A 129,617-nucleotide genomic window follows, 5' to 3' on the forward strand; every position below is an offset into this window, starting at 1 on the left:
TTTGGAAATGGAAGCATATGACATATGGCATATTACATTTCTGTTTGCAATGAAAAGTGAATTATGGGCCTGGTTAGCTAGGAATGTGTCAACAGGCATATAGCTAATTAGTGAAAACTCAATTAAGTTCTTCAGATGGAAAGTAGAAGGTTATAAAAATGAAAGTTATAAATGGCACCAACCTGATAAATCCACCACCTCCTCTAGCCTTCCCTCATCTTTGTTGCCTTCATAATTTCTTTCTCTTGAGGTTTCTTAGGGGGCAACACTAACACTAGACCGTTTGGTCCGGACCAGAGTTCGTTTGGACCAATGGCTTGGTGAAAAATGTAATGTGAACAGAGACCAGCCCGGGTCAGGGGGGAGTAATCGCACTCGGGTACGGTCCAGTCTTAGGCCGCATTCACACTGGGTCCGTTTAATCACTGATATCAATTGCAACAGCCGGAGAAATAAAAATATTTTTTTACGAAAACGAGGGCCTTTGACCCACACACGGTACAGCCAGTAATAATGGATGTAACACGGAGCACTTCGTTCAGCATCCCTGCAGTAGCACAATGGACAAAACGTCGGTGTGCGGAGCACATGAAGAATTGTCCCAGCATCGGCGGTTCGAAACCTACTTGATGACGTGCCCGCCCGGTCAGGCTATCTCCCTTTAATTTTACCGCTGTCCGGTATTCACTGCAATCGCTAGTCCGTGCGGGCACTAGCGATCTCTCATGAAACCAAGTGCCTGACTGTTTGCAACTGTTTGTTGTCTGTTTGATCTGCTGTTTACTGAGGGCATTCATATTAATCACTGATATCAACTGCAACAGCCTGAGAAATAATTATTTTTTTACGAAAACGAGGGCCTTTGACCCACACACGCTACGTCGCTACGCAGCGTCACAATACTGCTGTTTACTGAGGGCATATAATGACATTAACCACATGGATCTCAATACAAATTTCAAGTTTTTGCCTGAAATTGCACTGTGAAGGGCATTGTGTTCCCACCTCTTTTGGGGTCTACCATCAAATGTTGCACCTCTATAGAAAGCTGAGAACCTGTAGTTTTCGTAGGAAATAGTCAACATCTGTGTGATGTAGGCTACTCACAGAGTTACAGAGGCTAGAATATAGTTTTTTCTTTCTGCCTGATTACAAGCATCTCTGAACTGACCACATTTCAGCCCTCTAGGTCACTTGATATCCCTTAGAAACACAACTGAGCCCTAGCACCAGGTCGTGTGAAGCTGTGTGCAAAAGTAGGCTACTGTAGATCAATATAGAATGAAAATATGAGTGCTTTAGACCATTATTTGCCAAGGTATGCGTTTTGTAACATGCCTATGGAAACTCCCCATAGGACTTTTCGTTATCCAAAATGCATATTGACAATCAAATGCTTACTGCACATAAACCCCTTTGTGTAGACGCATAATCCTGGTCTCAAATGAAAGGTAACACTTTGAGGTTTCTTGTGGACTCTCTAGATTGTATTCAGGTGTTCTGATATGACTACACAAAATATGGAATAATTACAAAAAAAGTATATTTTTGCATTTACTTTGTTGGTTCAATGAGTGTGTATAAGATAGACTATACATCTGTATAACTAATATTGGATAATACAACATGAAGATTCAATTTCTATGGATTCTTGTGAATATTTCAGTACCCAATATGTTGCATCTACTTATTGTGCTGCAGCTATGCAGCCAGAGAATGTAAAGCACTATACAGATTGTACATGAATTTTTGGATTCCCAAGAGAAGAGTCAAAGCTTTCAAATGGTGTATAACATGTATACTATGCTACATAGCAATATGGTGCATAGGCTACAATTGATTTAGAATGGTGGGGGAGGTGGGTAACCATCCCGCCGGCGGGACACTGAACACTATTTACCTGGTGCAGCTGGGATAATAAATCCCACTTAGATATGGGTATCAAAATATGGCACTTTTGAATGCCTTTTGTATGTAGACTTATAGGAATTAATTAGGGTCTACACATAAAATATGCTGTCATTCATTGGGAGTCATATCAAATGTTTCTTCATATTGAAGGCTTTTTGTGATTGATAACTATTAATAATATGTAATTGTAGGCCATTGAAATTGTATGTCATTGCATTTTTGTACGTTATTTGTAAACCTAGGCTTTGTTTGGATGGGCTTAGCCCACCCCTGCCCATTAGTGTTGTGCAGGTTAAGGTTTTTTAACATCCGCACCCACCCGATCCGTTTAACGACCCGACAAAAAAAAAAAAGCCAATGTACCTATAAAGCCAAGGCTATCCTTTGTAGTCCATATTTAGGTAGAGACAATGTTTTCTTATTACCTAGACACTGAAACAATAAGAATTTGACTAGGCTATGCTTCAACAAAGCGAGTTGTTGCACTAGGCTTGGCTCGCTAGCATGTTGGATTAATTGAATCTGAATCTAGCTTTATGGACATACGCTAGGCCTACTGAATGAATAAACAAACTGAAAGATCCTTCATTATTTATTGATGTATTTAAAGGTAAAACACAAGTAATAGGCTACATCATGTAGCCTAACATGAACACTCTCACTCTCTCTCTGGACGCGCGCGCGCATCCACACATTGACACAGATGTGTTCTGTTGCCTTAACTTTACATTTTTATGAACTGAACCAGAAATCTGTCTAATGAAAGAAAGTTGAAAATTGTCATTATAGCATGCATCCACGAACCTAACAAAACTGCATCGGCTACTTAATGCAGACGTAGGCTATAACTAAATGCAGAGGGTTGCAGAGGCAGCGCAGACGTATAACATAATGCAGAGGGTTGCAGCGCACCCTCTGCCCTCTGTCACGCACCTGTGTGAGAGGGAGAGGGGAAGAGAAGATAGAAGGTCTTGTAGACTAATCATATCTTAACCTGTTTTATGCAGGGGGAGGTTTGTTGCACTTAATGTTCTGTAGCCTACATTATTAATAACTAAGTGAGAACTCTGTGAGAAGAAGTGCTTTGGCAATTTGTGACCCGCCCCGCCCGCAATATTTTCTGATCAAGCTTACCCGCCCCCGCCCAACCCGCGGGTAACGGGTTGACCCACACAACACTACTGCCCATGCCTACATCGGTCCTGATGCAACCGCATATTAATATGCCATCAATCATGCTTTCAATATATCATTCTTATCAATAAATCATACTTTACATATTGAAAAGTTTTAAAACACTTATAATCAATCACAAGCCCAAAGACAAACAAAGTAGCCTTTGTTCTCTTACACTGGAAAAGTAAGAGTGAAGAGTGATCACTCTGAATTTAATGAGTTTGCTAACGGGCAATACTGTTCCACCAACTGTCATGCTAATAAAGCAACTTCAATTGAGTGAGAGGTGAGGTAGGCTACACATGTGAGGTGTGTCAGTTAGGGAGTAACCTGTGTGGATGACTAATTGGATGGGTGAGTGAACTGCTTTTACAGTGAGTCAATGTTTCCAATGTTTGAAGAATTTATATTTGAATACAAAACATGTTTGATGTTGGCAAATTAGGCCATGACGAACTAGAACGCAGTAGGCCTACACACAACAAAAATGAGCAGGGATAGGAGTAACAGGGGAACTGTCATTTTAAATTTCCCATCATGGACCCAGGGGCAACTGCGTGTTTAAAACGTCTACATGTAGTTTAACGATGCAGTGTTTAGAACATCAATTATTTCTCTGATAATTGCACACCTATGATGTAGTTCCACTTTTTTGGCTGCATTACGTTTGTATATCAATTTGCCAAACTCCTTGAGAAGTTTAAATGAAGTCACATTGGAACAGAGCTACAAATTAGCCATCTGACAGACGTTCAGAGCATAGCAGCATTGTAACACATGACTAAGGTGACATTTAGCGCAGTTGCACAGCAGTTGGCAGTAGGAATGGCATCTGAATTGCCATTGCGTGCCCGGACCATCTGGTTTAGCACTATGCACAGGGAAGATGACCCTTTCAGTCAGTTTTAGATTAACTGGGTACCACTTTAACACCAAATGCCACTGCTTAAAGCAGCACAATGGAAGAATTGGCATTTCATTCATTCAATTGGTATTGATTTTCAGAATACTCTGTAATGGCTACATCAAAAGTGTATGCTACTGTACAACAATAATGAGAAATGTAGTAAATAAACTTTAATTTTCCTAATTTTATGCTTTCACTAAATCTACAACAGAACGTTGTCAACACAAAACACCACCACTTGTTGCTTGTTAACTGGAATGTCTTCAGACTGGGAGGCTGTGGTGCCATGGACGCGGGTATCATTTTCTCAGGAAACATACCACCAACCAGTAAAGCCATTATTATATTTACCAATTTTCTGAAAGTACAGATTAACAGCCTCTCATCTGAACTAGCATACAAGTATGGTGATTTTGCTCACAGTTTGCAGTCACAGGATCTTTTATGTAAATAAAAATAAAATACGAGAAATGTGTGCTTTGAGACAGTTGGCTTCTCTTGAGTTGAATCTTGTATTTCTGGCTTTAATTTACTCATCGATAGAAAATTTAATAAATGTAAGGTCTATATCAAAACTTTTCAAAGTTAACTCCTTTTGAAGAAGGAATCGAGGGTAACGGTGCCCTCTAGTTTTGGCTTTTTGGCTTGTCTTCCGGAACCACTGCTAGGTTTTCTACTACCAGAGGCGAGAGGTGATGTCTTAGACCTTGGATAAACATTTGTTTTGGACAGGTTAGCTGGGATCTGATTGGATGAAGAGAGAGAAGGTAATGGGGAGGAAAAAGAATTCTGTAAATCTTGTGCAAAATGGTAGTCTGTGTGCTCTGGCATCTCCCAGGCTAGCACTTCCTGTCCACACCGATCACATGGCATATGGTCATCTGAGGAGAGGCTCAAAGTAGACTCCGGAACAGATAAATCTTCGATCATGCCACACAGGCCATCACTGGTAGGTGTATATGTATTTTTATCAGGGTGAAAAACAGCATGTTTATGACTCTGACAGGAATCCTCCACCATCTGGTAAGACGCAACACCTGAACCATCAGCTGTGGTGGTGAAAGACTGGAAGTGTTTTTTCTCTGCACTTTTTTTTTGAAAGAATGAGGATGTTACTTGCATGCTGGATGAGGTGGAGGCACTGTTTTCAGGTAAACTTTTTTTGTCATCCGTCCTTTCCTCCTCTCCACTGTCTTCAAGTTCATTTTCAGCACCCTCTGAAAGTTCAACATGATCTTGCCTTCTCTTGACAACATTCTGAAAGAAGGACTCGATCATTCCTGGTCTCTTAGGTGTTGGTAGTTGTTGATTGTTGATTGCCAAGCTAGCAGATGGACTGTGGGATGAAAGAGGTATCTGGGTGGAAATAACATCATTTCTCAGAAACCTGGTGATTCCCCTACATGAAGCTGTGGGAGCATCGCTGAATTTACTGGCAGAGAGGTGTAGTAGGGTGAGGGGAGGGGACCTGAGTAACAGTAAATATAACCAAATCAGTCGTGATGAAATATCTTGAAATAAGAAGCAATTGAAAGTACTCAACATCCTGAATACTGATGGTACCATTCCCTGTGTACTTTCATTTACTTACCAGGCTTGCTGGTGGTTTCCAGCACAATTCAGGCTCTTAATAATTGCAAAACTATCAGTGGAGATCTTGCTGGCTTCATATCGTGCCAAAGCACAGCAACGAGAGTAACTGCTAGGCTTTGTTTCTCCAGCAAGCCTCACTCCCACAGTCAGAAGCTTAGCCACACGTCCATTCTGTGGGGTGGGGTGGGGGGGGGCAGAAGAGTTTAACATGATTCAGTCAAAGACTGCATTTGTAATGGTTCCGGCAAGAAATCATGGTCAGAGACTCATTTTCCTCACCATGTCCCTATCTTTGATCAGTCTTTCCTCCAATTCCAAAGCTAGCTGCTCAAGCCAGTGCTGGACCTATTGAGAAAATGATTAAGTCAAACAGTTATGGTAAAAAGTGTCCATCTATGCTGTACTGGTATTTGCACATGTTGTTATAATGGACTTTGCAAAGATGAGACTTGCAGAATGCTACCTGGTCTTTGGTGGCCAGAGAGGTCTTTCCTGGAAAATTTTTGCTACAGCCGATGGATTTTGGCAGCTGTCTAGGCTTCACTGGCTCAAACTCTATTCCTCTACACAAGTCATACAGCCACTGACTACAGAAGAAGCATGTGACATTCAAATATAACCAATACATAAGCAAGCACCAAATAAATAATATTACTTATTCAATTAGGAATTTTTGTTAACTTGAGATTTAACTGTACTCAAGGCCTCACCCAGTCTTTACGCCAAAGTGCTGAGCCAGTTGGCCCTGAGTGAACTTTGCCAGCTCTCCAATGTTCTCTACTTCCATAGTCTCTGTGATGGAGGCCCCCAGTTTACCTCCAAGATTACGACTATGAGGAAGGACAAAATGGTTTACCCACAGTTCCAACTGAACTGTGCATTCACAGCTTACCATGTACAAAAAAAGACATAAATGAAATGATGCAGAACTCACATTTTGCTAATGGGGAGACTACTGAAGAGTTGGGTAACTGAGCTGAGGGGAAGTACTGTTTGGCGGTTGGGTTTGTTCAGGCCACAAGCAAGCTTAGCCAGGACCTGAGAGAGAGAGAGAGAGAGAGAGAGAGAGAGAGAGAGAATTGTTTTTTGTTGTGATTGTAGTAACTAACTTGACCAATTTCCAGCTTTAAGCTAGGTCAATTTCCTTTATTTTCTGATTTTGATCTGAGCATAAAGAAATGTCTTATTTTTTCCCTTTTTCGATTTTGGATTCTCAATTGATTTTCAAATGAACTAACTAGACACAGACCTAAATACTGTACCTTCCAGAATTATTGGCACCTTTGGTAAAGTTGACTAAAAACCAGGTATAAAAAATAATATTTTGGTAATTTATTGTACTCCCACAATGAAAATAATGAGGAAAAATCCACCCACAATTGCTAAGTTACAGGGACGCTGGCGAGACACGCCGCTCCGTCTGGAATCATGTTTTTGTTTGTTTTTATGTAATGTTTGTAATTTTATGTAATGTCATGTTAATTTTTTGTATTTATTTGTCTAGTTAAATGTATTCTCTCTTCATTTATGTTATTTTCAATAATTGTCATGTTATTCTTAGTCCCTTTTACTGCTTCCAAGTCCATTGGCAGCTTGCTATGGCTAGAACTAGCTTTTGCCCTGGACTGACATCCTTCCATCCATCCATCCGTGAGAGGTGCTGCACTTCACTGTTTGGTCGAGGAGATCTATCAGGACAGCTGGACCTGGGCCTACTCTGCGAGGGATCTGTTGTGGCCGCCGAGCTGCTATTTACCTGGGAGCTGCCATCTGCCTTGCCTGGAGTCTGGATTGTGCAGACCAACGTTAACTGTGTCTGGATTGATCATTGAGCAGTCTAGCTTCTAGCTGCTAACATTCGAAACTACCATTGACGTTGGGGAGCTCTGCAGTCTCTCGGAGCATCAGGCTGTCGCTGTCGGGGGTCCAGCAAGTTGCTGATCTGCGGGATCGGCCATTACTTCAGACGGTTAGCTTCTACACAGGGTCGGCTCAAGTGCTTAGCAAGCTGGCAGAGGTGCTGGAGAAAAGTCGGCAGGAGGCAAACAACCAGAGTCCATCAGAGAACCGACGCAGTATCCACTTCCTCAGGCAGGGGGAAGCCACAGTGCATACCAACAGGAGACCACCCGCCAAGCTATTAACACCAGGGGCGGAGTGGAAGATGGAGGTAGATGTGGGAAGGCAGCTCCAGTTCCCACAGGAGATATGCAGCACCACCTTAAGACCAGACGTGGTGCTGTGGTCTGCAGCGGTGAGGTCAGCAATACTGATCGAGCTGACAGTGCCATGGGAGGAGGGACTGAAGGCCGCATATGAGAGAAAGAAGGCAAAGTATGCAGACCTGGTCGCGGAGTGCAGAGAAAGTGGATGGAGTGTGAGGCTGTACCCGGTGGAGGTGGGAGCCAGAGGCTTTGTAGGCAGAACTACATCACGCCTGCTCAAGGACCTGGGACTACGTGGAGCCACACTGAGCAGATCCACCAAAGAGCTCTCTGAGGAAGCGGAGAAAGTAAGCCACTGGCTCTGGCTGAAACGACGAGACAAGGCTTGGGGAGTAACATCCAATTAGGTTTTGCTGCAGGGGGTGTCAGGGAGACGTCCCTGTTCACTGCCCCACCACCAGGAGATGTTCTGGGTTAAGGGGCGAAAAGTCAATGAGCGGTGGTCCCCAGCTGAAGACCCTGCAGCAAAACCGTGCGGTATGCGGTCAGGATTAGGCCTGCCTCAGGGGAAGTGGACGACCCCTGCCATGCACAGTCCACCACAGGCACCGTTGGAGGTGCGACAGGCTTAAGGCCCAGCAGAAAGACCACCACACTGTAATGAATAAATATGCTTCTAGTGATCTCTAGACTGCAATCTACAAGTAGGCCTACCAACGTCACTTACAAAAGATGTTAACGTTGGATCCTCCGGGTTGGACTGAAGACGCAGCTGTGCGCCATGTCATTGCCATTGGACTGAGTTGGATTAAGTTAACACAGACTTTTCTTTATTTTAATTTCTTATTTATTTATTTTATTACTTGTTCATTTTTGTTTGTTGTCTGTCTTGTATGTCTACCGTTAGGTGTCTCGGGTACGCTGGCGATTACGCCGCTCCATTAGGCATCTTTTGTCTTGTGCGTCAATTGTTATTTTGTAAATTTGTTTGTTTGTCTTGATGTCGCAGGAAGGCTGGCGACTACGCCGCTCCGTCCGACATCTTTTGTCTTTTTGTTGTGTCTTGTTTGTGGAGCGCTTTGTGTTGCACTCTGTGCATGTTAAATGCGCTATAAAAATAAAAGTGACTTGACTTTTTTTAACGAAAACACGTTGCTCACAATTATTGGCACCCCTGAAAATCTTATATACAAAACCTAACAGAAGCATTTTCCTATCTAGTTTCAACTTATTTAAATTAATCAAAGTGTCTGAACTTTCAGAAGTAGTTCATGACTTTCTTTCTTTTTCACTATGGTATGAAAATAAAGTCACACAGAGGCTAAATCCTCTAGTCATTTTTCAACATCGGAAAGACAAAAGATTACGCTAAATTTAAATAAAAAAAAAAAAAGTGTGTTGACATTTGTAAGTCAGAGAATGTCTATAGAAACTAGGTACTTTGTTGAAAATGCCTATATTTACAGTTAAAACAATGATTAAAAGGTTCTAATCATCTGGAAATGTGACAAACATGCTTGGACAAAGACCCATGGTTATCTAACCCCCACGTACAGTATGGAGGATGGTAAGATAGGCAAAAAATTCCACAAGAACCACTGTTGGAGAGTTACAGACAAAGGTATCATCTTGGGTTCACCAAGTCCCCCAAAATCTCTTCAAAAGTGACCTCACTGCTAATAGATTATTTAGAGCAGAGATTCCCAAACTGTGGTGGTACGCGAGCTGCCACTAGGGGGTACGTGAGATGAAAAGGGCAATGTCGGAAAGGAGTTAAAAATATTAATTAATTTTTTTCCATCCCTGACCATTGCTGACTAGCCATTGCTGTTCTTTTCTACTGCAGCAATATTGTAGAAAGGCTTTAACTTACTCTTATTTAATTACTTCAGGCCAAAAGTGTTTAAAGGGGAGATTTTTTTTCTTGTTAATATGCAATTCAACACCAAGTAAAATCAAGTTGGCAAGACTTCCCATTTCCTCATCAAAGTAATGAATCAGAACATTCGAGATCTTGTCCATATTTCCATTTGTTGCCTCATCAGCATTTAATGAAAACATGGTAGTTTTGAGTTTTACAGACAACTCAGTTTTCCAATGAGCAGCAATACTGTGTGTGCTCATGCAGGAGGTCTGTGCATTTGATAATGACAATCTGGAGATGGCGCTTTGTCTTCAGCAACAGATCGTATAAGGTTGACAAGAGGTTGCGATATGGTGAGGGACAGGTCGTGTTGTGCTATGAAAGAACATGCATACTTTCTGAGTGCAAACACGGTAAGCCATAGATAAACATAGCCTACCTCTGCCGTGGTGGCAGTTGCACCAGGCAGGGAAGATGTCCTGAAGAGCACGAACATTAACCTTATGGCGGTCTTCTGATTGGTGGCGTGCTAAAACTGTTTCCTATTGCATTTCTTTACACCATGGCTTGCCGTTCTCCCTCGTTTCCAACAGCCAAGCCCATATCCATTTATTTTTTAACTGTTTTCTCAGACACCTGTGCCTTCCTTTAGCAACAACGTATCCATGACAGCTAGTGGCCTTGCCAAATAGACGCACACAAATCATGACGCTAATATTATGCGAGGTTCTAGTAGGCCTACTGGTTATGGTTTTGTGCTATAAATTAATAATATTTTATAGCTAAGTTGACTATTTTAATTGCATGGTTATTTTTTGTCAACATACACTCATAACCTACTGTTGTTAAAAGTGTAGGCACAAGCAAAATAGGCTACAAGGCTGTCTGTGCGTCACAAACACGATTGACCCCCTTACACAACAGTTAACGATGACAGTGATTGTATTATTATTATTTTATGTTAACACGCACAGTCAAAACCTTCCGTCGCAAATTGTGAAACATGTCATAACACACGGGATAATAAATTGCATAGGCTACGATTTATATTGCGTCGCTTTACACATAATGTAAGTTGTATTGATAAAAAACTGTATAATACAATACAATAATAGGCTACATCGGGTGGCATAGCAGGCTACCTGTTCAAGTCATAGGTGGCACCCAAATGAATGACCTCCCCTGACAAGAGTTCGCGATAGTAAGAAATTAGCCCATTTCACAAGATTGGGCCGCTGTGTAAATCAACTTCCTGTGGAAGAGCACAAAGAAAAAAAAAAGAAAAGTCCACAGGAAAGACAGAAACAGGAAGACGTTTTACCCTGCCAATTAAGGTATCATTAACATCAAGGCCGGACACCTTATCTCTTTCGCACATAGAGCTCACAATGTATCTAATCAAAAAAAGTTAAATGGATTGCCAACCTTATCAGCTGTCTCGATTGTGGCCTACGGTTAGCGCTTCGGACTTATAACCGGAGGGTTGCCAGTTCGAACCCCGACCAGTGGGCACGGCTGAAGTGCCCTTGAGCAAGGCACCTAACCCCTCACTGCTCCCCGAGCGCCGCTGTTGTTGCAGGCAGCTCACTGCGCCAGGATTAGTGTGTGCTTCACCTCACTGTGTGTTCACTGTGTGCTGAGTGTGTTTCACTAATTCACGAATTGGGATAAATGCAGAGGCCAAATTTCCTTCACGGGATCAAAAGAGTATACTGTATATACTTATACTTACTATAATCCAACTTTTAGACTGTTAGTCCTCCAGACGTGTTTTTTTTTTTTAAGCAAACACTCCACAGGCTAATGAGACAAGCGTGTAGCTACAACATAAACAAAGCGAAACTCATGGCTGACGTATCTTCTTGCGCTGTCACTGATTGAGACACAGAAAGTTCAAGAACACTAGGTCTACATTAGGTCTTTAAAGGGACACCAGGCAAGCCTGATGCTTTTTCTCTACGAAACTCCCCCTCGCTCGGTCTGAAGCTCTTTTCCTTTTCTTTGCGTCTTCCGTCAAGGGTTTTCACTGCTTCTTCGCCGGCTCTGCCATTATATACACGTTTGCAACAATCTCTAGCGTTTCGTTAGCCTGCCTCTGTGCTGTAAACTGATCCTGCTTCGGTCGGCGGGTAGGATACGCCGAACTTGGAAGTAGGATATTCTTCCTACAGGCAGTAGGGGCGGGCGAGAGACCTTTCATTCGCCCCGTAATGAGTCATTTAACCATACACCGACTTACGAAGATGATTAATTAACACGAAAACGTTGCCTGGTGTCCCTTTAAACATTTAACATCACATTAATTCATCAGACCTAATATTTGTAGTTGCCTTAAGAAAAGGAAAAGAAGAAGTGATAGACCCCCCCCCTTTTTATTTATTTTTTCTCATCGGATCTGCATCGATCTCAAATATGGCATTTCTAAAATCAAATTGACGGAAATCCGTCGTACGACAGAGAACTTTAATTATTGTGCTATTTTGCAGATTCAGAAAACAATTCCGCCACAGATTGATAATATTTGTCCGTTTCCCAGTTTCATTTGTGCATTGATCACCTAAAAAGTAGCCTATATACAACATCCACATGCAATATCTTTACAACAACGCCTAATAATGACCTATTCATTTGGACAACTTTATACAGCCCTATAAAGCCTAAAGTTACCTTTAGGATTGTCCCAATTTACGGTTGTTTATGGCTTTAAACATCGTGTTAGCTTTAACATCAGCCTATAACGGGTCGGCAACCTTTTTTGCCTGGAGAGCCACTTTTACCAAATTTCTTATTTTTTTAACTCATTGAGTGCCAAAAACATAATATTACATTTTTCCTTCCCATGCGTTGAGTGCCAAAAAAGTCATATTACGTTTTTAGCTTTTTTTTTAAATTACGAAACTAGACGAAACTAAATATATAACGATCGTGAAACTCATGAAAACGCACAATCTGGACATTTTATCTGGACATTTTATCATAACTCGCGTTGCCGCTTTGGGTCGAATCAGTGACTCATGCACGTCAGGTCAAAACCAGGCCATTTTCATGGGTCTATCACTAGGTGGCAGCCTCGCCAGGTCTCGTTGATCACTTCCCGGAAGGTTTACACAAGTAAGTAACAGGCAACACTTCATATTTTATGAAAGGCTCCAGGGCTCCCTTGTAAAAGAGATTTGAATATCTCAATGGGACATCACCTGGTAAAATAAAGGATAAATAAATAAAAATAAAAAAAATAAATAAAAAGACGTTATATCTCCATTTCTAGAAAAAAGCAGCGATTTTGATGAAAACTAGCCACTGTTTAGCTTGTGATTTCTCAGGAACAGAGGCGTGTAGAAATACACGGTTTGCACCCACCGAGAGCTTAAAGTCTCACCTTTTAATCGAGCTATTGTACGTGTTCATAGCTATAACACAGAATATGTTGTGGCTGTACAAAAATCATCAACAATGGTCTAGATTGCTGGCACTCTTAGACAAAGCTCCCGAAAACAGCTTGGAATTCAATGAGTTAATCTTAGAAGAGCCACATAAAGACAGTTACAAGAAAAAGTTTGGATATTTAACGTACAGTTACTTTCATTCAACAGAGGATTTTTAAATAGCCTACATTTTCTACTGGTTTTAATGTGCAAGTAACTTGAAATGTAAAGTGGAATGACAGAAGTATAGACCTTAGGCTTCCCATGTAGGCTAAACACCACCCCCTATTTTTCCAGTGTCCTTTGGTATGCAAAGTAACATCATAGTTAACAACACAACATTCAATTTTCGTTGACATGTCATTGGTGAAATTGAACATTAGGCCTACCAGAGATTAGATTTGGTGATGGCCTTGGAGTCTGGCTGGCTCATATTCAGTGAGGTGAAGTTTCATGCAAGAATTGAGGCTGTCACTATTTAAGGGCAACTGCCCGCAAAACTGTCATATCCATAACGGCAACTAAATACCATGGCATTGTTGACAGTTTTGCGCGGAATTGCCCTTAAGCGTAAGCGCAGGTTTGTCTTTATATTTTTCATATGTGAGAAAGATTTCTCACATGCAAGTGGAACCGAACAGGGTTAACACAGCAATATTAACTCGTTGCAGTGTGCGATATAACAGGCAGTTCATTTCGCGTTTTCAGAATCAGTCTTCGGATGGAAACTTTCCCATTTCAGCCTTGTGTTCACGCTCGCAAGTTGTGGTCGCTGACGTTTCCTTTTTGACATTTTCCTTATCTAGCCTACAGCAAGCGCACACATCAACAATAACAATTAAAGTGTTCTCATTGACTGAAATGGAGGGAAATCGGTGATTTTGTTTGATATTGACATGGCAACGAACCACGAATGTAACAATATTGTGCAGCTACGGTTATGGAGTCAAGTGAGGTGGAAAGTTATATAGGCTAAATTACTCAGATAGACTTACAATATTACATTTTGAAAATGAACGAACTAAAATAAAATACATTTTAATTAAATATTTTTTTTTATTTAATTATTTTCAAAGGCTGAGCCGCATCAGAGGGATCAAAGAGCCGCATGCGGCTCCGGAGCCGCGGGTTGCCGACCCCTGGCCTATAATCATTATTCCAGCTGTAACGCTAATGTTTTGACAAACACCACAATTTTGTCTACCTTACCCATCTGAAATAACTCCTAGCTTTGCTGCCTCCATCCTTTGCTCCCTCCATCCTTTCGTTGTTTTCAAAAACGTTTTATATCCATGATGGCCTTGAAGTCTTGAGTTAGTGAATTAGCTTAAATCAGTTTATTGTGTGCTGATAACCAGCAACCATAAATGGTAAAAGAAAGTAGCAAGCCTACAATTTCTGTAATTGCTGCGTCCGTGTGTTGTTATTCTCTCCTGCTCAAACAAAAGTTGTGCGTGCATTAAGTTGATTTTGAACGTATTTACAAACTTATTTTACAGAAAATATTGTAAATAGCCTACTGTCATGCAGTTAATGAGATACTGTGCAGAGTTGGGAAGTTATTGTAGGTCAACTTGGTGTGAAGACACACATAGAGGAAATTGTCTCTCGTTGTTGAGTTGCGTGATGGTAAGCACAGTGCGTCCGGCCATACACCTGCTTGGCCATAATGTAGCGTGTGCACAAAGCACATACACTTTGCTCCTCTCATATACACGGACGCAGCAGTTCCCATTTCTGCAAATCATACATAATTACAAGGAAAATACGAGGGATCATTGTGGTGTCAATGAAGATGTGGGAAAATAAACATAAATCTGGATGTGTTGATGACAAATGAGGAAATATTAGGACTTAAGGAGACGTGATGTTGAACTGCATACCGATGCAATTTAACCCAAATGCCCAAGCAGCAGCACGGGAGAGGAGAGGTTATCTGACAGAAGAACATTTCAAAATATCACCATGCATTCATAGTGATTCAGTTAGAGTGAGCCCAAAACATCGGAAAGTATGTCTTTGTGACATTTCTGTATTTACATTTTGTCAAAAAGAAAAATCAATAGCAAACTGTTCCTAACTGAACAGTCCTTGCTGTGAACTGCTCCTGGCTGTGCCTGACAAATCCGCCATCATAATAGCAATCCGCCATGGAACAAGCGCACCTGTTGTTAAAGGGAATGTGAGATGACGCTCTGATTGGTTTATTGCACGTTCGCCCAAACCACACCCATGAGTAAACTGCTACTTCAGACCAACCCATTTTAAATATGCGTCGGGCGCAACAGTCATTTATCCCGCCCGTAAAATAGCAACAGTGCCCAAGATCCGCCCACAAAGTTACTTGCGTTTTGCGCAAAGATACTTGCGTTTCAGATCATTAAAACAGAGCACTTTAGGTGTGTTTGGCATACATAGAAGAATGGATATACTGAAAAGAACCCCATGCCTAATGCGAATAATGGTGGAGGGGCTGTGCTATTGTGGGGCTGTTTTTATTCCCAAAGGCCTTGGGAACCTAATTAAGGTACATGGTATCATTAACACCAAGAAAAACTATCGACTATCGATTAATTATTAATATTTCTAGGCCTATATTAAAATTCATTATTTATTTAACTTTTTATCAATTTAAAAAGGCAATGAAAATACAAAAATACAGCGTGTTTTTCCTCCATGAGATCTTTATCACAAGAAGAATAACTTGTGGCAGTTAAACTGGACGTTCGGTTAGGCTAAACTTGAAGATATCAAGCGCTACGCTGCGGTGCTCTAAAGCAGCGGAATGCGAGCCACCGTTCAGATTAAACAAAGACCCTCGTTTGTTCCAAAATAATAAATTATAAAAAAGAATCATATAACAACCAAAAACATAATAATGCTTAGATCTGACAGGTTTTGTCAAAATGTAACAAAACTATCCAAGGCACGGAGTCGAGCAAGAGGGTGAGAGATTAGCCTATAACAATCAATTAGGCTATTTAACAAAGCCTCATAAGAAAATAACTGCCGTAAATCCTCAAATTATGGCCGGGGTCTTTTATTTACTTAGGCTGCGCAAAGCACAGGGCTTTATTTGGGGCAGACGTAGGCTATATATAGTAAGTATAAGTATATATACTCTTTTGATCCCGTGAGGGAAATTTGGTCTCTGCATTTATCCCAATCCGTCAATTAGTGAAACACACTCAGCACACAGTTAACACACAGTGAGGTGAAGCACACACTAATCCCAGCGCAGTAAGCTGCCTGCAACAACAGCGGCGCTCGGGGAGCAGTGAGGGGTTAGGTCAGGGTTTCCGTTGTCCGGTAATTACCGGACATTGGCCGGAAAAAAAATGAAATGTCCGACAAAATTAAATCTCTCCGGTCAAATTGTCCGATTGAAATTGGCTAATAATCCCGTCCCCCTAACGCAATATGAATTTGAGAATAAGCCTTAAAATGTAAGCCTATATTAAAGCAATACGTGGCTATGTTTTTAAATGCACATGCTCTACCGTTTGAAGGCTATTAAAACAACACGCATAGCCTATGCTGCATTTCAAATAGGAAGCGCATGCTTAAAACGTCCATGTTAATAAACAACGAACAAATTAGTGAGGCGGTTCAAACATGGCCAGGCCCAGGCAGACTAGCCTTAAAAGTTTTTTCAGAGGCCAGACGCGATGGATGATGATAAATTGGTAACGTCTGAAGCCTCAGATGTCCGGTCAACTCCACCACCACCAGATAAAAAGTGTCGGGCGTATCTGTCGGAATCATGACGTTGGAAGTGGAGTTGCAGCTGGTTGCGGCCGCTCCAAGACACTGTCATTCTCCGTGTACACTGGACATGCAACTGTGTTCTGTACCCAAAGCATACAGTAGGCCTATGCTTTCTCTATCTATGCAGGGTTAGGGCCTCCTCGACGAGGAGATTGCTGGTCTGGATAATTTCCAGCACAATTAAACGGTATCATTGAACCACGGACCGAAAGAAAAAGAAACTAAACATTTCCCAGAATAGGAAAGATTTCTTAATGTATTGTTATCAAATAAAGAGGCATAGCCTTAGGGGGTAGTGGTGTGAGCGCTCATTCTTGTGTGTGCGCATCTCTGCAAGTTAAACAGTGGAACCACTGGAGATAACGTGGGCAGCAACAAACAACGTAGCCTTTTTAAAAAAACATGAACGAAGCGGACTCCTGCGTTCCATGAAAACATAAATACTGGCTAGATCTTGTTAGGCATGTTTATGTAAGTTAGGCTAATGAACATGTTGAATTCTATTCAGCCTGATTATGTCATTCTTTAAGCTATATAGCCTGTCTCCTGTTTTCCTCAACTTGACTAATTAAGAAGCAATAATAGGATATTTGACCGGCACATCATCAAAATGTCCGGAAAACGAAACCTCTGCCGGTCACTTTGACCGGCACCATTTTTTTCTAGCGGAAACTCTGGGTTAGGTGCCTTGCTCAAGGGCACTTCAGCCGTGCCTACTGGTCGGGGTTCGAACCGGCAACCCTCCGCTTACAAGTCTGAAGCGCTAACCAGTAGGCCACGGCTGCCCCTATTATATTGAGCAGGCCTTTCTACGAGCGTTTTATTGTGAGACATGCGTTTCGTTTGGAGCGCATACCGCTATCAAAAGCAGAAGATTTTCTGTTTGGTTTGGGATTTAATTTACTTTTGGACAGTTTGATTATATCGCTCAATGTTTGAACTGATGAGCACTGAAATCTGGGAGGTATTTGATGGCTCACTATTACATTTCATGTAGCTGAAAGAGTCGGGATTTTCACCCGCTGTTTATTGCGAGACAAGGCAGCCGCTTTCATTCATTCAACATATGCACTGTGCTGTAATGGAAACCTTATTGCGTAGCCAAGTAGCCTAAATTGAGTTTGAATTGCATGATTTACTTTATTAAATTCATAGGCTGGAATGCCTCCAGTAGCAGCAACAATTGTGTTTAAATGTAGTAGCCTAGTAGCCTAGGCCTACTGCTTCAGCCTGCAAGCTCAGAAGGGGACGGCAAGCGACTGAGCTTAAGAGCGACATGTTGGAGACCCATGGTGTAGGACAACGACTTTTCATTGACAACAAGGTATTAAACCAACCAACAATATAAAATATTAAGAGCTCTTATTTCATTGAGTTAAATCGAAACAATGACAATTATTACATCGCAGTGTTTACAGTGAACTAACATTATCGTTTTTTAAAAGATAAAATGGTCCCACGCCACCATATTATTATAATATTACAAGCTGTTTTATTGGCAAAAGGAGGCTTAAGAAGGTATTACAAGCAGGGGTGCCAATAATTGTGAGCGACGTGTTTTTGTTAAAGATATTTATTTGATGACTTTGAGATTTTACTTTTTCTCAAAATACATTTTCTTCCCTTCAAGGCTGGATTTTTCCTAATTTTTTCATAGTGAGATTACAATAAATCACCAACAGATTATTTTTTATACCGGTGTTTAGTCAACGTTATCAGAGGTGCCAATAATTCTGGAGGATATTGTAGGCTTATAAAATAGCATCTGACCATATTTATTTTCAGATTCAGAGATTGAGATATTCATTTATTACAAACACAGCTTGAACAGTGTACAACAGGTAATGAAATGGTTACCTCCATGACTGTAAAAAGGAAGAATATAAACTAGTATTTCCAAGGAACTGCAATGTGTGCTTGCTCATGTGCGTTTCACCAACAGGAGCAGATAGTGGAATAGGGTAGATTGAACTCGGCTTGATCCAACAGTACCTCAATTTTGAAAATCGGGCATACAGGTCAAAAACTACGTGCATTAACGCAATGTCCAAAATTCTGCTCACTACACATTTATTATATTATAATATTACATTACATTACATTACATTTGGCTGACGCATTTTTAGCCAAAGCGACTAACAACATGGTAAACAGTTTAAGTTTTAGAGCAATTCTCAACAATTTTAGGACAATTTAAAAAACATTAGAGTACAGTAAGAATAAGTGCATCAGTGAGTGCTGTTTTTAACAGTTACGTGTCAGTTTAACCCTTTGCAGACCGCACGCTCTAATTTCGGTACCCCAGTACCGATGACGTTCAGTCTAATAACTCAGCCATACCCCAACCAATTTTATCAATGAAAACTTCCTCAAAAACGTCACATCATAGGCTTTCTGGCAATATGATTGGTTAAGGGATTTGTGGCGCGAATTTATTTTACTACGTGAAGGAAAAATCAAGAGTTGACGTCTCCCTCCACTAGAGGAAAAACAGCAGGAAGCACTATGCATCGTTGATCTTGACGTCGTCTAAAAGAGAAACTACTGGATCGATCATCTGAGGTAAAAACAAGTCTTTTTATGTTATTACTACTTGTTATCCATGTTATTACTTCAAAATCGTTTTTAAAAGTTATTTTTGCTGGTAATTACACCTTGTATGCATGGCCGTAACATAATGCGTGTGTGCGTTCACTTCAGCTGATATGACAGCTGGTATTTTAGCACACCGTAATCTTTAGTAAACTCATTATTTTCAGTAATTTCTGGGGGGTTACTATATGTCAACCAAGATTACAGACCTACTAGGACTGACATTTTAACGATTTGTTCTATTTTGAACGATGTTCCTTGCTTGTCAGCTGATACAGAAAACTAGCTAAGTTAGGTAACGTTAGCATCAGAAGAGGCTGCAACATGTCCCTGACGCGTAGTCGTGATAAAGTTCACTCCCGTGCTTCATGACTGCCAACTTTATGTCAAGTAGCACCTAATCGGTATTTTATTGTCAAATAAACCTTTCATTCCTTCGTAATATGTATAGCACAATTTACAGTTGTTTGTAGCCAAGTTGCTTAGCTTACTTAGATAGAAACATCTGACATGAATGACAATGTTAATGTTACGTTACCGACGTGAAAACTGTGTTGATTACCGATGGTGTAACGTAAGGATTTTATTCATTGACTGCTGTTTTCATGAATACATGACTGAAGATTTGTTATAAATGTGTCTTAGTATTGTTTAGCTTTTAGGCTGTAAGGTTGGCTGCTTTGATTATGAGGTTTTTGGGTGGCTAACTATGATGGGAGCTCATACACCCAAGCCTACTCGTCGACACATTATTTTCTAAGGGGGTGTTTTGTCTTTACCCAACTGCAGTAGCCTATGCACGGTGTGTATGTGTATGCATACGCTGTTTAGATGTTTTCTGTCATATCTCCTGACTCATGTTCATGAATCAATGTTTGCTTGTAAGCTGGTATGCTATGTATGGTTTAGCCAAGGCAATAACACCTAGTGAGCTCTGAGACTAATGTTACCTCTCCAAGCAATATTGGAGTCCTCCAGTGACAATAATACTTTTAGTGAAAAGAGTCATGGTTGGTGGTGATTAAGATTATGTGGAAGTAATGTAAAATAAAACTAAACAACCTATTTACTATCAGACCTGTGATTTTTTTGTTATTTTAGATGGAGGGAGAGAAGTATGTGCAACTGAGGTGAAAGCAGCCGACTGCTGATGGCAAACATGACCCCAAGGACCACGGTGGCATGGACATGGGACATGGATGGGTAGTTTCTGGATGAAGAGGAAGACAATGATGTGGTAGAGGAGGAGAGTAATCTCCCATCATCCTCAGCTGGGTAAGCATGTTTGTGTGTGTGTGTGTGTGTGTGTGTGTGTGTGTGTGTGTGTGTGTTCGCCCAACTGGGCGTATGCACATTTCTGGTTGTGATAAGAGTGTTGCTTATAACAATAATGACAGGGATTATAGTGATAATAGTTTGGTTAGATTTGTAATTCAATTTCTAATTTTCTTATCTGACAATTTCTTTATTTTGAGCATGGTCAAGTCCCATGTCAGGTAGAAAGCATACACTTTGCCTATCCTTCTAACACAGACAGGGACACCAACTCCAGTAGCATTTACACCTCATCATCTGCTAGGCTTAGATGGACACACACACACACACACACACGCCACAGCTGTGACAACACACACACGGATCTGGTGTGAATGCGGCGTTAGTGTATCACCTTATGTGTAGGGCAAATGATATCGATAATTATATATTGTATCAAATTATATGCTGTATGGTTGTTAAATGTATTGAATTTCTTCTAATGTTTTAATTGTTTATATGTGTGAATGTTAATATGAATTGATGCTTTGTTCATCATGTTAAAGTATTTTGTTGATCTTTGTTATACTGTTGTCTTGTCATTCTTGTAGTTCTAATAGTTACTGCTTGTTTGTAAACATATGTTTTGTTATTTACCTGAAGTTGTTGTTCCTGATTATTTAATGAAATTGTTAAAGACGTATCTAAATAAAATGATTTATTTCTTCTTTAGTAAACCTAACACATGTGCCAGTGTCTCTTATTCTTGTTTTCATAGTAGAATGAAGCACACGGAGAAGCAGTTACCATCTGGCTAGTCTTTATTTCAGCCTTTATCTTTCCTCCCCACAATTGATTTAGCCTCTTCAGAGTACAGTAAGACATCCTATATTTAGCTATGCATCTTGTTTTGATGGTAAAACATCTTATATTTGTTACATGACCATTATATCTGTGTATTTTTGGTCAGATGTCAAACCAGGAAAGGAAAACATCCTACTCTTTAAAAATTCTACATGTTACCGCGACTTGCAGTTATGAGTAAATTAATCATAACTTCTGAACCAAAGGTGATAAATTGATTCTGTTTTTTTCACTGAGGAGATCACAACACTGTCTTTCACACACTATATCTACAATATACATTAGGTGAAAAGCAAGATTCATCTTTACAAATGGATATTTTCGTGTGTTTTTTGATGTTGAATTTTGAAGGTATTGTTTAAAACAATGTGTGTTACACTCAAACTTATTAACTATATATATACCATTTTAAAGGGCTAGTTCTCCTGATTACAATGGTGGGTATATCTTATCTCTGCCATGTAGCATGGCCACACAATAAGCCTTTTTGTCTCACAAGGGCATCAAGTATGAAAAATCGGAATGTTTCGTGCCGTCTGCAAAGGTCTAATACATTTATCATAACTTTTGAACAAAAGGTGATACATTGATTCTGTTTTCATCACTGAGTAGAGGACAAAATTGTGAATCTCCCATACACTCTAAGTTTTTCTCTATCTACAACAGAAATTGGGGAAAAAATGAACAAACTGATAGTTTTGAGTTTTTTGGGGTTGAATTTTAAAGATATTTATTTAAAAATATGTGTGTTCTCCTCAAAATTATTAATTATATTTTATACTATTTGAAAGGACTATTTCTCCTGATTATAATGGTGGGTATATCTCTGTCATGTAGCATAATCACACAATAAGCCTTTTTGTGCCATAAGGCCATCGAGTATGAAAAAATGGAATGTTCGGCGCGGTCTGCAAGGGGTTAAGACGGCTGGTGAGTGCTAGGATCAGCAAGACTTGTTGTAAGTGTTGCTATGAGAGGAGATGTTCTCTAAAGAGCTTTAGTAAAGAGTTTTTTGAAAATGGAGAGGGATGTCCCTGCCCTTGTAGGAACTGGCAGTGTGTTCCACCAACGAGGAACAACAGATGAGAAAAGTTTGGATTGGCCTGAGCGTACCGGTGGTAGAGCTAGACGTCGTTCGTCTGAGGAGCGCATCGAACTGGAGGTAGCATATGTCTGTATGAGGGCATTCAAGTAGGTGGGAGCAGAACCGGAGACTACTTTGTAGGCAAGCGTTAGAGCCTTGAATTTGATGCGGGCCGCCATAGGTAGCCAGTGTAGCTGGATGAGCAGCGGGGTAACATGTGCCCTTTTGGGTTGGTTGTAGACCAGGTAATATAATATTAATATAATATGCAGACCTGATAATATACTATCAGGCCTACCTGAGGACATGTAACTGGGCTACAGATTTTCTACAGGAATAGCATGTTTGAACGGGCACTGCACTAGTATTTTATAATAGCGTACTATACAAGAGACTAACCTTGTTGTGGGATATTCCCGCTGAGCACTGAAAGCCAGTGCACTGCTCAACAGCAGCCCGCATCTCTTCTACAATGATGGCCCCCATAGCCAGCTGCAGGTCTGCACTATCCATTTGCGTTGTTGGGGGCAAAGAGGCCAGCCACTGGCCCAGGCCCTTTAATCTGACTGCATCTGTGGGGACAAACAAAGCAAGACCAATCAAAAACATCAACTCAAGAACTAGGCACAAAGAAGAATAAGATTGGAACTATTTACGTGTCTAAATCTAAAAAGCAATAGAAAACACAATTTTGTGTCTTCAAACTAAATTAGTTGGTCATGGAACTGTTGTATTAAAGCAATATGACACTTGTGGTCGTGGTGTGGCAAAAGATAAACACGGCTGTTACCTTCGGTACCCCGTAAGCCTTCGGTAAGAAGTGGTGATATCCTTTACTAACATCACTCCCACTTGTGTCAAGCTGCTTAAATAGTCATTGGCAAGGTAAGATTTAAAGATTTGTAATCAAAATAATTGTTGTGTTCTCTGACTGTGTTGCAGATATTCAATCATATGATTTCAACTGACATGACACCAAGAAAACTGGTTGTAACTCAAGACAGACCATTATCCAACATAGCATCTTCAGTCTTATCCTGGCTGGTGGTAGCCTGTGGGTAGCCCTGAACAAAGGTGGACGTCAGGAGGTGTGGCTCAATCTGTACATCTTCTATGCTCCTAAGTCTTTGCTTTACACTTGCAGAAAGGTCCATGTAGGCTTCGTCAATACTAGCCCTCTCAATCACAGCAAAACGTGACATCACTTCAATGACCTCCACACTTGCGTCCCTGTAGCTGAAGGCAAAATTGAATGAAATAATGAAATAACGGGCAATATACATACAGGAGAAGCAAATTTCCATCTTCTGTTCTCAAACAAATAGAGGAGTGAACTGAATGGCACACAGCTTTACCTGTGTTATTTGACTAATGGGCCCTATTCAGATATCAGGGGTGAATAACATAATATGGTCCCTATGTAACACAGGTTAAGACATATCACATAATGTTACCCATGTTTTTTGACTGAGGGGCCCAATTCAGATATCAGGGGTAGCCGCCAGCCTGAGTTAGCTGAAGATGGAGAGGAACGGTGAGTGGCTTTTAGGTGGAAAGTTTCAGTTTAAAGTTTTGTTAAAAGCACAGTGATCAGTGCTGCCCCTAACACCATGCGCATCACACACTGTGCGTAGGGCACCAAGGGACAGAGGTGGCACCACAATTTTGCCAATATATAGTAGCTTTACTGCAAGAAAAAGATTACAATGGTTATGCTACAAATGGTTATGCTATAAACTTCCGCTCAATATTTGAGTCTGAAGCAAAGACTACAACCGTAAACAGACCCCATTTCCGTTTCCGCTAGCGCAGTAATATTAAGGAGCAATGTGTCTTCCAACAGAAATCAATGGGATTTTACAAAATGGCAAATAAAACAGGACAGAAACTGTATTTCGCTACGCTACTTGTTTTGGAACATCAACGGACATCACTAACCACTCGGTGAGTTGCACAGTTTTAAAAACGAACGTTAAGGGTTTGCCCTGCCACTCAAAACCGTTTTTACTTATTTTTTTTATATGTTAGGTCCATATGTGTTTGTGCTATGTCGTGAATGTGAAAATGAACAGCTACCTGCTCCGTCAGCTCTAGCCACTGAAAAGAAATAAGCAGAGAAATTAGGCCAATTGCAAAAGCTCTTCAGTTTGACGTGGAATTGATTTAGCTCATTACTATTCATGAGCTCGCCCAGTTGAGACCGTGCCCACAAAATTCGTTTAGCTCTGTGACAGTTTTCGTAGGCCTATGCAAGGATGGCTGAATGTTGACGGGCTTGTGCGCTATGCACGAATAGAACTTCAACAATGCAAGAACCCAGACTTGAGGATCAAATTGCTTCAGTTTATTTTTTTGGAACAATGCCATAGGCTTTGCAAAAAGGTTGCTGTTGAAGCCTGGAGCAGTAGGCTAAGGCTACCATCGCAACAGTCTACGACCAGTGCCCGTAAGTAAAACGTTATCGTCAACTCAAAGAAGTGCTATGTTATACAGGTTTAATGCACTCGCTAGCCTAACAGGTTTAATGCCCATTTGGACAATGCTAGCACTCGCAGGCCAAGCTAAGTTCATGCGATGAAGCTAAAATTAGTTGATAACAGCTACCATTGCGGCCGTCTACGACCAGTGCCCAGTCCGTAAGTAAAACGTTATTGTCAACTCAAGGAAGTGCTATGTTATACAGGTTTAATGCACTCGCTAGCCTAGCAGGTTTAATGCCCATTTGAACAATGCTAGCATTCGCTAGCCAAGCTAAGTTCATGCCATGAAGCTAAAATCAGTTGATAACAGCTGTCATGTTATGGACAAAAACTACTAGCTGTTTGCCAATCAGAGTCAAGGAGCTTAGCTTGTTGTATTAATGAGAACTGGCGCAAATCGAGCTGAGTCTTCCTGCAGGCTTTCAGTACCACACTAGAATGGCTTGAAACAAGGTAACCAAGGCATGTTTTCCACAAAAAATGTTACGGAGTCCATGGTAGAACTTAAGACATTACCATAAAGTAATGAAATAGGTGTGGCAGGGCATCTTTAAGGACATGTTTGTGCATGCCCATAGGCAGCTACTCTGAAGTAGTTAAAGGCGATTCAAAACGAGTCAGAAAATTCGAGACAAGACCCATCGTCAAAATTTCGGTGTCCACCACTCTAGTTCATCCAAAACAAACCAGAAAAGGGACTCAAAGTGCTAAATACCTGAATTATCCTTTAATTGTTTTCCAGCTGCCTGTAAGGCCTATTACGAGACAGTACGCAGGAGCTTCAGGTAAACAACCAGACCTTGCATTGCAGGCGGAAGCTGTGACCGATATTTGCTCGGAGCTATGTCTGCAAGTCATGTCGCCATTGCATGTAAGTGACTTTTACTGTTTTCTCCTTGCTTGTTTAATTTTACTGTGATTTACATTTATTCATTCATACCACTTTCGTTTAATTGTTTTCCAGCTGCCTGTAAGACCTTACGAGACAGTAGCCTACACAGGAGCATCAGGCAGCCAGGGCCATGGGAAGTGAGTTTTGATTGGGGGGGGTTTAGTTTGCCAGGAAAAATAGGCTTTATTGAAAGTTTTGTATTTTATTTAAACGCCTTTCTCTGTTAATGGAAAGCATACTGGCATTGCATGGCACACAGCACAGGCATACATCACTGTCAAAAAATTATGGCTACACTACAAAAAAAATGCGACAAAATGTCGCAAAGCACAGATTGATACTAACGCAAACAAAGTAACCGTCTGCTATCTGCCGCTACACTAGTAAAGTAACAAAGTTGCTGTAGCCTCGCACCGAAATAGACGGTGAACGCATGAAATATAAAACTGGCTAAAGACCCTATCGCACAGCATATTAGACAGAACACATTGACTCAAAACATATGCATAACATAGGCCTACACAACGCAATATTCATAGGCTAGCCTACATTAAACTGATCCACAAATATAGCCTACAAATGCTAACATCATAAACGCACAGTGTAGCTTTTAGCCTACACTTTCAAAAAACACAGCGCAGAGCATATAAACCATCAGCATAAAAGAGAAATAATTAAACTATTCAGGCCTCATCATTAGGCATACACTGCTCAGCGGCAGCTGATAATAAATCCATCTCTTACTATGAGACAATTGGTTATTTAATGAATAACACCAAACACTGCTTGATGTTCAAGGGTAGTGGATATAAAGTCCTTCATGAGGGCTTTGATGTCTAAAGCATTCAGGATATCAGAGTGCACATTCATGAGGGACAGGTATGTGAGTCGTTTCTGTGTCATTGTGGACCTCAACCATGTTTTCAATCTTCTCAGATTGGAGAAAGAACGCTCTGAAGACACATATGAATAAGTTCATCCACCTCACTGAAGAGAGCTCTCGTTTGTGGAGGGAGCTTACTCAATATCGATGCCACCATTCAGCGTGGTGCACCGAGACTCCCCGATAACACGAAGCATCATTTTAAGCTGAAGATCGAGGCGGCCCGTGTCCAGTTCCTTGGGAAACTCACTGTAATATTCAGCTACTTAATATGACATATTTGTCGTACCATAAAGCTAGCGTCATAGGATATCTCCCTCAGGTTTGTTTTGTTAAATTGTTTTGTTTTTGTTTAGATCTCCCAGGTCTAATGTAACATTTTTAGTGCATAATAGAATAATAGACAGGGGGACAGAGTGCTTCTTTTTTTTTGATCGTGAGTGGTATGACACATAAATACGCATGCTTTCCTGCAGGGGGTGCTGCCGCACCCCCAGCACCCCCACTTCCCACGGCTATGCAGGTAGCCTAAACAATGAGACCTTGCATCTCAGGCGGAAGCTGTGAAGAGTTCAGAGCTCGGAGTCAATCGAGAAGAAAGAGGGTAAGATCTGCTTTTCGGGACTATTTTTCAGGTGCATTAGATGTGTTGTTTCCATAGCCTACACAGTGTATCACGCAGTACTGATTGTCTTTATTGATTGTTTTTACAGCTGCTGGAAGCGAGCCAAACTCCGAAGTAGCTACAGGGCAATGCTCCACAGACTGCAAAACGGACCGAATTCAGACAGAATGCTACCAGTTACCTAAATTACCTTCTATACTGCTGTAGGATTTAGGGCTTCTTGTGAGCTTCCCATTTGTTGTGAGGGCAGATTTCGCTTTGTAGTTGTGTGTCTGTGCTAATAAAGCTCTTTCTTTGAAAAGATGTTCCTGGCAAATTTTCCTTTCCTCAATAAATTAATTTGTGTCCTTGATGGTAATAAAAGTGTAGCCTAGTAGCCTACATAGGATAATAATAGGCTACAACATAATAGCCTATAAGAATATGAATATGAATATGGGGTTTCCATTCACAATTACCCAGGGTGACCAATGGTGACAGATCTGCCAACCAATCACGAGTGATCACTTCATGCTTCAATCTACTGACAAGCTTTATAGAGATGCTGAATTCCTTTTCCAGCAGGACTCAACATCTGCCCACAGTGCCAAAACTGCTAGTAACTGGTTTGCTTGTCTGACCTTGCCTGACCTGAACCCCATAGAGAATCTATGGTTTATTGTCAAGAGGCAAATGAGAGACACCAGACCCAACAATACAGATGACCTCAAGGCCGCTATCAAAGCAAACTGGGCTTCACCCCAGTAGTGACATAGGTGGATTGCCTCTATACCACGCCACACTGATGCAGTAATTTGTGCAAAAGGAGCCTGACCAAGTATTGAGTGCATAAATTATTATTTCAGAACTATTTCAGATTACCGTAGTCAGAATAATCAGATTAGTTCATTTCTTTTCTAAAGGTTGACATTTCTGTATTCTAACCTCTTTATTCTAATATTTTGAGATACTGATTTTTAGCAGTAGGCTGTAATCATCAAGATTAAACCCAAAAATGATTCTAGAATACAGGTGCTGGTCATATAATTAGAATATCATGAAAAAGTTTATTTATTTCAGTAATTCCATTCAAAAAGTTAAACTTGAATAATGTATTCATTCCACACAAAATTATATTTCAAGTGTTTATTTCTTTTCATTTTGATGATTATAACTGACAACTAATGAAAACCCCAAATTCGGTCATTTCAAAAATCTCAGAAAATTTGAATATTGTGAAAAGGTTCAATATTGAAGATACCTGGTGCCACACTCTAATCAGCTAATTAACTCAAACACCTGCAAAGGCCTTTCAATGGTCTCTCAGTCTAGATCTGTAGGCTACACAATCATGGGGAAGACTGCGGACTTGACAATTGTCCAAAAAACGACCATTGACACCTTGCACAAGGAGAGCAAGACACAAAAGGTCATTGCTAAAGAGGCAGGCTGTTCACAGAGCTCTGTGTCCAAGCACCTTAATAGAGAGGCGAAGGGAAGAAAAAGATGTGGTATAAAAAAAGTGTACAAGCAATAGGGATAACCGCACCCTGGAGAGAATCGTAAAACAAAACCCATTCAAAAATGTGGGGGAGATTCGCAGAGTGGACTGCAGCTGGAGTCTGTGCTTCAAGAACCACCACGTACAGACGTATGCTCATACTTTTCAGTTGGCCAACATTTCTAAAAAAAACATGTATTGGTCTTAAGTAATACTCTAACTTTGAGATACTGAATTTGGGATTTTCATTAGTTGTCAGTTAGAATCAAAGTTTCACTTTTTGAATGGAATTACTGATATAAATCAACTTTTTGATGATATTCTAATTATACGAAGCACTTGAAAGATTCACTTTTTAAAATAAATTACAGAAAAAAAAAATGAACTTTTTTGAGACCCACCTGTAGATCTCGCTCTCTCACTACTTAACCTTTATAATCTTCTAGGCTACCTTGTTGGTTTTGTGTTCACACTGACATTTTTTTTTTTGCTTTGCAAGCATTGGTATTTCGTTCAGGAAATGTCATGTACAACATGCATGCTTGTGTACAAAACCCAGTGCATGCAGTAACTTCAAAATATGTGCATGAGACAAGTTGTTTGGTTCAGCATGTTCATGATGGGAGCAATTACAAGATATGGCAAAATGGTTTCACGTACAGAAATTGGATAGCATCATAATGTGATGCAGATTAAAAAAAAAAATAACTCACTGTGTAAGATCTGCCTTGCCATGAGACTCCCTGACTCTTGCCACCTGGAGGTCTGGACATAATTTCTTGGCATCATCTGCCCACATGTTTCTGGTGACCCCATGTGCTCTTGCTTCATAACTCACCGCAATGATGCTAAAGAAATATGACAAAATTGGATCTTAAAGGGGCATAGGACCTCATTTCAAAGTTAGCAAGTAAGACATTTATTAGTGGAAACCGTTTTTCAACACGTTTCATCCAGTCCTTCTAATTGCAGAGTTTGCAGTTGCTAAGCTAGCGTAAGTCATCAGTATGTGTTTGTCAGTATGTCAGTATGTGTATGTGCCACTAAAAACAGTCTTACCCACTCCAAAGTACACCGGAGGCAAATAAATTATAACGCCAGACAATCGATGTAAATGTCTCATGTTGACGGATACTTTTTTTTCTCATGGCATGTTAATGCATATTGGCCAACCCTAGTTATGCAAGAGGACATGCACTACAATCAGACATGATAGAATCTTACCCGCCTCCCTTCCATGTCTTGTACTGAGCCACAACACATGGCTTATTCTTTAATTCAGGGTTGATCCGTTGCTCTACCTGTACATAAAAGCAGTCCATATCCACCAGAGCAACAACTCTTTCTTTCCCATAATCCATTGACTGCTCCATTCTAGAAAAGACAGAGAGGTTGTAATTGATTTTGGAGCACCATACTGTTAAGATGTCTTCCCACCAACAGTTAACAGACACTTGAAAGGACAAGGGAATGAGCGATATTCTTGACTGCATTTGTAACTGTAGCCAGCTGGTCCGTAGCTACGCAGTACAGGGCTCTAGAGTGTGACCAAAATTTTTAAGGGTGTGACTAAAATTTTTCCTGGGTCATACGGGTGAGCGCCTAGACTTTCCTTGCATCTGCCGTCTCTCCATGAACTAAGCGTTTGTTCTCCTTTGATTAGTGTTGCACCGTGCATCAATACTACAAAAGTATCGCAATACCCTGAAATTAGAAATGTCATAATACCTAATTGTATTAGAGAATGACAGTCGGCGCATCCCGTAGCTTATGTGTCTTTCCTCCTCACACACACACGCAGCTTTTAACCTGCAGCTGTCATGTGATAAGTAGCGAGACATGGCTGCTAGTTTAAGTGATGCTATGGCCGCACATCAACAAATAATAGTAGGCTAATGTTAAGTTGATGTGCTGACTTGCACCTCTCAAGTTTGTGTTGCTAACCTACCTAGGTTATGGAATTTAGTTCATTTAGGCTAGGGCTGAAAGGATTACTCGACCAATTCAAATAATTTGATTACAAAAAATGATGGAAAATTATGTGGCCTACTCAGCTCAGGGATTATTGCTTCACACGGACAGTTATAACCGTCCGTAAAAGGCAGAGAATGTCCAAAGTTTTGGGATAATTTCAAACTTAGAAAAGAAGACAAGGTGCAATGTGTCCACTGCAAAGCAGAACTACCGTACCATAACAGCACGTCAACGATGATTCAACATCTGAGCCGAAAGCATCCAGTTGTTAACACCAGCACACGAAGCGTAGCCGACAAGGCAACATAAACACTGATGTTCCCTGATTTAACGTATTAGCTAGTTAGAATGTATGGTATTTGTAGCGGCAGTAGACTAATGTTGTGAGTCGATATGATGTTAAGTTGTGGAAATTCTAAGTAGTTAACTAATTCAAGTAAGCAATACACCAAAAAACTCATCACACACACACTCATCCCTCTCTCTTTGTCGCGCTCACACACACACACACACACACACACACACACACACACACTCCTGGTGGGCTAACTCACCTATTGCCTACCCCAGACATAATTATAATAGCCTTTACAAAAATAATTACTGCATTACAAGTGTCAAAACTGCAGTTTTCTGAGTACCAAAACTGCAGTTTTGGCACTCATCTGCCCTCCGTATCAGCAGTTATGTACCCACACATGCATATACAACATACACGCTAGCTCATACATGGACTGTTTTCTGATATCTTGTATGGATTACATTATGGACCGTGTTATACTATGGACGGTAGCATGGGAAGATCACACCTTGTGTAAAGCGAGAATGTTATCAGACATAAGAGTTACCAACTGTTGCGCTGTTCTGGCTCTGAAGGTCCAGTGGCAGAGGGGGCCAACGAGATACTACGGACTGCTTATTGGTTCTGGGCGGTGTTGAACCGTTACATTCTGTTTATTTGCTGTGGGGTAATTTCGAGATGGTCCTGATCAAGCCGCCTCGATGTTAAGTCTGATCACTTTGCTGCCCTTTTCCTGACCCGGTACAGGTCCTGGATGGAGGGAAGGTCAGCTCCAATGATCCTCTCTGCAGCCCTAATTGTCCATTGCAGTCTGGCCCTGTCCCGTTTGGTGGCAGACCCAAACCAGACAGTGATGGAGGTGCAGACAGACTGAATGATGGCTGAGTAGAAAGTGGTCAGCAGCTCCTTAGGCAGATTAAACTTTCTTCTCAGGAAGTATAACCTCTGCTGGGCCTTTTTCTGGATAGAGTCGATGTGGAGAGACCATTATAATCACAATGTGTGTTTCTGTCCCCAAAAATGAACAACATCTGAAGTGGGGTCATGCTAGTTTGTTGTAGCTGTTTTGGTATGTGAGGCAAAATAAATCTGCATTGTTCAAGGCTTGCATTCGCTGTGTTTGCTCAAGTCATGGGCTATCACCAGTTAACATGGACATCATGCAGGGCTATCACCAGTTAACATGGACATCATGCTGGGCTCCATGTGTTCACTAGGAGCACAGTGGCCCCCAACTGAACATTTTAGGGGCGCAACCAGGAAATTTAGGGGCACACACTGTAAATCAACATGCTAATCAAATATTCACATTTCTACTAATTTACATTGTATTACTAATAAATACTTTGATAATAGATGCAGAAATTACAATGTGCTGTTTCAAATTCAGTGTCACATTTTATTGTGCACTTTTTTAACATATCACGGCATACTCCTGCTTTAGTTTATCTAGTGTATTGTGTTTAAACTGCGAAGTGCCTGCACTGTCGGCAAACTTCGTGTTCCCCTCAGTTCTGGGATAGCGACTGCAACATTTGCAGTTCATGGAGTTCTTCTCCTTATAGTACCTCAACCAGCTGAATTCTCGCAGGCAGTCTTCCTGAAAATGGTGGGTTCGGGCCTTTTTCGCCACACAAACCTCTGACTCTGAATCATCATCCGACTGTGACACTGTAGACCAGGGGTGGCCAAACTTTTTGGCTCAAGGGCCAATGGAATGGAATGGAAATGGAAACGTCTTTAGACATGAAAAATCGATTTTACAATCAAAAAATCAAACAGGATTTTTTCAAAACCTTCGTTGTTTTACTTTGACACGTTCCTGTTTGTAAAGGATTTTGTGTGGATAATGCCACATGATAGGCCTACATGAACCGCTGATGTCCGCGCATTTGGCAAGATCTTTCTGCATATTCTGTCGCTCACTGCTTCGTGAAAATGTGAACCTCCGAGGGGCGGAGGCAGAGCTGAGCGCTGTTAACAAGTAGGGGGGGGGGCTTGTTGAATATTCACTGATTTTATGCAAATATCACACGTTGACATGCTCACCATCTAAGGCCCCATCCACACGGAGACGCTTTTTGGGTTAAACGCACCGGTTTTGCTTCGTCTTGGCCGATCGTCCAAACGAATCCTGTAAACGCACTGCCCCAAACCGCACTTTTTTGATCCGAGGGTGGAAAAATCTGAAACCGTAGCCCTTGTGAGTTCGTTTGGACGGCGAAACCACATACCTGCGTATTGATGATGTCATCACCACACCTCAGCTGCCCTGGACTTGACACTTATAGTATTGCCTAACAATAGTAGTACTAGTTTTAATACATGACATTACCTACGATTACACTTAGGATAAATATCACAACTGGTGCTGCGCAGTGCCAATCATGACTCATTCGGGTCATTCCGTGTCAAATCACCCAGTGGCTGGCAGGTCACCCTCTCCCAAAAAATCTGAAAAAAATCACAGGTGTTTGTAGACCAAACCTATGCATAAATCTTAAATAGTATATCTGTATCACTAATGGTTCCAAAAGTCAAAGTCAAAGTCAAAGTCAGCTTTATTGTCAATTTCTTCACATGTTCCAGACATACAAAGAGATCGAAATTACGTTTCTCACTATCCCACGGTGGAGACAAGACATATTTTACCAATTTTAAGTCCACAGACAAACATAACATTCAAGTAAACAAAAAAGTAAGTAAATAAGTAAATAAGAGGGCACATATAATGAAAAAATAAGAGCAGCAAAATTTGGTTGAAATTGTGCATAGACAGTCAATAAAATAAAATACTAGTGCAAAGTCAGGCCAATAAGAGGCTGAGGTAGTTCTGTTTGACCTAAGTAAGAAACTACAAAAAACTACAGCCCTTTGAAGTTTCAAGTCATTTTAAGCATCGTGGTGAACAATCCTTTTTGTTCAACTTCCAACATTATTGGCTCTTTTGGTATATCACACACATTAGTGAAACTATGTGAATAAAGTACATTTTCCTGTTGAATTAAACAATCCAATCAAATCAGGTGTATCTTGTGTAATTTCCCCTCTGCAAAGCTCTGAAAATGGCTATAAATTCATTATGTGAAAAAACATCACCACCTTTGAGGGCTTGTCATTCAAAAAGTATGTGACACAAATTCATCAGATTTTTTCCCCACTCATGTATGGATTATAAGGTCATGTCCATGCATTAACTTTGGTTGTTAACATTATCATATTGTCAGAGCATTTTTATTAAATTGGGCTTGATTTTCAAAAAGCCTGTTTTCATCTTCTCATTTCACCACGTGGACAGTTAACAGGATTTTCTGTATGTGAGGATCATCTGCCCAAAATTTCGGCTTGTTGCTGAGTTTCTTCTTTGAGATAAGATTTTTTACAAATATTGTCTATAAATCCACTGAATTTGTACTTTATCTGCAGTACCACTTTGCACCACATGTGGTGCTATTTTAATACAATGGAAGTCAATGGAAGAGTAAGAGAGTCACTTGTTTGCTGCACATATCCAATCTAAACACACAGTTTATGGTTCATATGTTTCAAGTAAAAAGGTGTTTCTAAAATTCAGTGCATTGTCAGATGCAGAAAAATCAATACTAAAGATTTATCATCTTTTTACAAATGCCTCTTGGATCCACGAGTCCTCAAACCTTGTTATGAATACTTGTGATGGAAACACACATGTAGGGATGTAACGGTATGAAAATTTAACCTCACGGTTATAGTGACCAAAATTATCACGGTTTTCGGTATTATCACGGTATTTTTAAAAGTGTGTTCAATATGTTCAGAAAGCACTGATAGGCCTACACAAGCTGAAATAGTTTCAAAAAGTGTCCCGTTCAGTTTTTTATGTTTAATTGGCTATATGTGCTTATAGCTTAACATACCCTAACATTACTTGGAGGTTGCTATTACTGTTATTTGGATCCAATGAGTAAGACCAGGCTTGGAATTTCACCATTCTGGGGGCAAGGCTACTTGGCCTTCAGTTGGGCATATTTGGTGGAGGGCACAAAGGCCACATGTTAGGGCATCAAGGCCAAAGTTAACTATACAGTAGTAGGCTATAAAAATGATCGATCAAAGTTGTATAGCCTATTCACTGCAGTAGACCTGCATCACTGTATGAAACATTACAAAAACATGGAACATGACATATTACATAGAACTGCAAATCATCTGATCATCTAATATTTAGGCTATATTTAACATTTATTTTATATTTGGCCTGTTATGAAATCATGTATTGAACAATTTGAGCACAGTTCAGCTTTAAGAAACTCAAATAGCCTAGATGCATGCTTAGCATTTTGTGATTTACTTTCACAAACTCTTAGTCAGCTGTCCTCTGATTTACCGATATCTAGGCGATATTTGTAACATTTATTTTGTATTTGGCCCGTTATGAAATCATGTGGAACAATTTAAACACATTGTAAAACTTAAAGCCCAAATTTGGAGACATCCATGCATGTCGAAATTTACTGCAAATTCAAAACTGGATTACTCTGGAACGGCTAACTGTACAGGGGACTGCTTTACACCTTTGTGTTCGGTAAGGTCTGCTGTTTATTCTGATATATGGTTTGTCATGTGTTAAACAAAAGGTTCGTGAAGTATTGCACAGAGAGGAATGGGTAGGGAGATGGACGCAAAACCTTCAGTAGAATTTATGATTAAATTGAATTATATTACTTACTTTTCTCGCGAACCGTTCACCTCAGCAATTCGCGGCTAACATCGTTTAAAAGCTGAGAAAAAGCTCTTTCATGTGATACTTGTGATGTCTGTGTGATGAGTGGGCTACTTCGCGAGTAGTTCAACTGAGAAGAATGGGTGAATTTAGACGCACTTTCTTTCTTGCGCTGTCACTTTCTCCACTGCGTAAAAGACTAAATTAATTTGCGCTGTGAATATTTTGACAGGCCATAGGCTAAATAAAAATCGCTATTAGTAGGACGCAAAGCAGAATATTGAAAGAAGGGCACCAAGGCCACCGTGGCCTGTACCTCTGATTTTCAAAGGGACATCACGGCCAATGCAAGGGGCAACAACGTGGCCGCCGTGAAATTCCTACCCAGAGTGAGACCAAATTAAGTGTTCAAAATAAAACTTTAGGCTAGCCTACTGTGTTCTTCTGATAACGTGAGTGGAATGGATTTAATGTGGACGCGAACATAAAAAGACACAGAGTGGCTAAATCATACAGTGCAAGTTTTGCGGTTAAAATGTTCCGCCTTTTAAAATCAGTTGTATCCTAATCCAAATAGCAGTTAAAACCATCAATTAGACAACAGAATCAGTAGGGTACCAAATTTGCTTCATTGTACCAGGCCTACTGTATGTCAAAAGCAGGCTCGGATGAAGCTGGGAAGGATTAAACACACGGTTTCAACACCGTGGTAATCAACCGTGATAATTATGATATTTCAAAAGAAAACGGTAATTGTTATCGTCAACATTTTTATCACGGTTTATCATTATACCGGTAATCGTTACATCCCTACACACATGGTCATCTTCATCAAGTGAAATACCTTGATGAATTGAATTTTAGAAACCCATTGTTTGATTGTTTGTTAAAGCACTGATCTCCATCTTGATGCTCTTTGTCTATGTATCACAGAGGACTGCATCCCAAGCATATGACGATGAATATAGACTTTGCCTAACCAGCTGGCTAAAAATTATTAAAGTGCTCACATAGGCACTGATAGGTTGAAGCTGGTGTAGAAAACTCATTACAAAGATGGTAATTATGCTAAATCCTCTTGCTGCATGTATGATGACCAGTCAGTCTTATATGTGTATAATTTACTTGATCAGTTTATTTTCTCTAAATAAGATTTATGTATGAGTAGTATGTTGTTCATTTTGCAATAATTATTTGGACCAATTCAACTATGAACCATAAACTGTGTGTTTAGATTGGATATGTGCAGCAAACAAGTGACTCTCTTACTCTTCCATTGACTTCCATTGTATTAAAAGAGCACCACATGTGGTGCAAAGTGGTACTGCAGATCCAGTACAAATTCTGTGGATTTATAGACAATATTTAAAAAAAATCTTATCTCAATGAAGAAACTCAGCAACAAGCCCAAATTTTGGGCAGATGATCCTCACATACAGAATGATATATGGTAAAATAAAAAAAAATCCTGTTAACTGTCCACGTGGTGAAATGAGAAGATGAAAACAGGCTTTTTGAAAATCAAGCCCAATTTTAAAAAAATGCTCTGAAAATATGAAAATGATAACAACCAAAGTTAATGCATGGACAGGACCTTATAATACATATATGTGTAGGAAAAAAATCTGATGAATTTGTGTCACATACTTTTTGAATGACAAGCCCTCAAAGGTGATGTCTTTTCACATTATGAATTTATAGCCATTTTCAGAGCTTTGCAGAGGGGAAAGTATACAAGATACGTCTGATCCGATTGGATTTTTTAATTCAACAGGAAAATGTACTTCTAATCACATAGTTTCACTAATGTGTGTGAAATACCAAAAGAGCCAATAATGCTGGAAGTTGAACAAAAAGGATTGTTCACCACAATGCTTAAAATTACTTGAAGTTTCAAAGGGCTGTAGTTTTGCAACGATTAGTTATACAGATATACTATTTAAGATCTATGCATGGATTTGGTGTACAAACACCTGTGATTTTTTATCACAGAGAGGGTAACCTGCCAAATTGCGCTGAAATTGGTGATTTCACACGGAATGACCCATTCTCATGACTTCATGAGAAGATCATTAGCATGACTTGGTGGACTGAACAGTGTTTTCCCTGTGTTTTCTTGATGCATTTCTAGCTATCGTCGGTGACGCGAGAGAACTACTCAGAAGTCATTAGGGAAACAGCTGTTTCAATCAGCTGCTGTGCTGCTCGTGTTTTGCCAAAAAATGGAGGACAACACGATCAACCTGTGCGACATGTAGAGAGACGAGTGATAGGCCCTAATAACTTGAGGAGTTCGATGTGGAAGTACTTCGGATTTTTGGTAGGCTATATCAAACTATGGAGAAGAACAAAGCGGTAGGCTATGTAAACTGTGCAATCGAGTTCTACGTAGGCGAAATTTGTTTGACATTTCTAATCGTAAACACAGACACAGCTACAATGAAGCCTGCAGTCATGTTTGTCACTGATGTAATGGCAGTCCACTCGGCTTATTGTTTTTCGAGAATGTTGCACTCCTGTTTGTCATTGTGCACGAAACTTCATGCCAATAAATCATCAGAAATATTGCTGGCTTGCGTCTACAAGCGCCCTCTTTACGTTCGTCCTAATGCCTGTTAGTTGTTTGTGGATTGGCCTATATTTGGCGAAAATGGAAATGTCTTTACACAAAAAATCAATTTTACAATCGATACAATGAACACTTATGTCTCAAAAATCGAACAGGATTTTTTCACAAAAGTGACAGCCCTAACTGTTACTAACGAAGGTATTATAGCAATATTATAAATGTGGCGACAGAATAGCCTAACTTGAGTAGACCTAGCGTTTAGTAGCCTATGCATTTGCGGTGATAGCCAAAACCAATGTGAATCACGGACTATCATACAACCAAAGAAAGTAAAGGAGATTATTTGTACCTGCGTTAGCCAAATAAAGGACGGGACTACTGCACCCTTCACAAACTGTAAAAATTAAGTTTATTAGTTTTACAGTTGACTACAGTTGGCAGTTCACTATCAGTCCACACAAACAATTCTGGTTTCCTTCCACTAGCCATTTTCGTCCTAACCTATTCTGTCTGTTTGTATAGCCTACAGCGTGCAAACTTTGGTCAATTTCTGTAAGAGAAACAGTGCCACCTATAGGCCTAGGATATGAAGTAACGTGTTGAGTCATGTTGAGATGGATCCATTTGGACGCAAATATTCTTGATAAGGTTCCAGGGAAGACGGAGGAAAAAAAGATTGGTTTGATACCTGTGGACTAGCCCTAAACTAGCACATAGGCATGCGCGTTTGTGAGTTTCAATTGGGAGTGAGTAGCGAGCTAGCTCTCTGTTGTATTTGAACGTCAACAGAAGTAACGTTACCCAACAAAGCTTAATGCACCTTTAATGCTATAGTTTGCAAATATATATATATCACGTCTTTTGTCTGAGTGGTTGTAGTGCAGTGGTCATTGCGTTGATATGAAATGCAACTTCAAATCTGTCTAAAACCATTTTTTAGATGTTTGACAACTCCTGGTGTGGTGAGCTAGGCGAGCACGCAGAAGGAAACCAGTAGCCTAGGTGGAAAAACCAGAAGGCACACAACACCGGTATCACAAATAAGATGGTCATGAACGATAATAAGCAAACTAAATGAGAAAATTACCAATCTTTTAGCGCCAAAAAGCATTAAAAATCCGTAGCTTGTTACGTTAACGCCCCACAGGATAGCATGCTAAACCACATTGTTCATTTTAAACACAGCAGCGCTCGGTTTCAATAATTGCACTGCCGTGTCGATTTCATTAGCAGGGAACTCGCACTGAGAACTAGTGAAGGGGTTACATACCGACACGGATCCAGGTGAAAAATGACTCCTCAAGCTCTCTGCTCCCTTTCTCCAGCAGCGTGAAACTAGCGACAGTAACGAAAGTTCCAATATTGCCAGCAGCGTGAAACCTGAAACTAGTGATGGGACGTTCACTGAGGCACCGAAGCTGGTAGCCTATCACTCCCGCCAAGCAAACTGTTCCAAAACAGTGTAGCAGAGCTTGTATCAAATTGGCATAAGCACGTGACTGATGACGTCCGAAGATTCAAACGTCAATGAAGGGTTTTGTTCTCTTGTACCTGCAATCTGTTCCAGTTCCGCTAGGGGCGATCACGAACAAGTGCAAAAACAATAAGGAGGGAAAGTAATCTCATCGCCATCTAGTGGTTGCGTTCCTAGAGTTTAGCGGAGGGGATGGGATTTTTTTTTAGAAAAAATATATCTCGCTGCACATTGGGATCTTAATTTAATGCCTTCCGTATGTTAGGCACTGGGGTCACCTCTATTGCTTCAAGTGGTCATACCTTATTTTTAGGATCAGTTGAATTGTTTTGAGTTTTTGTCGTAACATGGTGATAACAAACTACAGTTGCATGTGATGTCACATGTTTGGGCGCTTAATCTCTAACTGATCAATACGGCAATTTGCTTAACTGGCTTACATATTTTTGTAATAACGGAAGGTGATGTAAACCGCGTGGTGATAACCTTTATGTCTGGATAACTGGTGTTGTGCTTCTACTCACATGAAGAGCTGGCAGTAAGTGTTAAGTGGCAATGCTAACCAGGCTAATAAACAAACCATGCTAGTGAGTAACGTGGAAGGGTAAAGTCACGTGGCTTTTTTGTAGTTCGTTTATGAAACAAAAGGAGCAATTTCGATTTTTTTTAAATAAGGCAAAATAGGGTCTGACATTTTCACAGTTAGAAGATTATTACTGTATAAACACTGAAAAATATTTTTGGTGGATAAGATCGCTGATTTGGCTTCACAGTATTTTTTTTTAAAATAGGTCTATGGGACTTAACATTGGAGCTGCTCTTCGATAGGAACGCAACCACTTGGGGCGCTGGTTTTCACTTTCCCTCCCTATGAGGGTCTATGGAGCTAGACGGCTAAATTTGTTTCTTTCACCTGATTGTCTCAGAAATCTCAGATTTGATTGTAGTTTTCGCAACTTCAACATGGATTATAGGACGAAAGTTGAATGAATGAGCACTGATGTCCTTTCGATTTCTTACAGGTTCGGTTGTTGTTGCCCTTAACGTTTGATACCGGCAGCAACATGTTTTAAAAGTTGGGATGGGGTAACAAAATGCTGGAAAAGTTGTGTAATGATAAAGAAGACAAAAGGAAGAATGTTTCACAACTAATTAGGGTAAGTGGCAACACGATTGGGTATGAAAAAGAGCATCCCAGAGAGGCAGAGTCTCTTAGAAATGTATTCATCACTCTGTGTAAACGTGTACGCACAAATGATGAAACAATGTGATTTTAATAACATGAAATTGTGACGTATTTGGGGAGTTAATCATCTACAGGACATAATATTATTAAAACATTCAGAGAATCCAGAGAAATCTTTGCAAACAAGGGAAAGAGCTGAAAAACACATTGGATGGCCGTGCTCTTTTGGACCTCATGGCACTGCATCAACACCAGACTTGTTTCCAGACCTGTCATTGTATGGGCTCAGGAAAACCTCTGATAACCATTGTCTATGTGCACAGTTTGATACTCAATTCAAAAACTGCAGCCAAAATTGTAACAGCTAAAGTATTGATACAGAAAATACCACCCTCTTATCTGGGCCTGAGCTTGTTTAAAATGGACTTAGGTAACGGAAAAAAGGTCCTGTGGTTAGACCAATCAAAGTTTGCCATTCTTTTTGGAAATCATGGACTCACCTGGGCGAAAGAGGAGAGGGCCTATCTCCAACCTATCCAACTTGTTTTAGTGCTCAGTTCGTAACTCAACATCTATGATGGTGTGGAGGAGCATTAGTGCCATGGGCATCTTGCACATTTGGCAAAGCACAGGTTATATTTCAACAGTGTTGGGAGTAATGCGTTACAAAAGTAATGTAATTACTGTAATATTGCTGTTTGCGGTAACGCGGTAATGTAAGGCATTACAAAAAAAAAATTGGGTAATATTTACTCGGTACAAACTTCAGTAACGCGCGTTACAATGCATTTTAACCCAAAATTAATCGCTTGTTTTGTTTTGATATATATTCGCAAACACCACCGCGAGAACAACAGACGAGAAAAAATCAAAAATCTGCGCAAAATAGTAGAACGTATTTCCTGATACTGGTTGAAGATGACTGTGGCTGCAGAAGACTCAAAGTCGGACTCTATTTGCGGGATGCACATAAGCCTACGCTCATTATTTTTAGCTTGTCAGAGACAAGGATATGAAGAACATAATAGTTAGTGCACTTTGTGGGCGAAACCGAAAGATCTCACTATGCCTCGCGAAATAGCACAAGTCATTTAATGAAACATCTAAAGTGGTGCCACGCTAATCTTTTTTATTCTTGATAAAACACAAACTATGTTCTTCTAGTGCATGTCAGCTTTGAGTTGTGAACTTGAATTAAAGAGAATAAAGGGATAGAAATGCAGAAAAAGCTCGTGTAGCCTGGCAGTGCCACCACTTCCACCACGCGCATCACGCACTTTGCGTAGGGCACCAAAGGACAGAGGGGGCAAATGTAACCAATGAATAGTAGCTTTACTGCAAACTGCGTTTCACTCTTCATCAATAACGTTTACAATGTCAGAATGCACTAACACCATGGTACATGGAAGTTTGATACTTTTTGGGTTCTCTCAATCTCCACCACGTAGTACTAGTAGAATGGAATTGGTGGGTCTTCAATAATTCGTTTCCCAAGCATTTAGGCTACATGAAGCACATGATATGCCAAGTCGACAAAAAAATCCATTCAGATAGCTAGGTGGATACTTCATAATTCACTTTTATTTGCAAAACGAAATGTGAAGCAACATGTCATTGCATACTTTCCAAATCAATGAAGGCTGCTTAAAACAACTTAACATTGTGCATATTATTGTTAATATTGTGCTATCAATGTAACTCAACAAACAAGGCTTGTAAACAAGAGCTGGCAAAAGGGCATATGAGAACGTAAAGATCAATGCTCTTAAAGTGACCGTGCACCATTTATAAGAAAACAGCATTTCTTCATAAATTAATGTTAAAAAACACACATATAGTCTGTATAATAGGCCTTTTATTTTACTTTAGGTGTTTGAGTTATCATTTAAATGTCACTCACTCAAAGCCACTCACTTAGGGCACCAAAATGGCCAGTAGGCCACCATCTTGACATGTCTTTATTAAGCTTTGATTTACAATAGGCTCTCTATTGAGCAGGCCTTAAAGTTACAGTATTTACATCACAATTTACCAGACTTTGACCTTTTGTCGGTTTTTAACAAAATTCTGACTATGATTGTTCCTTGTTTTGCATCATGAGCACTGCGCCTATTGCATTCTTACTGTATGTTGTTAGCCTTAAGCCTAGCTCAGTCATTATGCTATACCACATCTCCCTCCATTGGAAGAGCAATGAGCAGCATTGAGCGTAATAAACTGCATTTAGAATGGCAAATCCATATTTCTAGATATTTTGGTGAAAGTAACTTAAAAGTAATGCAATAGTAGTGTAATGCCTTACAATTCAGAGACAGTAATATTATAATGTAACAAATTACTTTGAAATGACAGTAATAAGTAATGCATAGTACATTACGATTTTGAAGTAACTTCTGAACTTCTTGAAGGACAAGGACTTAAATACAAACATAATGAGCAAACTGGATACAGGTTCACCCTCTCCATTTTAAAAAATAACATTGTGCACACCTTTTTTCACCAGTTTTCAGAAAAGTTTTTGTTTACAGTAACCTGTGTATATATATGCCGTCAATAGCATGCCAAACCTGTAGATGGCAGTGTAACGAGAAGCTCAAGCCCACGTTAGCCAATCAGAATCCCGAAAATAGCAACAACAGCAACTAATCACTTCCTCTTTCTCTTTTAAACTGTATTTGCAACGCGGAACGCCAGCACAACTTCCTAGGTCGGGTAGTAAAGGAAGGTCGTAAGTTTGTGTCAGTGAGCTCTTTTCGTTTGCTTTATTTGTTTGTTTTGGTAGAGCGAGGGTGTCTGTTCGACGGCCTTCGGCTGGCCGGCACTTTTGCTTTATTTCTTTCATTTGATCGCAATGCCAGGCTCTACAGGAAATATTGAAAGTGATATGGAGGAGGAATCTCAGGGTCTAGGTGGGCGCGGAGGAGCAAGAAAGAGAAGGGGAAGTGGTGATGGTGGTGGCGAAAGCCTAGTAAAGGTAGAAGAATTGAGGAAGACAAGTTCAAAGTGTTGATGAAATTCAATGTAGATATCTCTAATAAATGGTCTCTCAGTCTAGTTCTGTAGGCTACACAATCAGGGGAAGACTGCTGACTTGACAGTTGTCCATAAGACGACCATTGACACCTTGCACAAGGAGGACAAGACACAAAAGGTCATTGCTAAAGAGGCTGGCTGTTCACAAAACTCTGTGTCCAAACACATTAATAGAGAGGCGATAGGAAGGAAAAGATGTGGTAGAAAACAATATACAAGCAATAGGAATAACTGCACCCTGGAGAAGATTGTGAAACAAAACCCATTCAAAAATGTGGGGGAGATTCACAAAGAGTGGTCTGCAGCTGTAGTCAGTGCTTCAAGAACCACCACACACAGATGTATGCAAGACATGGGTTTCAGCTGTCACATTCCTTGTGTCAAGCCACTCTTGAACAAGAGACAGCGTCAGAAGCGTCTCGCCTGGGCTAAAGACAAAAAGGACTGGACTGCTGCTGAGTGGTCCAAAGTTATGTTCTCTGATGAAAGTAAATTTTGCATTTCCTTTGTAAATCAAGGTCCCAGAGTCTGGAGGAAGAGAGGAGAGGCACAGAATCCACGTTGCTTGAAGTCCAGTGTAAACTTTCCACAGTCAGTGATGGTTTGGGGTGCCATGTCGTCTACTGGTGTGGATGGTATCCATGGTTCTCAAAATGAAGTGTTTGAGGCATTACAAGCTATTGAAACTAGGAGTGCTACTGGAGAAGATCATTTACATGTAGATCCTTTTTTCCTTAAATTGTCTGCTCCTATTATCACAAAGCATATAGTGCATATATTTAACCTTTCCATTGTGATGGGCATATTTCCTAGTGCATGGAAACTAGCCCATGTGACACCTTTGCACAAAGGGGGGGGGGTGATTTGAATAATTACCGTCCAATCTCCAACTTAAGTAATTTCTTTCAAGTCATCAAATCCACAACAATCTGGGTTTAGAACAAACCACAGCACTATCACAGCTACCACATTAGTTACTAATAATATAATATCTGCCTTAGACGTTAAGAAGCACTGTGCTGCCCTTTTTGTTGATTTGTCAAAAGCATTTGATACAGTTGATCATCCCTTACTCTTACAAAGATTACATAATATTGGTTTGGATGATAAGGCATGTGAATGGTTTTGGAATTATTTATCTCAGAGGTTTCAGTGTGTGAAGTCAGGAAATGTCAAGTCAGAGTTTTTGCCATTCACAAAGGGTGTTCCACAAGGGTCCATTTTGGGCCAAGTTCTCTTCACCATTTATATTAATGATATTGTCTCTTCCTTAAATGGTTGTCAAGTCCACCTTTATGCTGATGACACTATTTTGTATTGTATTGCTGACTCTGTTCAACTAGCCATTGATAATCTTCAGCTTTCATTTAATGTTCTTCAATAAGCTCTCATTAATCTTAAATTAGTACTAAGTGAAAAGAAAACTAAATATATGCTATTTACTAGAGCAAGGAACACTGAGGTTAATTGTTTGCAAATAACCACTATAAATGGTTCCAGCATTGATAGTTTCTTATTACAAATATCTTGGTATATGGCTGGATGACAAACTCACATTTAATTACCATATAGCCATCCTATTAAAAAAACCGAGACAAAAAATTGGTTTCTTCAACAGAAACAAAGCCAACCTCCCTATGGAATGTAGAAAACAACTTGTTGAAGCAGTTTTTATGTCAGTTTTAGACTATGGTGATGTGATTTATAGAAATGCTACTGCTTGCTCACTTACAGCCCTGGACTCTACCACTCTGCGCTGAGGTTCATTACTGGTGATGGCTATAGCACTCATCATTGTGTCCTCTATGGTAAAGTGGGTTGGTCATCTTTGACTGAAAGGAGACAAAATCACAAGCATGCTTGTTTGGAATTCTGGACCCTATCAGACCAGATCAAATGATGCTTAAGACTCCTCGTGTCCACACTGAGTTGGGAAAGTCGGCCTTTTGTTATGGTGCCCCTATTTCCTGGAATAATCTCCAATGTAACATAAAAATGAACTCTACTTTCCTATAATCAATTCAGATCTGTAATCACAAACCTTCCTATGTCAAATTGTACCTGTTTTATGTAAATGTTATTTTATTTTTGTTATTATTTTATTAATATTTTCTGTATTTTTATTTCCCTTCCTCCTTTATAATGGTATGTAGGTTATCTTATTATTTGTTTTATTTTCCACAATTATTATACTATATCTCGTTATTCCATTGTTACTGTGTAATCTCGGCTTCACTGAAATTGAGGACTAGCCTCAATGAACCTCTGAGAATAAATAAAGATTGAATGAATGAATAAATGAATGGTTCTTAATTGGCCAGGAAACTTGCCTGACCTTTTTGAGGAGGAAAATGCTATATGCTATAAGCCAGACCCAACAATGCAGAAGAGCTAAAGGCCACTATCAGTGCAACCTGGGCTCTCACCTGAGCAGTGCCACAGACTGATCGACTCCATGCCACGCGGCATTGCTGCAGTAATTCAGGCAAAAGGAGCCCCAACTAAGTATTGAGTGATGTACATGCTCATACTTTTCAGTTGGCCAACATTTCTAAAAAACTTTTTTGTACTGGTTTTAAGTAATATTCTTAGTTGTCAGTTATAATCTATATAGTCTGTGTGTAAGTAATGAATATAATGTACAAGTTTCACTTTTTGAAAGGAATTACTGACATAAACCAAGTGACCAGCACCTGTAGTTTATTTTTTTTAACTTATTTATTGCTTGAGATCCATCCTCACTTGGTGCAATGAAATGTCATTGTATCATTTTACAATGACAATAAAAGGAATCTGAATCTTACATGACAATGAAATTCCATAACCAGATCTATGCTATTTGATTTAATTCAAAGTAATTGTAAATCAACTTTAGGAACCTCTGTTTTCCGCAATGGAACTGACGGCCACAACAGCCTACAGGACAAAATCATCTACCCTCATTTGTTTTGGCCACTGATTCAGTCCTTCCAAAACTTAATAATTCTGCCACACCTCTTTCCCAACTTACACTACCAGTCAAAAGTTTGGACACAAATAGTCATTTGTTTAAGCTGGCTGGTACACCAAACTTCCATATTCCATTCTTGATCTTATGAAATGCATACATTAGTTTTGCAGTGTGGATTGGTCACTGCAGATGTAAGTCTATGGTAAAGTGGTAGAAAGGCTAATTTAAACATAAAAAGGGTACAGGAAGCTGTGAATCGGGTAGAAGATTGGCAAAGAAAATTGGGTTTTAGATTTTAGACCCAAATTCACATATAAATGAAAGGGAAAGTATGAAAATAAAATTATTTTCAGATGGCATGAAATAAAAACAGCAGTGACCAAGAAAAGGTACATATAAATGATGCACACACATACACCATTATGATGTATATTTATTTATACATAACATAATATACATATTGTATTTTACCATTGTGTAGATTAAAATTGTACACTGTTTAAAAGGAGAAGGGAAAAAAGCTTCAAACTATAGAAAGTGACACACTGGTCAAAAGACCATGACAACCCCAAAGACCTACTCTAGAAGTTATTATAAAAGTGTACAAATATGTCATAAATGCTTGTAAAGATTTTGTTCCTAGATTTAAAAGTTTTGGTTCAAATACACGGTCACCACACAAATACATACACACGTGCAAACGCGTACTCTCTCCCACTGAACTAGAACCACAACAAACAATAATGCATGATTGACTACAGAGTGAATATGATAAACAGAGCTTTGAATCTGATGAACTAGACCAGAAAACCATTGCTGATATACTTTAGACAAACCTGGTTTCTGAGAGCATGAAATGACTTCTATAATTAGCATAGTATTAAAACATTACATCACCAGGTCAGTTTTTCAATGAGGTGTACAACACTGAGATGTGAATGAACACGCATAACTAAACTTCTTACTTAGGCACTGCAATAAACCCCATGATCATTTAATTGACAACATATTAGCAAAAATGAATCTCATCAAAATGAAAATGGCAAAAAAAAACAAAAAAAAAACAGGAGAGAAACAATACAAAGTGATGCTTGACAACTGCTGAATGGCTGGTTTGGATACAATATTCATTATCGATTAAAAAGCAGTGCATTTAGGTACCTATTGTGTTGTGAAGCTACTAGATTCTAATAAAAAACTCTAAACATATTTAACTAGAGTGTAAGACTATAATCAGTTTCCAAATGAACTATAAAATCCTGAGGAAATCCAAAGGAAAGCACTTGAGTTAAGGCAAACGAAATGGTATGCATTGAAGATATGCATATGGCATCACAACTAAATACAGGCGTCAAACTCTCTGAGGAAAGAACGGACATGAAAATAAAGGCAGTGCAGCAGCAATTGTGCATTTATGATGGTCGACACTCAGCCAAACATTCCATTTCCAAGCCACAGCCACATTGAGTCTTTCAAACTGCCACTTAGCAGTATAGCGCAGGGGAATAGACACCCCTTCAACAATCGATTGTCAGGTCTTTTTGGGACATCAGAGCATGTATCTTACTCAGGCATTTTATGTTCTGAAAAATAAATAAAACTGGTAGGACTCAGACATAGATCAGGACATGTGTGCCTTCCTGGTTGTCTCCTCTCTCTCTAAACTTAGCCATGGGAATGGGTAGCTGCCATGGGAATAGACTGCTTTTCACACCAACCTGTTTTACCAATCTTGGTTTTGTAAAGCCTCTTCTTTTTCATTTTAGTGCATTTTCTAAATAATCAAATGCATGTTTGTCAGCTGAGTCAGCTGTATGTGTAATCATTCCAAACATTTTTCAGAGGTGGCTACGATCTTTGTGCACTAAGTCAACCTTACATGTCCTTAATTCAACCTCATTGTGGTGATATTTTTTGAACAGAAGTTGTTCTTTGTAAGCACCAAGGTAAGATTTAAAAAGTACCTCAAAATGGAGCAAACTAATAATAATTATTTTAGTAACTAGATATGAGGAATTTTAAGAAAGAACAGAGAGAAAGAACAGATGAACAGGTCCATTTTCTGGGCCAATGTGACAATAGACAAGAATCGAAAACTTTGGATAAACACAAAGAGAACCAGAAGAGGACCATTGGAAGTCTCTGACTTGCAGCACCCTGTTCTTCTGATCTGATGTGAGTTGACCTGTTTCATTCCACAGCAACATCACCTGAGGTAGGTATGGCTTTGAGTTGTTTTTGGTCTTAAATCACAGGATGTAGTCTTGTAACCTGGCCAATACCTTTGGTGACTCCCTCTCTGAAAAGTAGTTTAGCACCAACCTTCAGGTATTCTGGGTGCTTAATGAACCTGAAGTGCACCACCGCCTTCTCACCTGTGCGCAAATCCTCCTGTGAAACAGGAAAAGGAACAAGACAACTTCTGAGACAAAATAGGAAAGTGAAGATGCAGTAAGAAAAGGTCACTATCACTCATGTAAAATGCAGCAAGGGTAATATGATGAGGCCTCACCTTCCCTTGCAAGGCTTCAACTGTGGCGGTTTGTCGGACGTTGCCTACGTGCACCGTCACCTGAAAGCCCCTATGAAAGGTTTTTGCATGAAATAGCAAAACAATCTCTGCTTCAAACAACCAGCAGATTGTGGGATTCATTTCTGGGCTCACCATCACCATACCCTGGGGAATTAAAACAGATTTTTCCAGCTCTGAGAATCAGCCTGCTTAAAGATACAGTCATATATATGCTGCATTAATACAACTACAATATTTATGCATGATGGACCATGGCAGGAAACCAACCTTTCGAAGCAATGAACGGTCAAAGTCACCAAGCGCTAGTGTGGCGGCTTGTCCAGCTCGGAGAACCCTGCAAGCTAGGCGGTTCCTCTGAATGCTGCATACAGTCAACTTCTGGAACTGTCCTTCATCTGTTGGACCTACCACCAGCTGCTCACCCTCTCGGCAGATGCCACTGAATACAGGTTAGATGTCAACAAGTATCCAGTGTTAGTATCCAGATGCCACTGAATACAGGTTAGATGTCAACAAGTATCCAGTGGTAGTATCCAATATTAGGGCTGCTCAATTACGGCAAAAATCATAATCACGATTATGTTGGTAAAAATTGTAATTACAATTATCGACTAACGATTATTCATGGGGGGCTATAATAAGGAAAATAAGGAAACCAAGAGAAGTTGAATAAAATAAGTCTTATAACAGCTTATACAGCAGATGTATTACATTGTGTTTACATACTGTGGTATACATTTTGGATTAAATCCAATGACATGTTCGCTGATGATCTGATAAAAATGCTTTTTTCTTTAGAATACTACTTCTGTGTAGGCTTGCCTACATCTCTGGCAAGTACAGGGTGGGCTGGAGCAAAAGGGACAAGTGCCCAAAAAAGACAGCTCTAACAGGGGGGTTCCTACATGGGCATCTACAACTGCTCCCCTCTCTCTCCGTAACAGCATATTAGCATTTTTTCTCTTTCTCCTCTTCTGCATCTTTTCATACAGTTATCTGTTTTTGGCTCTCTGCTTCACCTGTCAAAGCAGCACTGGTTGAAACCACAGGTTGATAGCTGGATAGCTAATATAAGTTAGTCACGCTGGTTGGAGTGTTTAGTGTCCCCACAGATTTTCAAAGTTTGCAACTTAAAATGTAGGCTAACCGAGAGGCTTATCCTCTTGGAAAATACATTTCATAATTCATTGGGAGGGACTGAAAGAGCAAACAATGATCTGACGGTAGCGTTCGCGTTTGCATTGTTATCCTCTTACACTAGTAAAAGCGAATAGACAAGCTGTAACGTGCTAATAATTTTTTTTTTTTTTTAAATAGGCATGTTCTAACATTAGATTAGCCATCTTGCCATAAGTTCTCCGAGTAATTTGGTCGCTTCGTTTGACAGTGATAGTAACAAACTTAGCAGAGAATGCGCTAGTTACAATTTTGGCCTGGTTCGTGATGCTACCGACTGCAGGAGCAGACGCACACACAACCCAAAACTGATTGGCCTGTGCACAGAGGGAAGGGGCGTGTCGAATGCGGGGCTTAAAGAAGCAGCGTGAATCAGTATGCTGTATGAGTTGAAAATTGTATCTATTTCCAAAAAACCCATTTCTAAATGGAACGTGGCAAAATAATCGTTTTTTTGTCCATTATACGAAATCGAAATTGAAATTAAATTAAATTAATTGCACAGGCCTATCCACCATCCTGTGCTTTGTGCTTTCCAGGTAGATTCTCTTCCGGTATACAGTTGTGGCCTACCTGTAGAGGGTTCCTCCAACTACTGTTCCCACATCAGGTACTGTGTAGATCTCATCCACCTGTGAAATCATGCATCTTTTAAAAATGTATTTGTGAAACAAATCAAGCAATGGCACGATCAGGACAATTTGAATCAATTACTCAATCATATTTCTACAGAAATATTTTTGACAGAAGGGAAGCATTTAGGTCTGTTGTTGTGTGGGGGCCAGGGGCGTATCAAGCTTTTTAAAAGTGTGGGGGTTGTGGGATAGGAAAATGAAACAATCTTGCCAAATTATAAATAACTCCCTACAGGGACGAAATTCTGATTGCTAAACACACCATTTTAATGCAGTTTGGGAGGGACAGAAGAAACAGCGCCCCTCATATGTGTGGCTCATGTGACATGTAGGCCTACATGATCTACCTATCACTTCACTATTTGACACTACCCTACATGGAGACATATCTCATGTTATAAATCAAGAAATCATTTCAGAAATTATGTTTTGTGCATATGGGTTAGCAGGCTACAATAAATTGCCCTAACAGACAGCAGCCTAATTTCGAGGTATCACTAATACCTAAATAAATATAATAATAAAGAATACAGAACTGTAAGCTCAAATTCAAAAACGTTTGAAGTCTACCCAAACATATGCAAAGGGAAAATAAATAAATTGTGTTGCATATAGCCAGCTTAATTAAAGGGACACCAGGCAAGCCTGATGCTTTTTCTCTACGAAACTCCCCCTCGCTCGGTCTGAGCTCTTTTCCTTTTCTTTGCATCTTCCGTCAAGGGTTTTCGCTGCTTCTTCGCCGGCTCTGCCATTATACACACGTTTGCAACAATCGCTAGCGTTTCGTTAGCCTCCCTCTGTGCTGTGGATGCAGGATGGAAACTGAAACTGCTTCGGTCGCCGGGTACGATACACTGAACTTGCAAGCGGGATATTCTTCCTACAGGCAGTAGGGGCGGGCGAGAGAGTCTTCATTCGCCCTGTAATGAGTCATTTAACCATATACCGACTTACGAAGATGAGTAATTAACACGAAAACGTTGCCTGGTGTCCCTTTAATGTAAATTTAAAGATTATGATTAGCAGTTTCTTTTTCCATTAATAGTTACAGGAAGCCACGTTGTTGTTTAAGCTATTGTTGCTTCTAGCCCACGTTACCTAGTTTCACTTGCTGCAGGGACACACACATTGCATGAGCGCTCATAAGCGTTCTATTTGAGTTCTACATGCTGGAAATCTTAGTTCTCAGATGTAGAACTCAAATGTGTATTGACGCCTCCGTTTGTAAGATCAAAATAAGATGTTCTAAATGGAACGCGATCGTATTTAAGATCTCCAGCACCGGCCATAACTTAATTTCGCGGCTACGTGGACCAGTAGGTTAATTGTTGAGGAGGCCCATAGTTTGAGAAAAGCTGCAGATCATAGACAGAGAAGGCAAAATGCTCTGAGAACAGTATAGTAGCCAAGGTCTTTCTGCACAAACAAGTGCCTTGGTGCGCGCACCTCCGCTTTCACTGTGACTCTCTGCATTTATACATTGTGACAAAAACTGTCAGTCAGACAGTGAATTTTGGTTTACTAAATTAGCATAATGCGGTAACAATTATCATTTCAATTCTACCTGAAATCTGCTCACTGCATACTTTATAATGTAGACCCAAGCAGCAGCACCTTGAAAGATGCACACTTTGAATTTGATCAGAGCGGCTCTGGTTCTTCACTGGCTAACTTGATGTGATTGGCTGGATGACCATTCAATCAAATCAAGACCTATTTGTGTCTCTTTGTGTGTGCGTTATGGTAGATACGGTTCCAACTCTTTACGGGAGCGTTTATTTCCATATTTTACTTTCATTTTAATCTGACAAAAAGTGTGGGGGATAGAATCATATTCCAGCAAAAGTGTGTACATTATAACACCCACATCCCCCATGCTTGCTACGCGCCTGGTGGGGGCTGTTTCTACCTGAAACTCAGTAAGCTGCTGCATTAGCTCCTCCTGTTCTTTACTATTGCTGAGGGGAGGAAGGATGTTAAAGAAAATCTTCAGCAGGTCCAGGTTCTCGCCTGACACACTGGACAAGGTGAAAATGGGCGTTATGCTGAAAAAACAAACACAATAAATCAACATACAGATTTGTAAAAAGGTAATACAGGAAGGAAAACTTACTGTCATCACCATGGATCACTTGGGATTAGCTTTTCTTTGTTTTGTTACTAATTTTAGCCAAGTGAGCCTAGGGATGCTAGTGATATAATGGATTTTTACATACCTAGGGCATTGTGCAAACTGCTGAGCTGCTGTGACAGCATCATCTGAGTTGTATACCAGCATGGGCACCTTGTTGCACCCAGGCTGTTTGAGCACTCGCTCCAGCTGCCGGACAGTGCGCTCTACGGTTCCTTTAGTGCACAGGTCCACTTTGCTCACCACAATGAAGATTGGGACCTTCAGTGCCATGGCCAAGCCCAGATGCTCCCTTGTTGTGCCAGCTGTTTAAAAAAAAGAAAGAAAGAATAGGTTAGTAGTACTGTTCTAACATATAGTTTAATAAGTGCATTACCTTACTATTGTTCTTTTAGTTGTCACCATCCTGTGAGAAGAAAGTCTGTACAAGTTGATTATCGAACTCTCCTCCTTTGGTATGTGCTGCACTGATTCAGTAATCAACTTGTACAGACTTCTCCTAGCAAACCTGCGGTAATGGCTTGTGTTTTCTTAGGGCTGTTAAGCGATTAAAACAAATAATTAAATGAATTACATACTCTGTGATTAATTAATCTAAATGTATCACATGCATCCATTTTTTGCTATGAACATTTTAAACACAATTTTGGCAGATAAGTGAATCCATGAAGAGCCAAACCAACATTATAGACTTTTTAGTTCAACGTCTCTCACTTTGGCACAGGCATCAGCGTAGTGCCTGGTGTCAGATTTTTAGCATGATAAATGCAAATGACTGAAGTTTCCACTCACGGTCAATGACATGTGCAGTACCCTAACACCAAAGTAATGTGTGGTATACCCCCCATGATTTCTCCTTTTTTTGGCCATTCACACATGCTGTAGATTGTTATTCACATAATTAATCTGTTGTTGCCTTTTCTATCCAGTAAGTCGCAGTCCAGGATAAGAAATGGAGCAGTTCAAGTAGTTGAGTAGAAAAAGATAAAACTAAACAGTAGGAAAAGCTGTACTTATGTACCCTAAGGGGAGGCTCACATTCACCCAATTCAAATGTGCCCCTGGCTTACAGTGTTCTTTTGTCTTCATGATGGAATTGTAGCTAGAAATACTTTTAAAAATTAACCAGTGACTGGACCTTCCAGACACAGGTGTTTTTATACTACTATACTAGACACATTCACCACACTCCAATCTCCATTTCACTAATTGTGAGACTACTAGCACCAATTAATCTGACTAATCTGAAATAGCTCATTTATCCACTCAATACTTAGTCAAGCTCCTTTTGCACAAATTACTGCATCAATGTGGCGTGGTATGGAGGCAATCAGCCTGTGGCACTGCTGAGGTGTTATGGAAGCCCAGGTTGCTTTGATGGCAGCATTAATGGTCACCAAACCAGTTACTAGCAGTTTTGGCACTGTGGGCAGGTGCCGAATCCTGCTGGAAAAGGAAATTAGCATCTCCATAAAGCTTGTCAGCAGATAGAAGCATGAAGTGCTCTAAAATCTCCTGGCAGACGGCTGCATTGACTCTGGACTTCATAAAACACAGTGTACCAACACCAGCAGATGACATGGCACCCCAAATTATCACTGACTGTGGACATATCAAACTGGACTTAAAGCAACTTGGATTCTATGCATCTCCACTCTTCTTCCAGACTCTTGGGACCTTGATATCCAACAACTAGACCACTGAGCAACATTCCAGTTCTTTTTCTCCTTAGCCTAGGCAAGACTGGCTAAGGCTTGACACCAGGAAAACCAGCCATGCAACTTAAAGAACAGTGGCCTAACAAATCTCGTGACACATTACCTTGTCAGTAGATAGAGGTCTTTGGAGATAGTTTTTGCCTGTTGTTAATCCTTCACCTCCACAAAAAAAGCATTTTCAATGTGTACAGGGGGGAAAAGTCACAAGACGCCAAAAATACATAAACCTGCATAGTGTACCTTTTAAAAAGTCTTAAAATCTCTTTTCCTAAAAATAAGACCTTAAAAAGTATTAAATTGTCTTAAATTCAGATTGGATGGGTCTTAAATATGTTTTTAGTCAAGTCACTGTGAAAATGTAGGCAATCTGTCCTGCCAGGTCGAATAATTATTCCTGACATGCGATGCGTTGTTAATGGTTAGATCAGAGCCTGTTTGTGTACTTTGTGTACTTGTGCTTTTGGTGACGTGAAGTAATGGCAATACCTCCAATGCCTGGGCGGTATGTTAAAAAAATAATATTGCGATTTAGTCTATTTCACGATATACAATAAATATATATCTCTATATATGGACATTTTCTCAAAAGGACTTAATGAATTCTCACTTTCACCCTGTGATGTTTTAAATCATGCTAGTATGATGCAGTAGGCTAGGATAAATCATACCAGTCCAATCCCTGCAAATTATATCCACATTAAAACATTCTTGGTTATTCACAGGTGGTTTCTATTTTAAAATTAGCAGGGGTGAAAGTAGTTTTGAATTCTTGCCAGTAGCCTACTAAGTTCCTCATAGGGAAAAGTGTGCATGCACAAATTTCAACACACCTAAATAAGGTACATCAATTGATTTATTTTAGCCTATTTGCAGAGCATTCATCATGGCCTGTCATTTGGCTATCATTCTCTCTTCTTCTTTCCCTGCCTTCTTTGAAAGGCCCCTTGTTGGTTGATAAATAAGACAGGGTGGCGTTTTTGTTTTGAGACAGTCAGATGTGCGGATCTCATAAATTTAATTTAAAAATCAATCTGGAGGGAAGAACATTTAGCACGAGAAAAGCATGTGTGGAGAGTGGGATGTGTGCATATGCTCTGTCGTTTTCAAACCATCAGACGTGCACATAGAAACAGTAGTCCTTCAGCTTAATGCACGGATATTGTACCTTTAATTTGAAGATCCCTTGTATTTCCTTTCGTTTTTCGTTTTGTGTAACCAAATCAGAACTGCTTGCATTTATTAACCTAGCTCATTGTTGAACAACACTAGCCTGTGGAACCCATAGATAGATATACTACCGCCGCTTTTGAACTGAAAGTTCACTTCTTCTCGTCTACACCTAGATGTCACATGTCACACCCTCATTTGAATATATTGTTCAGGATTGATAGGTAAGTGTGTGTGCGTTGTTCACGTTGTTACTGAGAGGGAGGGGGAGAGGTTAAGAGAAACAGGGACACGAAACGGCAAAGTGTTACCGCTTAAAACCATGATGACTGAAATACTCGATATTTGCGATATAACACTTAAATGTATCTCACGTACAGTAAACTGCAATATATCGAGTATATTTGGTATATCGCCCAGCCCTACCAATGCCTACAGCGTTTCTCAAACTACGAGGCGACTGCTGGTCCGCAGAGCCGCGGAGTCTAATTCTGCACAAGAGAAACTGAAACCGAACGATAACATTGGTATAGCAAAGCTCTGCTTCAACCCATTGGAGTGCTTGCTCATGCCATGTGTGACAGAGCGCAGTGCGCCTGTCACTTGATCTGACAAATCTCCCGACACGGACAATAAGACTCAACATTTAAACAAAACGAGACATTTTACATTAATATGATCTGGGGGGATGATTGCCATGATTGTGGACAATGTAATTTGTACCAAGCCAATATCATGTGAATGAATGTATGTATGTACGGTGGGCTGAATGTTTGGATGCGTGGTGAAGGGAAGTAGGAATGGAATATTTGTTATCGGTTAATTTGTTTGCATAGCGTGACATCAATGCAGTTTGGGGGTTGCAAGCGCGCACATAACATCTTAAGGTAACTTCTTAAATTTGACATTGCATGTTAATGCTGTACTAGCGAATGTTCTCACCAGTCTTCATGGCGGCCTTCCGTGTACAGGGGGCAAGCCGGTTTGCAGACGGCAAGACCTTTTTCAATGTTTGGGGCGTGCTCCCGTAGGGAAGCGCTCATTAGCGCAGGGGTGTTTGTGGCAAACTTTTCTTTTCATTGTTTTCTTTTGGAAGCGCAGTTTTTGGTTAATGCACAAGAAAGAATCTGAGTATTGTGCTGTGCAAGGGTTTCTAAGAGATGAAATATTTGTTTCAAGATGTTAATTTAATTGTGACCGTGATTTGGTTGTGACCAGTGCTATTTAATGCCTGGGGTTGCTTTAGTAGAGAGATGCGTCTCTGACGAGAGAGGACGTAAGTACTGTTGCTATAACAGGGGCCTAGAAGCGTGGGCATTGTCCTATCTTTGTTTTCTGTTTGTCCAGTGTTTGTTTGTTAATTGTTTGTCACTTAAACCTGCCGGTAGCCTACCAGTAAATAATAATAATAAAAAAGTCGTAATTGGCACTTGGATTTCCACCTGAGTCTTCTCTCCACCTGCTCGGACACACCCTCCTTTACACCATGGCAACGCCATTCTTGCTAGTACTGCTAGGCCCCCACATTACTGCTTGCAGCTTTATTTATTATAGGCCTTACAAAAAAAATTGCATTACTTCAAGTGTCAAAACTGCAGTTTTGGAGGAAATATTTGCAGTTCTTATGCAAGAAATGCAGTATTTTGGACATAAAAAATTGCATTGTACTGCATAGTACAACCTGTTGTGTTCAACAGGTTTTGAACAGTTGACAGTATCCCACTGTACTATTTTGGACATGAAAATACTACTGCACTGTACTGTAGTATGACTGCACGTTACTTAAAAAGAAAAAGCTTTTTGTAAGGGAGGTTATTTGGTAGTAATGGTGTCAACATTTAACTTTAGGTCATGGTGATTACGTAGGAATGAATTTACACAAATGTGCATATCGTGACGTAACTGACTGGGTCTTCAACCCGTGCCTTCAGGCGCACCATTGCAAATCTCATTCTGATGCAGGTTATATAGACCAGCCTTTCTCAAACTCATCTTTGACCTGAGGCCCGGTCATGGCAGACTTTGGGGTCATAGGGCTCATCTACATGTACCCAGAAAGAAGGCTACTAGCTCTTGGCCACGTTATATTGAAATTTGACTATACAATACTCAATGCTATACAGTGTTTTATACAGTCTCTGCTCTGTTTCTAAGGAAGTTCCAAAAAACAACGTCGTTCTATTAAGTTTCGTTAAATAAATAAATAGCCTTCCAACAGGTTGAAGCGGAGCTTTGATACCAACGTTATCAATTAGTTTCAGTTTCTCTCACGCAGACGCGCATTGAATGAGTGCTCACCACTTAATTGTAGGGCTCCATGTTTAATGACATCGATAGCAGAAACGTTTGTTTTCTTTTTTCGTCGATCCGCGGTTTCTTGATCAACTGCGCAGCAAATTATCAGATGAAGCACCGGGCCTAATTTCACTCCACGACTCCGCGGACCAGAAGTCTCCATGTTGCGGACCCATATGTTGAGAAATGCTGAATAGACCACAACCAATTTCAATACTCCGACACGGTCACCGTTAGACTAGGGGGGAGAAGGGTTGAGAAAAGATCTGGCCACAGTTCTTCCAGAACTTCGTGCCAAGTAAAAGCGTTATTAGTTTTTTTTGTGTGAATGAAACGAAGCGTAGGCCATAGTGTGACATGCGTAAAACTAATGGTGTAGAGATGACGCCACGGGGTTTTATTTAAGTGAGCCACGTTTGCATGTAGGCAATTTATATTCACAATACTTGGGCCTACTAAAAGAGATATTATTTCATTGCATTTCTATTGGTTGTTTAGAGTGAAAAAAACAATCGGTCGGTATTAACGCAAGTTTACAACCGGCAAGTCGGTCAGACTAAAAGGGGAAAAAAATAAATATTTGGGTCGGTTCTAAATTGACAGGGTCGGTCGGGTTACGGCAAACGAAAATATTTTTAAGGATGGCCTCAGATTTGGTTCAGAGGGCACAAGTTCAGTGTAGCAACACTCAATAACAGTTTATGTGATGTGTTAATCAATTAAATTCCCAACAATTTCACAACAGCTAGTTCAGGAGTAGGCCATTCAATTGGCCCGCTTGCTTACGACGAGACTCAGGCTGCGCAGTCGGCACCCGCTTCCTTATTGGGTTTTGGGTTGCCAGGTTTTAGCCTATGACAAAACGGTGGAAATTGAAACTAATTGATTGTGTATGAGTATCTGTAATCTGGCAACCTGGGAGATGTCAGACTAATAGAAAAAATGAATGGATCAATGATTTTAAAATGAAGTTTGATGGCCATGCAAATTACGGGAGTTTTCCAGTAAAATTAACAAAACGGGAGGGTGCTGGGAGATGACCTTGAAATACGGGAGAACCCGGGAAAAACGTGAGTGTTGACAGGTATGAGTAATGGTAAATGCTGCAGATGCACAAATCTACATAAACCAATACATTAATTTACTTTGTAGTGACTAGGACTAGTTTACAGCATGATAATTGTTGTGCATATTAATAAATTGCACTTTATAACGCAAAATCCTTTTTTATCCGATTACTCGATTAATCGATGAAAGAATTGATAGCTGCAGCCAGGCTTGGAATTTCACCATTCTGGGGGCAAGGCCACTTGGCCTTCAGTTGGGCATATTTGGTAGAGGGCACAAAGGCCACATGTCAGGGCACTAAGGCCAACGTTAATTATACAGTAGTAGGCTATAAAAATGATCAAAGTTGTATTTAGCCTATTCACTGCAGTAGACCTGCATCACTGTATGAAACATTACAAAAACATGAAACATGACATATTACATATAACTGTAAATCATCTGACCAAAGTAAAAACAGATATCTAGGCTATATATACAATTTATTTTATATTTGGCCTGCTATGAAATCATGTATTGAACCATTAAAATGTAGCACAGCTCAACTTTAAGAAACTCAAATAGCCTAGATGCATGCTTAGCATTTTGTGATCATTAAGGCTACTTTCACAAACTCTTAGTCAGCTGTCCTCTGATTTACCAATATCTAGGCGATATCTAGGGACTGCTTCACACCTTTGTGTTCGGTAAGGTCTGCTGTTTATTCTGATATGTGGTTTGTCATGTGTTAAAAGAAGGGTTCGTGAAGTATTCCACCGAGATGAATGGGTAGGGAGATCATGGACGCAAAACCTTCAGTAGAATGTATGATTAAATTGAATTATATTATTTACTTTTCTCGCGAACCGTTCAACACAGCAATTATCGGCTAACATCGTTTAAAAGCTGAGAAAAAGCTCTTTCATGTGATACTTGTGATGTCTGTGTGATGAATAGCCTAGGCTACTTCGCGAGTAGTTCAACTGAGAAGAATGGGTGAATTTGGACGCACTTTCTTGCGCTGTCACTTTCTCCACTGCGTAAAAGACTAAATTAATTTGCGCTGTGAATGCTAAGATTATTTTGACAGGCCACAGGCTAAATAAAAATCGCTATTAGTAGGACACAAAGCAGAATATTGAAAGAAGGGTGCACCAAGGCCACCGTGGCCTGTAAACCTAGGCATAAAAAAAAAAAGGGTTTTTTTTCCAGTGGCAGTAAGGGATAGGTAGAAAATCAATCCCACCAGGATTTCGCGAGGTTTTTTGAGACTGTTGCGACCTAAAATGCCTGGATGGAAGTTGCGGTGATTTTAGCTGTTTCTTGTGGAGAAATTGCGGGAGGAAGTGAAAATTGCAAAAATAGTTTACATTTAGGGCAATTAAGGTTAGTAAGACCAAAATCACACTGATAATCTTGATGCTTATTAAAAAGGATAATCGGTAACGCTTTAGAATAACATGTGCTTATTAGGTATTAACAGTGCATAATAAGCAGTTAACAATTCATTACTAACAGTTAGTTAACTGTTGTTATCCTTTAATAACATTAACTAACTGTTAACATGCAGCTTGTAAGTGATAATAAGCAGCCTTTTAAGTTACTTACAAGCATATTTGTTAACAGTTGTAAGTGTTAACAAGCAGCTTGTTAATGCTTGTTAATGGTGTATAAGACAAAGAGGTGGATAACTAATACGCTTATAAGACCTTTCTTACCTATTTGTAGTAAATTTTGCAGCCCCCCAATCTAAAGCGAGGACCATGTAGCCTAAAGTTCCACAAGCCCAACCTTCTATCTCTCTATACTGTATCTCTTTATCGAGCTTGGTTTAGCTGTGAGAAATACACCTTCAAAATTGTTGCACTGAGCAGGAATCGAACCCCGGTCTCCCGCGTCAAAGAGTGCATCGCTACTTGTTGAGCTACACTACTGTTCCTAATTTGCTGATGGAAAATATTCCGATGTTCTATATCATACTAGCTATGCTTTTTACAAATATGTTTCTGATGGAAAAGTGGTGTTTAATTTCCATAATCTTTGTTCAGTGAACGCATAAAACAGTTTGTCAGCAATCTAAAGATATGCCAGCTTTGTATATAGTTTGGTTACCTAGCAACCGAGGCTTAAAGACGATAAGTGGGTGCGTTCAAAGCTCTGGTTTAAAGTTGCAAACATAGGCAAACGTTCGTGATCGATTTGAAACATGTTTCAGTTTGCCTTGAACAGAGGCGAACATTCGTGGTCTGTTTCTGCATTAATTAAACACCACTTTTCCATCAGAAACATATTTGTAAAAAGCATAGCTAGTGTGATATAGCACTTCGGAATATAGAATCAAAATAAACAATGTCATCAGCTGTACAAGAAAAGTAGTGTAGCTCAGTAAGTAGCGATGCACTCTATGAAGCAGGAGACCGGGGTTCGATTCCTGCTCACTGCAACAATTTTAAAGGTGCATTTCTCACAGCTAAACCAAGCTAGATAGAGAGATATAGTATAGAGAGATAGAAGGTTGGGCTTGTGGAACTATAGGCTACATGGTCCTCGCTTTAGATTGGGGGGCTGCAAAATGTACTACAAATAGGTAAGAAAGGTCTTATAAGCGTATTAGTTATCCACCTTTTTGTCTTATACACCATTAACAAGCATTAACAAGCTGCTTGTTAACACTTACAACTGTTAACAAATATGCTTGTAAGTAACCTAAAAGGCTGCTTATTAACACTTACAAGCTGCATGTTAACAGTTAGTTAATGTTATTAAAGGATAACAACAGTTAACTAACTGTTAGTAATGAATTGTTAACTGCTTATTATGCACTGTTAATACCTAATAAGCACATGTTATTCTAAAGCGTTACCGGATAATCAAAGGTAAACAGTAAGGATTACAGAAAATCAAAGTAGGCCTACTTTATTTGTGAAAATGCTTTGACTGAGGTCATTCACAAAGCATTGTAGTAGAACTGTCCAAAAAAGACAGTCACCTAAAGAGATGGCATCATGTCATATGTTTCAATACATTCATATATTTTGCAATTCATATTAAGTTCATATCTTTTTAATAATTCATAGTCTGTGGCCTGCATAATTACTAATAGCCAAGTAAGTATCTAGTAATTTCATATTGATTTAAACTATTTGACTACACTTCTGTTTAATGTCATTACATTGGTGGTGTACGTCTAATTGACTGCCTGCCCCTTTAAGGACGTGAGAGTAGCCTAAGTACATTTCTGAGTGGATTGGAAGGCTTGCATCTCACTGTGTTCGGCTACGAGTGTACATCACTTTTTGCATAGTGCATTACGATATGTGGATGCAATTGGGAATGTCTTCTATGTCATTAGTTAAAATAAATGTTAAAAAAACAACTGGAATGAAATCATTTTTGGATCATAGAAGAGGTAAATGTCTTCCAATTTTATTAATTTCTATGATTTTGGTAGCACTACTCAAACTAAGCCCACAAGCTAGCAAACATGACATAAGCTAAAAGGACATATCCAGGTAAACGTTTGCCAATGGGTTGCATAGCCCAGCAGTCCCCAACCACCGGGCCAACCGGGCCGTAGCCTACGACATGAGTTTTAAAAACAAATGCATGCAAACTAAACTAAATTTAATATGCAATAATGTCACGTTTTTACATGGCATAGGCCTATATGCAGTTTTTTGATTGCACGCATGTTTGCATTATGCAAGATCTATTTTCTTACGTCTGTCTGTCCCGCCTTCAACACTTTTACATACAGTAATTGCCTTCAGCGCTGCGCAGCCTCAGGTCAGCTCACTTCACTTGATCAGTTCTTGGCGAACGGTAGTGTCACACGAAGTTAGCTAAACTGCTAGAATGAACAACAAAAAACAAGCATCTTTAGCAGGTCACTGGCCAGAGTTGCGAGAGCCGCTGCAGAGATTTCTTACAGAAAAAAGTCACCGTTAGCTGCACATTTTAGTGATGAGGATTACCTGTGTGACATACAGGGGAAAATGACGACTGTCTTTAAACTGGCAGATAAAGTCGCTGCATTTAAAGTTAAGCTTGATTTGTGGGGACGACGAGTGGACCGGGGTGTATTTGATATGTTCCAAACAGTAGTGGGGGTTTTGGCAAACCAATGAGTGGGTCCGCAACCCATGTCAATATCCCGAATAGTCCTAACTTGTCAGCGCAGGAGGAAGAGCAGTTGATCGAAATTGCAAATGACGGTGGTCTTAAGAGTGTGTATAAGGAAACCTCTCTGGTGGGTTTTTGGATCAAAACCAAAGCAGAATATCCCGAGATAGCCGTAAAAGCGCTGAAAACGTTTCCCACCACGTATCTATGCGAGGCCGGGTTTTCGGCAATGACTGCAACTAAGACCAAATTGCGCAATCGACTGCACATTTCAAACACACTGAGGGTGTCACTGTCTTCTATCACCCCAGATGGAAGCTTCTTGTTGCAGGGAAACAAGCACAGGGCTCCCACTGATTATATTCATAATGCACGTTTAGTCCCCATCTTTTTCCCGCTGTTGTTGCAGGTAGTGTGTGCTTCACCTCACTATGTGCTGAGTGTGTTTCACTAATTCACGGATTGGGATAAATGCAGAGACCAAATTTCCCTCACGGGATCAAAAGAGCATATATACTTATACCTATACTTATTTTGCGAGAGAGACGCTCATGGCTTTCTCCAATGCTTCATAAGACGCATTCAAAGTTTTGACTTTCAATCCAAGGGCGACATATCGGATGCTTTCAGGACAATTTGCTTTTGTTTTAAATTCATTTAAACGTGAATATGTGCTTAGTAGGCCTAATCAAAAAGACAATAATATGTGACATGCCCATGCCATCTATTGCCTGCTTAGAGGAGTTTATTGGCCGTTTTCAACACCTTTATCGTGCGAGAGGGACGCTCATGGCTTTCTCCAATGCGCCCACAGGCGTTTCACATGACGCATTTGGTACGTGTCCATAATCGCGGCAAAGCCCACCATAGCCCATGTTTTGTTCCCATATTTTGTTAAGCATGTTCACACTTATAGATGTAGCTTCAAGTTGTTCAATATTCATAGTTCATATTGTTCAATTTTCACTTCTTCAAGTTCACGTTTTTCACAAGAGATCTTTACCTTCACTGTTCCTACATAACTGGAGCTAGTTCTTTTCAAGTTATGCATACACAACACATATGGAACATGGAACCCCCGAACCCCCCCCGTGAAAAAAAAATAGGAATCAAACCGGTCCATGGTACATAAAAGGTTGGGGACCCCTGGCATAGCCTACTCAAAAATTAGTAAACCAAGTAGGCCTTAATTAACTTACTTTCATAGCCTAGGTAGGTTAGCAACACCAGGTTGAGAGATGCAAGTAAGCAGATCATTAACGTTAGCCTTCTATTTATTGTCATCAAAACTGTAGAGGAACGAACACGTTAGGGCAGTCTTTGGTGTCATATGCAAAAGGTGCAGAAGTAAGTGTGCCATCTGGCTCAATATTCTGCGCAAGGGACTGTTGTGGTAGGTGAAATTTAATGGTGAAACTACGATGATTGGTCAAATTTGCGAAAAAGTTGCGGTGTTTGGACAAAATTGCGAGTGCCTTGGTAAGTGACGAAAACAATCGTCTTCGTGAACAGCTGTGCATTTGTAAAAGAGAGAATACGCTCATCCCTATACATAACGCAAGGGGTAATTAATGTAATTATAGTTCGCCTTTTATTTGTGGATTTATTTAATATATTTAGTGTTATTTCTTCCCCAAGCTCATAAAATAAATTTGGGTCGCACATAAATTGACAGGGTCGGTCGGAAACCGGAACCCAAGAATTTTTTTTATGCCCTATGATTTTCAAAGGGGCTTCACGGCCAACGCCATGGCCGTCGTGGCCGCCGTGAAATTCCTACCCTGGCTGCAGCCCTACAAGATACTGAATTACCAAAGATGTGATAGACTGACACAGCTTTGCCAGAACAAGGGTATCAGTTCAGCAGACAATAGACAATTGATCGTTATACAGTGCCTATGACAAACACAGCTCATCGGGATCCAAAAGGCCTGAACAAGTTTATATATCAAATGCTAGCCATCAAAAATGTCTGGTGAAGAAAAAAATATGATGATAGTTGACATACCAATGCCAGTGTTTGCACTAACAACCAGCATAGCAAAGTCTGGGCAGTAGCTGGTAAGGCCAAAGATGGTGGTCTTCAAGTATTTGTGATGCCCAGCAAGGTCAATGAAGGTGATCATTTTTGAGGCACTCTCACAGATCTCTTCAGCTGTCCGTGACTCACTGTAATTCACCACCTGCCAACACACATTTAGTATGAAGAAAACAAGCCCTGTAGTACATAATAGCCAGTGCTCCAGTGTTTTAGCCTGCTGTTCACTTTTTAAAATTCTATCCCAAATGCCAAAATGAATTGTGAAAGAATTGCTTTCTGTTAAGGATGTGCACGGATGGTCAAATAACTTCTTTACAAAATATACTACATGAATATTAATATCCCTATTCAGTTATTTCTATAACGCATGGAATCATGATAGAAGTTGTGCGATCCCAATATGATTTGATTATGATTATTATGTCAACAATTCTATTCAATTCAATATCTCATTGAAAATTGAGGACTTTATGCACGATTACTGCACATATCTACATTTTCATTAAAAGTGTTAATCTTCACCTGCCACACAGTTCAACTTGATTATGATTCATCTTGCATTGAATAAGGACTGTCTATCAAGTAATTTTATTAACTCGTCTTCTGGTCGTCACTATCTTGACTTGTTGCCATTAGGCTCATTTGATTTCATGCAGAGCTGCACAGATCTGGCTCATTTGCCTTCAAGCGCAGTGTTGCATGAAGTCAAATAAGCCAACTGAATTGTACGTAGTTTTCCTCAAGATGGCCCCGACCAGAAGACGAGTTAAGGTAATGCATGGATTTGATAGACAATCCTCATTATAACCTCTCTGTACACAAAGTTTACAATACTTCAATTTGTCTGTAGGCAGTAGGCATACTCTCCACACTACCACCAAAGTGCAATGCTATTTTGAGACTTGTCAGTGGTTTAAAAATAGCGATTTGTTCTGACGTTATTCCATGCCCTTTGCGCAATAAGCCATTTTGTTGTTAATGCAAAAATAATCTAGCTCAAAACTACTCCAATTGATGTATTTTTGATCCCAAACAAAAGTTGTTATCATCCATAAATAAACCCTGGGTTACTTTAACTCAGGATCATCCTCTTTATTCAATTCAATAGACCTCTCCGCCATGGGCATACAGTACACTCTGTTAAGCCAATTCAGACAGATTCTATGAGCCCACAAGATAACCGTGCTTGGCATTACTTATTATATTAAGACTGGACTGTTTCCATGCAGTCAAAAACGTTCAAATTGTCCTGCTTTGCAGCCATATTTGTGAAATGCATACTAGAGATACTATATACAGAAGTTCGTTTTAAAAACACATTAGTAGCCTATGGGCTGTGCTGCCTAAAACATAGGCCTACAGAGAAATGGAGCGTTGCCAACTTTAAACACGTCCAAAGAAGTCTAAACATATAATGAACATAATAAACATCTTATAAACTGAATAACACTGTCAGTTCAGTAACATGGTCAGTTGAGAATTTGAAATTATTTGTATGCACACCCCTAGCTTCTGTAGCATTATTTAATCTCTGACACGTGTGACATTACACAATGTTATTCTTAAACTTAATTATGAAAACATATATATTAATTTGCAGTGCATGACTTTGACATAAAAATTGTCCCTAGTACATTTTCTAATTTCTTTAGCGAAATGGAAATCCTGTGTATGCAACAGCCCTGAGGCCATATAATTAATGCTAATAGCATCTGAATTAATTTCCCTCAAGTCAAATACTCAAGATGAACATGACACATACACAGAGACCCAATTTCTTACCTCTCCTTTGCTATTGAAACCCAGTATCTCAAAGCTGATACTTGAAGTTCGTCCAGACTGAATCTCATGAAGGTGTCTAAAAAGGTTGAGTCGTGCCCTTCCGCGGCCATTGTCTAGTTCCCCTTGAGTTAACACACCCAGTAATGTTGACTTGCCTGAATCAACATTTCCAAGTACGGCAACACGCAGGTCCAAAAACTGCACAAACACACACACGCAAACACACAAAATGATTAACATACTCAAGCCCATTAACAAACAAAAAAGTATTATAAAAACAGTCAAACCTGTCAAACAAAAACCATACCTGCTGATCGTCTGGTACTTTTCTAACAAGGACTTCTGCTATTTTACGTGGGATGTCAGAGTCATAATCCACTTCCCGCTCTCTAAGGACTGTAATGTCTGCACCTACCCTGTAGAAAATATTACACCAAAACACATCAGCTGTGCATTATCTAGGTTAGAAAACTTTTCCTAAAAAACCTGTTTAAAAAAGACCAATTTGAGTTAGATCACTAAAGTGGACTTCATTTTTGTGCTCAATATATTTAAGATGGGCCAGAAAAAGGGGACTAATGATGCACTGGGACCCCGACTTAGCACCGCCCTTCCTATATGTTGTAACAGTATGCATCAGTGGTTTCCTGAGTGAAGTTACAGCTAACACTGTTGCTATTAATTAGCTAATCTGAGCCTACAGTATTGGTCACCAACTAGTGGGCTCAAGTCCATATCCAGATCATGAGAGGATTCCATCCAGACTGCAAAGTCTTTTTACATCATCACAAAGGAGAGCCATCTAGGTCCTGCAGCTCCATGTCAGTGTTGCCAACTATGGTTAAATGTTGCACTTTTAATACATGCCCACAGGTACACCTGCTTTAAAAACAAGATGATAGGGAAAAACATCATTCCAGCTAAGCCTTCAATAATGAATACTAAATATTATATTATAATATATTAGCAGACATGTCGCTCTGTCTGCCACTCGTTGTCTAGCTGTGTGGCATTCTGAAACGTTGATAAATTCGAGACCATTAGCCTATCGCTCGTTTTAATTTGGGACCTTGCAGTCAGAATTGTTGTTTGTTTATTCAAAGTCTCAAGTCCAAAGTAGCCTGGGCTATTCGAAGTGTCAGTTTATATTGCACATAATTTTGAATAGCCACTGCATACCCGTGTTTGTTGGCGTGTTGTTGCAAAGTCTGCGGAATCATTTTATGCAAGCAAACTGCATACAGGGAACCTTTATTGTTGATGTTAGACATGATAATCATCCAAACATCTTGACCCGTGCTGTACCCTGATTCAGTGCTACCAAAGCTCCACTTCTGTCCTCTGTCTCTGGTCCCGCGCTGTGCTGTGTGAGAGGGTGAGTGGCTACAGTATCCAAACAACGTCAAACTTGACACTGCACTTACTGGTGCCCGTAGATATGCAGTTAACACACACACAAGCAGATGGGGGAGTGGCTACAGTAGAGCGGCGAAAGCCAATATCTTTACTAGCACACACAAATAGTTATTTTCTATCTTTTCTTTAATAGAACATGTTAACATAGAAATATAACCAATAATGAAATGGCTGTTAAAAAAATGGAACCAGTGAGCAGACAGATTCTTCTTCAAGTCTAACTTTAGTTGCAGTATCAAACTACAATGCTTCCCAGTGTGGGACATTCATTTCACACACTACTAATATAAATGCACTGTTAAGGATGCACTACTAATATAAATGCTGTTATGCACTATGCACTGTTATAAATGCACTGTTATGTACCCTTTTTTTTAATATCCAACTAAAAATACAAAAACAATTTTCATGATACATGATATGCATTGATGTATTTATGGGAGGCCGAGGGAAAAGTGGGAGTAGGCTATCACACAAAAACAGGGGAGGATAAGTGATAATAGCGATTAGGTGCTCCATCATACTGTATATGAAAACAGCGCATGTCTGTTTTGCGGTGAAAAAAATCCAAATTCTGGTTAAATGCATCAATTAGGCTATAGAAACTTTCAGAGATATGGAGTCAGAACAACGACATAAAGATTGTGTGCCCAATATGATTTGCATAAGTGTAGAACCGTTTTGTAACTGTGGAATTAATTTGTCTGTGTGCAAAAAAAAATGCGTACCTGCAGAAATATTTTGTGCACTTGTGAAGAACCATTTTGTAACTGTGGAATTAATTTGTCTGTGTGCAAAAAAAATGCGTACCTGCAGAAATATTTTGTGCACTTGTGAAAAACATTTGTCCACAGGGATTTAGTTTGAATGTGTGTGGAACAGCTTTATAGCTACAGGCATGGGAGAAGTGCAACATCTATCTTTCGTGTGCAAACTGGATCTACGAAGCTACAAAACTTTTTTACAGACACAAATTTTGGCAGTGTTTTGTCGTCGTTTCTGAAGAGCCAATCAGTGAATTTTGGCACTGTCTTGACAGTTTCTGCAGAACACGTGAAGCACTGCCTTGCAGTTGATTCAGTATTCAAAGCATCAGTTTTCTTCATTGAAGGCTACTCTGTCAAAAGCAACTTTAACTTTTGTTTGCCTAATAGGCTATCATTTGCACTTTCACTTTCTCAATAAGCTAGACTAGGGTATCAAGGCATAGCCCTAGTCTACGTGCAGTAAATAGTTCGAGTATTTTTTTTTTTTAAGTGGAGTAGTACTACTAGGGCTACTGTATGTCGCTGCTTGTTGACCTCTTATTATCGTGTAGGGGTGGGCGATATGGACAAAAAATAATATCTCGATATTTTTTGTGATTTTGATGATAACAATAATTAGTCGATATCCTTTAAAAAACTGTTTTTAAAAGTCTGACTTAAATTTACAGCTCATTATTTATGAATAGCATCATTACAATAATAACCAATAACCTAACCTGTGACTTTTTAACCAAACCAATGCATTGTCACTCTATGACACATTTCCAATTCTGCCCCCATTTGTGTGTGTGGCAATGACATGGTCTAGCCAGCTACATTACAGAGGATAGATAGGCCTGACAGTTTCCCAAGAGAAAGTCTGAAGCTGAAGTTCCTTTCAAACTTTTACTTAGTTTTCACTGTAAAACTAAGCAGACCTTACAGAATAGAAACTAATGCATTAGCTTATGCTTAATGTATATGAGAAATCCCATAGAGATGCTAACGGTTAGCATAATCAATAAAAGTTTATATTTAGAGCGAACTTTAGTCCATTTACAAAAAGCTTAAATAAGAAGATTACTTTGTTTGCAACTGACTATTAAAATACTCAAAGGCTAGCCTAATGTTTACATATAATACCGTGACTTTAACTCATCAATGCCACTTGAACGAAGTAGCAGCACAAAATAAACATTAGGCGTGCGTGTGACAGCTTGGACCACTAGCAATCACGTGACATGCTCTGCTGCAGCCAGGCTTCTCTCGCATACACCTCCTGGCTTAGTGAATGTATGGGGGTTCAATGCGTGATTGAGTGTTTTCCCCCTAAGTAATTTATATACTCGATAATGTCAATTTGCACATCGTTAAAACAGCAATCACGATATTATCGCAGACGATATATATCACCCACCCCTATTATCGTGTAGCCTATGATCGCTAAACTTTGATTCTTTTTAATGTCGCAATCGGTTATCTCCGTTCAGCTGCGCTTGTGGTTCAGCTGTGGGCACGTAATTAGCGGCAGGGACGGGCAGTGATGATCGATGTTTGATCGGGGGTGTTGTCAATAACTAAACCTAAACGCACAAGTGTACTACATGCATCAGTACTTATCATGTTTTCAAATAAAAGTTTGCTGCCATTAACATCCATTATCTTGAAGAGTCATTGCCACCAAGATCTCAAAACCGGTACAAACTAGCCAGCGGTCTGTCTACTACTGAGAGCGGAAGAGGGAATCGTAAAAGAGCCTGAACTGGAAGCGGAAGTGGTAAGCGTAAGAGCCTGAACTCCGGCGCACAGCATACGTCATTACCAAACGTTGCTGATTGGTTAAGGGAACTCCAATGATTTTAAACCTCAAAATAAGCATCCTCCCATTACGGAGACAGATTCCTATTACATTGTACCAGACTGTATGACGAAGAGAAACATAGTCACAGGCGGTAAGGACCAGGCTACATTTGACCGGCATAAAATCGATCACGTGAAAATCAGCCAATTCCGGTCACCAACCGATCAATCGGTGCTTCTCTAGATATTATTAATTCATGAATTGGTTAACTGAACCGTGGCTACTAATTCTGCTATTCTAAGCTGCTGCAGAAGACCTAATGTTACAAGGCATGTTACGTTGGTGTGTGTTTATGTGTATTCATGTTTGTGAATGGAAGACCTACTTCTCTGCCATCCTGTGGAGCGTTTTAAGTGATGCCTTCATGTCATCTTCTGATAACCCAACTAGCAGACCATTGTCCTCCACACCAATCTGGTACACAGCCTCTCCCTTGCCCTCCTGCAGACGCCATTTCATCTGTGTGGCCAGGTGCTCAAAGCGATACTGTGTAGGATTCACCAGCTTCAACTGTGATGGGATCACAACAGCATTAACACACCAACAACAATAATTTTGGAATCCCACCCACTGAACAAAACACTAACCTTTTCAAAGATTTTGCTTGGAGGACAGCTGTCCAGGCTTCCAAAAAGAATATCTAAGATAATACCCTAAAACAGGGGTGGGCAAAACTGCGGCCCGCAGGCCGGATCCGGCCCGCCAAGCGCTTTAATCCAGCCCGCCGAGCATATCATTTGGTTATTAGGCTGCTCGCTATTTTTTTTTTTTGCAATAGAGGACGTTGGTTAGCTTTACTGCAAACTTCTTTTCACTCTTCTTAGAGATACACAATGTCAAAACATCATGTAACAGAGATGACGGGCCTACTCTTTGTTATCTCCTTTGCAGCAGATCTAACTTGAATGTTATGCTACTCCATTTAATTGTGAACGCGTCTGAGTGCTCACGAGAGGGAGAGAGCGGCAGGTTCCAGCTGGCTTGTCATTGTTGATAATTGATATTTCCTTCTTATAAGAAACTTTTAAAAAGAAATCATGAAGGCAACAGTAGTAACCACCACTGACCATTTATAAACTGTGAGAGGGCAAAGCCATAGGTACTGCACTAGCCATAGCGGAGCGGAGCTGGCAGAAGATCATTGAGAACTGAAAGTGAATTGTTAATTTATAACAATTTGTTAAACAGCATCAAATTAGCAGTATTTTTGAGCGGCCCTTGTGCAGCCTGCCAGCCGATTTTCAGAACTCAATGTGGCCCTTGAGCCAAAAAGTTTGCCCACCCTTGCCCCAAAACCTTGATTAATAGCCCTAGCATTTATGTTTCAATCGCTGAACTCAATATGCTCATATTTGGGACAGGTCTTTAATTCCTTTCACACAAAACCTTACTCAGGAAAGATGAAAAATACTATCAGAGATTCTTTAAAACATTTGCTAATTTTGAAATTACTCTTTCCAATAACAAACCCAATTAGTTATCAGACAGTTGTCAGTAAGCAATGGACTTCAGATGACAATATTCACAACTTGGATCATCAGCTGGCCTTTACAGAAGGGCCCTATCTTACACCCGGTGCAACGTGGCACCAAGCGCGACGCAAGTGTTGTTCCTATCTTACACCCAAGGCTAAAGGATACATTTTTTGCCATGCACTCACAGGTGTGTCAATGAAAAAAATAAGTGTGGTCAGGCACGATCCAAAATGCACTCTCTTATACCCACTAAAAATCATTACGCCACTAACAGCTATTTTGAAGACGCACCATCACAAAATGTAAGCAGCCCTTAGCAACGAGTTCCAGGCAAGACTTGTCCGCAGGATTAATATCCTTAGGATTTTTATTCAATCATTCCAACATTATTGCTTATTAATATTAATATTTTATATTAATATTTTATTTATTTTAAATTGTTTTATTTTTTTCACTTATATTCATTTTTTATTGTAGGGCTGTACAATTAATTGAATTTTGATCACAATTTTGATTCTTGGGTCAAATGATCTCCAAATTAATAAAATCGAGTTGGAACGATTCTTTTGTTTTTTTTCCGTTGTCTATGAGGTTTTCTGAAAGAGACGCGCAATGCGCAATTCAGTCGTTCCCCCAGAGCATTCAACACGGCCCCGTGAGCTGTGTGTGTGGTGACCTGCAGCACCAGCATCTTATTCAGAAAACAGCGTAAGCGAGATGGCAGAGGGAGGACAGCCCCGTTTGCTCGATAAAAAGGGTAAAACAAGTCAGTGTTTCCTCTATGTTGATTTGGTAGTGCCGGCCCCCCGCGGTTTAATTTCCTTCCCCCACGGTATCAGAAATGGGGCAGACGTACAATAGTCGCAGTTGCCTTTCAAAATTCATTGTGCAGACCTGTTGTAGATTCTCCAAATATACAGCTCAATCACAACTGAAAATAATGCCTCATTTTGTGTGAATAGAGGTGAATACATATAATTGTTTGTGTTGCAGCGAAGTGTCAGTTGTCAGTTCCGTGGGACGGGGGGACGGTGGGGGGGTGTGGTTCGGACAGGCCTGCCTCCACTGCTTAAAAAAATCCTAGAGGAAACACTGCAAGTTCCTTTTTCTCAAAATAAATTTGCTTCCCTTCAAGGTTGGATTTTTCCTATTTTTTTTCATTGTGAGATTACAATAAATCACCAACAGATTATTTGTTATACCGTTTTTTAGTCAACTTTAGCAGAGGTGCCAATAATTCTGGAGGGTACTGTATTTTTATTTCCATCTTTTAATGTTGTGGTACATGAAAATGTAGCTAAAAATGTGGAGAATGCAATGCAATTAAGCATTTTGGGCGATGTGGAGGCACAAGCTGGCAGCAGAGCAAATGCTCGGCAGGCTACCTCCGAGAGACCAAGAGAGAAAAAAAGACGACGCTATAGTAAGTATAGCCTAAATGTTCCGGTTTACACCAACCACTATTGGTGTATAAGTGTGGTCTTATTATAGCCGATCATTAACTAAACCCATGTAGAAAGACTATAGCCTAAAGCGTCCGGCGTATGATTTCAACAGGTGTGCGCACACGCGTGTCAGTCAATCATAACAGTTTGCATAATCTCAACTATGTTGACGTTGGTATTACAGACATATGTGGTGTGCGCCTTACAGAAATAAATGCCATTTTTTTATTTAGTGATTAAAAATTACCTTTCTGCGCTCCATATCTGTGACACGAACTGATCTGACCTGACTTGACCCGAGTTTACGTGTTAGCCTGTGTGTTGTACCTATGGTGTCTGCACTCATGATTCGCTACAACTTTTTACTGCATTGCCATGAACAAAGTAAAGGCAAAAAATGTGTTTCTTTGTTCGAATAAAATGCAATGTGAGCCTTGAATTGGATGCCATGCAGGAATTTGCTAGGATCTCAAAACCGGATTATGAACATTCTTTGCCATAGAGAAACACACAATAGCATTGGATTATAAACATGCTTGCCACAAAAACAGACAAAAACGTGAGGTAAGTCGAGCTATATGAAGTTATTATTTTGCTGTCACTTCGTCTGTTTTATAACCCAGAAGGATTGACATACTTGGTACCAATGGATAGCCCTGTGTCTCCTCTTACATCTGATATGCTTGCCATATCTATGTGTTCACGGGTTCGCGAGTAATTCAAACGAGAGTAATGGGTGCGTAGGTGAACGAAGAGAAGTATAGACTGAAAATATGATGCAATTTGATTTAATTTCATGATTGTTTTTATACTTTAACGTACAGACAAGTGCGTGGTCTCGTTGGAAAGCCCCACTTCCGCTCTGTCACGTGTGTTTTTTGACGCACTTTGCGTCAATCGGAGATTAAGCAATTAGAATCCTGGGCCAGGTGGCCAGGCCACCTGCAGCAACTGTCAGTTTCTCAGGCTTTAAGCATACAATCTCTTAACCCTTTAGCCGCCAGGGTTTAAAAAATATAAATTGGATTTTTACATCAAAATTTCAAAAGGCCATGGCTTGCAAGTGGTCAGAGATAAAGTCCTACTGTAAATGTGAAAATCATTGAGTATGACCAGAAGTTTATGAAGGGGTAAATTTGCTCATCTAATTTGCATATTATGACGTCACTGTATGGCAACCACCATGAATTATGCACATTTCAGTAAATACTAGATGTTGAACATATTTGAGTTTTACTTTCTTTTTTTGTCATTTCACCGACATAACAAATGAACAGGAAAACAGTCACATGTAAACCAACAATAGTAAACTATTACTATAATCACAAACCCTATGCTACTATACAATAAAGTAGCCTGGTCAAATCAGTTCCATATCGCGGGTGACTTTGAAGTTCTTCAGAGCCCTATTTTTACAACCCACAAATGAATGAATTCCAAACTGAGAAAAACAGCATTGTTGTTTGTCTTTCACACTGTATTTTAGTAGATACTGGAAAATGAAAATCCCTATATCTTCAGGAAATGATTCAGTAGATTAATGAGATTTTGATAGATTGATATGGCATTTTATATTGGTGTAAAAAAGTGAATCACAAAAAAAATGCAGTTACTACACTTTGACTTTGTAGGGCAGAACAGGTCAAATGAAATTATTTCATAGTGTTTCATTGGCATCACCCACAAACAATGACTATGAAATAGTATACAAAATTATATTTAGATTTTCTTATTGCTTATTCAGAGAAAAGTTTATGTTTTGACACGCCTATTTAGGAGTCCGGAACTAGTGCCATTTCATTTGATTGGCGAATTCTCTTATGATTCATCTTGTTAACTATAGAATCTTTGCTACAGATCCTGTTCCACTGCTTCCTCTGCCCACAACTTTTTCAAAATGAAAGTAATTCACTATTTAAAACTACTCAACTGTTTAACTGTTCAACCATTACAACTGTCAGTTATCATCAACTTAGCCTCCAGCCAACTATATTAAACCACCACCTACCTAGCAACCAACATAGCAACCATTGAAACAAAACATGATTATGCAAGCATCTGTAAAATCTGTTTAGTGTTTATTACTGCACTGTTTAATTTTTGTCACTACAATGACCACAATGCTTTGGGTTTGCCATGGTTATGTTGTGTTGGAATACTGTACATGTCAACCAATCAAATGTCTTTGTTTGTTTATTTTTATTTTTATTTTATACTCAGCCAATGATTATTTGTTAATTGTTTATGCCCGCGAAATCGCGGGGAATGTGAAGGTTCCATCTCCTCCCAGTCCGAGTTTGCATTAAAGAGAGAGGATACTTTGCTGCCTGTAGTTTGTGGAGACAATTGTTCATAGGCCCACTTACTCCGTAACATCGGCACATCGTACTTGTTTACTCCTTCTCTTTTAAGTTACCGGTCAAGTGCTGGTCAGACTTTCCGCTAGCTATTTGTCAGTGCTATTTTGTAGCTGAAGCTATCCTGACCTGGGTAGCTGACTTGATAGCTCCTGTTGCATTCTCCTTCGGAGACGGACTCGATTTGCCTCCGGTGCTGGGCCCACCGGAGCCAGACCTCCCAGGGACGACTGCGTTTTGCCTCCGGTGCTGAGCCCACCGGAGTGCCAACCACCAACTACCCGCTGCTGCTGTTGAGGTGTGCACTGCAGGCTGACTGCAGCAACATCCTCCACCGGAGTCGCATCCTCGGCTAGCTGGGACATAGCTGCCTCCGATTCCTCTGAGTCAGGACTGAGCGGAATCTCCCGGTTCTGAGTGATCGGTCGTGAGTAACGTCTACTGCATTTACACTGACATACACACAAACTCGTTCTCTCGCTGCGCTTGGATCACCGGCGACTTGGAGGGCCGTCAGCTAGCAAACCACTATAGTAACTCATTTATTTCTGATAGTAGCCACCATGGATACCCTTGCAGCAACCTAGCAACAGCCTATTAACCACTTTCACAGTTAAATCCTAGCAGCCAACACGATTAACCTTGCAACCAGTATAGCAACCACCATAACTACCCTAAAAACAGCCTAGCAACCACCTCAAGTACCCTAGCAACAGCCTAGCAACCATGTCAAATACCCTAGCAACAGCCTAGCAACCACTTCCACAGTTACAACCTAGCAACCAATGAGATTAACCTAGCAACCAGCATAGCAACCTTCCACAATGACAACCTAGCAATAAACATAGCAACCAACATGATGACCCTGGCAACCAGCCTAGCAACCACTTGAGTTACTATAGCAACCACCACAACTACCCTAGCAACACCCTTGCAACTATCTTAATTACCCTAGCAACAACCTAGCAACAAAAACTAATGTCAACCTACAGTGTAGCAACCACCATGATTACCCTAGCAACCATAATGACAACAGCTTTATGTTGCATAGCAACTAGGGCTGTCACTTTTGTGAAAAAATCCTGTTCGATTTTTTGAGACGTAAGTGTTCATTGAATCGATTGTAAAATCGATTTTTTATGTCTAAAGACGCTTCCATTTTCAACGCGAAATATAGGCCAATCCACAAACAACAGGCATTAGGACGAACGTAAAGAGGGCGCTTGAAGACGCAAGCCAGCAATATTTCTGATGATTTATTGGCGTGAAGTTTCGTGCACAATGACAAACAGAAGTGCAACATTCTCGAAAACCAGTAAGCCGAGTGGACTGCCATTACATCAGTGACATGGCTGCAGGCTTCAACGTAGCTGTGTCTGTGTTTACGATTAGAAATGTCAAACAAATTTCGCCTACGTAGAACTCGATTGCACAGTTTGCGTAGCCTACCGCTTTGTTCTTCTCCATAGTTTGATATACCAAAAATCCGAAGTACTTCCACATCTCCTCAAGTTATTAGGGCCTATCACTCGTCTCTACATGTCGCACAGGTTGATCGCGTCGTCCTCCATTTTTTGGCAAAACACGAGCAGCACAGCAGCTGATTGAAACAGCTGTTCCCGGTGCGTAAAATTGGTGGGAATTTTCTTTTTAGCTTTCGCAATGCTTACTGCACTTCGGAATTCTTTTATATTCTTATATTCTTGTTTGTGAATTTTGTTACATCTATCTTTTTTATTTGTTTATTTCGTTTAAAATTAATAGTGTAAATATTTGGTTAAAATCGATTCCCCATTTTAGTTTTCGAAACTTGTGTTGTTTGGTCCAATCGATTGTGCAATCGATTTTCAAACGTAAAGTGACAGCCCTAATAGCAACCACCATATGTACCCTTGCAACACCATAGCAACCATCTAGAATTACCCTAACAACAACCTAGCAACCACCACTATAATGTCAGCCTAGCAACCAACATGATTACCCTAGCAACCATCATAACTGCTTTATTTTGCATAGCAACCACCATATGTTCCCTAACAACAACCTAGCAACCATCTCAATTATCCTAGCAACAACCTAGCAACCACCACTTTAATGTCAACCTAGGAACCACCATAGGAACCAACATGATTACCTTAGCAACCACCATAGCAACCCCCATAAGTACCCTAGCAACATCCTTGCAACCATATGATTTACCCTAACAACCTAATAACCACCTCTACAATGTCAACCTAGCAACCACCATAAAAACCAACATGATTACCCTAGCAACCAGCATAGCAACCACTTTATTTGTGATAGCAACCATCATATGTACCCTAGAAGCACCATTGTAACTATCTCTGCATTATCTGTTTATTATCATATTCTTTGCTCATGCACTGGCAATTCCTTGGAATTGCATTTCTAGTTTACTTTTGGGGCTGTATTTTGGGCCACCAGCGCATGGTGTAATACTCGTTATTCACCCGCGGAAAGTTGAATTCGTTATTTTGCACGTTTATTTTTTAAGCATTGCGCCCAGGGGTGTGGCAATTAACAACCTAGGGAGGGACCTGGCGCGTTGTCTAAAAATCGCTATCATACACCACCTAAACCTGGTCAGAAGTCAATGGCGAGTTGTTCATATGCTATTTTAAGAGCACATGTCAACAGCCATATTGGCAGGTGCACGCACCATCCTTCTATCATTCATGAACGCACACTAGCGCACGTCCATGCAAAGCATTACAAATTGCACGATTACAATGGGAAATAAAGATATTACGAAATACTGTACATCTCATGATGAGTAGTTATTCACCATCATTTGCAAATTGGTAATGACGGTTAAAAGTGATTAGGGGAGAGGCGAGAGACACGTATGGAGCACAGCTGAAGACGCACTGTCACGAGATATAAGCAACTCCTGCAGGATAAATGTTGTTTTATTTAGTCATTTGAGCAACATTAGGGTAAGTGTTGCTTTTTCCAGCCTATGTTTTCGATGGTAACCCATTGTCAGTCAATAGTGAAAGTAACTGCATATAACGGTCTTGTCGTTGACTGACTCCTTGGTGAAGTTAGTTTCACTTTGCCAATGAGTTCAAATAATAGACGAGTGCAAATGCGTGAAGGCTATGCTAGGTTTTAGTAAAGCATGGTTTAAGAATGACTATTCCATACGGTCTCGCAAGCAGCCTCCTTCAAATGCGCCGTTGAATGCCAAAATACCGATGCATTTATTTGACATATCGCGCGTTGCGCCGTTAAAGGGAATGACAGATGTCATTCTCATTGGTTTAAAATGATGTTACGCCCCAAACACATCCATATGACTGATTAAAAGACCTAGGAACACCTTGTTACGCCATGCGCTCCACTTTTGAGAACGAAACCCCTCCCAATGTGAACTGGACATCTTACTAAATTTGAATAGACTTTTGACGAGTGACGATGCACTTTAGAATGTCGTGATAGGGCCCTTGGACTGTTTGATTAAGTTTCATGTAGTTGAACGAGTGTCGGGATTTCCACCCGCTGTTTATTATGAGACAAGGCATCCGCTTTAATTCATTCATTGAACCTGCGCTGTAATAGAAACCTTATACGGTAGCCTAAATTGAGTTATTTTTTTAAATTATGCATGATTTACTTTTTTACTAAATTCGTAGGCGGGAAATGTAGGCTAGTACTGCTTGTACTGCTTCAGCCTCTGGCAAGCTCAGAAGGGGGCAGCAAGCGACTGGTAGCTTGAGAGCAACGTGTTGGAGACCCAATGTAGGACAACGACTTTGGCAACAGTATTAAACCAACCAACAATATAAAATTATTTCATTGAGTTAAATCGAAACAATGTACACAATTATTGCCATGGCTTGTAGGTTATTTGGGGTCCGGCCTTTATTTGTCGGAATCTGATGCCTGGCTATAAATAGAATCCCGGCTATAATTTGAGGATTTACGGTATGCACGTATGATTTAGGCATCGTGCAAGCCCTAATCTCTGACTGAAAGTGTGTAGAACTTGCACATTTACAGAGCAATATTTAATACATTTTTCCAGTGGTGACCCCCCCAACCTCCTCTAACTTTTAGGCTTAAGTATGAAAAAATGTCTGACCTGTCGCAATTTCACCAAGCTCCCGATCTCATTCCACAAGCCTAGAGTGCCCTCTCGCGGCTGTGCACGGTAATGTTTCATGTAGGGATCATGTCAATTCATACTGACTAACATTTAAAAACATGTTAAATTATATACATTTTGATATATGTCACACCTGACTATAAGTCGCAGGACCAGCCAAATTATGAAAAAAGTGACTTATAGTCCGGAAAATACGATACACATTTGCTAGGAGGTATATTTATAACAACGTGCTTGATATTCATGATTTAAAATCACATTGCCATCAAGGACTTAAATGGACTTGGATGTTAGATATGAGAATGATTTTGTTGTATTTCTTCAGTAATACAGCATGGGAGGTAAACATATTAACTGGACCTCTTGGAGACAAAGAGAGTAGCTTCTCATTTTAGACTATAGGCATCTCAATTTCTTTCTTCAGTGCTCATAAATTTGTAGACTGACGCCTGCGCTTTTGAATAATAAAATAAAAAATAAAATGTACACATATTAGTCAAATATCATCTAAAGGCTTAAATCATGACTGACTCCAGTCACTAAAGGATGCAGCATGTGCTTCAACAGCTGTGTCAGGTTGTGTGTGTTGAGAATGAAGATATTGTCTACAATAATATCTTCATTGAAGTTTTAACAATTACATAGTAGGGATGCATGATATTTCGGCAGCCAATATATAATTGGCCGATAAGTGAAAAAATGAAAATATTATTATCGATCTGATAGCAGAATTCCGACCGATAATTTGTGCCGATATTTTTTAAAGCCCTAATTTCCCAACTAGGCTCTCCTGGTTACTTGAGCTTGGTTGGCTACTGGCTACTTATTTCTCAAAATAATGTCAGCGGTGTGAATGTATTTCACCATTCTAACAAGATCTGTGGATTTGAATCTGTGCATCCTAAAATCCTCTCATGAATGATCCTCCATTTAATCTTAGCAGAGCGGAGCTCAGCCTACCTAGAGCCAGATTTGGTTAACTGCGAGTGAATCCCGTTTGCAGCCGTAGAAGAAACGCAGGACAAATTAAACATTCTGGTTTTCTCCGAGTGCAACGATGATAGACAGACATCATTTGGACAAAATATAGAGCATATTAACCTCCGTTGCTCAGCCAAATGCCTTCCTGTTACGTCCTGTTATCACGGAGTTACAGGCGATAAACGATTTTTTGATGGTCACAAGTTTACTTCATTAGCGGTTAATTTTTTTTGATTATTAAAGAGTGTTTTTCGTTTAAAGGTTTGACTTTGTGCTTATTCAGTAGAGCATTTAGTGCTCTCCCCAATCCCAGACGTTCACATTGCATGTTTGTTTGTAATGGATGCAACCGCGAGATAGGCTACGCATTTGACGGCAATGAGTTGTTAACAGACATGAACCAAGACATACTGTATAGCCCAGCAGCAATCTAGGGACTGTTCATTATTTATTGAAGGGGCCACCGGAGGAATTTTGAGTGCTTCAGTCAAAAGTTGCATGACCCTCCCTTGCCTGCTAGAAATTGTGCAATGACCGTCCGACAGAATTGTTAAAAAAGACATGACCCTCCCCTGCCAATTGTCGCCGTCTTCCGTCCGCACTGCTTTGCGCCACAGCCACACACTGTGATAACGTTCTTAAATCAATCTTTCCCGTGAGCTTGCATGCTACCAGTCCTTCCTATTCAAATGGGTTGCACCTGTTTGCACAATTTCACAAATAATCATATGTGATAATTAAGGGTGTCACGATTTCGATTTTATTTCGAAATCGATCGAAATTACATCTCAATCTCGAACTTCGAACTTAAAAGTAGAATCGACGATGCAGCCACACCACCAATGTCACGTCCAGCATGTATGACAAGACGCACAAACACACATGCACGTGCTGAACTGCAGCGTCAACACTCCTCTAATTTTAAGCTGCAGCCAGTTAAAATATAGGCCTACACATCAACCTACCGAAATCAAAGCCCCTCTTGCTACTTTGAAATCACCGGTGTGGAAGTATTCGTTCATTCACGTCAATTAAAACTAACTTAGCCTACTCAACTTAGCAAGTGAAAAGATGGTCTAATTACAGTCTAAAGTTACTTTAAGGCTTAAAATGCACATTTATAGGCTACATATTCCATGAACACTAACCTTGGGTCTCTTCGGAGTGTGCTGAAACAATGAAATTAACATTCTGTGTTGTTTCATTTTACCATGTTCACGTCTCTTTTTTAGCCTAATGTTAGTTCTGTTTACATTACAACCTCGCGGTTGGAACGGTTTCAAAGCGGTATCAAAATAAAAGCCCCCCGAAAAGGAAAAGGCCAAAAAGAGTAAATAACATATAAGGAATGCATTAATAGTAATATTTTAAAAAGATCGAAAATCGAATCGAATCGTGACTTTAAAATCGAAAATTACATCGAATCGAGGATTTGGAGAATCGTGACACCCCTAGTGATAATAATATGACAAATAATCCCTGTGCACGGGGAACGAAACAATGCATGCCAACTTGTTCCGTGTTTATCACATATTTTAACTTTCCCCCGCTGTCTTGCCGTTTTAATGTTTTCCCGTAGAATATCCCATATTTTAATACTCTCATAACAGCCCTGCCATCGGGCCTGTCTCTGTGTTGCCCTGTTGCTACCCCCTTGCCCTTCCAACGAAACAGATGTCTTCAAATCATCGTTTTCCTTGCTTGAAGGCGAAATTAGAGTGATGTTAACCTATTTAAGTTTAACGGCGTGATTGTCGTGAGAGCACGATTCATTGGCGCTTGCATGTTCGGCCTTATATGTGCGCACCTGCCTACCATCAGGCTACTCAGCTACTAGATAAAGAATTTCTCCTGTTTGTATGTTCACTCCAAGTTGGCCTACCATAACCTACCAACTCTGCACTGTAGACCCTAACTGGCTATTTATATTTTTCTGTGAAATAAGCAAATGTATTTGTTCAACTTTATGAAGCAGAATTACGCATAGGCTACTTGGAACATAACACATTTGACAAAGGACAGATGTATGTTGCTAGTGACAAAATATTAACTTTCAGTGTTTTACGATGTCTTTGTCATGGGGAAGTGTTTTTCCCCATGCATTTATTCTAGGCTACTGTCAGTGACTGCCGTGAGAGAAGCGTGTTCTGTGTTTCGTTCATGTCAGTGACTGACGCGAGAGAAGCGGGGTCTGTGTTGTGTGCGTTAATTTATTTTCATTGGGCATGCAGTGCCGTGCCGTCCACAGCTCTTCTGACAAAGCCGAAATTACTCCTTTTGAAAGAATGAGTGCAGGAAGCGCGTTTGTATGGTTATGTTGCTTGACGGGGGGATCCCAAGCAGCTTTCAGCCATAAGGGTACTTTGAGAACATTTCAATTCACCCAACACTAATCAGGGCTTAAATTTCACTGCGGGATTGCGGGTATTGCGCATAATTTGTTCAAGTCCCGCAACTCTAGCCATCATAATGCGAGAAATTCCCGCATACACTTTTACAGCCTGTCTGATGACGTTAATATAATCATGAAGTGGCGTGATTGCGGTGCTATTGACCGGACGGATCAACTACCGAGTTGAATTGAACATAGCCTCATGCAGACGCAGACACACACACACACGGAGAGAGAGAGAGAGAAAGAGAGAACCACTTTGCGCTTACGCAAATAGGCTACGCAACCATGGCAAACTTTTACATCTGGAAAGAGCTCCTTGGTAACTATCCTGCTAGCTCAAGTCACGTCAACACTTGATCCCAGAAAGATTGTCTTCAACTTGTTAGTTTTTTGAACATTAATTTTATCTAATGACATAGAAAACATAATGAATTGCATCCACATATCCTTATGCACTATGCACAACTTTTATTCACTAGCGACTAGCCTAAAACCGTCAGGCTGAAGGGAGGCTAATTACTCTCACATATTTTCTTAAAGTGACAGGGACTCAATTACACCTACTCATCACCAATGTGCACTCAATTAGACCTACACACCACATTAAAGATATGCCTAAGTGTTATAGTTTAAACGTCAATATGAAGCATTCAAATGACTAAATATGTTTAGCTACTAGTAATTACTAGTAAAATGCTATACATTAAAAAATACATTATTAACTAAATACACTCTATATGAATTTAAAAATATATGAAATAGAAACATATCACATAAGCCATCATTTTCAGTGTGTGTTTGTGTATGTGTGTGGAGAGAGTCAAGCATAATCTAGGATGTCCACTGTTGTGAATGATCCCACTACAGTATATATTACTGATTTTTCTAGAAATGGAGATATAACGTCTTTCATGAAATATGAAGTGTTGCCTGTAAACTTTCCGGGAAGTGATCAGCGAGACCTGGCGAGACTGCCACCTAGTGATAGACCCACGAAAATGGCCTGGTTTTGAGTTGACGTGCATGCGTCACTGATTCGACCCAAAGCGGCAACCGAGTTATGATAAAATGTCCAGATAAAATGTCCAGATTCATCATATATTTGCGTTCGTCATATATTTCATTTCCATTCATCACAGAGTTCCCAAAATCACATATAAGGTGTGTTAGAGTTGTCTAGTTTCGTAATTAAAAAAAAAGCTAAAAACGTAATATTACGTTTTTGGCACTCAACGCATGGGAAGGAAAAACGTAATATTACGTTTTTGGCACTCAATGAGTTAAATGGAATGTTAGTTGTAAACAAACGAGCTACTTGGTGAGGCTTGACCTCACAGATGCGCTCGTGCCTTAGATGGCAGGAAAAATCTTCACGATATAGGCCTATTAACTCACCACCCAATTCATGTTGGCTGGGGGGAAGGGGGGCCATCAGACATTTGTGCCCAGTTAATCCGGCCCTGCCCCCAACAAATCTCACCTCTGTGACAGCTTAAAAGAAGTCGAGAGGACTCCTAACTCACAGACCTATTCACAAACCTGCGGCATTTTGCCGTGTTTTGAAATCCTATGCAGCTACAGGAGCTTCCAATCGTGAGGAAGCAATTTTGCATTGTAGGCATAACCAACCAACCAAAACTAGGCTAATCATTGTCAACATGTAAATTAAATGTAACATTATTGTGAATAAAATTAAAATGTTCTCTTTTGCAAACGTAGGCATAGTAACAGAATAATTTAATAATGTTACAAAGATACTACATCAATCCGTATGTTTCATTAGGCTACTAGGCTATTTGTTTTGCCTTACTCTTGATTCATTTAGGGCCCGTCCACACGGAGACTCTTTTTAGGTTAAACGCAGAGGTTTTGCTTCGTCTTGGCCAAGCGTCCAAACGAATCCTGTAAACGCACTGCCCGAAACCGCACCTTTCTGAAACCTGGTCCCAGAGTGGAGAAATCTGAAACCTTAGCCAGTTTGAATTCGTTTAGACAGCGAAACCGCACATCCTGCTTGCGTATCGATGATGTCATTGCCACACCTCAGCTGCCCTGGACTTGCACTTATAGTATTGCCTAACAATAGCTGCAACTAGTTTTCATACATGACATTACCTCGATTACACTCCGTAAGATAAATATCACAACTGGTGCTGCGCAGCGCCGATAGCTTATGACTTGGTGGACTGAACACTGTTTTTCCCGGTGTTTTTTTATGCATAGGGAGGGAAATCTCATCGCCATCTAGTGGTTGCGTTCCTAGTGTTTAGCGGAGGGGATGGAATTTTTTTTTAGAAAAAATAAATCTCGGTGCACATTGGAATCTTAATTTAATGCCTTCCATATGTTAGGCACTGGGGTCACCTCTATTGCTTCAAGTGGTCATACCTTATTTTTAGGATCAGTTTTTGTCGTAACATGGTGATAACAAACTACAGTTGCATGTGACGTCACAGGTTTGGGCGCTTAATCTCTAACTGATCAATACGACAATTTGCTTAACTGGCTTACATATTTTTGTAATAACGGAAGGTGATGTAAACCGCGTGGTGATAACCTTTATGTCTGGATAACTGGTGTTGTGCTTCTACTCACATGAAGAGCTGGCAGTAAGTGTTAAGTGGCAATGCTAACCAGGCTAATCAACAAAATATGCTACCGTGAGTAACGTCGAAGGGTAAAGTCACGTGGTCAATGGGCGAACTAGCTAACAGTTAGACTTTATACATTCGTTTTACATTCAGGTGGAGTTCTGCTTGTTTCTGAACACAATAATTTGAAGGAATTGTGTTTACTTAACTGCCCAGTATATGCTAACAACTTAATTCACCCTCGATTGCCCAATGTTGACGATACATTTCTCTGGAAGCTATATTCAATGGTAGCATCATTAGGTTGCTAACTGGCTAACTTTATATCGTCAGTGTAACATAACCAACTGGTACACATTACTTGTTAAAACTATTCCCACGGCCATTGTAGGGAATGTGCATTCATGTGAGAATAAATTCAGATGCAACTTACGAGTATGTGATGTTAAGGCAAAAGGGTTAGCTTGCTAAACCGAGCTACACAGTCCGGCCATTGAAAGCAGTTCTACAATGAGTACACTCGAGACAGTTCTGGCCGTTTAACTGGAATTTGCAAAATGAGGGAACTTAATGTTACCCTTAACCTCCTTGACACACAGATAACTCTCAGTTGAAATGTGTTTGTGCCGTTTAGTGATGTTTGCTAAAAGATTTAATATTTGTATAGGTGCTTTCTGTACTCAAGCCGGTGCACCTCCATTAGTTTACATGCAATCTAAACGAATGTTTTCCCCCTCGGGGGCTTTTCAGCCACGGTAACCACGGCAACTGGGGGCAGTAACCACGATTATGACTAGTATCCGACTGTATGTATAGGAACGCAACCACTTGGGGCGCTGGTTTTCACTTTCCCTCCCTATTCTAGCTACTGTCAGTGACGCGAGAGAACTTATTAGGAAAGTGCGGTGTAAGTTTAGGCTACATTAATGTGCGTAGTGCCAGTGTCATTCATTTATTTTAAATGTCTTACAACATATATACATGCATTCACAGTCGAGTGAAATCAGATATAAGCATACAAAGACGCTTAGAACTCACGTTAAGCCGATGGTAGCACACTGAATGCGAATGTGCGATTTGATGCAGGCAAAAGTATTGACTGTTACTAACGAAGGTTTTATAGCAATAGTATAAATGTGGCGACAGAACTTGGGTAAGCCTTGCGTTTAGTAGCCTAATTGCGGCGATAGCCAAAACTAATGTGAATCACGGACTATCCTACAACCAAAGAAAGTAAAGGTGATTAGGCCTACCTGCATTAGCCAAATAAAGGACGGGACTGCACCCTTCACAAACCGAGGCCTACCTGCATTAGCCAAATAAAGGACGGGACTGCACCCTTCACAAACCGTAAAATAAAGTTTATTAGTTTTACAGTTGACTACAGTTGACAGTTCACCATCAGTCCACACAAACAATTCTGGTTTCCTTGCACTAGCCATTTGGTTGTAGCCTATTCTGTCTGTTTGTAAAGCGCAAATGTTGGTCAATTTCTGTAAAGAAACAGTGCCACCTATAGTCCTGGGGTATGAAGTAACGTGTTGAGTCGTGTTGAGATGGATCCGTTTGGACGCAAATATTCTTGATGCGGTTTCAGGGAAGACGGAGGAAAAAAAGATCGGTTTCGTATGTGTGGACTAGCCCTTAGGCTAGGCCTTTTTATTCAGGGGCCGTATTCACAAAGAATTTTAAGGCTAAAAGTAGCTCCTAACTGGCGAATTTAGGAGCAACTCCTAAAAATAATGGGCGTGTCACTCCTAACTTTAGGACTCCCAATTTTTTTCACAAAAAGTAATTCACAAAGCATTTTAGACCTAAAAGTAGCACCTAAGTCTGGGACAGCTTAAAAGAAGTCGAGAGGACTCCTAACTCACTAAGACCTATTCATAAACAGCTTTTTGTGGCATTTTATTTGTGAGATGTTTTGAAATGCGTAACCTATGCGGCAACAGGAGCTTCTAATCGTGAGGGAACAATTTTGCATTCATAAAAGGGATGCAATAACGCCACCAACAACAACCAAAACTACTCATTGTTAACATGTAAATTAAATGTAAAGTTTCATTGTGAATCAAATTAAAATGCTCTCCTCTTTGCAAACGTAGCCTAGGCATATGGTGACAGATTAATTTAATTATGTTGCGCAGTCACCTGTCACTCATTATCAGTAAGGGAGGTGTTTGGAATCATGCCCGCGTTACAATCATCAGCCAATCAGCCAATCAAGGTGGTCACGCTTGCCCATTTACAGAAATTAATGGTCGAATATTACTGATGATCATTGTTATTTAAGAACATGCAGTGTGCATAGGCCCCCAAAAACATCTTGCTCGTAAAAAAGTATTATACCGCATCCACATTGTGGCGGGTCTGTTATTTACTGTAGGCTGCGCAAACCACAGGCCTTTATTTTGGGCAAGCCTGCATTCGAGGCCTTCTGTTGAAGAATTTTATATAAAGCCTGCGCTAACAGTAGCCTAATCCTCCTGCCCCTAATACCACAGCTGTGGATAGTGTGGAATGTTCAAGTAATAACACAATCCAATGTGTGTCTCAATTGTCCCCCACTGACCACCTCACACATTTCTCTAGATTTTGCAACAAACTTACATGACACAATGCCATAAAATATGCCAGTTTTAGGACACAGAATAATGTTTGTAATGATACCAGTTAGGCCTACGTTTAACAGTAACAAGTGTAATGAGCTATTCATTGTCGAAGGTGCATGGTGAAGTGAAATTCTTACTTTGGAAAACAAACATTTGCCGATATCATCGCCAATATCATCAGAATATTGCAACAGCTTCTGTGTGTTCTGGACTGCAGGTAACTTGTTAAGCCAGTGGTTCTCAAACTTTTATTTCATTCCCCACTTTGATCAAGGGGCATGGGTGATGATAGTGGAGATAACGTGTTATCCCGAGGCCTTTGCAAGTCAGCATCTCCGACGGTAGTCTACCCTATTAAAAATATACGTTTTCGATGTCCCAAACGGAGAGCCATACTTTATTGTTTTTTTTAACGATCTCTATGCTGCTCACAAAAATGTAGGCATGGGGACATGATGAAGTAGGCTATCCAACTGTCGTGTGTTAAATTATTGTGATTATGAGCCAGTGGTTTTCAAACATTATACGTGACTCGGACATCTAACTAAATGCAACAGGCTCATAGCATCCTCACATTCGCAAAATGAGGACCAGTGTTTTGTCAAATTGCAAATAGCTATTTGTTTTAACAAATTTTTATGATAGTATGAAGTGCTTTTTGTATAGGCTACTATCTTAATCTTGGAATAAGGGGAGGGAAGTGTGGTAGGCTATCAAAAGCAGATTTCGATTTTCGCTACCACCGTGTAGTCATGATAAATCATGCATGCTTTATTTTGTTATTGAATTCGTAGGCTAGGTCCTCCTCTTGGTAACAATTATGTTTAAAGGTAGCCTCCTGCTTTTTTAGAAGGGGCTGCAGTCAGGCTATGATCTTCTTTCGTTAGTTAACAGTCCCGCACAGACCCGCTCCTCTCCTCTGTAGGCTACTTGCACGTGAATTAGTAGAGCGGCTACAAGGCCAATTTGGCAAGAATCGTGCAAATTATGATACAAGCATGAAACTTGGTAGGTATGTGCTTATGACCAATACAATCAAATCTACCTGATTGGCCACTTGAAATGGTGGCCATTTTCCAAGATGGCCGCCAAAAAAGACCCCAGAAATTGATTTATTGCATAGAATTGACCTAGCAAATTATGATACATGTTGAGTTTCGTGCTTGTATGTGCTCAAGAGCAATACAATGAAATCTACCTGATTGGCCACTTGAAATGGTGGCCATTTTCCAAGATGGCTGCCAAAAAAGACCCTAGAAATTGATTTATTGCACAGAATTGTCAAAGCAAATTATGATGGACGCATGAAATTTGGCATGGATGTGATCAAGACCAATACAATCAAATCCACTTGTGAATGTGGTGTAAAAAAATGTTCACTCTCCTTAAATATGTTTCCATAGATGATGAAGTGATACAGATATTAAAAATGTTCCACAATGACAAATAAGCCACTTATGACACACAAATAGCATGGTGATAACATGCTAATAATGCCAGTTCTTAATGTTGTGTGATGCCACCCCCCACCCCATCAAAAACAAATAAAATGGTTATGACATGCTAATAATATAATGACACTAATATGCTAATAACGGCAATTCATGGTTTTCTCGATGTTGCTGTTAAACAAAAGATGCGTGTACACCAGAAACAACCTCAGCTACCAAGTAGCCAAGGTCGTTGAAGAAGCTTTGTCATGAATTCGCTTTTTTCGCTCTGGACGTGACAGTTGCTGTGGAGCCCAGCACTTCGCGCTGTATTAATAGGCAGATGCTAGTAGGGCGTGTTGTCTCTCCTATGTGGGGAGATGGGTGGCTTCCAGTCAAGGTTTTTAATCCCAAGTCAGCTGCAGTAACCTTACGCAAAAATGCGAAGGTAGCTGATGTATATCCATGCGTTGCACTGGAGGATTTTGATCAGGACTTTGTTTCGCAGCATGCAGCTAAAGTGAGTGCAGGTGGCTCTCATGGCAGCTTATCTGTCAAGAGTGATCTTGGCAGCAGTGTTGCTAATGGTGACTCTTCGCTGCAGGGTCTTGGACTGGGTGCTATACCCATTGACAGTTGTCAGGTCTCTTCTTATTGGAAGGATAAGTTAGTTGACCTAATAAAAGAATATGAGTCTGTCTTTTGTCGTCACCATCTTGACTGTGGTGAGGCGCATGGGTTCTGCCACAGGATTAGGTTGACTGATGACCGTCCATTCAGATTGCCATATCGCAGATTGTCCCCGGCCCACTACCAGAGGTTGAAAGAGACTTTGGATGAGATGGAGGAGAAGGAAATTATTAGAAAGTCTGGTAGTGAGTACGCTTCTCCACTGGTGCTGGTGTGGAAGAAAAACGGAGACCTGCGGATATGCACTGACTTTAGGTGGCTTAATGCGCGCACTGTGAAAGACGCCAACCCACTCCCCCACCAGGCTGATGTCCTTGCAACTTTAGGTGGCAATGTGTTTTTCTCCACCATGGATCTCACGTCGGGTTATTACAATGTGCCGTTACATGAGGATGACAAGAAATATACAGCCTTTTCATCGCCATTAGGGTTGCATGAATATAACCGGCTCCCTCAGGGCCTTTGCAATAGCCCAGCTACATTTATGAGGATGATGCTCTCTATCTTTGGCGATCAAAATTTCTTAAGTCTTCTGTGCTATTTGGACGATGTCCTTGTATTTGGTAGCTCTGAAGGGGAAAGTTTGCAGGGCTTACGCGTGGTGTTTGAACGGCTGAAAGAGCACAACTTGAAGCTGTCGCCTGCTAAGTGCAATTTTCTTAGGAGATCTGTGAAGTTTTTAGGGCATATAATTTCTCAGGATGGCGTGGCTAGTGATCCAGATAAGGTTGAGGCTATTGTGAATGTTTCACAGTCAGATTTGATGGAGGCTGATGGCCATCTGCAAGCAAGATCCGCTCCTTTTTAGGCATGGTGGTTTACTACCAGCATTTCATTGAAAACTGTTCTGTGATTGCGAGGCCACTTTTTGCACTTACAGGTGGGTCTAAGCGACCACGCAGGGGTAAAGGTGTGAGTAGACCTGTGCAGAGGAGGAAGCTCTGCCCTCAGGACTGGTCCCCTGAGTGTGCAGAGGCTTTCTGGGCAGCAGAAACCGGACGTGAAAAAAGGTTGCACCCATAGATGCAAGTGCTTCCGTTTGGGGCTTTTGTGCACAGCACTATGTGTTTGAACTTGCACATGTGAATAGTAGATGTAGAGCACTGTTACAGTGACTCAATTAATTCCAAAGGGTGAAATGTTGATGGTGTTTTCTTAAAAACACAATTGAAAAATTGCTGTTATTTTTCCATGCTGAGATACTTACTGCCATATTGTTCTTCTTGGCATCCGAGTTCTTTGCCTTGTTACAGTTACCAAAAAAAAACAAAACAAAAGAAAACATGCTCTGTTATCGCCTGCTCTGGTTATACAGTCGTATTTTAGATAGGCAAGTTGGTTCACGGCTCTGTCAGTCCTGATGCTGTTGCATACGCTCTCTTCTATTGTCCCTCAGTGAGATTTCTAAGATTAATTTAGCCCTTCCAGGGTTTGTAGTCTTTGTACATAGTTCATTTGTGAAACACTGAATCTCAGTTATGTGCCTTTTTGCTTGATTTTTGCTTGATTGAATTTCCAATGACTTCATCATAGAAGGAAACAGAAATGCAGTGAATGTTAAAATTGATTTGGGCCACATCTGCTAAATTAATTGCAATTAATGAAGTTCTAGTGTCTTATTTGGTGGCCATCTTTAAAAATGGCTGCCATATTACATTTTCAAGTTGCAAATGAGGTGGATTTGATTATATTGCTCTTTAGCACAAACACACAAAATTACATACTTGTATCATCATTTTCTTGCTCACTTCTGGGCTAAATTCAGTCTTTTGCCGGCCATATTGTAAAATGGCTTCCATTTCAAGTGGCGAGTCAGGTAGATTTGATTGTATTGTTTTTTTAGCACATTCATGCCAAAATTCATGCTTGTATAATAACTTGCTTGATCAATTCTGTGCAACAAATCCATTTCTATGGTATTTTTTGGCGGCCATCTTGGAAAATGGCCGTCCTTTAAACTGGAAAATCAGTTAGAATGTATTGTGTTGGTCTTAAGCACATACCTGCCAAATTTCATGGCTGTATCATAATTTCCTTTGTCAATTCTGTACAACAAATCAATTTTTAGAGTTTTTCATGGTGGCCATTTTGGAAAATGGCCGCCATTAAAAATGGCAAATCAGGCAGATTTTATTGTATTGGTCTTGAGCACATACATGCCTAATTTCATGCTTGTATCATAATATCTTTGGTCAATTCTGAGCAATAAATCAATTTTTGGGGTCTTTTTTTGGCGGCCATCTTGGAAAATGGCTGCCATTTCAAGTGGCCAATCAGGTAGATTTGATTGTATTGGTCTTGAGCACATACCTGCCGAATTCCACGCTTGTATCATAATTTGCACGATTTTTCCTGTAGCCGCTCTACTAAATCGGAACAAACTACTGTAGATTGTTGCAGCGCAAATAAATGCGGCCGAATGGCCGCTCCGCTCGGTGTTAACTAAAGGTTAGCATCATCACCACTGCAGCGCAATACGCATGCATGCAAATTAACTAGTTTGTTCATATCACAACAAAGCCAATCGCGGAGACAAAACTATTTAAACAGGCAAGGTTATCAGCATGTACAGTATGTAGCCTAGAGCCTTATCTGGTAAGCTAATGTTAGAACAGCTGGGTTTTTGATGGTTTGCTGTGTCAACTACTTGCGGATAACATTATGCATCAATTCATTACCTGTGAGATGAAATGTTTGCGCCGCCAACCCCTTTGGATATCGCAAATGCCCCCACTGTCCTGTACTCAAAGTCTCCAGTAAACAAAGCCCCCAGTGCACAGGTTAATGGCTGCTGTGCAGCCTAAACAGTCGTGGAGTTTTAATCGTCAGCTGGACAACTGAACGAAGTTACCAGCCAGAGTAGCAGCACAGGGGAATTATGAACTAGAACCAGGGACATGGCAGGTTCGAGCAAAAGGTAATGAAGACGTGTATTTTTAACCAAAGTAGCTCTACTGATCAGACCTTTCTTGACACTGAAGAGTCGGTGGCGCGTTGGCAAGCGCAATAAATGCGTTTTGGTGATGGTGGTCACATATTACAAAGCGTAATCGCAGCCTTTGAGGTTTGAAAATCGTGTTTCATCATATCGCGATATTATCGCAAATGCAATAAATCATTCATCCCTAGGCTAACCCCTTTCATTTATCCTGCAGCAGGTTGTGCGCAACAGAGTAGACGGACATTAGACACAGTCCGAGGAGTTGCAGCTTTACTCAGTTACCCGCAGTTGAAACTAGTTTCCCTCACAATCTCTGATTTGGTCGCTATAGCTCTTTCTCAGCTTAGCCGTTTATCTGCATTGAGCTTCTACTCCAGGGGTCTCAAACTCCGGCCCGCGCCCGGCCCAATTCCGGCCCGTGACCTAATGTCAAAATAATATGTAATTCGGCCCTTGAGGGTATTTTTAATTGCTACAAACACAACACTGGTTAAAATAGACGATAGATCCAAGACCGTGACAAATCCCATTTGTAGGCTACTCTCCTCCACTAGTAGACATCCAGAGCTTCGATTCAAGCCCAAATTCGCTGCACAAAGTTTTCAGGAAATGTTGTACACGCGAGAAACACGAAGACGTGCATTTGTTTGTAATGACGATGCAGGCCATAATAAGCGATGCAGGCCATAATTTTGCACAAATTGAAGCAGAAATAGGCCGACACCAAATTTTGAAAAAACTTTCACGTGTGATGAAGTCTTGGGTAGGCTATGTTATTCACCTATTCTGATTCTGAAGGAGAATATCTGCCTTTTGGAGATTATGATCGACTATTGACAGTGATAGTCACGGTGTGTCTGTGAATGGAGGTGCGTCTTTGCGTGTATACGACGGTGTCCACTAAGCATACCATGCTTATTTCGACCCTCTGCCCAACATAGCTGGATGTGGCAGTGGTAATCATGATGATCGTGTCCGTAATGGACGTGGTACAGACAGCAGGGGTAGTAAAAATAGGGCTCTGAAGAACTACAAAGTCACCCACGATAGGAACTGATTTGACCAGGCTATATTATTGTAGGCCTATAATAACGGTTTGTGGTTATAGGCTAGTAATAGTTTACTATTGTTGGTTTACATCTTAGGCCTACTGTTGTCCTGTTAATTTGTTATATGGGTAATATGACAAAAAAGAAAGTAAACCTGCTCAAATACTATGTCCAACATCCGGTATTTACTGAAAGGTGCATAATTTGAGGTGCTTGCTAGAGTGGCAAATTAGATGGGTAAATATACTCCCTTCATAAACTTTTGTTTATACTCAAAGATTTTTATATTTACAGTAGGACTTATCTCTGTCTCTGACCACTTTCAAACCTTTTGAAATTTTGATATCAAAATCCAATGGTGTTGTTTTCTGAACCCTGGCGCCTAAAGTTTGCCATGCAGGTTTAAATAAGTTATGAGAGGAAAATATTTTTTATTTGGTGTGAAACACACACATACCTGTTTTTATGCTTTTTGTTTGTTATTTTGTATTAATATTTATTTTATCATTATTTTATTTATAAGCTAAGGTTGCTAGCACAGGTGTCTAAAAAGACACCTTTCTGTTTGCAGTTTTGTGTGGTATTTGAAGAAAAAAAAACATTGTATTTTCAGAAATATCCGGCCCTCCAATCAGATGACGTTGGCAGAAGTGGCCCCCAGCTCATTTGAGTTCGAGACCCCTGTTCTACTCCATAGATATGAAAACGATTCATACACTGTCGCTGGCCACTCACTTGTAATTCACTGACGTTAACCTCACTTAAAGGAGCCACACATAGGGCTAGGCTACTGCTATTTTGTTGACTGCTATATCATTGAGGACTATTATGGGTTCTGTCCATCACTGGTAGTAGGTAAAAATTACTGCAATTAAATGATGCTTATTAAATGCTGTCCCCAATTCACTTTTTTTTTTCAAGAGTAATATGTAAGGGATAATGTATAGAACGCCGGTCATTATTGGGAAAATAAGTCCCGACAGGGCGAACCTGGACCCTGACGTGCAGCGGAGGGGTCTTGTTCCGCCCTGAAGGGACTTATTTTCCCAATAATGACCGGCGTTCTATACATTATGCCACTTATTACACCGCTACTTGCCAAAACTAAATAATTAACTCCCCACGATATGAATTTAGCCTACATAGCCTAGCCTATTTGTTACCGTTCATCGTGGCATTTGCTGAGAAACAAATAGTTCGCAACAACACACGCTGAACTTGAATCAAACATTCTTTAGAACACAGCTGATCAACCGTCTGCTTTCACTTTTGAATGAAGTTCCAGTCCTTGCGTAGTGATATGAAAGACGTATCAGAAGCACAAAACCCATTGCCATTGACAGCGGTAATTATATGTTTGCAGTGGTAATTGCATGAAAATATTTTACTGTAGAACTTTGGGAAATCCCATTCAAGCCAATGGAGCGTTCTACTTGCCTTGTGAAGAGCCGTGTAATAATATCAGTTATCGTATCAGTATCGGCCGCAACAAACCGATAAATATCGATTATCGTTATCGGCCCTAAAATTCCATATTGGTGCATCTTTCAGTGTTTCCCACAGAATTGAATTCTATTTGTGGTGGTAGGTTTGCAGAATTAACTGTTTTTAACAAATTAGCGCAGCGTGGTTATGATGCAGGTTTAAGCACGATTTAGCCAGTGGACTTAATGTTTTCTTTAAACATGCATGTAGGTTTGTTGAGAGACAAGGGGAGGCTGCGCAAAGGTGCACATATCTCTACAATGAACGAATTCCATCCAATTTAAAGTACAACTGGGGCAGCCGTGGCCCACTGGTTAGCACTCTGGACTTGTAACCGGAGGGTTGCCGGTTCGAGCCCCGACCAGTGGGCCGCGGCTGAAGTGCCCTTGAGCAAGGCACCTAACGCCCTCACTGCTCCCCGAGCGCCGCCGTTGTAGCAGGCAGCTCACTGCGCCCCCATACTAATAACCTAAATCTTGAAACATCATTCATGAGATGGGTTGTGCTCACCTTATATTCTATGTTCCCCTCTTCAGCCTAAAGGAGAACAGAAAGCAGGGCGATTAGGGATGAAGCTGTCTGAGACAAAAAGGCTAATATATCATGCACACATGCATGCATGCATATGCACAAAATTCAAATTCAACAATAAAAACATGCATACAAATCTATAGGATGAAACATGAGGGCTTCACATATGAAAATTAGGATAAACTGTGTTCTAAATTCAAGTGGATGTTTTGGCATGTTTAACCAAGTTAAAGCTTGTTACCGAAGTGTGAAATACACTGCTTACCACATGATTTTTGCTCTCTCCATGCTATGTGAGCTCTGCCTCTGGCAAAATGTATAGGCCTTGGTCTACCGACCCACTGCTAATGCATTATGTAGCGTGCACGTTAACATAAACATAAACTAGAATTAAAGAAACACTCCGACTTTTGGGGACTTTAGCTTATTCACTGTATTCCCCAGAGTAAGATAAGTCGATACATACCATTGTCATCTTTGTGCGTGTAGTTACTACTAGTTGCCACTTCGAGGCACCTGTTCTAAGCTAGGCTAGCGGTGGGTGAGTCAGACCGAGTTACATGGAGATGAGAAGGGTATGTATCGACTTATCTAACTCCGGGGTATACGGTGAATAAGCTAAAGTCCCAAAAAAGTTGGCGTGTTCCTTTAAGTTCACTAGATCAGCCCAATAGTCACAATACCTGATTCAGCTATTTGAATCCGTATCGGACCGATATCAGTATCTGATTGATGCATCTATGATCATGAGGGTACAATAAATAATTATATAGTAGCAAAACATTTTTGGACAGAAAGCCTTTGAAGGAGAAAAGGAAAGACAAGATTAGAGCGAGGGCTCATCAGGGATGAGAGACCTTAATTAGTGCAGGTAGAGCATGATTTCAAAGTGTCTTCAGGTAAGATTTAAACTACAAGTTGAGGTTTGCAAAATATAGGTTAAGTCTAATGGAACTAGATGTACCGCGTAGCGGTACAAAATATGACCGCCGCTCAGTCCTGCACATCCATTCCGCGAAAATAAATCATATTAATGAATTTGTCTCCATCTTCTACTCCATCCCCCACTCTTGAAACTTTTGTGTATGCTTGTTTGGAATGTGTGTTTGCACACATTCCGCACACAAAGTAGCCTACTGGCGCTGCAAAGGTGAATAGATTTGTTTCTGGGCCAAAAAATCTGTAACATTGTTATAAAACCTTTAAAATCTCTAAACAATCACAAGTAGGGCAGTTCATCATAGTCCATCCATTGCAACTGGACTGATGAAAGGTACACCTGTAGGCTACATTGTATTTGGGAAAAGCAGAAGGTAGCAGCATAATGTATTTTTTTTATTTATTATTAAACTAAAACAATCCCTGTCAGTTCCATGCAGTTTTCAACAGCTATCAAGAAGAGAGGTCATGTCATGGATTTTTGTGAATGTTTCTTCTTCTACATATGCATAGGTTTAGTCATCTAGTTCAAATTATATTCAGCTTTATTGTCAATGCACAAATTAAATACCAGTAGTCTAAAACAAAATGCCGTTTTACCCAGTGGTGCAAATAACTGACATGTCCAAAAGGGCCTTCATGAAATGCGTTGCGAGACTGTTCATACACATTTTAACGGGTAAAGTTGAAGAGCTACTCTCCGTTATTGTTTGTGCAAATAATATGCTGATTCATGTTCCCTTGCATTTTGCAACCATGAGGTCCATGGTTAAGCTCAATCTTTTGACGCAATCTTTTGATTTTCACCCAGCCTAGTCCATGGTAGGCGCCCGATAGAAATATTGTTTAATTTTGCGATTGAGATATCCACGCACTGGCGCCCCCCCTGCGACGTGTTCGCCCCCCGGTTTTAGAGCTATTCTAAATGCAAAAATGCATAGACATTGCATGACAAAACCGTGACTGTTAACAAACTATAAGCTATATAAGGTAGGCCCTATGCTAGGCCTATTACACAACACAAATTGTCACCAGGCTATGCTGGCGACCCAAATAAAATATCCGTTGGAACCAATGGCTTACACCTTACAGTATCAAGCTGCCACCTCTTGGCGAAAAGTTAATAGTTTTGCATATCAGTAGTAATACATTTCACGTAGCTGTGAATCACGGAAAGGGCGAATGAAGTGGACACTTCTAAATGGAACCCAACCCACTGTACAGTAACTCAAGGTCTGTGGCTAAAGCAGCCATAATGAAAGCGTTATCATTGTTTGGATACTTCACACACACGTGTTTTTTAATCGCATAGACTACAACTACCAAGCTGGAATCAAAGCACATCGACTCCCCTCTCACACCCTAAACACGCACTTCGAACAAACAAAAAGCGCCTCAGTCTCACGGAATAGCCATAGGCAAAACTGTATCTGACCGGTGTAACGTTGGTATTAAATCATCCATCGCAAAGAATGATTTTTGTAGCACGTGCAACAAATATGTGTAGGTACAGCCCTGCCCTGAATACATCTCAACGTGCGCTCTAAAACATCTGGTTTAAATGGAGATGTAGATCATCACGGGATCATAGACAGGTTATCTTTCAGGTAGCCTAGGCCTATATATTTTCCATTAAAAAACCATCACGTAGCGAACGTGTTGTGGCTAACTCACTTAGCTCCTGTTAGTAGCCTAGGTTATGGTCATAAGCAAATGAGATGACAGTCGAAAGATACAATTAGTGCTGTTATCGATTTGCTTGGTAGCCTATAAACGCATTTATGGTTTTCTACAAATACATCAATAATCAAATTGGCCTCCATCACTCAACCATGCTAACGGTAACATTATTTTACCTACGTTCTGCTATTGATAGGATTAACGTAGCCTACCTGCAGTAAAAAACAAGCATGTCCGATAAACATTCTCAGATTTATTTCGGCTTCAAGAGGAAATGGGAATTACATTTCATGCAGAAATCATCCTACCCTTAGACGTTCTCTGCGGTAAACTACTGTAGCCTACAGTCTTGTCCTTATAGGAAGCATAGTGTCTTTCTAACCCACTTTAGATTAACTTCCAACAAAATTACGTCTCACTGCAACGATGCGCCATCTAGTGGACAAACGACTACTTATCGCCAATACTGGAAATGCAGCCATGATGATGATGATGAATATTTATTTTGGCTTTCTTTTAATCCTACTGAATTTGTAATTATGTATCAGCCGTTCTAATACCGATAGTATGTGGGTGCCTGTGTGTGTGTGTGCATGTGTATATGTGTGCACCACCATCTACAGGCCAATGAGTGTAGAGTCACTAAATGTACACATAACTTAATTTTTTAGACCCCCCCATGGATGAAATTCTACGAAACTTGGCATACCCCCAGAGAATGTCAGGTTAATCATACACATAAAATTTGGTGCAGTTCTGAACGTCTTTACTGAAGAGAGGGGCGATTAAAGCAGAATGATATTGCATTTTCATTTTTTACCGGGGGGGTGCAAATCACAAATGAGTGATTATGGGCTAAGTTGATGTGGGCCCTTGAGACCAACATACCATAAAAATTTCTTCATCCTCGGTGCCACGGTTCAGGTAGTTATTTAGGAAAAACTGCATTTTTTGGGTTTCGGGGGGCCCAGCGTGGAGGGGGAGTGGCCCCCGGGGACCAAACGAAATTTTTCCGTAAAAGTCTAGTGGGGCTACATACCCACCAAATTTCATGTGCCCCGGTGTTTCGGTGCCCCAGGTATCGTTGACCAAAATTTCAGGAAGTAGATGACGGGAAAAAAAAAAAAAAAAAAAAAAAAAAAAACTTTGACAATCCCTATATGACCGCTTCGCTAGCTTCGCTAGCGGCGGTCATAATAAATAAAAGAATGACAACTAAGATTGCCATGTGATGCAAAGGTATCTTAGACTAATAGGTCCATGTCTTTATATAATACTTGCATATCATGTGAATCGGGTTGGGGCTTCACTCAGGGAAACCTTTAAGATCTATTTTTTCTCATCTTTTAATATTGAACATGCTACTAAATATGTTGGCGTTTTTTAGTATTCTTAGAAAACAGTAATTAATTATATGTTGTTAATACATCATGATGTGGGCTTATTTAGAACATAGTAACATAGTGGAACATTGCCATAGTACCGATTAAGTATACCAGAACTTTGACTATCTTTATTTTATATTGAAAAATGTACATAAATTAATGCACAGACTTTAAAATGAGAGATAAATCTGGCAATTCACCAATATCTTTTTTTTCTAGGCTAAACCATGTTAATGTCTAAAATTACTGACCTGCTAATAACTGCTATCCCTACAAGTAACCATATTGGGAAATGCTGAGAAAACTTCGACATAGAAACCAAACAAGAAACAAACTTCAACAAGAAACAAAACAAGATATTCCATACCCCATGATAGTCTCTCTAACATAACGTTTACGATAGGCATGTAAGCCCTACAACTTTTGTTGAAGTTACTATGCATTAACTGATACATGATGTCTCAATAAATGTGATAATGTTCATGCCACCATCAATGCCAATCTTCTCATTATGTCTCATTCTTTTAGTTTTTGACAAGCAACCTCAGGACTAAAGTAGGCTACTATTAATAGCCCACCATAGTAGGGAGGCGCTGGTTATTTAAGTTGACACCAGCGACGGTATGGTACTCAGCTGTTTACAAACACAGCTGTTCTTGGACGTCATGACGCTGATGTAACTTAGCGTCACTTGGTAGTTACAGCATACAACCAAAGCAAATATTTTGAAATAACGTGAGATACCTCAATCTTCTTAACATGGTTTAGTTATTAGACGTCTCTGTACAGTTTCCTACCCAGGCAAGCTTGCATTGCTAGTAAAGCTAACATGAATAGGCTACGTCACTGAAAAGACTGCTAACGTTAACTAAAGCTTGCTAAAGTAGCGCACATGATATCTTTTTATGACACAAGTTCCAGTCAATTGATTTGACTTATATAAGGTAAACAAACTCACAGCTAAAGACATAGGATACAAGAACAGCTGTAAAGTAACAAAACAGGTATTAATAACTTGAATGCCAAACCCAATATATGCTAGGCCAACGAACATAATAACAAATGCAGCACGCTAACGTTAGCCAGGAAGCAAAGTTTCACATCGGAGATCACGTTAACATTAACGTTACTGCTAAAGAGACATTCGTGAAGCTGAAGCATAAATTGCCACTAGATCTTGATCATTAAACTTGTTAAACAGCCTAAGCTGACATGTCCCAGTAGTAAACGTTGTTCATTCTCACTTCTATCAATGATGCTTTAGTTCAGCTGATGCTTTAGTTCAGCTGTCCCAGCTAGGGAGTTGCTAATGTTAACTTCTAACGTTAACGTTACCTGCAATAACCCTAACTTAACTTTAGGTTTTAATTTGAACGTTGGTATAACTTCGTAAGTAACACTGTTTAATGTTAAGGTAATTCATGCATGGGGTAAATAAATAACGTTAGCGGAGCGTAATGTAAATTAAGCTAACTTTAGCCGAGCCATTCCGCCAGTTACCAATAATAGCAAGCTTTCATTATTAGCAGAAGTTACATTAGCCAAAAGGCAACTTTCCCAGCTGTTTGGACTCACCTCTGGAGGTAGGTATGGAGGATTATTGCTTGATTTCAGTTGTCGCGCAGAACGATTCTTCGTTTTCTTACCATTCTTCACGGTCTTTTTAGAGGCCATTCCGTTGTTTACACAAGAACTCCCTCCTTGTATATTGGACTTATATCCGGAACATGTTCCAAAAAGTTCTGATAGCCGCGTATCCATTCCCCCCCCCCCAGAAGTCCTGATAAACAAATTGCTAACGTAATGTAAGTTACGGGCCAGGCAGTGCGGGGTAAGTTAACTATCCTAGTTACTTAACTAGAGCAAGTTCGCACGAAAATAATAACAAAAACAATCCACCTGCTGGCAATGTCTGCCAAGCACCAGCCGGTCTTGCTAGCGATACGCCGACCACTGGCGAAGTTAAATGCATCGGCAAAGATCCTGACATCGGGTTGCTCCTAGTACAAGTCTGTGAACTACGTCAGCGAAACGCGAGACATATGAATAATATACGTCAGCAATCTCGTCTCAAATTCTCTCACAGACCTTTGCCGACAACAAAATATTGCTGATGCAAAACCCGTTTGATTTGCGTAATAGGCTCTTTTTCAACTGCCTTTGTATTTACATCAGATCATTCATCAGCCCCATGCAATTGCAGTTGACCTGGACCGACAGACAAAAATAAGTAGGCCTACCCTAAAACCTAGTGGGTCATTCTTAGCCAAAGGTGCCATTTGTGTCCCCATGACATAGCCATGACTCAGTGGCGGAGCTAGGGGTGGCTTAGGGGGCTTAAGCCCCGAATCTTTTTTCAAAAGCCCCGAATCTTTTTTTAGTGTTTTAAATTCCCGGCAATTCTTATTTCCAATATAACTTCCCCTCGGTTTCTCTATAAATGTCACAAAATGCTCTATTACTGAGGAAATATATCCCTTATTTTCAAAGCCCAATATTGAAAAATAATTTGACTTGCTACACGATCTATGCCAGGTCTCTGGGCTATCCGTTATGGTGATTTCAATGGTTAGATTGATTTGTTTAGATCCAGTGAAAATACTGCCTTGACAACGCTACGTCATGGCTTCGGTTCCAAAAAGCCTCTGTCAGAAGTCTGTCACTTTTATAGTCTGTGATAAAACACTTTGTGTACATGTTGTTGAAACGTTATGGATATTAGAAAGTTTTTCAAAAGACCACCCAGCTCTGTTCAAGCAACAACATCGCCCAGTGAACTGACGGATAGTGTTGTTTCAGGTTGGTGATTTCACTAAGAGCTTTCAGTCAGTTAGGCAGGCTAACGTTAGGCTACTTGGCTAGCTCCCTAGCACTAAATGCTTAACGTTAACGTTAAATGTCCTCGTTCGCCGGCGGAAAAGGCAAATTCAGTACTCTCATAGGCTAGCTAAGCCTATTGCAGAATAAGAAATTCCAGCTCCCAAAACAAAGTGATCCTTGTCTTGTAGCTAATAAATTAGGCTACACTGTTTTGAAATGTCAGAAAAACCCATTAACAGTTATCTGCCCATGTCAACTTTTCAGTGTCATATGTTGCACAAAAGAATGTTAACTGTTAGCCTACCTTAAAACCTTGTTGATATCCTATCCACCACCACAGATCTTATAATCCAAGAGTCCACATAAATATAAAAGTCATGTTATGTTGTTTTGGCTGCCTAACTAATTATTAACTAAAAAAAAAAAACATTACAATGACATATTGAGAGGAAAGGGCCCTTTCCATAAGTGTGTTAATCAAGCACCATGCAGTCTGCATTCATAATCTAGGTGCTTGATTTTATGCACCTGTGTAAAGGGACCTGATGAAACCTATGAATAATCTTGCTAAATTACAAAATTAATATAATTTAGAAACGCCTATGTCAAGATGATAATGCATTCCTTCTAAAATACCCTTGTATCATGATGACTGGCCATACTGTAAAATATATCATAATATTATGTATATTATAGTATAAGATATTCTATATATTTGTCACACAGATGAGATCAGGGAAGAGTTAGAAGGAGAATAGCAATAATAAACAATAATGTCATATCAAACAATAGCCTAATGAAAATAAGCAAATACTATAATATACAAACCATAAGAAACTGTTAAGTTAACTGACTGTCGCGCAGGCTTAACTTGACGTGGAGAAGAATAAGCGGAGTGTCTATTCAATGTCATTTATTAAATGAACTTTCACATAGAGTACGGCTCTGTTCATCCGTCACCTTCATCAACTACATACAAGTGAAACTGAAGTAGCATGGCATACAGGCAGGTATGAAAAACCGTAATACCCCACATATAACAACCAACACTCTTAGGCTACCGTAATACAATATAAGAGCGCTATACACAAATTATATTTAACACCCCCACTCGCTCTTATCTCATTAGGTTGCATGAAAACAAAATAACAGAATGAGGCTTCCTCATTATCTTGAAGTATAAAACACTCTTTGCACTCCTAAGTGCCAAACATGTCTCCTGCAAACCTTTTCAACTTCAGCTTAGTAGCTGGCTTTGTCAGAACATCAGCAATCATTTGATCAGTAGGACAATATTCCAAAATAAACTTCCCATTATTCACATTCTCTCTGATGAAATGATATTTAATATCAATGTGTTTGCAACGTTGTCTGTTAACTGGATTTTTGGCTAGTGCTATGGCACCTTGATTGTCTTCATACACCTTTGTTTGTGCGTATTGGTAAGTGTCTATACCCCTGAGCAGTTGTTCTAAGTAGATGCATTCCTGTATGGCTGAAGCTAAGGACATGTATTCAGCCTCACAAGTAGATAACGCTACTGTTGGTTGTTTTCTTGTTTTCCAGGATATCAAAGAGCTTCCCTCATTTAGACTGACACAATACCCTGATGTACTTCGTCTATCCGCTGAATCTGACGCCCAGTCAGCATCACAGTAGACCCTTAGACTTCTGTGTCATTGTGTGTTTTCTGTGTCATTTCTCCTGAAGAATAACCCCTGTTCTGTTGTACCCTTGAGGTACCTGAACACATGCTTTACTGTGTTCCAGTGTTCTACTGTTGGTTCAGCAAAGTGCTGAGAGAGTTTACTGACCACAAAGCTTATATCTGGACGAGTGCATGTGGACAAGTAAATTAAACTACCTACTGCCTCCCTATACTTTCTTGGCTCTTTCATTTTCTCAGCATCTTCTGTGTATTCAAGTTTTGGTTCACATGGTGTTTCTCTAGATTTGCAATCCTGCATTTCAAATCGATCTAGAATCTTTCTCACATATCTCTCCTGTGACATTTTGACTAAACCATCTGCTTGTTCAAAATCTATCCCCAAGAAATGTCTCAGCTTTCCCATGTCTTTCATTTTGAACCTTTCAGTAAGCATCATCTTTACATTTCCCAGAACACTCTCATTATTAGCTGCTATGATCAGATCATCAACCCAAATTATTAGGATTACTTTCTCATTGTGTTTTTCTCTTGTATACACACAGGTATCAGCTGGGTTCTGTACAAAATCATTCTCAACTAAACATGTATGCAACATAGCATTCCAATTCCTCCCTGACTGTTTAAGACCATAGAGAGATTTGTGTAACTTGCACACTAGCTTTTCACCTGATTTTGACCTTTTCTCATAACCCTCAGGTTGCTCCATATAAATTTCACAGTCAATTGGGGCATGCAAATAAGCGGTCTTAACATCCATCTGGTGTAAGACTAGATCATCCTGCACTGCCTTTTGCATGACCACTCTCACACTTGTCATATCAGCTGTGGGTGAGAAAGTCTCATCATAATCAGTGCCTTGTTTCTGACTGTAGCCTTTTGCTACAAATCTTGCCTTGTATTTGTCAGACCCATCAATTTCTGTCTTAAGTGCAAAAACCCATCTGCCCCCCACTGTCTGTTTGCCTGGTGGCAACTGAGTTAGGCTGAAGGTCTCGTTCTCCTCCAGAGATCGCATCTCCTCTTTCATGGCATTTGTCCACTGCCTCGCTTTGGTTGATGCAATAGCGTCCTGGTAAGTTTGAGGTATATCACACACCGCTCTGTAACAAGAGTCCATGCATGTGTGCAATTTGTCCTCCTTATCCCCAGTCTCAAAATCCTGTAGATGAGCTGGTTTCTTTCTATTTCTCGGTGGGTACCTTTTGGTCACAGTCTCTGTGACTTCACCTGGCTGTGTGTACTCAGTCTTTTCAGGTGAAGTCTCGGTAATACCACTTTGATCACCCTGACCTGGTACATTTTCCACATTTTCATCAACAACACTCTCTTCACTGTTGTCAACCCTTGGATGTACACCCCCGTGTTCTATGTGTGACTCAGATGTTTGTGTTTCCCTTTCCTGGGTTGTTTTAATGGTGAATTTAACCAGTCTATGCTTTTGGACCCTCTCTGTGTCTGGATAGTATACTAGATAGGCTGGGCCTATGAAAACGCCTTGCTCACATCTAGAGTCCAATTTGCTTTTCTCTTGCTTGTAAGCAAAACACATTGATCCGAATTTTTGCAATTTGGACACATTTGGTACCTTGCCTGTGAATAACTCGTAGGGCGTTTTCTTTGTGCGTCTACTGTAGCACCTGTTTCTCACATAAGCTGAGGTCTGCACAGCATAGTTCCACAGCTCATCTGGCAGCCCGCTTTCTATCAGTAGGCATCTGCTCATATCGTAGAGTGTTCTCCAACCTCTCTCCGCAGTGCCATTTTGGTGGGGTGAGTAAGGAGCAGACGTCTCATGCCTAATCCTATTCTTTGTTAATATTGCCTGAAAGTCTCGACTTGTAAACTCAGTGCCGTTATCTGAACGGATACACTTGATTTCTCCATAAGGCGCTGTGTCTGCTAAGAATCTTTCTGTGGCCTGCACCGTATCACTCTTAGACTTTAGAAAGTACACAAGTATAGTGCCTGAGTAGTCATCTGTGAAGGACTGCACATATCTGTGTCCCTCTTTGCTTGGTGTGGACATAGGCCCGGCTAAATCAGTGTGAACTAGTTCTAGGGGCTTCTTTGCTTTCCTATCTGGCTCCCTATTTCTTGTCTGAGTGAACTTTCCTTGTGTACACACATCACATGACTGATCCAACCCAACTGCACCTCCCTTAATCTCCATGCCCTTCACAACACCTTGTAACCTTTTAACATCCTCAAAATTACAATGACCCAGTATTTGGTGCCATGTCTGTAGATCATGACATACATTACACTGATCAACATCTTTTTCAACAGTTGGCAAGTAATACAAATTCCCAGTCTCATGAATGTCAAACCTGCTACCATCCTTGGTGACCATGCGGCTGTCCCCCTTTTTGAAAGTGATTGTAGCTCCTCCATTTGACGCTCTTGCCACTGAGAAGATGTCGTGTGGGTATGATGGCATGTAGAGTGTATCTCGTAGCTGCGCTGTGTGTTGTCGTCCAGCGTTGTCTAGAAGGTGGATCACCGCAGTTCCTCTCTGTTGGGCCATTCCACTGCACTTGCTTCCGTCGGCTAATTCCACACAGTGGGTCTCTGGCTGGAACGAGCTGTCGAAGTTCTGGAACTTGTTGATGTCGTTCACAATGTGGGAAGTTGCCCCCGCGTCCACCATGATGCCTTTTGTTTTCACGTTGAGTGGTGGTCTTTCACTTTTCACATGTTTAGCCATGAAGAGGTAATCTCCTTCATCGCCATCTTGTTCCTCAGCAACTTTTCTGGCGCCATCTTGTCCCCCCTTTTTCTTACATAGTGACTCAGCATGGGTATTGTTTCTACAGTAATTGCACCACACTTTCTTGTAACACTTTCTCGCCCTGTGTCCTTTTATTCCACATTTATAACAAGTCAAGTTGGCATCTTCTTCTTTTCTGTTACCTTGTGGCTTGCTGTGGCCTCCGCCCTGTCTTGTATGCGTCTTCATCACGTTATCTGTAGTCTGTTCTGTCATTTTCATTTTCTCTGATTCTTCATAGACCCGTAGCCTTCTTTTAAAGTCTGAAAACGTAACGTTATCCTCATTCTGCGTTACATGGACTGCTAGCGGCTTGAACGAGTCTGGTAGCCCGCCTAGCATCATGGCTACGATTAATCCATCACTCATGGTTTCTCCCGCATCTCTTAACGCTGTAATGATGTTCTCTGCCCTTATTAAAAAGTCTGTAACAGCTTCGTTTTCTGCCATTCGCAGCTTTGTTAATGACGTGTACATATTTATAATCCGTGGCTTGCTTTTTCCTGAATAATGTTCTTTAAGTATGCTCAGGGCTTTCCTGCCATTATCAGCGGCTTCGTGCCTGATTAGCGATAGGCTTTTATCGTCTATTAGCCTTACCAGTTCGGCATAGCAGTCTGCATTTTTCCGGTTGTCCTCATCGCTCGCCTGAGCGGGTTCATGTAAAATGGTCTCCTTCAACTTGAGAATGTGTAGACAGCTTAGGAACCTCGTTTCCCAAAGGTCATATTTCTCTTCAGATCCGTCGAATAAAAGCTGCGGTGCTGGGACTCCTGTTGCTCGGTTTGCCATCTTCCAACCCCGCCAATTTCTCAGCTTCTTGCTGGCTAGCTATTGCGTAATACGTCGCGTTAAACTTTTTCACACTCGCTTATCTTCGGCCCTGGGCCCATAACCTGTTAAGTTAACTGACTGTCGCGCAGGCTTAACTTGACGTGGAGAAGAATAAGCGGAGTGTCTATTCAATGTCATTTATTAAATGAACTTTCACATAGAGTACGGCTCTGTTCATCCGTCACCTTCATCAACTACATACAAGTGAAACTGAAGTAGCATGGCATACAGGCAGGTATGAAAAACCGTAATACCCCACATATAACAACCAACACTCTTAGGCTACCGTAATACAATATAAGAGCGCTATACACAAATTATATTTAACAGAAACGCTTAATTAACTAGTAAGTACATGCTAAACAGATATGAACAGATATTGCCTCTTGAAAGACCCAAAACTATAATTTTACACAGTGCAGTGCCAGTCAGATACCTTGAATCTGTTGAATGTTAGTTTCACATTTTTTAAGTCTCAATGTGTCCATTAGTTTACACAAAATTCACTAGAAGTCATTATTTAATGGGTTATTTAAAAAAAAAAAAATTTGCTAAGCCCCGAATATTTACAATGTCTGGCTCCGCCCCTGTCCATAACGTTTCAACCAAAGATTCTAGAACAGAGCAAGATAGATTACTGGCAGCAGAATACGTTGGATATGTTGAAGTACGTTCTATGACTCTATGGGCGCCATTTTGGTAAGCTCAGGTGTCGTCACAGACGCTGGCTACCGTGGGAATCCTATGGTGCTGATCCTAACATGCAGGGGCGCCTGCAGGAATTAATGCTATGGTACGCACACCAGACCCACAGCCCCCCCCCCCACGCAAAAAAAAATAAAAAAATACGCGTGGACAATATTTGTTCGTTTCCCGGTTTTAGCCCCGTGCATTGATACAGCCCTATACAGGCTAAAGTTACCTTGTTTTGTTCTTGACGTCTGGCTTTAAACAGCTGTAATGCAGTCTAACGTTCTGACAAGCACACCAATTGCCTACCTTGTTCTTGCCCATCTGGAATAACTCCTCTAGCTTTGCTGCCTCCATAATTTCTGTTTAAACTTGTGATATCCATCATGAGTATTGAATTACTGAATTAGCTCAACATTGTGTGCTGATAACCATATATAGATAGCCGAGTAAAAGAAAACAACAAGTAGCCTACGTGCCTGCATGGCATGCGTATTGTGTCTCCTGCTCAAACAAAATGTGTGCGCGTTAATTTTGATAAGTGTTCACTAAGTTACGTAATAGAAAATTGTAAATAGCCTGATGGCAGCTAATGGGATACTGTGCATAGTTGGGAAGGTATGGTGGGCCAATTTGGTGTGAATGCATTACACACACACAAGGGAAATTTTCTCTCGAGCCTGACACCTGCAGGCGCGCCTGCTAACATGTTAACAATATTTATTCTGTAAAGCTGTATGTTGAAATTACGTGAAACCCAATAGACCACACCATGTCTAGACCAGTTAAATATATTGTATAAAGACAATGTAGAATTATTTCCGAGGGTAAATTAGGCTAGGGCACTGACATCTGTCCATCATCCACCAAAGTTCAATCGGCCAGTGTTGGGGGTAACGTGTTACTGTAATTTCGTTACTTTATTGGGAAACGAAGTAGTCTAAAGGTAACACATTACAATTTAAATTTCAGTAATTCGTTATAGTTACTGAATAACTGTAACGTCCATTCCTGCATTAGGCCTACTCACAATATCTGTCTAGCCTATTGACTTATTGTTTCCATGATTGCTTATTTAAAATATTTAAAATATGGATTAGTCTAGGCTACATTATTTCATAGAGATGTGCGTAGTGTAGAGCACCCATTCTCTCCCTGCACCTCTCTCCCTCAAGCGGGTTCAGCCCGCATCTCCCCTATACGGAAATCAAAACGGTGGCTTGGGCAAGAACTTCATGCAGACTACAACTGGCGCGGTGTAGCCTACACAAGTTTGTTCAAAATTGATGCATTCAAGTTGACTTTGCAAAAGTTAGAATGGCTATTTATCACAACGTTGTCAGTCGCGTTGTCAATCGCAAACTTATTCAAACGACTACGGAATTAACTGTAGCTTAATTTGTGGAGGTCGAAGAGAAAGCACCTGTTTGACATAGGCTACGCGTAGCCACGGGCTGGCCTACTTGTCAGTCTTGCCCGTCCGATTAGAGGGCAAGGACGCGCAAGTCAGCACTGCGCTGAGAGCTCAATAAATCAGTTAAATCGCGGCCACAGCCCCGTTTATTTGTCAGGTGTGATGAAATGCGTTCATATTCCACTTTTCATATCCACTTTGCATGCCTATGGAAAGGTTTTGTGGTAGGATTGTCCAATGGTCAAGCTGTGCGGCTTCAATTTGTGTTTTAATTTATGCGACGCACCGATGCGTTCATCAGTTTTGCTCAAGTTTAAAACGTTTAGCCACTTTTCATGTCATGAATGTAACATGCCTATGATAAGGCTTTGCAGTTGTACAATATGGTCAATCTATTGTCTCAATTGTGTTTCATGTGACGCGCGCACCGATGCTGGGTTCATGCACTTGGCCAGCCTAGAACAGGAACATTTTGGAGAAGGAATGAGAGAATGAGCGCACGCAAGAAACACTTTTTAATTAAACGTAGCCTAATTTACAAAGCCATTTACAAAGACATGTTTTCATTTGGCTCCAGCCTGTATATAGGCTAATTTCTGTGGTCATATGCATTTCACATAGGCAAGCAGGACAATTTGGGAGTTTTTGACTGCATGGAAACGATAATAATTAGTGTCAAGCACGGTTGTGTTTAGCTATAGGCCAACTATTTGCATTTATTTAAGTTACATCAGACGCTTGAGAAATCTTGACCTTATTAGTGATTGATAATAATAGCCTAGGCCTATGCGCTGTGTTTAAGCAGGCCGTGAACAAAGGGTTAACGTATAGCCTACAGGTAGAAAAAGGAACAATGGTGATAATATAACATTAGCTAAGTTAGTTTGCCTGCTAGCTAGCTTATCAGTAGGCTATACAGTCTCTCAATGGGAATTTATGTGATCTATTTACCAGTGCAATAGCTACTTCTGTCTAAATAATAGGCCTATTTACCTCTCCTTATTCTGTGTAAACTTGGAAAAAGATAAATCAGGGCTTTCACACTGTCAGGTCTTGCAGTTCATTACCGAGTAAAAAAAACAGCTGGCAACGTTAAAAACAGCTGTTCAGGTGGGCTCATAGAATTGGAACTGTATATGAAATGTTGTGCTGAGCTTACCAAAATGGCGCCCTGTCGGGCTCAGAGCGTACTTCATGCCTATGACGTAACTGATCTATCTTGCTCTGTTCTAGAATCTTTGGTTTCAACAACATGTACACAAAGTGTTTTATCACAGACTGTAAAAGTGACAGACTTCTGACAGAGGCTTTTTGGAACACTGAAGCCATGACGTAGCGTTGTCAAGGCAGCATTTTCACTGGATCTAAACAAATCAATCTAACCATTGAAATCACCATAACGGATAGCCCAGAGACCTGGCATAGATCGTGTAGCAAGTCAAATTATTTTTCAATATTGGGCTTTGAAAATAAGGGATATATTTCCTCAGTAATAGAGCATTTTGTGACATTTATAGAGAAACCGAGGGGAAGTTATATTGGAAATAAGAATTGCCGGGAATTTAAAACACTAAAAAAAGATTCGGGGCTTTTGAAAAAAGATTCGGGGCTTAAGCCCCCTAAGCCACCCCCTAGCTCCGCCACTGGTTAAATATATTACACTTTCATGTTTTTTTTTTTGTCATTTTCTTACATCAATATGATCGTCACGTACATCAAAACATGGTGGATGCACATCAATACTATCTCATCTAATGAGAAAAGACGCGGACGCTTGTTAGAAGCTTTAACTCCAGAGGCACGGTATAGTCCAGTCATTTTAGGAGAAAGGGTTGAACAAATTGCAACACAATCAAACTTAACTGATTTTGTATCCTCAATATGTCCTGAGTAAGGGAAAAAAAGCCCCAAAGAATCCCAATAGGGGAAAGTTTAGAAAAAGACCTAAATATACCCTATTCATGCGCCTATACAGTATTTTTCTCACGCAAATAGGGGAAAAAAATTAACCTTCACATATCACCATGAAAATTACTGAGTTGATTACTTACATCAAGAAAAACAGAAAATGTATTATACTTTTTTTGAAATTGTTTGTTAACATGGGCAAACAGGGCATAATGTAATTATGTATAGCTAATGTATAGTGACCCAAAACTAATTGCAACATTTGACAAACAAATTGTACAAGGCATGGAGGAAGATAATACATGTCTTAACTGGTATTATATCTCATCTAGAGGGTATATGCTTTCATAAAATATATAGTTTATGGTGTTTAATTTGTTTTCCCTGGACAGTATAGGCCAAAATGTATCCACTTTACACTAGATTTGCCTTTACAGAATAGAGGGCAATGTATTGTGCATGGCATAAAGGAAGATGGGAAATGTCTTAATTTGTGTTACGGCTCCCACACACAGCTGCGTTCCGTCAATGCATGCCAGTGGGTGTTCCCGACGGTAGCTATGCAAATGACTTGAAGTAAAACCGTAATGTGATTGGTTGGTGCCGTCCGTAGATTGGCTTGATTGGCCGGTGCCGTCTGTCGGTGCAGCAACAGCTGAACTCCTCAACGCGAGCGGCGGGAGAAACACGACGCGACGGACCCACAATTCAGTTCGGCAACGGATCACGTGAGCACATGTAAAGTGAATGGGATGCGTCTCCAGCAACGCGAAGCACGCAGCTGTGTGTGGGAGCCGTTATATCTCCTCCGGAGGGTATGCTTTCAGAAAATATATAGTTTAGGGTGTTTAATTTGTTTCCCTTAATAGTGCAGGCCAAAATGTATCAGCTGTTCACTTGATTCGCCTATACAGAATAGAGGAGTATGTGTTATGCATGGTATGGAGGAAGATGGGACATAAGTTGATTGATGCTATATTTCATGTACAGTGCATATACTTTTAGAATGTATAGTTTTGACTGTTCTATGACTTTGGTAAAACCATGACCCATGCATAGGCATGCATTGTTAATTATTAATCTTAAACTATATTTATTAGTATAGCATTTTTGCCAGATGTCACAACAATAGAGTCACTTGGAGGCTAACTGCAGTTATCCCATCTGCACCCTTCTGTCGAATTAGGACATGATCATGTCCATCTTCAACTTTGCCTTCACAATTTTCCTGCATTTACTAACATAAACATACTGTGCTGTCCGATTATTGTTTTAGACAAAAATTGTGCAAAGTAAAGGGGCATCATACAGGCCCCTCTGATTGGACAGACAGTATATCAGTCAACCCCTGGGCAAGAGGTCAATTACTATAAGACTTGCAAAATGATGGACTGATACTTTGTGATATACTGTATGTTTCAGTGACCTCTAAATCAGATTATGTAAACACCAAAACCACTTTCCTAGGCTGAATAATGCCTATGTGTTTGTACAGATTACACATTGTGGAACACTTACATGCAAAAACCCACTTGGCTCTATTTAAAGATTCAACAACCATTTCCATTGATTCAAAGGGCCACAATGTAAAATAGACACCAATTTGCAACAAACCAGTCTGAAATAAGCCAAAGGAATTCACTCTTTGAAAATAAAAGAATGTTCCTCAACAATGCAAGATTCTAAAATTCCATGTTAAGTTAGATGGGGTCAGATATTCTTTAGAATGTGTATTCTACAACATTCTAATTACAGTTTTGTCAGTATTTGCTGAAGAATAATGCATAAAACAACCCTCATTTTAACATATTTCCACCAACTGGATTTTCATGGTCTTTTACTATGGTGTAAAGATCACCAATTGAAATATAAAAATGTGAAAATAAATTCTGTTGCAATTAGTTTTGGGTCAGACCTTTGCCTGGACTATTAGCTCCGTTGTGGTATACAAATTAACTATATGTAATTACCAGTGTTGGGCAAGTTACTTCAAAATCCTAATGTACTATGCATTACTTATTACTGTCATTTCAAAGTAATTTGTTACATTATAATATTACTGTCTCTGAATTGTAAGGCATTACACTACTATTGCATTACTTTTAAGTTACTTTCACCAAAATATCTAGAAATATGGATTTGACATTCTAAATGCAGTTTATTACGCTCAATGCAGCTTGCTCTTCCAATGGAGGGAGATGTGATATAGCATAATGACTGAGCTAGGCTTAAGGCAACAGTAGAATGCAATAGGCGCAGTGCTCATAATGCAATACAAGGAACAATCATAGTCAGAATTTTGTTAAAAACCGACAAAAGGTCAAAGTCTGGTAAATTGTGATAGAAATACTGTAACTTTAAGGCCTAGGCCTACTCATTAAAATCAATAGAGAGCCTACTATATTGTAAATCAAAGCTTAAAGGAACCGTATGTAAGATTGTATGTAATCACTTTCAAATTACTGTAGAGCGGTGTATCCCCTTCCCCTCCCCTTTGACTGGCAGAGTTGGCAACCGGATGACGAAACACTACTGACTTTGTGATTAGTAGATAGGAGGAGGGTGGCGCATTAGGCCAAAACACAACATGACAACATCAACATCAGTTGAGGGCTGCAACTTCAGTTTTTAAATGACAATATCCTGGCCAGACTACTGTTGTCAGTGATATAAGTATTTGAAATGAACATGATTTCTTAATGTCTAGTGACATATCAGAGCAATTTTATGATTCATTGAAATACAATTTTTACATACGGTTCCTTTAATAAAGACATGTCAAGATGGTGGCCTGCTGGCCATTTCGGTGCCCTAAGTGAGTGGCTTTGAGTGAGTGACATTTAAATGATAACTCAAACACCTAAAGTGAAATAAAAGGCCTATTATTTACAGACCATTACTGTGTATTTTTAAACATTAATTTCTGAAGAAATTCTGTTTTACTTATAAATGGTGCACTGTCACTTTAAGAGCATTGATCTTTACGTTGTCATAATGCCCTTTTGCCAGCTCTTGTTTACAAGCCTTATTTGTTTGAGTTACATTGATAGCACAATATTAACAATAATATGCACAATGTTCATTGCTTTGGAAATGGAAGTATGCAATGACATGTTGCTTCACATTTCGTTTTGCGAATAAGTGAATTATGAACCTGGTATCCACCTAGCTATCTGAATGGAATGCGTTTCAGTCGACTCAGCTTATCCTGTGCTTCATGTAGCCTAAATGCTTGGAAAACGAATGATTGAAGACCCACCAATTCTAGTACTACGTGGTGATTGAGAGAACCCAAAAGGTATCAAACTTGCATGTAACATCGTGTTAGTGCATTTTGACATTGTAAACGTTATTGATGAAGAGTGAAACGCAGTTTGCAGTAAAGCTACTATTCATTGGTTACATTTGGGTGCCCCCTCTGTACTTTGGTGCCCAATGCAAAGTGCGTGATGCGCGTGGTGGGAGCGGTGGCACTGCCAGGCTACACAATCTTTTTCTGCATTTCTATCCCATATTCGGATTTTTTCTCCTCTGTTGTTCTCGCGTGGTGTTTGCAAATATGTATCAAAACAAAACAAGCGCTTAATTTTGGGTTAAACTGCATTGTAACGTGCGTTACTGAAGTTTGTACCGAGTAAATATTACCCAATTTTTTTTTTTGTAATGCCTTACATTACCGCGTTACCGCAAACAGCAATATATTACAGTAATTACATTACTTTTGTAACGCATTACTCCCAACACTGGTAATTACATTATGCCCTGTTTGCCCATGTTAACAAACAGTTTCAAAAAACGTATAATACATTTTTTGTTTGTCTTGATGTAAGTAATCAACTCAGTAATTTTCATGGTGATATGTGGTTAATTTTTTTCCCCTATTCACGTGAGAAAAATACTGTATAGGCGCATGAATAGGGTATATTTGGGTCTTTTTCTAAACTTTCCCCTATCGGGATTCTTCGGGGCTTTTTTTCCCTTACTCAGGACATATTGAGGATTCAAAATGAGTTAAGTTTGCTTGTGTTGCAATTTGTTCAACCTTGACCCCTATTTTGGCTTAAAATGACTGGACTAGTAAGTCCTCAGCCGGTCAGTCAACAGGCTAAACTCAAAAATACCGGAGAAATGTCAATAGCGACCTAGCCATTTAAGTGTGTCAAAATAAAAGTCTGGTGTTTATGTATCCACTAACGCTGTATTATTTCATGTATGAAGGTTATACTGTAGCAGATGTCTCTTTAAGAATTGCGGCCGGCCGCGGCCGTTACAGGAGAATATAGAACGGCCGTCGACGGCCGCTAGGGTATAAGAAGTGAACACTTTCACAGACATGTGGGCTTGTTACTTAACAGTTTGGGAGGTGACCACAAAACCTCTGCAGTCATTATCCCTTACACAATTCATCAATAATTTATTAACCATTTTGCAGTCTTGGACAAAGTCTGTATTTGTTTTTCAGTGGCGAAGAGCAAAGTCAGACGCACAAAGTGGACAGTCAGGCCGAAGTTGTAGATAGGTAGATCAGAATATAACACTGGTTGCATGAGATTGGTTTATATAATTTTACTTCACTGGAGAGGTCTGGCCCATTTCGAAATCCCTTGACGTAGCTTCCCGCTACCTATATTGCCACCGAACTCGGACCCATCGACTTATTCTTCAGTGTAAAGATGAGGACTCTAACTATTTTAGTGGCATTTCTGTACTCCTGTACAGCTCAACTAGTACTGCTAACAGAAGAACGGATCACAGCTAAGGAGGGTAAGCTGCTGCAGTTTTAAAGGTGCCATGTGTAAGAATTGAGGTAAAAATATCCAAAAAATGAGCTACACGCATCAAAAGAATGAGAAGAAATAAGGGCGATGATGTCATTAAAAAAATGGCAAGGTATAGTGCCTGCGAGATATCAACCAGAATTAGCATGCTAAATTACTAGCCACAGCCCGACAGGTGTCATAATACCAGCTTCAGCCATGGGAGCTGGTATGCGGGCAACATAACCGCCAGCCAAACTGCAATACACGTTTCTCGGTTGTTACTCTAGGGTAGACCAACTCACTTTCTGGAGGTATACTGCCTCCATCTTTTATGGAATGTGGAGTATGAATTGATTTTTCAGCGGATATTACACATGGCACCTTTAAAGCTTTCCATTATTCTATTAACATTTTGATATTTTGACAATTTTGTATGCTGTATACTGAATGTGTTTGACTTCATCTTGTGTTCAGAGGTGGCCTTCACTGCTGCTCTTCAGCCTTCATAATGGGATAATAGTGGTTTTGGGAAAATAGGACCTTTCGACACGGAGATCACCTTGGAACATGGCAACGTTTTGACTAATGTTGGACGCACCTATAATTCAACCACAGGTATTCAATTCTCAATGAATGATATCAAATTAGGAATTTGCAGTCAAAATGTAAATTCTAGCTTAGGACTAATTGCAGAGTACTGGGTAAGTAAGGTGTAACAAACAATGGCGTTGTAAACAGAAATTCGGGAGGACAACATTTGTGTCACTCTTAAACGGATAGTTTAAACGGATAGACGGATAGTTCTAGTCCTTGATTATGATTGGCTGAATCGCGTTCCATGCCGTTGTAAAATCCAGCACAAACATATACTTACAACCGGACCCGCGTCACACAGAGCAGGTTGTTTGCGCCATGCCCCTTTTAAGGGGAAAACATTCCCTCAGAACAAGCCAAAGTGAACCGGTAGACATGACGAAAAGTTGCAGGTGGGTTAGGCTACAGCTTTGTTGGCAAATAAATATTAGCCTAGTTATTATATCTTTATGAAATTATAATATCGTTCATTAGTCTTCAAAAGACAAACAACCAACGTTACACCAAAAATGAATCAGACCAAAGAAAACAGAAATCTAGGCTAACACTTAACGGCTATGACAGAAATTATCATATCTCGGAATTATCTAACTAACATACTTTACATCTGAGCCTGTGAGTCAACTACACTACATTAAAATTCAAATATTAAGGCAAAAATACAGGAAAACAATTTAGTTACTTACCTGGAGACTCCATGAGATAGGCTACGAGTAAATGTCCGGGTACTGAGTGGGGTTGTTGCACCACTTCGTACTCGGGAGACTGAAGGGACATGTTTTTTATATTAATTGAATTAAGCTTTTGTAGGTATCTTTCACGGTCAACGACCGGCAAAGTGGTTATGTATTGAGTGGTCATATTGATTTGTGGTATTTTTTGTTATTATTTACTCCTGCGATTTCTGTACGAATTACGTTTATTGACCCTAATTTGCGTTGGAGTTAATGAGAGGGGTTGTTTGTTTTCCCCCCGAAAGGGGCGGGAACGTTTGTCACGAGTCAAGTTCCCGGATGTGCCGGTCTAACGTATAGAGTGTGCAAGTGACTTCCGTTTTACTTCCGCTACAAGGGACCTGTCTTTAAAAAAAATATGAACGGGAGTTAATGGAGAGATAACAATTATTTTTTGGTCCAGTTTGAATTGTGCCACGAATTTCACATATGATGTGTGTGAATTTAAAAGATAATTTTTCACGCCAAGAAAGTACTGTTGTTCGATAGACTTCAAAAGTTATGTTGGTTTTGTACGAATCCGCTCAGTGGACTACATCTCTCGTCTCAACGATGTACGTCACCAACGTAATGAAACGATAAGATTAGAAGCTAGCTGATAGCTGTTATGCTAGTTAACGGTTGCATCTTGCTGCCTGCTGTCACTTAACAGTATGTAATGTACAGTCTATACAACTTACCTGATGTGTTTAATCCTCTGACTCATGGTATTTTCATCGGCAAGGAAAGCCCAATTAAGACCTGTTGCTGGTATGCTTGTACAATCTAGTGTGGCTGTGAATGAGCTAACGTCACTAGCGCGACTGATGGGTTTGTAGTCGTTGGAATTACGATCTTTCACAATGTTGTAATTCAATAGTTACGAAACAAACTGCAAAATGTCTTTACATGAAAAATTGTCTTTAAAATTGACCAACATCATATGGGTAATTCAAGGCACAAGTCAACCGGGACCAGAAAATAATTTATTTTACGCCATAGACTGGCGTTCAAAATTTTTTGAAAGATAGGTCCCATGGAGGCAAGTGGAAGTGGCGTCACTTGCACACTCTATACCTAGGAAGCACTACCACAACTTGATTTGAAAGTTAGGGTAGCTGCGTCTCGACGTTGCTTGGCAACCATTCAGATAGAGGAAATATACTTCTTGGTGGAAGAATGATTATCTATGAATAAATCGTTACATTTCTTGTTGCTGTGCCTTTATTTTATGAAATCTTGCCAGATATACAGTGTTGTGCCAGTTCACAGCTTTTCTGAACTAGTTCAAGTTCAGTTCATACATGCTCAAAGTGAACAGTTCACGTTCAAAGTTCACAATTTTAACTCTGAACTAGTTCAAAGTTCAGTTCATTTTACTTTTTTCGTGAGATATTCAAATAAATACTTTTTTTCACACTACGAGCTAGAAATCACAATTGTTTTAAATGTTCAGGAGAATCGGTGTCTGTCTCTGTGCCATCACTTCCACTAGCCATTTTTTTTAAATTGCAGCGCTTTCTCTCACTCTCGTCATTGGTCTGTCTCTCTCTCTCTCGCTCATCCAGCCCTCCGCACTCTCGTCGTTGCCTGGTACGCGGCGTTGCTATGCCTACCTCACTCTGCTGCAATTCATCACGGGTAACGTTGTGCGGAAGCCAGTATGTATGGAGTCAAAATAGGGTCTTTAATATTGAGAGCTTGTGAAAAGATGTTCACATGTATAATAAAGTTTTGCAGCTGTGCAAAAGGAGTTCTGCATGTGAAAAGAAATTTCGTACCTGTAGAAATATTTTGTACATGTGTGAAAAATGTATGTACCTGTAGAAATATTACGTACTTGTGTGAAAGAAATGTGTATCTGTAGAAATGTTTTGTACATATGTGGGGGGAAAATGCGGATCTGTAAAAATATTTTGTACACGTGTGGAAAAAATATGTACCTGCACAAATACTTTGTACGTGTGTGAATCTCCTACGCGATGCTTTCCTGCGCAACACTGAAAGTACGAGTGTGAAACTGAGATACAAGCTTACGGACTTTTGACCCTAATTTTACTGCCTTTCTGAAGAGCCAATCAACACATTGCTTACTGCCAACCAATCAGCGTTCCCCACCGACCACCCAGATTTTGCCGCTAACCCACAGATCTAGATTAGTTAATAAAACTGGTGGTAACAGCAAGGGCAGATAGGTCGTAACATTACTGTAAATGAACACCCATAAGTATTTCTGGACTAAAATATTGCAAAGCGATTTGGTTACTTTGTTTGTCATGCTTTTATCAGTTGTAACATAGTCAAAACGTTAAGAATATCATACCAGAACATGAAATAATAACTGTATGATAGCTGCCATAGCTATCCTAGCTGACGTTTATCGTAGCTCATAGTGCTAGGGCTAATGTAACTCGTCAGTTTTTTACGTTGCCCAGCGAATAAGTAGGCTTAATTCTTACATGTCTTAAGTTAAAGAATTGAAAGAAATAGGAAATAAAGAAAACGCTTGAACGGGTTTATCCATTTACATTCAGATCTTGCCATAGACTTTGCCTAAGCGCTTGCTTGCTTGGTAGTCTACCGTCCTGTTCAGTCTATGGTTGCTACAGCAACCGCTGCTGTGCTTCATAAACTGACGAGATAACCGTGTGGTTAAAATACTCCCCAAACACAAAGTAAACAAAACTATGTAAGAAAATGGGATGTTGTATTCCAAACAACAAACCAACAGTCCTGGAAGGGCATTACTATAATCTCACTCACTATAATCTCCTAGCTGTGGATGTCCCATTACAACCCATTCATTTGATTCGTCTTTTTGCCGTCCACTAGGCTATTATTATAGGCTTGCAAAGGGTGATAAAATAAACGTGTTCTCATTTCAAATAATAATAGCAGATAAACATAAATGTGTGTACAGTATTCCTGTTTTTAATCATGAATGACACCACTGAATCACCCTTTCGGAAATGGAATGAATAATTCAACTATTTCGTCAACATTACTGCTAGCTAGAAGCTAACCTATAACGTTACAGTCTAAAAAGCGGATGGGATAGCTAACGTTAACATTACGGCTCCGCTTCAACCCTTTTTGCGATCACAGTATAAATTGAGCTACCACGTCACTCTTAATTAAGTTATAATTTTGCAACCCCAATCAAAGAGTATACCAGAGAATTTCTAATAAGACATTATAGACGGGCTCTGAGTATACTCTTCGATATGAAGCCAATCTGTTTAGCACCAAAATCTAGGTGGTCGGTGGGAAACGCTGATTGGTTGGCAGTAAGCGATGTGTTGATTGGCTCTTCAGAAAGGCAGTAAAATTAGGGTCAAAAGTCCGTAAGCTTGTATCTCAGTTTCACACTCGTACTTTCAGTGTTGCGCAGGAAAGCATCTCGTAGGAGATTCACACACGTACAAAGTATTTGTGCAGGTACATATTTTTTCCACACGTGTACAAAATATTTTTACAGATCCGCATTTTCCCCCCACATATGTACAAAACATTTCTACAGATACACATTTCTTTCACACAAGTGCGTAATATTTCTACAGGTACATCATTTTTTCACACATGTACAAAATATTTCTACAGGTACGAAATTTCTTTTCACATGCAGAACTCCTTTTGCACAGCTGCAAAACTTTATTACACATGTGAACATCTTTTCACAAGCTCTCAATATTAAAGACCCTATTTTGACTCCATAAGTATGCTATTCAACTATTCTCAGCCGGACACTACGTTGCCCGCAATGCATTGCGCACACAATGTCAAAACCATTTCTGTCTGGTGATACATGATTTAAGCGGCACCAGTGAGAATACAGGAGAGAGGAACTTTTTCTTGTTGCGTTTCAAAAGAGAAAACAGATGTCACTCAGTTTTCAATGGAAAACAAATTCCAACGTTCATGTACAGTGATGTCTGCCGTTCATGACACATAATGTGAACTAATTCACGTTCAAGTTCTTTATTAAAAATGTGTTGCGTTCAGTTCAATATTCACGAAAAAATGAGCGTGTTCAATGAACGTTCTTTTGAACTCGTTCACGCACAACACTGCAGATATATGTAGTAGCTGTTCTTAAATCAGTGTAACCTACGGCCTCTCGGGGCTAATTGCTTAAAGGAGAAATCCGGACAATTTTAACAAGGAGCTCAGTTGATCATGTTCACGGAATACTGTCGGTCAGGAAAAACATCTGATGCGAGTTAGCTGGCTAGCGGCTATAGTAGCCAAAGTGCTTACAAGCTACCTTATGGGGGAATGTTCTAAACTGTACCTTTGTGCCACCTAACATATATATATATATATATATATATATATATATGTATATATATATATATATATATGATTATTATTATTAATATTTATATATAAATATGAATGACTGTTACAACATGGAAGCTCCAAATGAGAGTCTGCAGCTGCACGCTACTGAATGGAATTTGGACGACCAAAGATGACAGGATAAATAAATAAATGTAGACATAAATTATGAGATGTAGCCTATAAATGAATGTACACTTTGGTCATATCTTGTTTTTTTCTGTATTTCTTCATTTACCGCATTTTCCGGACGGTCGCTCTGGAGTATAAATCGCATCAGTCAAAAAATGTGTCGCGAAGAGGGGAAAACATACACAAGTCGCACCAGACTATAAGTCGCATTTATTTAGAAATTTATTTCACAAAATCCAAGACCAAGAACAGACAGAGATTATGTAACTGGACACATAGAGGCCAAAAAGATTGAGAATTCTACCCAGGCCCGACGGTAATTGTAAAGCAATTTACAAAAGATTCATTGACAAAAATACTGATGTGGTACATGAAAATTTAGCTAAAAATGTGGAAAATGCAATGCAATTAAGCATTTTTGGCGATGTGGAGGCACAAGCCGGTAGCAGAGCAAATGAGTGAGAGAGAAAAAAAAGATAAAAGAACATGCACATTTTCAACGACACTACTAAAGAAGCTACCCTTATTTTAGAGACTGTTCACATGCCTTTTTAAACCAGTTAGGACATTTAATCTGGAAAGGCAAGTTATTCAACTAGCACACAGAATAGAGTGATCAGACATCCCGGTTTAACCGGGACAGTCCCGATTTTGAGTTGCGTGTCCCGAGTTCCGACAAAATCCTGTCGGTACGCTAAAATGTCCCGGTTTACACCAACCACTATTAAAAAGTGGTCTTATTATATATAGCCCGATCATTAACTAAACCCAGAAAGACTATTTCTGGAAAAAAAAAACTGACTATACCTATACTGTATGACCGCCGCTTCGCTTGGTCAGCAGTCATAATAAAGAATAACTCGAGGGAGAGATTCAGGGGGCATGGTGATATGATTATGTACATAATACAAATTGATTATGTACATATTACATTACAATTATTGTACTGAAAACAAGGACAGGATCTAGTGCTGGGCGGTATACCGGTTCACACCATAGACAGTAAAAGATATGGACAGAGTCATCACGTAGACGTCAATCGAGGCGGGTGAAGCAAATTTCAACCGTTTCCTGTTGGTCGACGAGGCTTTCTGCGCAGGCTCAGGGGACGTAAATGTAACGTAGGCACGTAGTCTGACTCGTGTAACTCTTGTGATAGCTGCACCGAGAGATGTAGCCACTTACTTCGTTACCACCATGTCTACATTACTGTTCTAAATGTCCTAGTTGTTCGTAGATAAATGTGATTTAATATAAACAGCACTCGCCACAGGCTACTGTCAATCCATCAAAACTTTGCTGAAATGTTGTGCTCCGATGCTTTCGTTCTTATCCAGAGAATATGGTTATTTTGCTCCTGTGCGACGTTTCACCCGCTCTGGTTGTATGCTTATTACGTCACTTTAGCATTGATTTCGGAAAAAAGTTTATTACTCAGCCGGTAGGTCAGTTACGAGGTTATGATGCCAATCACACAATGTTGTATTACTCCGAAAAATAGAAAAAGTTCATATAAAGGCTTAAAACACTTCAGCTGTAATGTTATTTGATGTCAAAGTGGCGCCAAAATTGAATGGGGTTCAATGGGGATGGCTAGGTGAACTGGTCTACTATTTAGCCTCAGATCCGCCATAGTGTCTACGCTCTCCGAACGTTCGCCTGCCCCCTTGGTTCACACCGTATACCGGTGTATATTTCTCGTATATGAATTTTCAATATACCGCCATACCGGTGTATTTGATTACACAATGTTTGGGATGCTGCGCAGCGCGACAGTGTTTCAGACGGGACTTTTTTCACACGCACGCATGGTGCCACTGCGAGGCATAGTGAGGGTAAACACAAAACACCTTAAGTTTTTTCCCTGAAGTATGACCCTTAAGGCTTAATTTCTCCTTAGATAAGGGGTTTATTTAAGGGTGTTGCAGAGAATACCTTAAATTGTTTCTTACGGCTCCTACACACAGCTGCGTGCGTTGCGTTGCTGGAGACGCATCCCATTCACTTTACATGGGCTCACGTCATCCGTTGCCGAACTGAATTGTGGATCGATCCGTTGCGTCGCGTTTCTCCCGCCGCTCCGTTGAGAAGTTCAGCTGTTGCTGCACCGACAGATGGCACCGGCCAATCAAGCCAATCGACTGACAGCACCAACCAATCAAATTACGGTTATACTTCAAGTCATTTGCATAGCTACCGTCGGGAACACCCACTGGCATGCGTTGACGGAACGCAACTGTGTGTAGGAGCCGTAAGTTAAGGAAAAACGTTAAGGGATACTGCATTGAAAGGGATTTACAGTCACGAAAATTCTATTGAGATTGTTCAACAGCTGTAACTAGCTGGCTAGTTGGTGATGTCGTTAGTTAGCAACCCACCGAACACAGTGAAGTTTAATGAGCTTATCATTTATCTCACCTTAAGAAATGAAATTATCCAGGTAGCAAGTAAAGCATGTTATAGACATGCACTGAGCAATACTAGCTGGCTATTTAGAAATGATCCTGACTGTCATCAGTGCACCAAAACAAACTTTTTTGTTAATGTTTTGCCTAGCGAACCTTTCAGAAGCTCGTGGCAGGCTAACAAGACATCCACATCCACATGAAGTTAACGTTAGCCTCAGACCCGGCGGCAGACACAAATTCACGGACAGGCATTACACCTTTCCAGGGGGGGCACAGGAACTTAAATTGATCACGGTAGTTTAAGCTTACACTTGGCAAAACATTCTAATATGAAAATGTAGATGCAATTGTTGTAAAATGGTGCAGCTCCTTTAAGAGAGCCCCGTGCGCAGGGATGGAGAGAGAGAAAGCGAGAGGGGATATGTGTGTTAGAACTGAGATGCGTGTGGGAAAAGTAGATGTTCTGTTGAGACTGGAGCTAGTCACAGGGGCGTAGCCAGGATTATTTTATAGGGGGGGCCAGCTGGGTCCAGACTTTTTATTGGGGTGGCACTTGGGAATCAAAACTACTATTTGAAAACTACTCAAAAAGTTTTGAAGATTAGGATAACACTGATACACAGGTCCATTCACAGACAACCTGTTTGTTGTCCACTCCAACACATCTTCCATAAATAGGCCAATGCTATAAAAAGTACATTATGATAATGCACCTTACTTAATCAGTCGTATTAAAATGATGTTAACTCAAAGAACAATAATAAATACTACACATATTGTATGCAGATATTTAATCTTATACTGATGGCAAAACTATATTTCTTTCTGATATCCACTCCAAGTACTTGGCTGTAAGTAACATGGCTCTGAATTAAGACATTAACCCTTAGAACCCTAGACTGTTTTAAGGGCTTTTTCACTACCTTTAGTTAGAAGCATTTATCCTGGTCATTGTAAGTGCCATACTCAAACAAGTACAATGAGCCATGAACAAAGTGAAGGGAAAAAGGTGTTTCTTTGTCGAATAAATTGGGATGCAATGTGAGTCTTGAATTGGATGCCATGTAGGAATTTGCTAGGATCTCAAAACCGGATTATGAACATGCTATGCCATAGAGAAACACATTATAGCATTGGATTATAAACATGCTTTGCCACCACAACAACACACAAAAACGTGGGGTAAGTAAGTCGAGCTATATGAAGTTATTATTTTGATGTCACTTCGTATGTTTTATAACCCAGAAGGATGTACTTGGTATCAAATGATAGCTCTGTGTCTCCTCTTTCATCTGACATGCGTGGCATATCTATCTATCCGATCACGGGTTCGTGAGTAGGGCCTAATTCAAACAAGAGTAATGGGTGTGCAGCGTTGGTTTTTGTACATGATGTTATTTTGCAGTCACGTTGTCTGTTTTTATAGCCCAGAAGGATTGATATACTTGGTACCAATGGATAGCCCTGTGCCTCCTCTTTCTTCTGATATGCCATATCTATGCGATCACGGGTTCGCGAGTAGCCTAATTCAAACGAGAGTAATAGGTGCGCAGGTGAACTAAATATGATGCAATTTGATTTAATTTCATGATTTTTTTGTATTTTCATACTTGATCGCACAGACAAGTGTTTAGTCTCGTTGGAAAGCCCCACTTCTGCTCTATCACGCAGTTAAGGTTTCATCTCGTTGCAATTATCAGTTCCGGAGCAATGTAACAAAGAACTCAGGCAACGCAGCAGCCTGCCTCTGCCTGACCAGCTATGGCAAGAACCACACGCAGTCAGCAAATTATGTTTTTATAAAGTAGCCTAGGCTAGACACCATTAGCCTACTTTTATTGGAGCCATCCGGAGATATGTGCCTAATATGCTTGCATTTCACCCGAATATTATCAAAATATGTTTGTAACAGAGTTACCGCGGGCATCCGCTTATTTTTTATCAGCTTCACACGTCAATGTCAGAGCCTACCTAACAAGGACAGCCCAACGCAGCTCACTTTGCTATGATTCGTGACACATTCTAACATCTTATTAACATTAATGTTCCAAGTCATCATCAACTCACCTGTTGTCACTGAGGTTAAGTTTTTAACAGGTGACTTGAATTGTCCCGCTGCTGCTGCTGCACTAGGCCTACTCACGATTTGATTAGAACCGTAGGCTACACTTCCTGGGCCAATGGTCGTAGATAGAGTGCAGTAATTAATTCAGTCCCTGCTTTGCAAAGTGTTGGCAAAGTACCATTGAAAACGGCAGCAATCTTTTTTTTTTTTACTTTTCACTGAACGGAGCTGGGGGGGCCAGCAGGGTGGCCAAGCTTTGACCAGTGGTGGCCGTGGCCCCCCCTGGCCACCACGTAGCTCCGCCCCTGGCTAGTCATATTCAAAATAATGCAAAAATAAATACGCAGATAAAACCAAAATACTCGTTCATTTGCTAACCACTTTCAGATAGAGTGTTAGGGAGTTAGCCCCGAAGTTACGGATAACTTCGGCCCTGGAGTGGTAACAAGCTCCCTGTTCTCCGACTAGGTCAGAAGAAAAAAACAGTAGGCTAAAGGTTAACGCTATCAAACAAACCCAGAAACTACTAGGCCTAGGCTACTTCTACTAACTACGATATGAGATATAG

At 40.2% G+C, this 129,617-nt stretch overlaps 2 protein-coding genes across 2 annotated transcripts; both read right to left on the reverse strand.

The window, feature by feature from the left end:
- Nucleotides 1–4,149: 4,149 nt before the first annotated feature.
- polh (polymerase (DNA directed), eta) lies at nt 4,150–39,961 on the reverse strand. The gene is made up of 11 exons (XM_076285308.1): nt 39,780–39,961; nt 30,188–30,337; nt 29,677–29,811; nt 23,610–23,839; nt 23,003–23,175; nt 6,522–6,625; nt 6,298–6,417; nt 6,051–6,174; nt 5,867–5,932; nt 5,586–5,758; nt 4,150–5,462 (listed from the first exon to the last, which is right to left on the reverse strand). The coding sequence occupies exons 2-11, from the start codon at nt 30,334–30,336 to the stop codon at nt 4,580–4,582; spliced, it is 2,157 nt and encodes a 718-aa protein (XP_076141423.1). The 5' UTR covers nt 30,337; nt 39,780–39,961; the 3' UTR covers nt 4,150–4,579.
- A 7,606-nt stretch (nt 39,962–47,567) lies between these two features.
- gtpbp2a (GTP binding protein 2a) lies at nt 47,568–103,939 on the reverse strand. Its single transcript, XM_076285309.1, has 12 exons — nt 103,513–103,939; nt 97,913–97,939; nt 72,148–72,332; nt 68,107–68,215; nt 67,800–67,997; nt 65,985–66,159; nt 53,713–53,932; nt 53,406–53,541; nt 51,435–51,493; nt 49,953–50,124; nt 49,665–49,829; nt 47,568–49,543 (listed from the first exon to the last, which is right to left on the reverse strand). Exons 1-12 carry the CDS (start codon nt 103,696–103,698, stop codon nt 49,397–49,399), a joined length of 1,779 nt encoding a protein of 592 aa, XP_076141424.1. The 5' UTR covers nt 103,699–103,939; the 3' UTR covers nt 47,568–49,396.
- Nucleotides 103,940–129,617: the final 25,678 nt, after the last annotated feature.

The sequence above is a fragment of the Alosa pseudoharengus genome, unplaced genomic scaffold (genome assembly GCF_046254945.1).
Source record: "Alosa pseudoharengus isolate Yale_2024_CS ecotype anadromous, Long Island Sound unplaced genomic scaffold, YU_APseudo_1.1 YU_APseudo_1.1_scf_15, whole genome shotgun sequence".
NCBI classification, from domain to species: domain Eukaryota; kingdom Metazoa; phylum Chordata; class Actinopteri; order Clupeiformes; family Clupeidae; genus Alosa; species Alosa pseudoharengus.

Coding starts and splice junctions, on each gene's coding strand:
- polh (XM_076285308.1), bottom strand. CDS start 30,336: ATGGAGCAGTCAATGGATTATGGGAAAGAAAGAGTTGTTGCTCTGGTG. Junction 23,840..29,676: donor GGCAAGGCAGATCTTACACA/GTGAGTTATTTT, acceptor TTTTGCCTTCAG/CTACAGGGACGCAAGTGTGG. Junction 23,176..23,609: donor AGATGCTATGTTGGATAATG/GTCTGTCTTGAG, acceptor TTGTCCCCACAG/ATGCAGTCAGATTAAAGGGC.
- gtpbp2a (XM_076285309.1), bottom strand. CDS start 103,698: ATGGATACGCGGCTATCAGAACTTTTTGGAACATGTTCCGGATATAAG. Junction 67,998..68,106: donor AAGTACCAGACGATCAGCAG/GTATGGTTTTTG, acceptor GTGTTTGTGCAG/TTTTTGGACCTGCGTGTTGC. Junction 66,160..67,799: donor GTTTCAATAGCAAAGGAGAG/GTAAGAAATTGG, acceptor GTGTGTTGGCAG/GTGGTGAATTACAGTGAGTC.